Source organism: Pseudophryne corroboree, chromosome 3 (genome assembly GCF_028390025.1).
Source record: "Pseudophryne corroboree isolate aPseCor3 chromosome 3, aPseCor3.hap2, whole genome shotgun sequence".
In the NCBI taxonomy this organism is placed as follows: Eukaryota; Metazoa; Chordata; class Amphibia; order Anura; family Myobatrachidae; genus Pseudophryne; species Pseudophryne corroboree.
This window is the reverse complement of record NC_086446.1, coordinates 490,027,896-490,172,074: the sequence shown is the minus strand read 5'-3', so window position 1 is coordinate 490,172,074 and position 144,179 is coordinate 490,027,896. Positions and strand designations below refer to the sequence as shown.

Below are 144,179 nucleotides of genomic sequence, written 5' to 3'. Positions count from 1 at the left end.
TGATCCACGGAGAGTTGTCTGAATCCCATCCAGCCGAGTAGAGAGATCCTGGAGACAGCGGATGATGTGGCCCTGTGCAGCCTCCTGATGTTCTAGTCGGGCTGCCAGTTCTTGCATCGGCCTGGCCGCTTGATCCTGGTCTCCGGCTGGATTCATTAGGTCAGTGCTTACTGTCACAACTGAGGGCCTGAGCTGACGGGAGGCAGCCTCAGTTGTAGGGGCTGAGATGTACCGGAACCTGGGAGGTTGTATCAGACCCCTGGACATGTAAGTAACATGGATAATAACTGCCCGAAGGCGTGACCACGACAACTTGGATAAAAGTCAATGATGTTTATTATGACAACTCCGCAACACAGCAGCAGTAAAAGAAAACGTAAAAGTCAGCAAATAATAAATACAGTTCCTGGGTACTACAGGATGGCAGGAGCCACAGGGCACTGGTAGTGTGAGATAGTTCTTATGATCTTCTAGATGGAAAGTCCTTACCAGGCCCGACTGTAGCAATGGAGATAACCCAGGATTGTGCCAGCTGGTGTTCCAGGAAAAGCTGGGTTGCTGAAGGTAAAACAGCTGCTGTGGATACTGGCTGGAACCAGACTGTTGTTAGCACGGAGTGGATACTGGCTGGAACCAGTTAAATAATAGATGAACTTGGGAGCGATGAAATATGAACTGAAATGTAGAACTTGAGAGCGGAGAAATAATAATACCGGTGGAGAGTGGTAAAGTGTAGAAAGGACACCGGCCCTTTAAGGGAAGCTGTACTCTGCTGGAAGCTGAGCTGGAAGCAGGTAATGTTGTAGCTGGAAACAGATGAATCCACAATGGATTGGAGAGTCAGGCTACACCGCAGGTGGAATGCTGGTGCGGGTCTCTATGGTGGAAGTCTTGAGACAGGAGCTGGAACCTGGAAGACAATCACAGGAGAGAGACAAACAGGAACTAGGTTTGACAACCAAAGCACTGACGCCTTCCTTGCTCAGGCACAGTGTATTTATACCTGCAGCAAGGAAGGGATTGGCTAGGCAATTATGCAGATTAACAATACTGACAACAGATTGGAGGAAATGATCAGCTGACAGAATCCAAGATGGCTGCGCCCATGCAGACACTTGGAGGGAAGTTTGGTTTGTAATCCATGTGGTAATGAAAACAGTAATGGCGGCGCCGGCCACTGGAGACAGGAGACGCCAGGCTGACAAGTGCACATCCAACCACGCGGACACAGCGGAGGCCGCGGCTGACGTAATCGCCACTCTGACACTCTGCATGCAGAAGCTCAGGGACGGCGGCGGAGGCCGCGGGAGACGCCATGCCAGATGTAATAAGGCGTTACTGTGACAGCGTCTCAGAGTGACAGGAGAGGATACAGGAATGTACACATCAGGATAACAGATGGGATCCGGTCCTGGAGCGCTGAGCCAGCCTTAGGAGGCATCTGATGGGTAAGAAATGGCGTCCAGATACCCGGATCGTGACAATACCTTTGTTTTTAACTAAAATATATAATCTGTTCCGGATGGATTGGGTGGAAGCGATAGTGGACAAAGGTAAACAAGTGGATCGCTTTTTCACGCTATGGGACTCGTATATTTCTACCCTCCCCCTTACCGCTCGGCAGCAAATACATCATAGCCTAAAGAACACCACATGGTATTTAAAAAGGATGGCAGCACAAGACCCACCTGTTTCCCTAGATTGATGCCGGAGGTAGGTTGGCGGCTCCCTCCACGGCTAATATATTAACTTTTAAAGACTAAATGTTAAGGCAATGAAACTAAATTAAGTAGATATTGTCCAACAAACAGAAAATTTATTATATCAACTATAGTAACATGTAATGCACTATGTAATACCAAGACTGTCCAACCCAATTGTGAATGTTACTGACATGTTGTTGCTTTCCTAATTCATGATGTCTCAATAACAAAATGTTTATAAAAAAAATAAAAAAGTGAATTGAGTAGGGGTAGAGTGCAGCTGCTGCAGAGACATGCAGGGCGGGCGGGAGCTGATGCTGTGGAGATACACAAGGGTGGGAGAGGGTGCTGAGGCACCCACTACAATAAAGTGCACCTTCTGGTGATATCACTAAAATAGAGATTCCACTATGGTTATGGCAAGGCGAACACCATTGACTGCTATCTGACTGACTGATATCTTATTGGCAAAGCAGATTTCCTTTTATTGATAGTAGCAGACCTCATTCAGTTGTTGCTAGTGGTAAATATAAAATCCAATTTCTGGTGGCTGCAAGGCAAAGCAGACGTCATTCACTGGTAGCTTGTGGGAATAATAGACCTCATTCATTGGTGGCTATCGGGCACTGAAGAGCCCATTGATTGGTGGCTAGTGAACAAGGAAATTAATATTCACTGCTTATTATTATAAAATACAAATTACATTAACTGGTGACACACAATTTCTGAAATCTCACTGTAATACTGCCGTGAGGGCAGTAGATGCATGGACTCAATGGGGTGGGAATTAATTTTTGGACTCTATGGGGTGGGAATTATTTTTTTTCCCTGTGGCTGCCACCAGATGGTACCCCACAGAGAGATTCAGTTGTTGCTCATCGGGTTTGAATAGCTGATGGAAAGAGCATATTTCAGCTCGCTGCCTCCTGAGGTGGCAAGCTGTCATGTGCAATAAGTTGGCCCTATGGGCACTCAAATGGGAGTTTGTGCGCCCAAAGCAGTGGCTAAACCCTGGGCGTGCACACACAGCACTCGCGCCCTATGAGGGCACCCACAAAACAGTTTGTCAGACGTGGACTAGTTTGTGGGTTTGGTCTGGGAGTTACCACGGGAGTGGAGCACGGAAAAATAGGTTGAAAGCTAGGCAGCTTAATATAACTCTTCTTCATGCAGGATAGGAAAGTGAAGAGAGATGGAATGATATAGTGATTACTTAGGACTGGGATGCAAATCAGGACTAGCTTCACCAGATGATTGGAACATGGAGACTAAGATGATGGAATGCGGAGCAGTACTAGCCACACTGGAGTGCTGGCTCAGATGCTGGGATGTGGAGCAGTACTAGCTACTTAGGATTGCTGGGTTGCAACCAGTTACTTAGGCACAGATGCCGGTATGTGGAGCAGTACTAGCTACTCAGACTTAGATGCTGGGTTGCTGAGCAGTATCGGCTATAGAAGATTGCAGGAGCACGACCAGCTACTTAGACTTAGATGCTGGTTTGCGGAGCTGTACCAACTATACAGGATTTCTGGAGCACGACCAGCTACGTAGACTTAGATGCCGGGTTGCAGAGCAGTGTCGGCTGTACAGGATTGCTGGATGGAGTCAGTGGGTGCTAAGGTGACAACTGCACAGGAGTCAATATGTAGGCTGCTAGACAGAGAGATACTTAGCAGAGGTCTCAGCGGAATGGGTTTGTTGGGTCGACCCTATTTAGTTCGACACTCATTAGGTCGACCACTATTGGTCGACAGGCAGTAGGTTGACACATGGAAAAGGTCGACATGGTCGGCAGGTCAACATGGAAAAGGTCAACATGATTTATTTTTTTACTTTTTGTGGTGTTGTTTTCCTCGTAAAGTGACCGGGAACCCCAATCAGTGCACCATGTGCCCTCGCATGGCTAGCGAACTTCAAGCAAGGTGCCTCGCTCCGCAACCACTGCGCTCGGCACAGGTTGTTATTCCCAATCTTGTCCATGTGGATTGTAAAATATGAAAAAGTAAAAATAAAAATGTGAAAAACTCATGTCGACCTTTTCATGTGTCGACCTTTGCCACGTCGACCTAATTCTCAGCATTTCGACCAATAGTGGTAGACCTAAGTAACCTAAGTAAGTTCGACCTAAGGACCGTATCCCGGTCTCAGCAGGTCTGTAGACAACAAAGCACTGACAACACATAGTGCCACTGAAGATTCTTAATACCCCTGGGTCTCAGATGATTGGCCGCTCACCACTGATGCAACTTCCTTCCTACTCCATTGGTGCTCCTGCAGCCATATGGCATGAATTAAGATGGTGGCACCCAGCGCCGGCTCCACGTTGGACGGCAATCTCCGCAGCTGCTGAGAGAGGAGACAGACAATGGCCGACAGAAACACAGACATTCTGGAGCAATTGAATTCATCCCTATAAGCCAGAGTTTCCCAAAGTGAAGGTTTTAAGGATATCCATGCTTTAATCTTGATGATTAAATCAAATTTACGAACGTCCTAATTAAGTATTCTGCGCACAAGCATGGATATCCTTAAAAGCTGGAATGTAATGTCGGATTTTGGTGAACTCTGCTACAGGCATTTAAAAGTCTCACTGTCTAGTAATTAAACACAATCAGCTAATGTACACCTTTCTAATACTGGTTAGGACTCCGATATCTATGGAATCACTTTTCTAATGTGCCAAAATTACCATTGGGTCTGTAGAAAAATTCTCATTCCTTAAGCGGAAGACAAGTAGAACTTTAATTACACGGGTCTTCAAAAATATACTTTCTTTTCTTTCACAAGAAGTAAATAAACTGAATCTAAATATAATTTTTGTGCTGTATGTGAATATGCATTCAGAGTTATTCCATCAGGCAGGGTTTTTTTGTGACACACGTTTAAAGTTTTATTAAATTAGTACAGTCTAAATTATAAATATACAACTCATTCTGGCTAACCTAAAAAGTTTTAGATGATGATTTTTGGGCATATTTTGCCTTTGGGATGTCTCTCTTCATGGTCCAGCATTAGTCAAGTCAGCATACTGGAACTCCATTTGCATTGGTACCTCTATTTCATCATAGAAATCTGCTGATGGAAACACTTGCCATGCTCATCACTGACAGCTCCAAGATATTCCGGGAAGAAGTCTAGGCAGCTGTCCAAAAGGGGTATGCAATTGTCAAAAATCCCCGCGGTGCAGGGAAATGCTATTCAATTAAATAGCTTTTTTCCTGCACTGAAAGATCAGGATTCACGTGCAGAATCCCACTGATTCATTAAAAACTACGGAATCAATGTTTTTATTCTCCAGCGCATGATCCAATTTGCATTTTTTATGCAGGCTCATGAAGCTTCGAGGTTCATTCCGTCTGCCGGGACTCGTGCTTGGGACCACTAATTTAATACCTCCGACGCAGCGATTAGCCCCCAAGTAGTGAACTTTTAAAGACATGTTGCATCCCATTGCTTTGTATGAATTCACTAGATCATCCCCTATATCCAACAAAACAAGAACAGATATTTCTGAATAACAAGCAGGCTGCTTTTCCAGTGGATTTAACAATTCCTGTAAATTTTCATCATCCATTACTGATCTTTTTTGTGGCCCTATAAAAATTCCTTATTTCAGTTTTACATCACTTACTTTTGGAAATGTAGATGTCAAATGCAGAAATGCAGCAGACTTTTATCAATTGCTTTTATAAATTGTTTCATCGGTCCTAGTTTAATATGCAGTGGAAGTAAAAACAGTTTTTCAGGATCCACTAAGGGGGTATACAACACATTTTTCTGGCCAGGAATTTTAGGCCATTGCTTTTTAATGACTGTGTGTGTATGCAGTGGTGGATTTAGCTGTGGGCCAGCAGGGTGGGTGTCTGGGGCAAGGTGGGGGGTCTTGTGTGTATGACAGTCCGTCAGCAACACTAAAATATGAAAAAAAGAAAAGTAACTGCCACAAACACACTATGCCTGATGGAAAAATTCTACTCACATATTTGAATTCAGAATTTAAAACTGAACTAGAGTCACTATTAAGTTTTTATTGGAAGAAAATCATGTTGACCAGTGTTATACATTGATGCAGTAAAATGTTTAATATATTTGAAATGTATAACAATAGCTAGACTTGAAACTTATATCTTAGCATGGAAATTTGTTTCCTTATACAATTACATATAATATGACTTTATACAATAAGCAGCAAATATGAAATTTGTATTCAATTAACTTACAGGTAGCTCTACTACAGCTTGTGCTAAGAGGCACTGTACGTTTGCAGTCTCGCTCCACCACCAGACAACTCTTAATTCCCTAACTCTTACTGCTGTGTATGTATATGTATTTTCTCAAGACTAGCTGCTGGTTAACCATTATTCTGCTTTCTGCATATACAGAGAGCATGAATACATATCCCCCAATATTCTCTATGGTGAAGTAGGTGGAAAAGGGGGCGTAGCTTCATGGGAATGCCGCGTTCGCATGTCACGCCTTCCGTTTTCATCACCGTGGGCAGCTGGTCATGCCCACAGCCCCTCTGTCTACTGCGAGTAGACTCTGTGCATGCGCCAAGCAGAGCAGTGAGTGACAGGGTCCACCCAACTCCCCCATTACCACCGCGGGACACTGTGGTGAGCTGGTGGGACAGTGCCCAAAAACCGTGACTGTCCCACGAAAATAGGGAGAGTTGGGAGGTATGTGAACAGTATTCCATCTATACATTTTCAAACAGAGAGGAGACTAGTCTAGGCTGATATATAAGAATTGTTCTTGACTAAGCTGATGCAGAGTGAGTGAACACTACACCAGTCTGCATTGCGTATCTTGCATGAAATCGGTCTGTGTATCTTCGGAAAACCCACGCATGTGTATGAGCCTATGCACACTTGCATGATTCTGGCAATCACAACCACCGGCGCATTTACATTAGAGACAGAGTCAAAAGAGATAGAGAGTCTAACATATGCAGAGTACAGTATGTGCGTGTTTGCGCAATTGCGAACACAACACATGCAGACTAGCACACTGATGCATATGTCTAAGAAAGCTGCATCACTTGTAAGGAGCAAGCTTTATTAATATCTAATAGTGAAATACATATTTTGCCAGCAAAATAAATGGCAAGAAACATGGACAGACGTGTATGTAATGTATGCCTGGTGCAAACACTGCGCATATACAAACTGGTTCTGACCTGCATGTGTATTGCACAGCATATGGGTGTAAACACTATGGGGGAATTCAATTGTTATCGCCCCGATCTCCTGTCTAAAGTGATACACGGATCACTTTTCACACATTTCAGCTCGCCAGCCCCAGGAGGTGCGAGCGGAAATGTACACGCCGGCAGCCGATCACGACCGAACAAAGCACCATCTAGTGGCTGCCGGGCAGAAATACATTTGAAATCTTGTCCTATTGTTAGGGTCTCCTGCTCTGTGCTGCCACGTCGTCATGGCAACCGGGAGACAAGTGCTAGCGGAGTAACCTGAGCGTAGCTGATACTCCGGTTCGGGTCTTTTGCTGTGCAGTTGTTACAGGCTCTGTGCACGGCAGGGGATCCGGTGCTGGTTTTTGTGCTCACAGTCTGTGAGGTCTGAGTGGGGCGTGGACAGCACCTGCTATATAAACCCTCTTCTCAGGTTAGGCAGATGCTGCTGAATCTTTGTTGGTTAGTCAGTTCCTGAAAGCTAGCTAGTACTGTGTAAACTTTGTATTTGTTTGTTGCTTACTGCAAATAGGCCTTGGGATTTGGTATTACACTCTGCCAATCCAGACCTAGCAGTAAGACTGGAGTCAGTCGTTTAACCTGCTGGGGTTCTTTTGCTACTCTGTGAACCTAGCAAGTTTGCGGCTGTATTCTCAGACTTGCCTGCCAAAATCCTTTCTCACTGTGCAAGGTGTTCAGGTGTCAGTTTAGTGGCAGTAAGCTGAACCAGTGCACTGCAAGTGAGGATTAGGATTGTGGAGACTCTCCTTGTGTCTATTATTCCATCTCTGACCAAGGAGTTTACTTCCACACCCGTTGGTAACCCTTTAGGGTTTTGCTGTTGCCCTTAGCAACAGCATTTCGGGTTCTCTACGTATTAAATCACAACATCTCGCTTCTTTCCATCTGAGCATTCCTAATACTAGGGAGACACCCAGTTTCTTAGCCTTTGGGCTTCTCTGTTCACTTTATTTTGTTACCCTATCACCTTCTGTGTATGTAATGTCATATTCCCCAGTCTGTCTGTGAGTTCATTTGTTTTGCATCCCTCTCCGTTCAGACACCAGTACATTCCTGCTGGCACTGGTGTGCATAACTTATTCAGCAGCCCAATACTCCTGTTGAAATTTTGTGGGAATATGGAGCATACCCCTCAAAATACTTTGCAACGGGTGGTCGATCAGGTGCAGGTCCTGACTCGACAATTTAATGATTTGTCCATTAAAATGCACACCTCGCAGGCCGCTGGCGGAGCTCCCGCAGCAGCAGTACCTTCAGGGGTTAAGGAGCCGAAAGTAAATCTCCCGGATCGTTTTTCTGGAGATCGCTCGCAGTTCTTTTGTTTCAAGGAGAGCTGCAAGCTATATTTCCAGCTTAGGCCTCAGTCTTCTGGGTAGGAGATTCAGCGGGTGGGCATAGTGATTTCCTTGCTACAAGGAGACCCACAGGTCTGGGCATATGGGTTGCAGCCTGACTGTCCGTCGCTTAAAAGTGTTGATGCTTTTTTTTTTACGGCACTGGGCATGTTGTATGATGACCCTGACAAGACGGCCTCAGCCAAGGCTCAGATTTCGATCCTTAAGCAAGGGCGAAGGCCAGTTGAGGTTTATTGTACGGAGTTTCGGAGGTTGGCCCATGATACCCAGTGGAATGACCCAGCCCTGAGACACCAGTACCGAAGAGGTCTTTCTAACCAGTTAAAAGACCAACTGGTACAATATCCCTTGCCTGATAGCTTGGATCAGCTCATGCAGTTATCCATTCGGGTGGATAGACGGCTGAGAGAGCGCAGGCTTGAAAGGGAGACCGAGGTTTCCTTCTTTCCCAAGGGAACCTCAGACTCTGAGGAATTTTTCCGAGGAGCCTATGCAGATTGGGGCTACCCGCCTCTCCTGGCGTGAGAAGACGCGGAGGAGACAGCAGGGGTTATGTTTGTACTGTGGGAATAAAGGTCATGTGGTAGTATCATGCCCAGAAAAGCCGGAAAACTTCAGGGCCTGAGGGTGATGGGAAATATCCTGTCAGGCCAGAAGTCAGAATTTCCCAAGAAGACTTTTATCATTCCGGTGACCTTGAAGATCCTCGGTCAAACTGTCAAGACTGAGGCCTTTGTGGACAGTGGGGCCGACGGGGTTTTTATGGACCGCCAATTCGCCCTGAAACACTCTGTTCCCTTAGTACCTTTGGCATCGGAAATTGAGATTTGTGGGTTAAACGGGGAACCATTATCCCAGGGTAAGATTACCTCTTGCACTAGCCAGATTTCTTTGTTTATTGGAGCCACACACTCTGAAAAATTGTCCTTTTATGTGACTGTCTGTACTTTTGCCCCATTGGTGTTGGGGTTACCCTGGTTAAGGGTCCACAATCCTCAATTTGACTGGGTCTCTGGGGAGATTCTTAGTTGGGGTACTGATTATTTCAGGAGTTGCTTGAGCCTTCCAGTCAGGCTTTCGCAGCTAAGTTTGCCAGGATGTTATGCAGATTTTGCGGACGTGTTCTCCAAAAGAGTTGCAGAGGTACTACCTCCCCATCGCCCCTATGACTGTGCCATTAATTTGTTGCCGAATGCTAAGCTTCCCAAGAGCAGGTTGTACTCCCTGTCTCGTCCTGAGACTCAGGCTATGGCAGAGTACATTCAGGAGAACTTGGCTAAGGGATTTATCAGACCTTCACAGTCTCCAGTTGGGTCGGGGTTCTTCTTCGTGGGTAAAAAGGACGGTTCGTTGCGACCCTGCATCAACTTCAGGGAATTGAACCGTATCACGATTAAAAACTCATACCCACTGCCTCTCATTTCGGTCTTGTTTGACCAGCTTCGTACTGCCACCATTTTTTCTAAGATTGACCTACGCGGTGCGTACAATGTAATCCGAATAAGAGAGGGGGATGAATGGAAGACTGCCTTTAATACCCACTCAGGGCATTATGAATATTTGGTGATGCCTTTTGGGCTCTGTAATGCCCCGGCAGTCTTCCAGGACTTCATGAACGATGTGCTCAGGGAATATTTGGATAGATTCTTAGCTGTATACTTAGATGACATCCTAATCTTCTCCCATTCCCTGGAGGAACATCGGAAGCATGTACGCTTAGTCCTCCAGAAACTCAGAGACCACCGGCTTGGGGCGAAGCTGGAGAAGTGCGAATTTGAAGTTCAGCAAATCGCATTTCTAGGATATATTATCTCCCCAGAAGGTTTCCAAATGGAGGGTTCCAAGGTACAGGCAGTCCTGGATTGGGTGCAGCCCACTAGTTTGAAGGCGCTTCAGCGTTTTCTGGGCTTTGCAAATTTTTATAGACGATTTATCGCTGGATTTTCATCTATAGTGGCGCCCTTGGTGGCACTCACTAAGAAAGGGGCGGATGTTGCTCACTGGTCTTCTGAGGCCAAAACGGCTTTTGCCCATCTCAAAAGGGCATTTGTCTCGGCCAAGGTGCTGCGACACCCAGATCCAGAGCGTCCTTTTGTGGTGGAGGTGGATGCCTCTGAGATGGGTATTGGGGCAGTGCTCTCTCAGATGGGGGTGTCTGATAATCGCCTTCATCCCTGTGCTTACTTTTCCCGTAAATTTTCGCCTGCCGAGATGAATTATGACGTGGGTAACCGGGAATTGTTGGCTATTAAGGATGCACTCGAGGAGTGGAGACACTGGCTTGAGGGGGCTAAGTTTGTGGTCTCAATTCTCACCGACCATAAGAATTTGGCATATTTAGAGTCAGCGAAGCGCCTCAATGCCAGGCAGGCACGATGAGCTTTGTTTTTTGCTCGCTTTAATTTTTTTATAACATATCGCCCTGGGTCAAAAAACATCAAGGCTGATGCGCTCTCGCGGAGTTTTGCTCCAATCCAGGAGACCACCGAGGAGCCATTGCCCATTGTGTCCCCATCATGTATTAAAGTGGGCATTACCCAGGACCTCTTGTCATTAGTCCTTAGAGCACAGGAGCAGGCTCCTCCAGACCTTCCGGTAGGTCTTTTGTTTGTGCCTCCTAGGTTAAGACAGCAAGTGTTCCTGGAATTCCATGCCAAGAAGTCGGCAGGTCACCCGGGTATTGCCAGAACTCGGGAGTTGCTATCTAGGGCGGTGTGGTGGCCCTCGGTGGCTAGGGATGTGGATCAGTGGGTTCGGGCATGTGACATCTGTTCCCGAAATAAGACTCCTAGAGGGGTTCCTGTTGGCCCATTACATCGACTCTCTATTCCATCTAAGCCATGGACCCACATTTCAATGGATTTTGTGGTGGACTTGCCCAAATCCTCGGGGATGACAGCCATCTGGGTTGTCGTTGACAGGTTTTCGAAGATGGCGCACTTCGTTCCATTGGTTGGGCTGCCATCGGCCAGACGCCTGTCTGAATTATTTATGCTGCATGTTGTGCGCCTCCACGGGTTGCCACTTGATGTGGTCTCTGACCGCGGATCCCAGTTTGTGGGATTCTGGAGGGCATTCTGGAGGGCATTTTGTTCCGATCTCCAGATTTCTGTCAGCTTGTCGTCAGGCTACCATCCGCAGTCTAATGGGCAGACTGAAAGGGTGAACCAGTCCTTGGAGCAGTTCCTCAGGTGTTATGTCTCCAAGTGTCAGACTGACTGGGTTGCTCATCTGTCCATGGCGGAGTTTGCCTATAACAACGCGGCTCACTCTGCTACAGGGATCTCTCCATTCCTTTGTGTGTATGGGCATCATCCTAAGGCCAATTCTTTTGACCCCCTGGACTCCACGCCTGGTGGTTCCTCTGTGGTTTCGGTCCTTAGAGGTATTTGGAGGAAAGTGAAGAAAGCCCTTGTGTCTGTGTCATTAGTGACCAAAAGGGTTTTTGATAAGCGGAAAAGACCCTGCAGCTTCAAATTAGGAGACTTCGTCTGGTTGTCTACCAAGAATTTGAAGTTGAGACAGCCATCTCATAAGTTAGGCCCCCGGTTCATCGGTCCTTATAAGATCACTAGGGTTATCAATCCGGTGGCATTTCAGTTAGATCTACCCCGTTCTTTGGGTATCAATAAAACATTTCATTGTTCCCTTTTAAAACGGGCGATTAGTAATCCTTCTTCCAGTGGAAGACCTTCCCCTCTACTGATACGTGGCCAGAGGGAGTTTGTTGTTGAAAGGATTCTTGACTCCAAGATGGTTCAGGGTCGGCTGTCATTTTTGGTGCACTGGAAGGGGTATGGCCCGGAGGAGCGGTCGTGGGTGCGCAGTTGTGATCTTCATGCCCCCAGACTGTTACGCTCTTTCTTCTCGCAGTTCCCCGATAAACCCAGTGGTAGGGGTTCTTTGACCCCTCGTCAGAGGGGGGGTACTGTTAGGGTCTCCTGCTCTGTGCTGCCACGTCATCATGGCAACCGGGAGACAAGTGCTAGCGGAGTAACCTGAGCGTAGCTGATACTCCGGTTCGGGTCTTTTGCTGTGCAGTGGTTACAGGCTCTGTGCACGGCAGGGGATCCGGTGCTGGTTTTTGTGCTCACAGTCTGTGAGGTCTGAGTGGGGCGTGGACAGCACCTGCTATATAAACCCTCTTCTCAGGTTAGGCAGATGCTGCTGAATCTTTGTTGGTTAGTCAGTTCCTGAAAGCTACCTAGTACTGTGTAAACTTTGTATTTGTTTGTTGCTTACTGCAAATAGGCCTTGGGATTTGGTATTACACTCTGCCAATCCAGACCTAGCAGTAAGACTGGAGTCAGTCGTTTAACCTGCTGGGGTTCTTTTGCTACTCTGTGAACCTAGCAAGTTTGCGGCTGTATTCTCAGACTTGCCTGCCAAAATCCTTTCTCACTGTGCAAGGTGTTCAGGTGTCAGTTTAGTGGCAGTAAGCTGAACCAGTGCACTGCAAGTGAGGACTAGGATTGTGGAGACTCTCCTTGTGTCTATTATTCCATCTCTGACCAAGAAGTTTACTGCCACACCTGTTGGTAACCCTTTAGGGTTTTGCTGTTGCCCTTAGCAACAGCATTTCGGGTTCTCTACGTATTAAATCACAACATCTCGCTGCTTTCCATCTGAGCATTCCTAATACTAGGGAGACACCCAGTTTCTTAGCCTTTGGGCTTCTCTGTTCACTTTGTGTTTATTTTGTTACCCTATCACCTTCTGTGTATGTAATGTCATATTCCCCAGTCTGTCTGTGAGTTCATTTGTTTTGCATCCCTCTCCGTTCAGACACCAGTACATTCCTGCTGGCACTGGTGTGCATAACACCTATGTGTGTTTCTAGTTACAAAACAACCCATTACTTACTATTTGTAACCTGCAATTCTCAGCCAAGGAGGTAGTTACACTGTTAATATTGACAGTGTAATGCCGACAGCAAAAGGCTAACATTGTAGAAATGGACTAAAAGTATGTTAACCATACATTATAACGTTAAACATGATGGTAAAGCATGTTTAGAGTTATAATGCCAATACAGTTAACATGCTTTAAGTCACATTTCTAATGTTTCGACATTCTGCGGCAGACATTACCGTGTCAACATTTTGACCATCAACAGTATAACGGTCTACAATTTATATTAAACCACCCAACCAGGCTTCATATAACCTAAAACCAACATAAAGGGGCTCAGTGAAGGTGGCGGTGAAGGTAAGTGTCTGATTGGGTCACATAGCTCATAAAAGGACAACTGCCCGGACTCATAATCCAGATACATTCTAAGTCTCTGACATGTCTTCTGAGATAGCTGGATATCTATATTGTCATGTATAACAGAATACATATCATTATGCCATCGCAAACACCATAATTTATTATTATCCCCAATATAGGACAGATCACCTTTCTTGTCCATACTGGGATAACACACCCCTACCCTCCAGCCTCCTGATTCCCTGGTATCCACTTCCCAGTAATGTCTCCCTGAGGAAAAACTCCTGGTGGTCAAAACCTGAGGATACTGAAATCTCTCTGGTGTTTCTGGGCGATTCTGATTTATTTTGGACCAGTAGGCAGTTTTAAAGTCATCGGATATAAGTATATTATAGGAAGCTGTGTTAATATCCAGGAATATTTCTGTAGGTTCCTGCACATCGATTTCTCTATTTACAGCTCTTATTATATCTGATAATTAATTATCAACTGTATTCACATCCAGGAATGTTAGGGACCCATGTGATGAAGTCACCCATGGGCCCGCAAATTTGCGCAAATGTATGCTAAGAAGATTTGTAAAACAACAAGAAAGTGGGCGCTAGTATATTGACTGTGAGACACCTATAAAACACTGAATTGGCGGCTGCAGCTTCAATATTTGAGGTGCCGAACCTCAAAATAAAATAGATAAACAAATATAAAAACAATAAGAAGCGCTGTCACCAACAGTGAAAAATGTAAAATATATTTAATACCATTATACTGATAAACACACAATTTAATAAAACTAACAAAAACCTTTCTGCTGAAATGTTATTATAGCTACAATGTTGCTGGGATTTATACAGTAACCTTTTTATTATTGGCACTGGGAGGCTCCCTTAATTATACTGAAAAGATGTTGCAATTCCAGAAAAGTCCTCAGATGTACTTTATCATATGGAGAAGTCTCCAGAGTGTGCACACTCCACAGGTGGACTAATTAATGCAAAAGTTCACTGTTTGTCCTTTATACCATTATATGATCCACAAAGATGATTTCTGAATGGGTACACCGCGGAATACTATTCAGTTCAAATAATGCATCATTGTTCCTCCGTTCAAACACTTAACTGTGGTGGTCCGATAATTAAGAAACTTTGCTGGGGTGAATGATTAAACACAGTTCAATGTCTCAGTTAGAATCAGAGCGTAGCCCGCTCTACAGCAGCAATCTGTTCACACAATGTGCTTACCCCCGTCTTTATTGGTTGCGGACAAGCGGAGATTTCCTTCACCGATGCGGGCGCCGACTGCCCGTAGCTTACACTGCGGTTTGAAGGATCTGTCCGGAGCTTGAAGCTGCCTCGCTCCGGCTGTGGTTCCCGTTTGTGGATCAATTAATGGGACAAAATGCAGCCCCCAGTATGGATCATTCAGCAGAAAGGATAGCAGGATACTTAACGCGTTTCTCAGCCTCGGAACAGGGGCTGTTTCATCAGAAGTACCGCCTTTGAAATTCCTTGACCCTTTGTACTCCTCTCCTCATACATAATTGCTGATACAGCTGGCTTTTAATTATAAACAGCAGTGTAAACCTGCTATCACAGGAATTGCTTAAAATAAACATTTATCATAAAGGGACAAGTGTCAGACATATTAAAACCAATCCCTAAACAAAAAAGGTGTCTCACAGCCAAATGATTACCAAGAGGTTTAAACCAAAACCATATGTTACACATTAAAAGTTATTATTGTTGCTTATACAAGCACAACATTATACAAATAAAGCAGGATGAGGGTAACCCAATAGGTTCAGAATAATTCGTACCCCCATCATAAAGTACATTTCTCATTATGCTCAGGTCTTTTAGTATTGTACATATATAAATCAAAAAAACTCCTACTTTAATTCAGACTCAAAAAACACACATCATTGGTACATAGTCATTTTATTGTACTAACATATAATCCCAAACTCTATATAACTGTAATTGCATCAATTCATGATGCTAATTAGTGAAGTTCCCTGTATAACAAAAACTACTCATAAATAGAGCTTTATTATATTCTAATCTAATATTCCTTCTTAGTATAAAACTAAGTGTAGACCCCCTATATATATATATTGACCTATCCCCCCATAAAGATTTGACACATGAAACCTGATAAATATTGACATATAAAAATCTCCCTCAACTACATAAATCCCATAGGGACTCAATTCATTAACACCTATTGATACCTGGAGCAGCTGTTAGTATCCTAAATATTATTTAGCTCTATGGTATCATTCAAACCTACCGGAGTCATGGTACAAAGCTTAAAGATCCAAAACGCCTCCTTTCTGCACAAATTCTTAAACCTATCTCCCCCTCTCCTTGTAGGGGGAACATGTTCAACAGCCTATACTCTAATATTCTTCAACTTCCCCTTGGAACATTGGCTTATATGTCGTGGTAGGCTGTGCATTTTGTTTTCTTTCAGGATACACCTTCTATGTTCTAAAAATCGAACATTAAGTGTCCTAGTGGTGCGGCCCACATATTGGACTCCGCACCCACAAGTTATAACATAGATGACATAACAAGTTTGGCAGTTCAAAAAGGTACCTATTTCATATGTTGATTTATCCCCAAATGAGGTATTCGTATCCCCCCTATTTACCGCATGAACACATGTATGACACCTAGGTTTACTGCAACGAAAGAAACCTTTTGGTTTGGGTATTTGATTCAACCAATTCTCTTCACTATTTCCTTTAGCTGTAACTGGTCTTAGCATACTGGGGGCTAGTTTAAGCTTGAGACTATCAGCTTTCCTAAATACTACCTTACGTGATCCCTGTAAATCCTTTTTCAAATATCTATCCTGAATCAACAAACCATAATTTTTATTTATAATCCGTTTGATTTCGTTAGCTGATGAATTATATTTCGTTACAAAAGCTAATGGACCTTTTGAATTCTTATCCTTTTGTTGTTCTGAATCTAAGATGACTTTCTTCCCCGGTTTAAGTAAACTTTCCCTTTCCATTGATTTTACTTCTAAAAGTGTGTTTTCTAAAAGACTATTGGGATAGCCTTGTTCAAGAAAAGATGCAAACATTCCCTCTGCCTGTTTCTTGAAATCCTCCTCATTTGAACAGTTCCTGCGAATTTGCATGAACTGTCCCTTATGATGTAAATGGGAACATTTTTAAGAAACCTCCGGAGTTTTATCCACTTCAGTATCAGGGACCATTTATGGAGAGTTTTTATTCTACCACAATGGAGGACTTCAGGAAACTGTGTCAAAAAGTGGAGTCTAGAAATAAAAAGAAAAAAAACCTTTGGCGATGACCTCAGTAGAAAGGAGAGGCAAGCCCTTAAAAAGCTCACTGCAGATACAGATCTCATTTTCAGACAGGCTGACAAGGGGGGTGGTCTTGTGATCCAAAACCGAAAAGACTATCTTATGGAAGCAACAAGACAGCTGGATAATGAATTTTTTTATAAGAAGATCCCCAAGGATCCCACCCCTGTATTTCAGAAAGAGTTAAAAACTCTTTTGGATACAGCTCTCATTGATGGTATTATATCTAAAAAAATCTGGCATTTGTTGTTTTCTGTGTATCCTGTTATTCCAATATATTACCTTTTACCAAAAATTCACAAACACATCACAATACCACCGGGTCGGCCTATAATTTCTGGTGGAGGGTCACTAATCACTAATTTATCTTCTTTTGTTGATGCACATCTTCAGGGTTATGTTACATCACTTCAATCTCATTTAAGAGATACCACAGATTTTTTTAATAAAATTAAGCAAATTGTCTGGAAGGACACATACAAATTGATAACATGTGATGTTGAAGCTTTGTACTCTAACATCCCACATAAAGAGGGGATGTTGGCAGTAGAACATTATTTACTTCTTGATACAACCATATCGGAATCATTACGGAATTTTTTATTGTCCTCCATACAATTTATACTATCACACAATTATTTTTTGTTTGAATCACAGTTTTATTTACAATCACAGGGCACAGCCATGGGGACCAAGTTCGCCCCGAGTTTCACCAACCTCTATATGGGGCGGATTGAGGAACGCTACATTTGGGGTGGCGAAAATGGGGCGAACTTGGTCTTCTATGGGCGGTTTATAGATGATTTATTTTTTATTTGGGATGGGGATGATAGCACAGTCACTGCTTTAGTTTAACACCTTAACAATAATGAGTATAATTTAAAGTTCACGCATAATGTTAACAAAACAACACTAAATTTTTTTGAAATTAGGGTTAAAGTAGAGGGCAAACAGTTACATACTGTCACTTATACGAAAAAGGTTGATTGTAATAAATATTTACATTATGGGAGCTGTCACCATAATAGTTGGAAGAACAACATTCCCAAGGGACAGTTCATGCAAATTCGCAGGAACTGTTCAAATGAGGAGGATTTCAAGAAACAGGCAGAGGGAATGTTTGCATCTTTTCTTGAACAAGGCTATCCCAATAGTCTTTTATAAAACACACTTTTAGAAGTAAAATCAATGAAAGGGAACGTTTACTTAAACCGGGGAAGAAAGTCATCTTAGATTCAGAACAACAAAAGGATAAGAATTCAAAAGGTCCATTAGCTTTTGTAACAAAATATAATTCATCAGCTAACGAAATCAAACGGATTATAAATAAAAATTATGGTTTGTTGATTCAGGATAGATATTTGAAAAAGGATTTACAGGGATCACGTAAGGTAGTATTTAGGAAAGCTGATAGTCTCAAGCTTAAACTAGCCCCCAGTATGCTTAGACCAGTTACAGGTAAAGGAAATAGTGAAGAGAATTGGTTGAATCAAATACCCAAGCCAAAAGGTTTCTTTCGTTGCAGTAAACCTAGGTGTCATACATGTGTTCATGCGGTACATAGGGGGGATACGATTACCTCATTTGGGGATAAATCAACATATGAAATAGGTACCTTTTTGAACTGCCAAACCTGTTATGCCATCTATGTTATAACTTGTGGGTGCGGAGTCCAATATGTGGGCCGCACCACTAGGACACTTAATGTTCGATTTTTAGAACACAGAAGGTGTATCCTGAAAGAAAACAAAATGCACAGCCTACCACGACATATAAGCCAATGTCCCAAGGGGAAGTTGAAGAATATTAGAGTACAGGCTATTGAACATGTTCCCCCTACAAGGAGAGGAGGAGATAGGTTTAAGAATTTGTGCAGAAAGGAGGCGTTTTGGATCTTTAAGCTTTGTACCATGACTCCGGTAGGTTTGAATGATACCATAGAGCTAAATAATATTTAGGATACTAACAGCTGCTCCAGGTATCAATAGGTGTTAATGAATTGAGTCCCTATGGGATTTATGTAGTTGAGGGAGATTTCTATATGTCAATATTTATCAGGTTTCATGTGTCGAATCTTTATGGGGGGATATGTCAATATATATATATATATATATATATATAGGGGGTCTACACTTAGTTTTATACTAAGAAGGAATATTAGATTAGAATATAATAAAGCTCTATTTATGAGTAGTTTTTGCTATACAGGGAACTTCACTAATTAGCATCATGAATTGATGCAATTACAGTTATATAGAGTTTGGGATTATATGTTAGTACAATAAAATGACTATGTACCAATGATGTGTGTTTTTTGAGTCTGAATTAAAGTAGGAGGTTTCTTTATTTCTATATGTACAATACTAAAAGACCTGAGCATAATGAGAAATGTACTTTATGATGGGGTACGAATTATTCTGAAACTATTGGGTTACCCTCATCCTGGTTTGTTTGTATAATGTTGTGCTTGTATAAGCAACAATAATAACTTTTAATGTGTAACATATGGTTTTGGTTTAAACCTCTTGGTAATCATTTGGCTGTGAGACACCTTTTTTGTTTAGGGATTGGTTTTAATATGTCTGACACTTGTCCCTTTATGATAAATGTTTATTTTAAGCAATTCCTGTGATAGCAGGTTTACACTGCTGTTTATAATTAAAAGCCAGCTGTATCAGCAATTAAGTATGAGGAGAGGAGTATAAAGGGTCAAGGAATTTCAAAGGCGGTACTTCTGATGAAACAGCCCCTGTTCTGAGGCTGAGAAACGCGTTAAGTATCCTGCTATCCTTTCTGCTGAATGATCCATACTGGGGGCTGCATTTTGTCCCATTAATTGATCCACAAACGGGAACCACAGCCGGAGCGAGGCAGCTTCAAGCTCCGGACAGATCCTTCAAACCGCAGTGTAAGCTACGGGCAGCCAGCGCCCGCATCGGTGAAGGAAATCTCCGCTTGTCCGCAACCAATAGAGACGGGGGTAAGCACATTGTGTGAACAGATTGCTGCTGTAGAGCGGGCTACGCTCTGATTCTAACTGAGACATTGAACTGTGTTTAATCATTCACCCCAGCAAAGTTTCTTAATTATCGGACCACCACAGTTAAGTGTTTGAACGGAGGAACAATGATGCATTATTTGAACTGAATAGTATTCCGCGGTGTACCCATTCAGAAATCATCTTTGTGGATCATATAATGGTATAAAGGACAAACAGTGAACTTTTGCATTAATTAGTCCACCTGTGGAGTGTGCACACTCTGGAGACTTCTCCATATGATAAAGTACATCTGAGGACTTTTCTGGAATTGCAACATCTTTTCAGTATAATTAAGGGAGCCTCCCAGAGCCAATAATAAAAAGGTTACTGTATAAATCCCAGCAACATTGTAGCTATAAATAAGAATTTACTTACCGATAATTCTATTTCTCGGAGTCCGTAGTGGATGCTGGGGTTCCTGAAAGGACCATGGGGGATAGCGGCTCCGCAGGAGACAGGGCACAAAAAAGTAAAGCTTTTACCAGATCAGGTGGTGTGCACTGGCTCCTCCCCCTATGACCCTCCTCCAGACTCCAGTTAGGTACTGTGCCCGGACGAGCGTACACAATAAGGGAGGCAATTTGAATCCCGGGTAAGACTCATACCAGCCACACCAATCACACCGTACAACTTGTGATCTAAACCCAGTTAACAGTATGATAACAGAAAGAGCCTCTTAAAGATGGCTCCTTAACAATATAACCCGAATTTGTTAACAATAACTATGTACAGTATTGCAGATAATCCGCACTTGGGATGGGCGCCCAGCATCCACTACGGACTCCGAGAAATAGAATTATCGGTAAGTAAATTCTTATTTTCTCTATCGTCCTAAGTGGATGCTGGGGTTCCTGAAAGGACCATGGGGATTATACCAAAGCTCCCAAACGGGCGGGAGAGTGCGGATGACTCTGCAGCACCGAATGAGAGAATTCCAAGTCCTCTTTTGCCAGGGTATCAAATTTGTAGAATTTTACAAACGTGTTTTCCCCCGACCACGTAGCTGCTCGACAGAATTGTAATGCCGAGACCCCTCGGGCAGCCGCCCAAGATGAGCCCACCTTCCTTGTGGAATGGGCCTTAACAGATTTAGGCTGTGGCAGGCCTGCCACAGAATGAGCAAGTTGAATTGTGTTACAAATCCAACGAGCAATCGTCTGCTTAGAAGCAGGGGCACCCAACTTGTTGGGTGCATATAGTATCAACAGCGAGTCAGATTTTCTGACTTCAGCCGTCCTTGAAATGTATATTTTTAAGGCTCTGACAACGTCCAACAACTTGGAGTCCTCCAAGTCGCCAGTGGCCGCAGGCACCACAATAGGTTGGTTCAGGTGAAACGCTGATACCACCTTAGGGAGAAAATGCGGACGAGTCCTCAGTTCTGCCCTATCCGAATGGAAGATTAGATAAGGGCTTTTATAAGATAAAGCCGCCAATTTAGATACTCTCCTGGCGGAAGCCAGGGCCAGTAACATAGTCACTTTCCATGTGAGATATTTAAAATCCACCTTTTTCAATGGTTCAAACCAATGGGATTTGAGGAAATCTAAAACTACATTTAGATCCCACGGTGCCACCGGAGGCACCACAGGAGGCTGTATATGCAGTACTCCTTTAACAAAAGTCTGTACCTCAGGAACTGAGGCCAATTCTTTTTGGAAGAATATTGACAGGGCCGAAATTTGAACCTTAATAGATCTCAATTTGAGACCCATAGACAATCCTGATTGTAGGAAATGTAGGAAACGACCCAGTTGAAATTCCTCCGTCGGAACACTCCGATCCTCGCACCACGCGACATATTTTCGCCAAATGCGGTGATAATGTTTCGCGGTGACTTCCTTCCTTGCCTTAATCAAGGTAGGAATGACTTCTTCTGGAATGCCTTTCCCTTTTAGGATCTGGCGTTCAACCGCCATGCCGTCAAACGCAGCCGCGGTAAGTCTTGAAAGAGACAGGGACCCTGTTGTAGCAGGTCCCTTCTCAGAAGTAGAGGGCACGGGTCGTCCGTGACCAACTCTTGAAGTTCCGGGTACCAAGTCCTTCTTGGCCAATCCGGAGCCACTAGTATTGTTCTTACTCCTCCTCACCGTATAATCTTCAATACCTTTGGTATGAGAGGCAGAGGAGGAAACACATATACTGATTTGTACACCCAAGGTGTTACCAGTGCGTCCACAGCTATTGCCTGTGGATCTCTTGACCTGGCGCAATACTTGTCCAGTTTCTTGTTGAGGCGAGACGCCATCATGTCTACCATTGGTCTTTCCCAACAGTTTATTAGCATGTGGAAGACTTCTGGATGAAGACCCCCCTCTCCCGGGTGAATATCGTGTCTGCTGAGGAAGTCTGCTTCCCAGTTGTCCACGCCCGGGAAGAACACTGCTGACAGTGCTATTACGTGATTCTCCGCCCAGCGAAGAATCTTGGCAGCTTCTGCCATTGCACTCCTGCTTCTTGTGCCGCCCTGTCTGTTTACATGGGCGACCGCCGTGATGTTGTCCGACTGAATCAACACCGGTTTTCCTTGCAGGAGTGGTTCCGCCTGGCTTAGAGCATTTTAGATTGCTCTTAGTACCAGAATGTTTATGTGAAGAGACTTTTCCAGGTTCGTCCATACCCCCTGGAAGTTTCTTCCTTGTGTGACTGCTCCCCAACCTCTCAGGCTGGCGTCCGTGGTCACCAGGATCAAATCCTGTATGCCGAATCTGCGGCCCTCCAATAGATGAGCCTTTTGCAACCACCACAGAAGATATACCCTTGTCCTTGGCGACAGGGTTATTCGCAGGTGCATCTGAGGATGCGACCCTGACCATTTGTCCAACAGATCCCTTTGGAAAATTCTTGCATGGAATCTGCCGAATGGAATTGCTTCGTAAAAAGCCACCATTTTTCCCAGGACTCTTGTGCATTGATGTACAGACACCTTTCCTGGTTTTAGGAGGTTCCTGACAGGTCGGATAACTCCTTGGCTTTTTCCTCGGGAAGAAAAACCTTTTTCTGAACCGTGTCCAGAATCATCCCTAGGAACAGCAGACGTATCGTCGGAAAACAGCTGCGATTCTTGGAATATTTAGAATCCAGTCGTGCCGTCGAAGAACTACTTTAGATAGTGCTCTTCCGACCTCCAACTGTTCTCTGGAACTTGCCCTTTTTAGGTCGTGCAAGTAAGGGATAATTTAGATGCCTTTTTTCTTTGAAGAAACATCTTTTCGGCCATTACCTTGGTAAAAAGGCCCGGGGTGCCGTGGATAATTCAAACGGCATCGTCTGAAACTGATATTGACAGTTCTGTACCACGAACCAGAGGTACCCTTGATGAGAAGGACAAAATTTGGACATGGAGGTAATCCTTGATGTCCAGGGACACCATATAGTCCCCTTTTTTCCGGTTCGCTATCACTGCTCTGAGTGACTTTATCTCGATTTGAACCTTTTATGTAAGTGTTCAAAACATTTTAGATTTAGACTATGTGTCACCAAGCCGTCTGGCTTCAGTACCACAATATAGTGTGGAAAAATAATACCCTTTTCCTTGTCGTAGGAGGGGTACTTTGATTATCACCTGCTGGATATACCGCTTGTGAATTGTTTCCAATGCTGCCTCCCTGTCGGAGGGAGCCGTTGGTAAAGCAGACTTCAGGAACCTGCGAGGAGAAGATGTCTCGACTCTCCAATCTTTACCCCTGGGATAATACTCGTACGATCTAGGGGTCAACTTGCGAGTGATCCCACTGCGCCCTGAGACTCTTGAGACTACCCCCCCCCACCTTGAGTCCGCTTGCACGGCCCCAGCGTCATGCTGAGGACTTGGCAGACGCGGTGGAGGGCTTCTTTTCCTGGGAAAGGGCTGCCTGCTGCAGTCTACTTCCCTTACCTCTATGTCTGGGCAGATATGACTGGCCTTTTGCCTGCATGCCCTCATGGGAAAGGAAAGATTGAGGCTGAAAAGACGGTGTCTTTTTTAGCTGAGATGTAACTTGGGGTAAAAAAGGTTGGATTTCCCAGCTGTTGCTGTGGTCCCCAGGTCCGATGGACCGACCCCCAAATAACTCCTTCCCTTTATACAGCAATACTTCCATCTGCCGTATGGGATCTGTATCACCTGACCACTGTCGTGTCCCTGACATCTTCTGGGAGATATGGACAACGCACTTATCTTGATGCCAGAGAGCAAATATCCCTCTGTGCATCTCACATACATATATATAGAATGCATCCTATTAAATGCTCTACATGAATAAAATATTTTCAGTCAGGGAATCCGACCAAGCCAACCCAGCACTGCATCTCCAGGCTGATGGCGATCGCTGGTCGCAGTATAACCACCGTATGTGTGTATATACTTTTTAGGATATTTTTCCAGCTTCCTATCAGCTGGCTCCTTGAGGGCGGCCGTATCTGGAGACGGTAACGCCACTTGATAAGCGTGTGAGCGCCTTATCACCCTAAGGGGTGTTTCCCAACGTACCCTAATTTCTGGCGGGAAAGGGTATAACGCCAATATTTGCTATCGGGGTAACCCTACGCATCATCACACACTTCATTTTATTTTATCTGATTCAGGAAAAACTACAGGTAGTTTTTTCCACTCCCACATAATACCCTTTCTTGTGGTACTTGTAGTATCAGAAACACGTAACACCTCCTTCATTGCCCTTAACGTGTGGCCCTAATGAGAAATACGTTTGTTTATTCACCGTCGACACTGTATTCAGTGTCCGTGTCTGTGTCGACCGACTGAGGTAAATGGGCGTTTTTAAAACCCCTGACGGTGTTTCTGAGCCGCCTGGACCGGTCCTAATAGATTGTCGGCCGTCTCATGTCGTCAACCGACCTTGCAGCGTGTTGACATTCTCACGTAATTCTCTAAATAAGCCATCCATTCCGGTGTCGACTCCCTAGAGAGTGACATCACCATTACAGGCAATTTCTCCGCCTCCTCACCAACATCGTCCTCATACATGTCGACACACACGTGCCGACACACAGCACACACACCGGGAATGCTCTGACAGAGGACAGGACCCACTAGCCCTTTGGGGAGACAGAGGGAGAGTCTGCCAGCACACACCAAAAACGCTATAATTATATAGGGACAACCTTATATAAGTGTTTCTCCCTTATAGCATCTTTTATATATATACAATATCGCCAAAATCAGTGCCCCCCCTCTCTGTTTTAACCCTGTTTCTGTAGTGCAGTGCAGGGGAGAGCCTGGGAGCCTTCTCTCCAGCTTTTCTGTGAGAGAAAATGGCGCTGTGTGCTGAGGAGATGGGCCCCGCCCCTTTTACGGCGGGCTCGTCTCCCGCTATTTTTGAAGTTAGGCAGGGGTTAAATATCTCCATATAGCCTCTGTGGGCTATATGTGAGGTATTTTTTGCCTCTAATAAGGTTTTTATTTGCCTCTCAGAGCGCCCCCCCCAGCGCTCTGCACCCTCAGTGACTGTTGTGTGAAGTGTGCTGAGAGGAAAATGGCGCACAGCTGCAGTGCTGTGCGCTACCTTTATGAAGACTCAGGAGTCTTCAGCCGCCGATTTTGGACCTCTTCTCTCTTCAGCGTCTGCAAGGGGGCCGGCGGCGCGGCTCCGGTGACCATCCAGGCTGTACCTGTGATCGTCCCTCTGGAGCTAGTGTCCAGTAGCCAAGCAGCAAATCCACTCTGCACGCAGGTGAGTTCACTACTTCTCCCCTAAGTCCCTCGTTGCAGTGATCCTGTTGCCAGCAGGACTCACTGTAAAGTAAAAAACCTAAGCTAAACTTTCTCTAAGCAGCTCTTTAGGAGAGCCACCTAGATTGCACCCTTCTCGTTCGGGCACAAAATCTAACTGGAGTCTGGAGGAGGGTCATAGGGGGAGGAGCCAGTGCACACCACCTGATCTGGTAAAAGCTTTACTTTTTTGTGCCCTGTCTCCTGCGGAGCCGCTATCCCCCATGGTCCTTTCAGGAACCCCAGCATCCACTTAGGACGATAGAGAAATAACATTTCAGCAGAAAGGTTTTTGTTAGTTTTATTAAATTGTGTGTTTATCAGTATAACGGTATTAAATATATTTTAAATTTTTCACTGTTGGTGACAGCGCTTCTTATTGTTTTTATATTTGTTTATCTATTTTATTTTGAGGTTCGGCACCTCAAATATTGAAGCTGCAGCCGCCAATTCAGTGTTTTATGGGTGTCTCACAGTCAATATACTAGCGCCCACTTTCTTGTTGTTTTACAAATCTTCTTAGCATACATTTGCGCAAATTTGCGGCCCATGTACCGCGGCCAGGTGACTTCATCACATGGGTCCCTAACATTCCTGGATGTGAATACAGTTGATAATTAATTATCAGATATAATAAGAGCTGTAAATGGAGAAATCGATGTGCAGGAACCTACAGAAATATGCCTGGATATTAACACAGCTTCCTATAATATACTTATATCCGATGACTTTAAAACTGCCTACTGGTCCAAAATCAATCAGAATCGCCCTGAAACACCAGAGAGATTTCAGTATCCTCAGGTTTTGACCACCAGGAGTTTTTCCTCAGGGAGACATTACTGGGAAGTGGATACCAGGGAATCAGGAGGCTGGAGGGTAGGGGTGTGTTATCCCAGTATGGACAAGAAAGGTGATCTGTCCTATATTGGGGATAATAATAAATTATGGTGTTTGCGATGGCATAATGATATGTATTCTGTTATACATGACAATATAGATATCCAGCTATCTCAGAAGACATGTCAGAGACTTAGAATGTATCTGGATTATGAGGCCGAGCAGTTGTCCTTTTATGAGCTATGTGACCCAATCAGACACTTACCTTCACCGCCACCTTCACTGAGCCCCTTTATGTTGGTTTTAGGTTATATGAAGCCTGGTTGGGTGGTTTAATATAAATTGTAGACCGTTATACTGTTGATGGTCAAAATGTTGACACGGTAATGTCTGCCGCAGAATGTCGAAACATTAGAAATGTGACTTAAAGCATGTTAACTGTATTGGCATTATAACTCTAAACATGCTTTACCATCATGTTTAACGTTATAATGTATGGTTAACATACTTTTAGTCCATTTCTACGTTAGCCTTTTGCTGTCGGCATTACACTGTCAATATTAACAGTGTAACTACCTCCTTGGCTGAGAATTGCAGGTTACAAATAGTAAGTAATGGGTTGTTTTGTAACTAGAAACACACATAGGACAAGATTTCAAATGTATTTCTGCCCGGCAGCCACTAGATGGTGCTTTGTTCGGTCCTGATTGGCTGCCGGCGTGTACATTTCCGCTCGCACCTGCTGGGGCTGGCGAGCTGAAATGTGTGAAAAGCGATCCGTGTATCACTTTAGACAGGAGATCGGGGCGAGAACAATTGAATTCCCCCATAGTGTTTACACCCATATGCTTTGCAATACACATGCAGGTCAGAACCAGTTTGTATATGCGCAGTGTTTGCACCAGGCATACATTACATACACGTCTGTCCATGTTTCTTGCCATTTGTTTTGCTGGCAAAATATGTATTTCACTATTAGATATTAATAAAGCTTGCTCCTTACAAGTGATGCAGCTTTCTTAGACATATGCATCAGTGTGCTAGTCTGCATGTGTTGTGTTCGAAATTGCGCAAACACGCACATACTGTACTCTGCATATGTTAGACTCTCTATCTCTTTTGACTCCGTCTCTAATGTAAATGCACTGGTGGTTGTGATTGCGTGGGTTTTCCGAAGATACACAGACCGATTTCATGCAAGATACACAATGCAGACTGGTGTAGTGTTCACTCACTCTGCATCAGCTTCATGAAGAACAATTCTTATATATCAGCCTAGACTAGTCTCCTCTCTGTGCTTGACAATTTATAGATGGAATACTGTTCACATACCTCCCAACTGTCCCGATTTTCGTGGGACAGTCACGGTTTTTGGGCACTCTTTTGGATACAGCTCTCATTGATGGTATTATATCTAAAGAAATCTGGCATTTTTTATTTTCTATGTATCCTGTTATTCCAATATATTACCATTTACCAAAAATTCACAAACACATCACAATACCACCGGGTCGGCCTATAATTTCTAGTGGAGGGTCACTAACCACTAATTTATCTTCTTTTGTTGATGCACATCTTCCGGGTTATGTTACATCACTTCAATCTCATTTAAGAGATACCACAGATTTTTTGAAAAAAATTAAGCAAATTGTCTAGAAGGACACATACAAATTGATAACATGTGATGTTGAAGCTTTGTACTCTAACATCCCACATAAAGAGGGGATGTTGGCAGTAGAACATTATTTACTTCTTGATACAACCATATCGGAATCATTACGGAATTTTTTTATTGTCCTCCATACAATTTATACTATCACACAATTATTTTTTGTTTGAATCACAGTTTTATTTACAATCACAGGGCACAGCCATGGGGACCAAGTTTGCCCCGAGTTTCGTCAACCTCTATATGGGGCGGTTTGAGGAACGCTACATTTGGGGTGGCGAACATGGGGCGAACTTGGTCTTCTATTGGCGGTTTATAGATGATTTATTTTTGATTTGGGATGGGGACGATAGCACAGTCACTGCTTTAGTTCAACACCTTAACAATAATGAGTATAATTTAAAGTTCACGCATAATGTTAGCAATACAACACTACATTTTTTGGATATTAGGGTTAAAGTAGAGGGCAAACAGTTACATACTGTCACTTATACGAAAAAGGTTGATTGTAATAAATATTTACATTATGGGAGCTGTCACCATAATAGTTGGAAGAACAACATTCCCAAGGGACAGTTCATGCAAATTCGCAGGAACTGTTCAAATGAGGAGGATTTCAAGAAACAGGCAGAGGGAATGTTTGCATCTTTTCTTGAACAAGGCTATCCCAATAGTCTTTTAGAAAACACACTTTTAGAAGTAAAATCAATGGAAAGGGAAAGTTTACTTAAACCGGGGAAGAAAGTCATCTTAGATTCAGAACAACAAAAGGATAAGAATTCAAAAGGTCCATTAGCTTTTGTAACGAAATATAATTCATCAGCTAACGAAATCAAACGGATTATAAATAAAAATTATGGTTTGTTGATTCAGGATAGATATTTGAAAAAGGATTTACAGGGATCACGTAAGGTAGTATTTAGGAAAGCTGATAGTCTCAAGCTTAAACTAGCCCCCAGTATGCTTAGACCAGTTACAGCTAAAGGAAATAGTGAAGAGAATTGGTTGAATCAAATACCCAAACCAAAAGGTTTCTTTCGTTGCAGTAAACCTAGGTGTCATACATGTGTTCATGCGGTACATAGGGGGGATACGATTACCTCATTTGGGGATAAATCAACATATGAAATAGGTACCTTTTTGAACTGCCAAACTTGTTATGTCATCTATGTTATAACTTGTGGGTGCGGAGTCCAATATGTGGGCCGCACACTTAATGTTCGATTTTTAGAACACAGAAGGTGTATCCTGAAAGAAAACAAAATGCACAGCCTACCACGACATATAAGCCAATGTCCCAAGGGGAAGTTGAAGAATATTAGAGTACAGGCTTTTGAACATGTTCCCCCTACAAGGAGAGGAGGAGATAGGTTTAAGAATTTGTGCAGAAAGGAGGCGTTAAGCTTTGTACCATGACTCCGGTAGGTTTGAATGATACCATAGAGCTAAATAATATTTAGGATACTAACAGCTGCTCCAGGTATCAATAGGTGTTAATGAATTGAGTCCCTATGGGATTTATGTAGTTGAGGGAGATTTCTATATGTCAATATTTATCAGGTTTCATGTGTCAAATCTTTATGGGGGGATAGGTCAATATATATATATATATATATATATATATATATATATATAGGGGGTCTACACTTAGTTTTATACTAAGAAGGAATATTAGATTAGAATATAATAAAGCTCTATTTATGAGTAGTTTTTGCTATACAGGGAACTTCACTAATTAGCATCATGAATTGATGCAATTACAGTTATATAGAGTTTGGGATTATATGTTAGTACAATAAAATGACTATGTACCAATGATGTGTGTTTTTTGAGTCTGAATTAAAGTAGGAGGTTTCTTTATTTCTATATGTACAATACTAAAAGACCTGAGCATAATGAGAAATGTACTTTATGATGGGGGTACGAATTATTCTGAACCTATTGGGTTACCCTCATCCTGGTTTGTTTGTATAATGTTGTGCTTGTATAAGCAACAATAATAACTTTTAATGTGTAACATATGGTTTTGGTTTAAACCTCTTGGTAATCATTTGGCTGTGAGACACCTTTTTTGTTTAGGGATTGGTTTTAATATGTCTGACACTTGTCCCTTTATGATAAATGTTTATTTTAAGCAATTCCTGTGATAGCAGGTTTACACTGCTGTTTATAATTAAAAGCCAGCTGTATCAGCAATTAAGTATGAGGAGAGGAGTATAAAGGGTCAAGGAATTTCAAAGGCGGTACTTCTGATGAAACAGCCCCTGTTCTGAGGCTGAGAAACGCGTTAAGTATCCTGCTATCCTTTCTGCTGAATGATCCATACTGGGGGCTGCATTTTGTCCCATTAATTGATCCACAAACGGGAACCACAGCCGGAGCGAGGCAGCTTCAAGCTCCGGACAGATCCTTCAAACCGCAGTGTAAGCTACGGGCAGCCAGCGCCCGCATCGGTGAAGGAAATCTCCGCTTGTCCGCAATCAATAGAGACGGGGGTAGGCACATTGTGTGAACAGATTGCTGCTGTAGAGCGGGCTACGCTCTGATTCTGAGACATTGAACTGTGTTTAATCATTCACCCCAGCAAAGTTTCTTAATTATCGGACCACCACAGTTAAGTGTTTGAACGGAGGAACAATGATGCATTATTTGAACTGAATAGTATTCCGCGGTGTACCCATTCAGAAATCATCTTTGTGGATCATATAATGGTATAAAGGACAAACAGTGAACGTTTGCATTAATTAGTCCACCTATGGAGTGTGCACACTCTGGAGACTTCTCCATATGATAAAGTACATCTGAGGACTTTTCTGGAATTGCAACATCTTTTCAGTATAATTAAGGGAGCCTCCCAGAGCCAATAATAAAAAGGTTACTGTATAAATCCCAGCAACATTGTAGCTATAATAACATTTCAGCAGAAAGGTTTTTGTTAGTTTTATTAAATTGTGTGTTTATCAGTATAACGGTATTAAATATATTTTACATTTTTCACTGTCGGTGACAGCGCTTCTTGTTTTTATATATGTATGCTAAGAACTTCAATTATACTCCATGTTAATTGTGAGGGTTTATTTAAATTATTTTTACTATCAGTGTTCTTAGTGCTAGGAGTGTGCATCTGTATCTCTCTTTCTCCAACATCCAGTAATACACCGGAAGAAGCCTGAATATACTGTATACAGTATATCTTTTTCTTTATACTTGTTATTATACCAGATAAACCCGTATATATATCTCCTTTAAGATCAGGTCCTCTTCCAGATCACCAACAAAATTGGCTTTTTTATCATCTTTATCATAAAAGTCATCTCTGTCTTATTCCTGTTCCTGTGAGACAGTCACTGGATCGGTCATATTACACAGCTCCTCAATGTGACACATCTTCCTGAACAGCTCGTCCTTCTTTACTTCTAGCTGCTGGATCATATCAGAGACTGGGAGTGATACCTGCTCTTCCTGCCTGGAAATCTCACTCTGGACTCTAGTCTCTAGGTCTTCCAGCTGTCTCCTGATGTCTCTAAAAACTGCAGTGACTCTCTGTTACATTGACACAAAGACAAGAAGAGCTCAATCGTGGATGCACTGGGACAACCATAAAAAGTTCAATCTGTTGTATTGCCTGCTTTTGCTTTCATCTCTTTCCTGAAATCCTGCAGACTCTGTACTTGTTTCTCAGTGTCCTCTCTATTTGAGGTCAGTTTCTCCAGAATATATCTCAATTTTTCTTTCTTCTACTCAGATGCCTCATCCAATGACTCCACCTGGTGTCCACTATGCCTAGTAACTATGCTCTTTTTCCCTTGGAAGTTTCAGGTAAAATTAAAGTGTGTTCCACAGACTTGTTATGTTTCATTAAGTGGTTATCACACATAGAGGTTTCACATGTTTTAACAGCAGGGGCAGAAAAATTACAGTACGTACAGTAGATCCCAATCACCTCCTGCTCTGGCCGAGTAAACGGCAAAAGCTCTGTTATGTTAGACAGAGTTGTGTTCTTCCTCAATACAGGACGATGCTGGAACTCTTCTTACAGAGATAACAAGTCTTTGGGGAATTCCTCACAGAGACATGATGGCGTCACGCCTCAACAAGAAGCTTCGGAGGTATTGTGCCAGGTCAAGGGACCCTCAGGCAGTAGCGGTGGACGACCTTGGGTGTTTCAGTCGGTCTATGTGTTCCCCCCTCTTCCTCTCATCTCAAAAATATTGAGAATCATACGACAAAAAAGAGTAAAAACAATACTCATTGTTCCAGATTGGCCTCGAAGGGCCTGGTATTCGGATCTTCAGGAGATGCTCACAGAAGATCCATGGCCTCTTCCTCTCAGGGAGGACCTGTTACAACAGGGGCCCTGCGTGTTCCAAGACTTACCGCGGTTATGTTTGACGGCATGGCGGTTGAACGCTGAATCCTAGCTGGGAAAGGTATTCCGGAGGAAGTCATCCCTACTCTGATAAAGGCTAGGAAGGACGTGACGGCAAAACATTATCACCGTATCTGGAGGAAGTAGGTTTCTTGGTGTGAAGCCAAGAATGCTCCTACGGAAGATTTCCATCTGGGTCGTTTTCTTTACTTTCTACAGACAGGAGTGGATATGGGCCTAAAATTAGGCTCCATTAAGGTACAGATTTCAGCCCTGTCTATTTTCTTTCAGAAGGAGTTGGCTTCTCTCCCAGAATTCCAGACTTTTGTTAAGGGAGTGCTACACACCCAGCCTCCTTTTGTGCCCCCAGTGGCACCTTGGGACCTTAACGTGGTGTTACGGTTCCTGAAGACTCACTGGTTTGAACCTCTTCAAACGGTTGAATTGAAATTTCTCACTTGGAAGGTGGTCATGTTGTTGGCCTTGGCATCTGCAAGGCGGGTGTCCGAATTGGCGGCCTTGTCTCACAAGAGCCCCTATTTGACCTTCCATGTGGATAGAGCAGAGTTGAGGACTCGTCCTCAATTTTTGCCTAAGGTGGTTTCTTCATTTCATATGAACCAACCTATTGTGGTGCCTGTGGCTACGAGTGACTTTGGAGGATTCCAAGTCCCTGGATGTAGTCAGGGCCTTAAAAATCTTTGTAGCCAGGACGGCTCAAGTTAGGAAAACAGAAGCACTGTTTGTCCTGTATGCAGCCAACAAAGTTGGCGCTCCTGCTTCGAAGCAGACTATTGCTCGCTGGATCTGTAACACGATTCAGCAGGCTCATTCTATGGCAGGATTGCTGTTAACAAATTCGGTAAAGGCCCATTCCACTAGGAAGGTGGCCTCTTCTTGGGCGGCTGCCCGAGGCGTCTCAGCTTTACAGCATTGCCGAGCTGCTACCTGGTCAGGTTCAAACACTTTTGCAAAGTTCTATAAGTTTGATACCCTGGCTGAGGAGGACCTTGCGTTTGCTCAGTCGGTGCTGCAGAGTCGTCCGCACTCTCCCGCCCGGTCTGGAGCTTTGATATAAATCCCATGGTCCTTACGGAGTCCCCAGCATCCTCTAGGACGTAAGAGAAAATAAGATTTTAAACCTACCAGTAAATCTTTTTCTCCTAGTCCGTAGAGGATGCTGGACGCCTGTCCCAGTGCGGACAAAATCTGCAAGGCTTGTATATAGTTGTTGCTTACATAAGGGTTATGTTACAGTTGAGATCAGTCTTTAGCTGATACTGTTTTGTTCATACTGTTAACTGGTTGCGTATGCTCCAGGTTGTACGGTGTGGATGGTGTGGGTTGGTACGAATCTTGCCCTTAGATTTACAAAATCCTTTCCTCGTATTGTCCATCTCCTCTGGGCACAGTTTCTAACTGAGGTCTGGAGGAGGGGCATAGAGGGAGGAGCCAGTGCACACCCATTCTAAAGTTCTTTATAGTGCCCATGTCTCCTGCAGAGCCCGTCTATACCCCATGGCCCTTACGGAGTCCCCAGCATACTCTACGGACTAGGAGAAAAAGATTTACCGGTAGGTTTAAAATCTTATTTTAAAGAAGACCATTTACGGTAGATTCTATACCTGCTATAGCATGCATGGCTGTAGAATATATCACTGTGGCCATGTGATGAAGGAGACTTCGGGGGTCATTCCGACTTGATCGCTAGCTGCATTTGTTCGCAGCGCAGCGATCAGACTAAAAAACAGCAGTTCTGCGCATGCGGCGCAATGCGCATGTGCGACACACGGGCACAACAAACAATGTAGTTTTGCACAGGGTCTAGCGATGCATTTCAGTCGCACTGCTTGCCGCAGAGTGATTGACATGAAGTGGGCGTTTCTGGGTGGCAACTGACCGTTTTCAAGGAGTGTGCGGAAAAACGCAGGCATGGCTGGGCGATCGTTTGTGACGTCACATCTGGAACTGAATAGTCTGAAGTGATCGCAAGCGCTGAGTAGGTTTTGAGCTACTCTGAAACTACACAAAAAAAATTTGTAGCCGCTCTGCGATACCTTTCGCACTTCTGCTAAGCTAAAATACACTCCCAGTGGGCGGCGGCATATCGTTTGCACGGCTGATAAAATGGCTAGCGAGCAATCAACTCGGAATGACCCCCTTAATTTAGTTACTTAAATTCTTAAAAATACACACACCTAAAATAACACAAAACATAAGTTTGTAAGTAAGAAGCTCAGTGTAGTACCAGCTGTAGTAATCTTATCATACTTGCCTACTCTCCCGGAATGGTATAGAGGCTCCTGAAAATCAGGTGGCGCTCCTGCCTCCCTGGAAATCTGGGTAAGTATCCCGGAATCTGGCTGCCCCCACTGGATACCCCGACGAGTCATGCTGAATCACTTCAGTGCAGTCATGCCTCCAGCTGTGTAATGCCGGTAATCTCAGCATAGTATAGCAATGACGCGATTGCAGAAACCACTGCCCCAGATTAGCATAATTTGTTTTGCCACACCCACCACCTGCCCCATATGACTCATATGCTCCCCTGCACAGTTCTGTGCTATGCTGACCTGGCTATCTTCTCCCGGAATGGGCAGCCAGAATATCGGCAACACTGATTGTTACCATAATTATTTTATTTTAATCTACTTATTTATGACAGCAGTAGAATAGACTTGCAGGCCCAAATTTAATAGAGTGCCAAATTTGCAAAGTGTCATGATTTGAGAAATTTAGCATCAGATGCGACCACACCAGGCTGTGCTTTTCCCGCCATGGTCACATCTGATGCGACCTGTGAGAAAGCTCACTGTGCGGCTGCAGGAAGAGAAGCTTCCTGCAGTTGCCACTCTCAGACAATCACGTGTCGAGACACTGAAGGTTGTGATGTTACGACCATCGATGTTTGTACCAAAACATTTTTATAAAACTGAATTGGATATACTTTAAATAAATGTTCTTAACCTAATTCAATCATAAAAAAAAAACTGACCATTTCTGAGCATTTATTTTTAATTTTTTAGTCCGTTACATGGTTAAAGTGCGAATCTTTTACAATGCAAAACCAACCCAGTTTTGCATTGCAAAAATGCTTTAGATATTAATTCTAAATCGCCAAAATATCTGCACTTTGCAAATCTCGCAGTCTATTACATTTGGACCACAGACTTTTAATAACCTCGTCATATAGAAACTGTATAACCATCAGTATGGAGTGAGACATGTCAACATGCAACATTTGAGACCCGCTACGCAATGACTAAACTCAGACAATGGTTCTGATGTGGGCCACACCAGAGACTAAACTAAAACGATGGTTCTGTGGTGGGCTACACCAGAAATAATCAGGAGAGTCTGACTGAGATTTTTTTTTTTTAAATAGAAGGAAAATTGTGTGGACATGGGAAGGGGTTTAAAATAAAGTGAGAGGTAAATGAGGAGGATGAAGGTATATAGGGTATATTCTTGTTAATCTTGGTGCATTAACAGTTTGTGTTTTATGAATACAGATGTCCTTAAAGATTTTTAGTTGTAAAATCTTAGACAATAAGTAAGATTTTAAACCTACCGGTAAATCTATTTCTCCTAGTCTGTAGAGTATGCTGGGGACTCCGTAAGGACCATGGGGTATAGACGGGCTCCGCAGGAGATAGGGCACCTAAAAAAAACTTTGACTATGGGTGTGCACTGGCTCCTCCCTCTATGCCCCTCCTCCAGACCTCAGTTAGAGAACTGTGCCCAGAGGAGATGGACACTACAAGGCAGGATTTAGAAATCCAAGGGCAAGATTCATACCAGCCCACACCAAGCATACCACGTAACCTGGATCATACAAAACCAGTTAACCGTATGAACAATAACAGCAACGGTCCAAGACCGATGTCAACTGTAACATAACCCTTATTTAAGCAACAACTATATACAAGTCTTGCAGAGTTTCCGCACTGGGACGGACTCCCAGCATCCTCTACGGACTAGGAGAAATAGATTTACCGGTAGGTTTAAAATCTTATTTTCTCTTACGTCCTAGAGGATGCTGGGGACTCCGTAAGAACCATGGGGTTTATACCAAAGCATCCAATCGGGCGGGAGAGTGCGTATGACTCTGCAGCACCGACTGAGCAAACGCTAGGTCCTCCTCAGCCAGGGTATCAAACTTGTAGAATTTAGCAAAAGTGTTTGATCCCGACCAAGTCGCCGCTCGGCAAAGTTGTAATGCCGAGACGCCTTGGGCAGCCGCCCAAGAAGAGCCCACCTTCCTAGTGGAATGGGCCTTAACCGAATTTGGTACCGGCAATCCAGCCGTAGAATGAGCCTGCTGAATCGTATTACAGATCCAGCGAGCAATAGTCTGCTTCGAAGCAGGTGCGCCAATCTTATTGGCAGCATACAGGACAAACAGAGCCTCTGTTTTCCTAATTCTAGCCGTCCTGGCTACATAAATCTTTAAGGCCCTGACTACGTCCAGGGATCTGGAATCCTCCAGGTCCTTGTAGCCACAGGCACCACAATAGGTTGATTCACATGGAATGAAGAAACCACCTTAGGCAAAAATTGCGGACGTGTCCTCAATTCAGTTCGATCCACATGAAAAATCAAGTAGGGGCTTTTGTGTGACAAAGCCGCCAATTCTGACACTCGCCTTGCTGATGCCAAGGCCAACAACATGACCACCTTCCAAGTAAGAAATTTCAACTCAACCTTGTTAAGCGGTTCAAACCAGTGTGATTTTAGGAACTGCAACACCACGTTGAGGTCCCACGGTGCCACTGGAGGCACAAAAGGAGGCTGGATGTGCAGCACTCCCTTTACAAACGTCTGGACTTCTGGAAGAGAAGCCAACTCCTTCTGAAAGAAAATCGAGAGGGCCAAAATCTGTACCTTAACAGAGCCTAATTTCAGGCCCATATCCACTTCTGTCTGTAGGAAGTGGAGAAAACGACCCAGATGAAAATCTTCCGTAGGTGAATTCTTGGTTTCACACCAAGACACATACTTTCGCCAGATACGGTGATAATGCTTAACCGTCACCTCCTTCCTAGCCTTTATTAAAGTAGGGATGACCTCTTCCGGAATCCCCTTTTTCGCTAGGATTCGGCGTTCAACCGCCATGCCGTCAAACGTAACCTCGGTAAGTCTTGAAATACACAGGGCCCCTGTTGCAACAGGTCTTCCCTCAGAGGAAGAGGCCAGGGATCTCCTGTGAGCATCTCTTGTAGATCTGAGTACCAGGCCCTTCGAGGCCAGTCTGGGACAACGAGTATCGTCTGTACTCTTCTTTGCCTTATGATCCTCAACACTTTTGTGATGAGAGGAAGAGGAGGAAACACGTAGACCGATTTGAACACCCACGGTGTTATTAGAGCGTCTACAGCCACTGCCTGAGGGTCCCGAGACCTGGCACAATACCTCCGAAGTTTTTTGTTGAGGCGTGACGCCATCATGTCTATTTGAGGACTTCAAAAACAGAAAGTGACCACACCTGGCGCCACCATACACCAATTAAAAATTAAACGGCTTACTTTAATAACAACCAATTAAAGTAGGTAACCTCTTTTTCAGAGGATGTTGACAGAGATGTAATAGTCCACTCCTTTCAGAGAGGTATCATATCTGTAAAATTAAAATAAACAGACATAGTGCAACCAATTTTTTAGGTTAAAATGAAAGAGAGATTTTATTGGTTCAACTCACATAAATATGAGTCAATCATGCATATCATCCACCAGATGGCGTGGATCCTCAATTCCCACAGATAGCATGCTTCTGAGGAAGGTCTGAGGACCGAAAGCGCGCTTAAGCACAAGGCTCTAACCAACTGGATCCCGCACAGGTGACCGAACGCAGCTGGCTCTGTAGTGAAGTGGTGTTCCAGTATCCCATATGGGTGATATGCTTTTAAATTGCATGTTTGATGTAAGTGTGTTTTTGTCAGAATAAACCGTCTGTATGGTGAAGCAGTATTGCACTATATTTTTATCCTTCTGAGTTTTCAGCATATCAGGATATCTGTGGGAATTGAGGATCCACGCCATCTGGTGGATGATATGCATGATTGACTCATATTTATGCGAGTTGAACCAATAAAACCTCTCTTTCATTTTAACCTAAAAAATTGGTTGCACTATGTCTGTTTATTTTAATTTTAAAGATATGTTACCTCTCTGAAAGGAGTGGACTATTACATCTCTGTCAACATCCTCTGAAAAAGAGGTTACCTACTTTAATTGGTTGTTATTAAAGTTAGCCGTTTAATTTTTAATTGGTGTATGGTGGCGCCAGGTGTGGTCACTTTCTGTTTTTATTGTCCTATATTGGGGTCTTGGTGAAGGCTCTTTTGTACCACACAGGCTGCCTCTATACTTATAAGCGCAGATCTAATCACCAATTTTGCCTCTATTTGAGGACTACCCCAAAGACGTGTTATGTCTGCAAAGACTTCTTGATGAAGTCCCCACTCTCCTGGATGGAGATCGTGTCTGCTGAGGAAGTCTGCTTTCCAGTTGTCCACTCCCGGAATGAAGACAGCCGACAGAGCGCTTACTTGATTTTCCGTCCAGCAAAGAATCCTGGTGGCTTCCGCCATCGCGACTCTGCTTCTTGTCCCGCCTTGGCGGTTCACATGAGCCACTGCTGTGACATTGTCTGATTGAATCAGAACCGGTAGGTTTCGAAGAAGACTCTCCGCTTGTCGAAGGCCGTTGTAAATGGCCCTGAGTTCCAACACATTGATGTGTAGACAGGACTCCTGGTCTGACCAAAGTCCCTGAAAATGTTTTCCTTGTGTGACCGCTCCCCATCCTCAGAGGCTCGCGTCCGTGGTAACCAGGATCCAATCCTGAATTCCGAGCCTGCGACCCTCCAGCAGGTGAGCACTTTGCAACCACCACAGGAGAGACACTCTGGCTCCTAGGGACAGAGTTATTTTCCGATGTAAGTGCAGATGGGACCCGGACCACTTGTCCAGAAGGTCCCATTGAAAAGTCCTTGCATGGAACCTTCCGAAGGGAATGGCCTCGTAGGCCGCCACCATTTTTCCCAGAACTCGAGTGCATTGGTGAACTGACACCCTTTTCGGTTTTAGCAGGTCTCTGACCATGTTCTGGATGTCCTGGGCTCTCTATTGGGAGGAAGACCTTCATTTGTTCCGTATCCAGTATCATACCTAGGAACGGTAGTCGAGTTGTCGGAATCAACTGTGACTTCGGTAGATTTAGAATCCAACCATGTTGCTGGAGCACTCTCAGAGAGAGCGCGCCACACTGCTCAGCAATTTCTCTCTTGATCTCGCTTTTATCAGGAGATCGTCCAAGTATGGGATAATTGTGACTCCATGCTTGCGCAGGACCACCATCATTTCCGCCATTATCTTGGTGAAAATCCTCGGGGCCGTGGAAAGTCCAAACGGCAACGTCTGAAATTGGTAATGACAATCCTGTACAGCGAATCTCAGGTATTCCTAATGGGGGGCATATATGGGGACATGAAGGTACGCATCCTTTATGTCCAGAGACACCATAAACTCCCCCTCCTCCATGTTGGCTATAATCGCTCTGAGAGATTCCATTTTGAATTTTAATCTTTTTATGTACAGGTTTAGGGATTTCAGATTCAAAATAGGTCTGACCGAACCGTCCGGTTTCGGGACCACAAATAGGGTTGAGTAGTAACCTCTTCCCTGATGGTGCAGGGGAACCTTGATTATCACTTGCTGTATACACAGCGTTTGAATTGCAGCTAACACTACATCCCTTTCCGATGTGGAAGCTGGTAGGGCCGATTTGAAAAATCGGCGCGGGGGCACCTCCTCGAATTCCAGTTTGTAACCCTGGGAAACTATTTCCAACACCCAGGGATTCAGGTCTGATCTGACCCAGGCCTGACTGAAAAGTCGAAGACGTGCCCCCACCAGTGCGGACTCCCTCAGGGGAGCCCCAGCGTCATGCTGTGGGTTTTGGAGCAGCCGGGGAGGACTTTTGTTCCTGGGCACCTGCCGATGCAGGTGCTCTTTTGCCTCTGCCCTTACCTCTGGCAAGGAAAGAGGATCCCCGACCTCTTCTGGACTTGTGCGACCGAAAGGACTGCATCTGATAGGGTAGTACTTTCTTTTGCTGTTGGGGAATATATGGTAAAAAACTTGATTTACCTGCTGTAGCTGTGGAAACCAGGTCCGTCAGCCCATCCCCAAACAATACATCTCCCTTATAGGGTAGTACTTCCATATGTTTTTTGGAATCCGCATCACCCGTCTATTGGCGGGTCCATAAGGATCGTCTCGCCGAGATAGACATGGCATTGGCCCTAGAAGCTAGCAATCCAATGTCCCTTTGAGCATCCCTCATAAATAAGACTGCGACTTTTATATGGGCTAGAGTTAAGAATATAGTATCCTTATCCATATTATCAAAGTGATCTGTCAGCTCATCTGTCCAAGCTGCAATTGCGCTACACACCCATGCCGACGCAATTGTCGGTCTTAGCACAGCACCCGTATGAGAATAAATACACTTTAAGGTAGTTTCTTGCCTGCGATCTACAGGGTCCTTAAGGGCCGCTGTGTCAGGAGACGGTAGCGCCACTTTCTTGGACAAGCGCGTCAGGGCCTTGTCCACAGTGGGGGGGTGATTCCCAAATCTCCCTGTCCTGTTTAGGGAAGGGGTATGCCATATAAATTCTTTTGGGGATCTGCGGTCTCTTTTCCGGAGTCTCCCAAGCTTTTCCAAAGAAATCATTTAATTCATGAGATGTGGGAAAATTAATAATCTGTTTCTTTCCCTTAAACATGTGTACCCTTGTGTCGGGAACCGAGGGTTCATCCTCAATATGCAACACCTCCCTTATTGCCACAATCATACACTGAATGGTTTTAGTCACCCTAGGGTGCAATTTTACTTCGTCATAGTCGACACTGGAATCAGAATCCGTGTCGGTAGTAGTGTCTTGTGTTAAGGGACGCTTTTGAGACCCCGACGGGCCCTGTGAGTCGGTCCAATCCGAGGATTGACCCCCTGATGTCTCCCCTAAATCAGCCTTATCAAGCCCTTTTATGCAAAGATGCCACACTTGCATTCAACATATGCCACAAGTCCATCCAATCCTGAGTCGGCACAACCGACGGGGACACCCCACTCATTTGCTCCACCTCCTCCTTGGAGAAGCCTTCCGCCTCAGACATGTCGACACACACGTACCGACACCCCCCACAAACAGGGATTAACCTATAAGAAGACAAAACCCCAACCAGGCCCTTAGGAGAGAGAGAGAGTATGCCAGCACACACCCAGCGCTTATAAACACTGGAATGTATATGACCAGATAGCGCTTTTTTTATATATATATATATATATATATATATATATAAAACCTTAATTCCCTCTCACTGCGTCGCCAAAGTGCCCCCCTCCTCTTTTTTCCAGCCTGTGAAGTTCAGCAGGGGAGAGATCAGGGAGCCAGCGTATCCTCGTGCAGTTTCTGTGGAGAAAATGGCGCTGGTTAGTGCTGAGGATCAAGCCCCGCCCACCCGACGGCGGGCTTCGGTCCCAGTAATTCTATATAAAAAACGGCGGGGGATTTTAGGATTTACTGTCCCACAGCCTAATCCTGCTTTATATTGCCAAAAAATGAGGAAACTTGCTGCCCAGGGCGCCCGCCCGCCCCCCACCCCCTGCACCCTTCAGTGCCTGCTTGTGTGTGTGTACTGGGAGCAATGGCGCGCAGCGTACCGCTGTGTGCTTACCTCATGAAGATCTGATGTCTTCTGCCGCCTGATGTCTTCTTTGCCTTCTCAAACTCACCCGGCTTCTATCTTCGGCATTTGTGAGGACGGCGGCGCGGCTCCGGGACGAACCCCAGGTGAGACCTGTGTTCCGACTCCCTCTGGAGCTAATGGTGTCCAGTAGCCTTAGAAACAGTGCCCAACTTGACAAGCCAGCTCTGCTTCTCTCTCCTCAGTCCCACGATGCAGGGAGCCTGTTGCCAACAGGACTCCCTGAAAATAAAAAACCTAACAAATTCTTCAAAACAGAAAACTCTGGAGAGCTCTCTGCATTGTACCCTTTCTCCTCCGGGCACAGAATCTGAGGTATGGAGGAGGGGCATAGAGGGAGGAGCCAGTGCACACCCATAGTCAAAGTTCTTTTTAGGTGCCCTATCTCCTGCGGAGCCCGTCTATACCCCATGGTCCTTACGGAGTCCCCAGCATCCTCTAGGACGTAAAAGAAATTGGAAAAATCAGTGTATGTGTGAGCCCATACTCTGTTCAACAAATCATTGAGGGGTGTTTCTGTAGTGTAAAATCTGGAAATTATCCTTATGCAGGACCACAAAGAGAACGCACAATTTCAGACTATTACACCTCCGTAATCATGGAGAGGTGGAAATGGGCATGCAAACACATCTGGAGCAAAGAAAGGTTTCATTCACGCAAATACATTCAGATGCAGACCTGCAGAAAGGCATGGCAGGAGGCATATCGATTGCAGGTTCCTTAGGTCAGGAACAAAGGTCATGTGATATGACACACATTTATGATGATAATGATTGTTATAGACCTCCTCTATTCCCTACAGTGATGCCAGCACTGGCCTGCAGGTCGTATGCTGTATGCAGGTCCGACGCGCGATGTTACTTACGGGTGCATGGCGATGCTCCTCCCCCACCCACCGCAGCAGAGATTGGCAAGTGTGTATGTCTGAGTCCCGTCGCAGGCGATGTCACATCATGCGGACATCGCACTGATGTGTACATAGCCTAACAAGGAATTTCGGAACATGGGGTCCTCCTGTCCACGCCCCAGAGCAAGCACAGGATTGAATTCCCTAAGGGACCAGACTCCTAAAATGAGAAATCTCCCTTGTTGCAATTTGAGAACACAATGAATGAATCGTACAAAGCCGCTACTCCTATATTGCCTAATGAGTAAAATAAGACCGTACTTAAAAATGACTGAGGAATAGTAAAATTAACCTAGTCTTCCAACAGCTACGCCCTGCCCAGATTTGATATGGTAACAATTGAAATACGCCGTGTACAATACACTGCGGCAGATGTATTAATCTGGAGAAGGCATAGAGAAGTGATAAAGCGGTGATAAGTGCGAGATGATAACGCACCAGCCAATCAGCTCCAATATGTAAATTGACAGTTATGATCAGATTGGCTGGTGTGTTATCACTTTGCACTTATCACTTCTTTATGCCTTCTCCAGGCTTAATACATCTGCCCAGGTGTTCCTTACAGAACACAGAGGCTAGCTCTCAATATCACTGCAAACCAGTGACGTGCAGCGACTTGAATGGCTGGGGAGTACCTAGCATCACAGACCGCAATAAACATACTGTACATATATAAACCCTTATACAGAGGTGCAGCTGTATATACTGATGGAAATTTGGTTAGTTTTGATCAGAGAGGTGTGGACAAGATAGGCAGGTGAAGCTCATAAACCAGTATACTCCAGAGGTTTGACTCTAAAAATGATTAGAATAATACAAAGAAGATATTTACAATATCTTCTTTGTATTTTTATATACTTTTTATAGTCAAAACTCTGGAGTATACTAGAGCATGACAGGCGAGGCCCTGCTTCACCTGACTGCACATCACTGCTGTACGCATTACTGCACATACATTGTACAATTATCTGGACGGCCTGCCTGATATTGGTGGATCGCTTAGATAATTGTACAGTATATGCACGCAACAGATCCAAAATATTGATTGTTCGGACATGCCGCTTCTTCCAGCATGCCTGTCTGGTGTGATATTTCAGAGTTACAAGTCGCCCGCATCAGGCAGTGTATGCCCTGTAGCAACCAGCTGATGAACATTTCCTTTACAGTGGAGGGACAGGAAAATGTCTCCTCCCCAGGGGCGGAGCCCAGATAGTGTGGCCATACACAGGGCAGGGAGGCATCAACGTGAAAAATGCGTCCAAACCTCTGAAAATGAAATGCCGTTTTTCAGAGGTTTGGCCACTTACCGTGTACGCACCAAGCTCTAGAATGCTTGGACCCAATTGGTAGGACCATCTTTAGGTGGCGTTACTCAATAGAAGACTATGGGTTTCATTTTGCATTCTGCTTCCAGCACCCCTACGGTTCGTGCGTCGTACGACGTATGTGCAGAAGTCCAATCATCATAAAGGACAGCTTTTACCGGGAGAGCTGTCCCTTGATAAAATTACGAACACAACGTAGGAATTGCAGCGATCGCAACAGTCAGGGGCAATGTTTTCCCTCGCAGCGACTGCGTGGGATGTCACGCATCCGCAACTAAAACGGTCTGGACAGCTGCCTAGACCAGACCACTCCCCAGTAACAGCGTATCACCACCCACTCCTGTCAATCACAGTGCAATTGCAAACTTCCAGGATGCGTTCGCAATGTGAAAATCTGTACACGCACAATGGAGGTCATTCCGAGTTGTTCGCTCGCAAGGCGATTTTAGCAGAGTTGCTCACGCTAAGCCGCCGCCTACTGGGAGTGAATCTTAGCATCTTAAAATTGCGAACGAAGTATTCGCAATATTGCGATTACACACCTCGTAGCAGTTTCTGAGTAGCTTCAGACTTACTCGGCATCTGCGATCAGTTCAGTGCTTGTCGTTCCTGGTTTGACGTCACAAACACTCCCAGCGTTCGCCCAGACACTCCTCCGTTTCTCCGGCCACTCCTGCGTTTTTTCCGGAAACGGTAGCGTTTTTTCCCACACGCCCATAAAACGGCCTGTTTCCGCCCAGTAACACCCATTTCCTGTCAATCACATTACGATCGCCAGAACGATGAAAAAGCCGTGAGTAAAATTACTAAGTGCATAGCAAATTTACTTGGCGCAGTCGAAGTGCGGACATTGCGTATGCGCATTAAGCGGAAAATCGCTGCGATGCGAAGATTTTTACCGAGCGTACAACTCGGAATGAGGGCCAATAGTCCTAAAATTGCCTGTTTGTAATTTTTGGACTATTGTGACTGAACCTGAATAAGATTGCGATCGCATCACAGGGCAATAGTTCTCAAACTGGGCAGCCACCAGCATGATTAAAAAATGAAACCGTTTGCTGCGCTTGTGAATATAATTTGAGCAGCTCTGTATATATTGTTTATGATAAAGATTTAGAAAAACAAAGCGCTAGATGAACAATGCTGGAGAGGGAAGATGCAGAGGGGAAAGATACAGCAAGAAATAAAAGATAAATACATTTAATATTAATAATGAAAATAACAATAAAAATAAATAAAGTAAAAAAATAAAAATGATAAAATGTTTAAGCTCTTTTGTGATAAAATGCTGTTTGGTGAGGGCAAAAAAGAAGGAGTTCTTTATTATAGATCTTACACCGCCTTAATTGAATCCCAAACTGTCCCTGGTTCTAACCTTTATGCTCTGTCGTTCTCTGACCGGAGCTTATTAGCCGGGCGCTCCTTTCAGCGGCTCAGTGCAGCGGGTCTTCTTACGGCTTTGCGTGCCGGGCGCTTCTATTAGCGGCTTCTCGGATGCTCAGTGCGGCGGGTCTCCTTATGGCTTGGCGTGCCAATGTCTTTTATTTCCTCCCGAAAACAGCTGTATAACGTCCCAACGCGTTTCGTGCATGCGCACTTAGTCATGACTAAGTGCGCATGCACGAAACGCGTTGGTACATTATACAGCTGTTTTTGGGAGGAAATAAAAGACATTGGCACGCCAAGCCATAAGGAGACCCGCCGCACTGAGCATCCGAGAAGCCGTTAATAGAAGCGCCCAGCTCCAGCACGCAAAGCCGTAAGAAGACCCGCTGCACTGATCCGCTGAAAGGAGCGCCCGGCTAATAACAAGCTCCGGTCAGAGAACGACAGAGCATAAAGGTTAGAACCAGGGACAGTTTAGCATTCAATTAAGGCGGTGTAAGATCTATAATAAAGGACTCCTTTTTTGCCCTCACCAAACAGCATTTTATCACAAAAGAGCTTAAACATTTTATCATTTTTATTTTTTACTTTATTTATTTTTATTGTTATTTTCATTATTAATATTAAATGTATTTATCTTTTATTTCTTGCTGTATCTTTCCCCTCTGCATCTTCCCTCTCCAGCATTGTTCATCTAGCGCTTTGTTTTTCTAAATCTTTAGGGGTGTGGTATTGAAAGTCGACAGTAACTAAGTCGACCACTATTGGTCGACAGTAACTAGGTCGACAAGGTGTCTAGGTCGACATGTTCGAGGTCGACAGGTCAAAAGGTCGACATGAGTTTTTAATGTTATTTTGGTGTCGTTTTCTTCGTAGAGTGACCGGGAACCCCAATTAGTGCACCGCTTCGCTCGCCATGCTTCGGGCATGGTGCCTTCGCTCGGCACAGATTACCGTTCCAATCGTAGTCCACGTGGATCGTTAAGTATGAAAAGGTTCAAAAAAAGAAAAAAAATTGTGAAAAACTCATGTCGACCTTTTGACCTGTCAACCTAGAACATGTCGACCTAGAGACCCTGTCGACCAATAGTGGTCGACCTAGAGACCGGATCCCCATTTTACATCCACAACAATGTTCAATTGCACCAAATGTTTTCTGCTTTAAAAATCTCTCATCCTTGGCAGATTTGAAGTGTAAATTCTTATACAGACAGATCAAGGGATGTACCTAAAAGGAAATTTAATTTTGTCTTACAAATTTCATATTCTTATTAAATATATTTTAACATCTTAAAGATGGATTTAAAATAAACAAACAAACAGTTTAGGCACCTGTAACTTATCAACTGTTATACCTGGCTCGGAATGTATAATTTTATTTTCCAAGTTCTCATATAGTGTTAACTTTGCAACATCCTGAAAATCACTGTGTCTGACAATGTTCTTATTTTGGTATTGAAACAGACAAGTAGGACTTCTAAAACACAAGGTGGGACTTCACAGTATATGACTGTTTGCCAACACAGAAAGGTCTATTTTCTAAATTATCTGAATTAGTTATGTTTTACTTTAACCGTAAGGGACCTTCAGATGAAAACATTAATCCATTGTTAACCCGTCTAATAAGAACCCTCCCTACAGTGCCATGCTAAAGTATTCACCCCTCTTGGCTTTTTACCTATTTTGTTACATTACAACCTGTAATTTATTTATTTTTTTAATCTGAATTCTATGTGATGGATCTGCACAAAATAGTCTAAGTTGGTGAAGTGAAATGAGAAAAATGTATCTAAAAAATAATTTTTAAACATAAAAATTTTAAAATTGGCATGTGTATATGTATTCACCCTCTTTGCTATGAAGCCCCTCAAAACTTCTGGTGCAACCAATTACCTTCAGAAGTCACATAATTAGTGAAATGAAGTCCACCTGTGTGCAATCTAAGTGTCACATGATCGGTCAGTATAAACACACCTTTTCTAAAAGGCCCCAGAGGCTGCAACACCACTAAGCAAGAGGCATCACACCATGAAGACCAAGGAGCTTTTCAAACAAGTCAGGGATAAAGTTTATGAGAAGAGCAAGTCAAGGTTGGGTTATAAAAAAAATATCCAAATCTTTGATCCCGCAGAGCACCAATCAAATCCATCATCTTCAAATGGAAAGAACATGGTACCCCAACAATCCTGCCAAGAGAGGGCCGGCCATCAAAACTCACAGACCGGGCAAGGAGGGCATTAGAGAAGCAGCACAGAAACCAAAAGTAACCCTGAAGGAGCTGCAGAGTTCCACAGCAGAGACTGGTGTATCTGTGCATGTGACCACAATAAGCCATACACTCCATAGAGCTGGGCTTTATGGAAGAGTGTCCAGAAAAAAGCCGTTACTTAGTGTTAAAAATAAGCAGGCACGTTTTGAGTTTGCCAAAAGGCATGTGGACGACTCCCCAAATGTATGGAGGAAGGTGCTCTGGTCAGAGGAGACTAAAATTGAACTTTTTGGCCACCAAGGAAAACGCTGTGTCCGGCACAAACCCAACACATCCCATCACCCCAAGAACACCATCCCCACATTGAAACATGGTGGTGGCAGCATCATGCTGTGGGGATGTTTTTCAGCAGCAGGGACTGGTAAACTGTTTTGAGTCGAGGGAAAGATGGATGGTGCTAAATACAGGGATATTCTTGAGAAAACCTGTTTCAGTCTGCCTGTGATTTGAGACTGGGACGGAGGTTCACCTTCCAGCAGGACAATAACCAGAAGCATACTGCTAAAGCAACACTTGAGTGGTTTAAAAGGAAAACATTTAAATGTGTTGGACTGGCCTAGTCAAAGCCCAGATCTCAATCCAATTGAGAACCAGTGGTCAGACTTGAAGATTGCTGTTCACAAGCGGAAACCATTTAACATGAGCTGGAGCAGTTTTGCCTTGAGGAATGGGCAAAAATCCCAGTGGCAAGCTCATAGAGACTAATCCAAAGCAACTTGCAGCTGTAATTGCCACAAAAGGAGCTCTACAAAGTACTGACTTTAGGGGGGTGAATAGTTTTGCACGCTGAAGTTTTCTGTTATTTTGTCCTATTTGTTGTTTGCTTCACAATAAAAAATAAAATAAAAGAAATCTTCAAAGTTGAAACCATGTTCTGTGAATGAAATGATGCAAATCTTCAAACAATCCATTTTAAATTTCAGGTTGTGAGGCCACAAAATATGAAAAATACAAAGGGGGTGAATACTTTAGCAAGGCACTGTACATGACTCTTTGGGGTAAATTTACTAAATCTTCTACAACAAAGAATTGTTAATGTTGCTCATAGCAACCAATTAGAAGTTATCTATTATTTTCTAAAAGGCAATAGAGAAATGACAGACAGCATCTGATTGGTTGCTATGGGCAACATCCCTAATTCTGTTTTAGAAGTTTTAGTAAATTTACCCCTTTGTTTTCGGTCACCAATTCAGCTGCTTACATGAACTGCAGCATGTGTAGTAGAAGAGAAGCATGCTATCAGACTGTGGGACTTCACCCATCCTTATTGTTCTGTATGTCATATATAAAAGGAACATCAAACTTTCAGTGACATCACTGTTGTGTTACTGTGATGGGCACCAATCCCTTTCATAGCTATGTGATGGGCAATACTCCTCGAACTTCCTAATCCGCATTTTATTTTTTAACATGTCCGCTTCTAACAAAGTAATTGGACAGACAGATTTATCCGATATAGTAAGAATATAAAAATATTTTAAATATATTACTATTTATCTGAATAATACATAGGCATTGATATAAATATCTAGAGACTGCTAAAGAACGAGTGCAACATATGTAAAAGAAGGAATGCCCATTGCAACAAAAGTTATACTCCATCTCTTAATATTTAATGTTAGATTTCTTCAATGCAACATAATTTGATTTTTTTTTTGTTTTTTGGTAGAGACATTTACTATATTTATGATTCTTTAAAAAAAAAAAAAAAAAAATTAAAAAGGGAAAAATAAATTCAACCGACACTCAAGAACATAAAATAACTATAGCAGAACAGGATTTAAATTTCATTAACCCCATTCTCTGCCAGAGGGGCCAAAAAATAAAGAATATCCAGAACCTGATCAGTCACAGGACCACCTGGCGGAGAATCGGTTAACCTATTGCACTTTGTGAAGAAAATTTTTTTGTTTTTTTTATTTAAAAATAATAAAAAATATATATATATTTATATAATTCATATTCTTTGCCTTGTCCCGCCTCTGGGAGAGTAGCAGGAAATGTTGTACGATGACACCGGATTTCTCAATCTCTCCTCCTTATTAAAAGGCTGAACCTCTAGGGTGATCGGTTCAGCGTCTAGTTTTAGTTTGTTTCAGTGGGCAGATGCAAGAGGTTGCAGCGGAGATACGTTTTCCAGTCTTATCGAGTTCCATTGAGCAGGTCACAGCAGAACCAGATGCTCTTCTGTCCACCAGATGAGCGTTGTGTGACCAGCCACTTACAGGGATGCATTTTACATGTTACTTTAGCATACAGACACAATGGAAAGATAGGAAACAAACACTGATCTTATTGCACGTGGCGCCGGAGCAAGAGAGGAAAATGTCACGAGCGATCGTGTGATGGCATCTCTCCACATTTAGTTCACTCCCAGCTCTTTCGTTTTTTGATGTTGTTTGCTAGAGTCTTGGATGGCAGCAGGGTCAATCAACATACATTGGGGAGCTGGGGGAGGCTGGCATTTGATCCAAGATTTTGATGACATATGCAGCAACATCAACAGGTCGCTCTTCATACATCATGATGAAAGAATGTTTCTGTGTGGAAAGAGCACAGTATTACACATCATAGGCGTCACAAAACACACACACTATCTTTTAGTCATTACTACAAAATCACCCTGATAGCCAATATAAAAGAGAGATTTGGATACTACTGGAATTTAAACATATGTATTACAACTTATAGAAAAGAAGGCAAATCAGAAGTAAGCATGCTGATACCAGTAACTACTTTTTCAATTTACCCAGCAAGGATTATAGTAAACACACTAGATTATATAAGAGTCTTTTGTATGGATGGATTGTGTCGCGCTGTCATTTTATTTATTTTTTCAAAGTTATATTGTGCCACAAAAGCACCATTCAGGGAAATGTACAAAAATACACACAATCAAATAAAAAGGTTCAAATATAGATTACAAGAGGAAACACAAACTGTGATCAACTAAGTGGGCGGTATTCAATTCTTTTCACCCTTTTCTACACCTGTTCTGTTTCTGCTGACTAGCGTGGTATAATCATTTCAGCTCGCTACCCCTGCGGTAGCGAGGGTACCCAACCAGTTACGCAGCTAAACCTGACTACGATGGGCGCGATAACGGGAATCGCGTTAGAAAGGAAATTGGGCGTGATATATCATTTGAATTCCCCCCAGTGAGTGACTTATCACTAGGAGTGGGGGCGCACTAGAGAAATGTATAGTGAAGGGTTACAACTAAGAGGGTGGAGGATCCTGCTTCCGAGAGTCCACCTCCATACAGTGTCAGATGATGAGGATGTTATGTTCATATGGTAGAATAAATCAAGTGGTTGTTTTTAATAAAATTATTAAAGCCAGCAACCACACTTCTAGCTGTGTCCGATATCATGAAACAGGTGACGCTTCACAACTATCCTTACCATAGACAGAGCAAGGTGGATCAAAAGTACGCTTGTCTACTACATGTTATAACAGGCATTACTAAAACACTATACTAATGCAAGAGAACACACCTATAAGATTAGGGATGGTGCCCTAACCACATAGGTATTGGCAGTACAAATAACCCTAGATTAGGGTAAAATTATTAACCAGAGACGGAGGTTTTTAACATCAAGTAATTAAACACAGTTTATGGCACTCAGAGAAATAATTATTAAGCCGTACTCTGATTCCAGCTGCCAACAGGTATTCTAATTCACAGCTTTAAAAAACAAAAACAAATAAGAAACCTATCCTTTAATTACAATATAATACACAACGTTGTCAAAACTATTTGTAACAAGAGCTACGGCCAAAAATGAAAGGGTAAAAAAAAAAAAAATATATATATATATATATATATATATATATATTTTGGGGAGAGCTTTGTAATGTTTGTAAAAGCAAAATTAGACCTGGGTGCAGCTTTCTCCACCGATCTAACTTGCCCTTCATGCCTGTAACAGTACTGTCTATGCTGCTAAATGCACCCCTGGTGTGGGCAGGTAGCGATGTGCAGTTTCCTACCACTGGAATTTCACAGGTAGGGGTCACTGACAATACTGTCTGCCTGGAACAGGTAAAAACTGGCAGCAGAGCGCAGAGCAGTGCTGGAACACTGGAGAATCTCAGAAATATACCAACCCAAGTATGTAAAATGTTCACAAATATGTAGAGGAAGAGACAGAGGCAATCCTGTGTGCTGTACAGCAGTGGTTCTCAACCTCAGTTCTCAAGTACCCCTAACAGTTCATGTTTTCCAGGTCACCTAGCAGTTGAACAGGTGTATTCATTACTCACTGACACATTATAAAAGACCCACAGGTGGAGCAAATTATTTCACTTGCAATCCTGTGAGGAGACCTAGAAAACATGAACTGTTGGGGGTACTTGAGGACCGAGGTTGAGAACCACTTCTGTACAGGATAGTGTCCAGAGATGATATTTCTCTTTGGAAATTCGATAACAATTATGAACTAAACCCAAAACTTTTTGGCTTAAGCTAAAACACCAGTCACTCATTTCTTCATACTAACCAGAAGCTCTCTGTACTTTGGCCTCTTAGACTCGTCCTTTGTAAGGCTGCAGAAAAGAAAGGGGGAAAAAATTCAATAAAATCAGCATTAAAGAGGATCAATGCAATATAAACAGTAAACACTAACAGCAACTTTCAGCATCATTAAAGAATTACAAATGAGTTCTGCAACAAATGCAATATATAGGGAATGCAAAAAACCCCCGAAACAAATGAAGAGTGATGTGTCTATAATATGAGATCTGTGCACTCTATTGATTCACCTTACAATATGGTTGCCTCCAAATGTCTGCAAGCCATGGGTACACTAATCTTGATGCCTGAGAATTGTCACGAGTGTGAGCTCAAGATTATTGTAGATTCCATCACATCTTACTTTGACAATGACCATGGCAAAGGTGTGCCGTCCACCAGACAGGAAACAGATTGGAGTTGTTCAGCCTGGCCACCAAACAGTGGTGTGATAGTCTGTTCTACTGCTGGACACAAACATTGGGGTCAATTAAATTCTGCACGGATTGAATAGCGCTGGGAGGGAGCTCCCGGAGCTATTTAATTCAGCGCAATGCTAAGTCGTGGAATGCCCGTACTCCCAGACTAAACAGGGCGTTTAGTCACGAGAACGGGCATTATCCGACTGAATTGCCTCGCCGCGATGCTATTGGCACAGCGCTAGGTCACAACAAACTGCATAGCGGATCTAGTTTTGTTGAATTTCTGCTCGCACTGACGGAGGGGTGTGAGAAGAATTCCTCTAGTCGGGGACAGCATCACCAGGGACTCCCAGGTGCTTTTCAGTCAGTGTTAAATTGACCCCATTGGTTGTAACATGTAGCAGGCAACAGGCTCTACAATGTGCTGCCAGGACATAACCCCAATACACAATAATTAAATCTATTGAAAGTGAAGTGATCATTATTGGGTAAGTAGGTCAGGCTTTTACTGACCCATGAGTGGTCATCACAGGACTAACAGGTCCCACATTTTTCGGTGACCAAACTAAACATTAAATCCATGATGAGGCACTTGCATAGTGCGTCAAGGTCAGCTTCTGTGCAGCCAGCTTACCATGTATATACCCACATTGGCCACTAACACAGACATTAGTGACTTACATTGGCTCAAGGCACATCACCATATTTGTAACAGACATCTATAATAGTCCATAAAGTAGTAGTAAAAAGTACACATCATTTAACTAATTACCTATAATGTGAAAAGAATTTTAAGAACCACTAAACTAGAACATTAAAAAATAAATGTTATAATACGTAGTTCAACAAAAAGTTATAATACAAAAAAAATAAACATTTTAAATAAGCACTCTTAATTATCTGCAAACAGTCTTTTGCAAATCATGGCTTCAGTAACAGCAATTCACTGCAGGTGGCAGCAAAAGGCTTTCAGGGGTTTCCTATTTTACTTAGGCTGCAGAACAATGCAACACCAGTAGGTGGCAGTGAGAACATACAATAAAGCACCAATACAGCATGGTTCCATTAGCATTAGGTTCCTCAGACAAATTTTACACACGGTCACATCATTTTAAGATTTCATCGGGGGTAAGAGTCAAATAACTTTTATTGATGACAACAAAAATGTAAAAATTAGACATGCGACAATAGTTTCAGAATTTAACAGCAATTTTTTTTATATAGATAATAAAAACAATAAAACATTTAAATGCAAATGTATCGCATAATAGTTCCATAATGATATATAATAAAGATGGATGCTCCATGTTATTGTTACCAGTGCGCTATAAATTGGACTACTGTATCCAAACACACCACTTGCATGATCCACAGTGACATGTAAAATATAGCTCCTTACAATACAATATAATGGGTGGTACTCCATAATGCAGCAGAAAATAACGCTTAATTAATATGCAAGCAATCAGTAACCAGTCACTCATTCAGTCTGTTTGTGTCAAAAAATATGAAAGTAAAAGATCTGAGGGCGAGCCCCGAAGGTATAGTAAATTGACACTATTCTTTTCTCTGGGAATTTGGTCACAATTGGCTGTGGAAAATCACCAAACAGCTTAACTGTAGGATAAAACATATGCTTATGGAGAGGTGACCATGACTAAAAAGTCAACATTTTTGTATATTATTTATTATAATTACCCTCTAGTTTACTCTCCCTAACCTAGTGTTAAGGGACGACTGGGATGTTGCATCTCTTCCGGCTGCAGAGGCTGTTGGTACCCGCCGGGTGTTTAGCAACCAGGACACAGAGGCTGCACTGCCTACCGGTAACCGCTGGCTGCTTGTCAATCAGGACGCCAGACACAGATGGCATTCCCGGTTGCTAGACAACCAGCATCAGGCTAATTCTGGCTGACATCCAAGACATGCTGGACATGCAGCTGCACGACCTTAGTGGTTTATAGCTCTCTCTGCACTGTTGCTGATTGCTTAGCTACCCTTTGTATTGTTTGCCACTCCCTCAGTGCATTTATAGTTTGTACTGCTATGTAAATTGCTGGTCCTTTTCACTGGTGTTCGCATACTCTGCTCCACCTGCGGCTACTCTGCCAGATTCTCTGTCAGCTGGAAGTCCTGCCTAGCCCCTGTCTGCACCACAGTCTTGTTCCTGTGCATGCCTGTCTCCTGTTACCCTCATTGTTCCCTGCATCCAGCTTGTGATTTTCCAACTACACTGTGCCTTACTCCTCCTCACCGTGTCATCGCTGCTCCAAGCTGGGAGCCAGTACCAACACGGACCTAACCTCTCGGCCTCCATTTAGTCTGTGTATTTATCATTCAAGGTCTCCAGTCAATTGTGTAAGCCCCTACTGCAGAGGCATAAGACCTTGCGGCAGTGTACACATGAAGTACTAAGGGAACAGCGGGGGCTGTTATAGGCTTCAAGACTCTATTACAGCTCTAGGGGTCTTACACATATTGTGCTGGGAGTTCCTCTAACACCTAATCAGAGGATCATCTAGGATACAGAACACAGAAAGGAGTAAAAATGTTCCTTATTGAATTGTATCATGTAGGGAACTACAAATATACAATTCAGGTTTCAGTCATGAAAAATGACTACACATTAATGTATTGCAGCAAAGACAGCTCCACTGGAAAAGTACATGAAATCAAACATGAAGCCCTTCCTCAGATCTGGCGTGAGATACCAGGATTCTTTTCCATCTTCATTTATAGAACAGTTATTATGTTGTTGATCAGTATAGAGCTATTCGCACTACTCTAGAATTTGTCTTTACACAAATAATGGGTCAATAAGATTTATATGCCCCCTACTACTAAAACATGAGTGAGTTACCACTGAAAAGAATTACGGTGTAGCGTTAAATCACACTGTAGGTTCGGATTCATTATTATTATTATTATTACCAGTTATTTATATAGCACACACGCATTCCGCAGCGCTTTACAGAGATTATTTGTCCATTCACATCAGTCCCTGCCCCAGTGGAGCTTACAATCTAGATTCCCTATCACATGTACACACAGATACATTCACGCTAAGGTTAGTTTTTGTTGGGAGCCAGTTAACTTACCAGTATATTTTTGGATTGTGGGAGGAAACCAGAGTACCCGGAGGAAACCCACGCAAGTACGGGGAGAATATACAAACTCCGCACAGTTAGGGCCATGGTGGGAATCGAACCTATGACCTCAGTGCTGTGAGGCAGTAATGCTAACCATTGCCCCACCAGTACTGCCCATAATTATGCATTTACACCGACAGCTTGTTCACTTTCAAATATACCAAGAGTTTTAACAAAGTTCAGGAGGGAAACATTCTTCAAAGGAAGAGGAGTATTAGAACTCAAGGACATACACTGAAACTGGAGGGAGGCAGGTTCAGGGGAAATTTAAGGAAAAATTACTTCACAGAAAGGGTAGTGGACAAGTGGAATAGCCTCCCATCAGATGTGGTAGAGGCTAAGACTGTAGAGCTATTTAAACATGCTTGGGATAGGCATATGAATATCCTTACAAAGAATTAAGGTTCAAAAAGGGTTGAGACTACCTAAAGGATAAAAAAAAAAAGGGGCAGACTAGATGGGCCAAGGGGTTCTTATCTGCCGTCAAATTCTGTTTCTATGTAAATCACCTCTAGACAGACTGGAAACTTAAACCATCTGTTTAACCCTCTTTTCTAGTAGCAGAAATTCATCTTTATTTCCAGCTTGTTCCACTGAAGAATCACCTAGGTCACACACTAGCTAAGTGGGAGTTGCTACACTTTATTACAGAATAAAGACCGGTCACCAAATAAAAAAATAAAAAAAAATAAAAAGAAGTATTTGCACTTGCATGGCTTCTGTATCTATTTGGACTAGATATAGTCAATGGCTATTCATGGGACTGATCTCAGTTACTTACCACAGGTTAACAAAGTTGATGAAACTTGGGGAGAACTCTCGTTCTTCAGAGTTGCTCAGTTGGGGAGGGTCTCCTTTCACTACCTGCGTCAACTGGTCGAACACGCTGTTCCACTTTGGATATGGAAACCTCCCAGTAGCCAGCTCATACTGCAAAGCAGAAAAGGAAGGTGAATACACAGTGGCTGTTTGAGAGAGGAGAGGGTCCGTGTGCAGGCTCTGTGTGGGACCCCTACTTTTTGACAGGGCAGTAGACTCTGGCATGCGCAGGTTTCCCGGAACATGGTGTTTGCGCCTTGTTCCCAGGGACTTTTCTAGAGCACATGTGTAAATCACCGGGGAAATGGGCACTGCTAAATTATCCCACATTTACTTCTAACAGACACGGGACTCTGGAGAGGTATAAATATATGGGTGCAGTGTATGGGCCCCACCCAAGTCCCAGGGGTCCATGTGCACCACACACTCTGCACCCAGTAAACATACAGTACATTAGCACAATTGGTTAAAAAAATAAGCTGACCATGCAGAGATTTCAAATTGAAAGAAAAATTATACATTAGTTCCCAGGTACCGTTTACTTTGGGGTGGTCTTCAGTTTGCTGGCTGTTGGGATCCCGGCGCACAGTATACAGGGGCCAGAAACCCGACACCTTTTCTCCCTCTTGGGGGTCCACGACCCCCTTGGAGGGAGAATAGATAGCGTGTACCGTACCCACAGCGTAGCGAGCCCGCAAGGGGCTCATTTGCGCTCACCCCGCTGTCGGTATGCCGGCGGTCGGGATTCCGGCCGCTGGGAGCCCGGCCACCGGCATGCCATACTACACCCTTTACTTGTACACCAGTGTATATTTTGTAGCTATTCAAATGAAAGAATTTGGAAATGTCAAATCTTTAAAATATTCAGTAACACATTTCTACTTAAAAAAAAAAAAAAAAAAAAAATTATATATATATATATATATATATATATATATATATATATATATATATATATATATATATATATATATATATATATATATATATATATATATATATATATATATATATATATATATATATATATAGAAAAAAGACAAACATTTACACTATAACAATATTCTACAAATTAGTTCTTACCAATGTGATTCCAAGGCTCCACACGTCTGACCGCACATCATATCCTTGTCTGGATGCACTGGGGTCTATTCTTTCCGGCTAAAGAAGAAGGGAAGGAACAAACATATTAGTGAAATAAAAGTAAACCGCACAGCAGAACTTACAAAATAACTATGCACACACACAGATAGTAGAATAGGTAATATAGCAGTATGGATGATAAGTACCAATGGGATAGGTTTACGTGACTGGCAGTCAGGAGACTGCCGGTCACAATACCGTCATTGGGATCCCGGCATCTGAAAATCCCACTGGTCGACATGCTACCAGGGACTATTACACGACACCCATAGAGTGGGAATACAACCTGTAGCGAGCGTCGGTCACATATACCAATGGCAAAAAAATAGAATACAGAAAGCGCTAGCAGACTATAATTAAAAGAAATTTGTTTATAGCATAAAACCGGTATCTCTTTTATAAACCTTTATAGCTGATTTCTACGTGAATATAAAACAATATATTACTTCCTCAGAAACACAATCTTGTACATAGAACAATTGTTACATATACATTGTTACAAGCACAAACTTTTCTCTCAGTGATCTTACTATATAATACACTGTGACCATGCTCCACTGAATACTTTGTATACATAGAAACGTAAATGCTAGTTGTTAGTAGTTTAGTTTAGCAGGCTGTTAGCGCAAAGTTCATTATATTGGATATTCAATATAGTGTTGGTATTTATGAATCTGTATCCAACTAGAAAGATGTTAGAATATTAGATAGCTGTGCTGCTTTTGCAAACACTATGGAACAATTTCTCTGCCAGGTGTTAGTACTCATGCAGAAAAAAAAAAACAGTTTTTTGAGCAAAGCTGTTTATGTAAAGCAGTTTCTGTTCAGGCGGGGAAACGCATCTTTTAAAAAGGTATCTGAAAAATCTCCAGCTGGTGGAATACGTGGAACCAACTCACCTCATATTGGGGACACTTTTACGTCTCCATATACAGCTTACTGACAAGGTTTGAAGCACCAGAGCCGGAAGCTAAATGTACTGTGGCCCTCATTCCGAGTCGTTCGCTCGGTATATTTCATCGCATCGCAGTGAAATTCTGCTTAGTACGCATGCGCAATATTCGCACTGCGACAAGTAATTTAACAATGAAGATAGTATTTTTACTCACGGCTTTTTCTTCGCTCCGGCGATCGTAATGTGATTGACAGGAAATGGGTGTTACTGGGCGGAAACACGGCGTTTCAGGGGCGTGTGGTTAAAAACGCTACCGTTTCCGGAAAAAACGCAGGAGTGGCCGGAGAAACGGAGGAGTGTCTGGGCGAACGCTGGGTGTGTTTATGACGTCAAACCAGGAACGACAAGCACTGAACTGATCGCAGATGCCGAGTAAGTCTGAAGCTACTCTGAAACTGCTAAGTAGTTTGTAATCGCATTATTGCGAATACATCGGTCGCAATTTTAAGAAGCTAAGATTCACTCCCAGTAGGCGGCGGCTTAGCGTGTGTAACTCTGCTAAAATCGCCTTGCGAGCGATCAACTCGGAATGAGGGCCTGTATACAGCCCTGGAGGAGGATGTGGTAAAACCTGTACCAGTGACGTGCAGGGAGTTAAACGGCAGGGGAGGCCCTGGTCTTATTAACTCCCCCCCCCCTTCCCCCCAATGAAGAAGGGAAGAGGAAAACGGAAACAAAAACGTGGCACTCCCCCTATGGCACGAAAACCAGCACCAGGCACAACCAGCAAGGGGGCATAATGCCATAGCAGGAGGGACACTCAGTGTGGGGTCCCCCTGCCATCACATTACCCACCCCTAAACTGGTCAGCCCAGGGCTGGAATTCCTCAGAAAGTGGAGACACCCAAAATATAAAATGGGGTCCCCCCTCTTGAACAATAGATACTCTACCCCATAGCCCAGCACTATGCCCCGCACCCCTGGTGGCGGTGGGTATGGGGTTCATGGCAGGATAATATTGTTTACAGGTGGCCTACAGGTCCCAGCAAGCCTGTCCTAGCATGCCGGCACTTGGAGAACCACAAGTGCCAGCATGCCCGGACATTAAGAGCCCGCTGGCACCCGTAGTCTGCCTGTAAAGAAAATATTAAAATAAAAACCACCACATCATATGTTTTAAATATTTTATTATGCTGCACCTTCACCTGGTGGCGGCGGCCTTTCAGCTCTTTGCATGGCCGCTGCCACTCCAGGGCTTCCGGTGCCTTCACCTGGTGGTCGGCAGCCTTTAAGCTCTCTTTTGCATTGCTGACGCTCATCCAGGACTTCCTCGGAGTCTTCCGCTTTCAGGAGCTTTTCTCTGCTTCTCCTCCGCTGCCTCGCGCGGACTTATATAAGCCAGCCAGAGGGGGCGGATCGATGACACGGCGAGCTGTGATTGGCTCGCGGTGGCCATCTTGAATTTCAAAAATTACGCTGAGGCGCCATTTTTGAAATGGGTACCCACTGCCGAACTCTGCAAAGTGGCTAGCAGGCACAGGATACAACCGGATCCAGGCCTGCCGCCAGCCGCGCTATGTCCGCCGGGTCCCGCAGTCATGAACCCAGGGGTGAGGATTAGAATAAAACAAAGAAGATATCTATAACACAACCTCTGTTATAAATATCTAATTTGTATTATTTTAATCATTATGACAGGGAAGCCCCTGACTGCACGTCCCTGACCTGTACATATATAGCAAATTGACTAACATGGCCATGTTTAATAGCAACTACTTTGCAAGAACAGCTTTGCTCAAAAAAACTGTTTCTATAACGTCCTAGTGGATGCTGGGGACTCCGTAAGGACCATGGGGATAGACGGGCTCCGCAGGAGACATGGGCACTTTAAGAAAGAATTTAGGTTCTGGTGTGCACTGGCTCCTCCCTCTATGCCCCTCCTCCAGACCTCAGTTTGATACTGTGCCCAGACGAGCTGGGTGCTTTTCAGTGAGCTCTCCTGAGTTCGCTGAGAGAAAGTATTTTGTTAGGTTTTTTATTTTCAAGGAGCTCTGCTGGCAACAGACTCCCTGCATCGTGGGACAGAGGGGAGAGAAGCAGCCCTACTCTCTGAAGCTAGGTCCTGCGTCTTAGGCTACTGGACACCATTAGCTCCAGAGGGATCGTACGCAGGATCTCACCCTCGCCGTCCGATCCCAGAGCCGCGCTGCCGTCCCCCTCGCAGAGCCTGAAGACAGAAGCCGGGTGAGTATGAGAAGCAAGAAGACTACAAATCGGCGGCAGAAGACTCCGTTCTTCACTGAGGTAACGCACAGCACTGCAGCTGTGCGCCATTGCTCCCACACACCTCACATACTCCGGTCACTGTAAGGGTGCAGGGCGCAGGAGGAGGCGCCCTGGGCAGCATTTGGAACCTCTTTTTGGCAAAAGTAAACATATATACAGTTGGGCACTGTATATATGTATGAGACCCCGCCAAGAAAATGCATATTTAAGCGGGACAGAAGCCCGACGTCGAGGGGGCGGGGCATCTTCCGCAGCACTCACCAGCGCCATTTTTTCTCCACAGCTCAAAGAGACATTAGTCTACTGGGTTCTAGAATAAATGCTATGTCGATTTCTGCCAGAAGGGTCATGTGGACTCGACAATGGACAGGTGATGCCGACTCAAAAAGGGTGAGGAATTGTTTGGGGCGGGTCTCTCGGACCTGGTCTCCACAGCTACTGCTGGAAAGTCAATTTTTTTGCCATATGTTTCCTCACAGCCTAAGAGAGCACCGTATTATCAAATGCAGTGCAGAGATGAACGTAGATCCGGATGCGTATGCAGCGATCTGCGTTCATCTCTGAATTACCCCCTATGCCAGGTACAGCCCTCATTTCATCCACAGTGCGGCCCCGGTACCTGCTCGGGCGCTGCTCCTCCTCTTCCTTCTTCTCCGCTTTCTCACAGGATCCGTTACTCCAGTGGCTCTGTAGGATGTTGTCAGTGACCCCGAGAGGGGGAGGGAGTGGGTACTAATTACTTGGGCCTGGGACTGATGGAGGGGCCCAGAGGGGCCCTGGTCCCCTGCACTCCTAACCCCCTCACACCTTACTGGGCAGCAGCAGCAGCTCTCATGTTGGCAGCACAGCACATGCTGCAGTGTGCTGTGCTGCAGTGGGGCAGAGAGGCTGCTGCTATTGTTATTGTTCCTGTATGGGTGAGTGGATTGTGATCACACTCCCCCCTCAAATTGACCCCGGCTGAGGGGCTCAGGGACTACACCTACCCTGCTCTGTACAGCAAATACTGTTTTTTTAAACGATTTTTCCTATAAAGGGGCGTGGCCAACTGTGTCAGAGGGGCGTGGCCAACTGTGTCAGAGTTGGCGGCTTTGTCACATAAAAGCCCCTATCTAGTTTTCCATGCGGATAGAGCAGAATTGCGGACCCGTCCACAATTTCTGCCGAAAGTGGTTTCATCCTTTCATATAAACCAACCTATTGTGGTGCCTGTGGCTAATGAGTTGGAGGATTCCGAGTTACTTCATGTGGTCAGGGCTTTGAAGGTTTATGTAGCCAGAACGGCTAGGGTCAGGAAAACATCCTGTATGCTTCCAACAAGCTTGGTGCTCCTGCTTCAAAGCAAACTATTGCTCGCTGGATCTGTAACACGATTCAGCAGGCTCATTCTGCGGCTGGATTGCCGCTGCCAAAATCAGTTAAGGCCCATTCCACTAGGAAGGTGGGCTCTTCTTGGGCGGCTGCCCGAGGGGTCTCTGCATTACAGCTTTGCCGAGCGGCTACTTGGTCAGGTTTAAACACTTTTGCAAAGTTCTACAAGTTTGATACCCTGGCTGAGGAGGACCTTGTGTTTGCTCAATCGGTGCTGCAGAGTCATCCGCACTCTCCCGCCCGTTTGGGAGCTTTGGTATAATCCCCATGGTCCTTACGGAGTCCCCAGCACCCACTAGGACGTAAGAGAAAATAAGATTTTACTTACCGGTAAATCTATTTCTCGTAGTCCGTAGTGGATGCTGGGCGCCCGTCCCAAGTGCGGAATTCTTCTGCAATACTTGTATATAGTTATTGCTTCAATAAGGGTTATGTTATGGTTGCATCAGTGTTGACCTGATGCTCTGTTGTTTATCATACTGTTAACTGGTTGTTTCACTTGTTATACGGTGTGATTGGTGTGGCTGGTATGAATCTTGCCCTGGATTACCAAAATCCTTTCCTTGTACTGTCAGCTCTTCTGGGCACAGTTCCTCTAACTGAGGTCTGGAGGAGGGGCATAGAGGGAGGAGCCAGTGCACACCAGAACCTAAATTCTTTCTTAAAGTGCCCATGTCTCCTGCGGAGCCCGTCTATCCCCATGGTCCTTACGGAGTCCCCAGCATCCACTACGGACTACGAGAAATAGATTTACCGGTAAGTAAAATCTTATTTTTTTTCTGCATGAGTACTAACACCTGAATGCCTGGCAGAGAAATTGTTCCATAGTGTTTGCAAAAGCGGCAAAGCTATCTAATATTCTAACAACTTTCTACTTGGATACAGATTCATAAACACCAACACTACATTGAATATCCAATATAATGAACTTTGAGCTAACAGCCTGCTAAACTAAACTACTAACAACTAGCATTTACGTTTCTATGTATACAAAGTATTCAGTGGAGCATGGTCACAGTGTATTACATAGTAAGATCAATGAGATAAAGGTTTGTGCATGTATCAATGTATATGTAACAATTGTTCTTTGTACAAGATTGTGTTTCTGAGGAAGTAATATATTGTTGTATATTCACGTAGAAATCAGCTATAAAGGTTTATAAAAGAGATACCGGTTTTATGCTATAAACAAATACATTTCTTTTAATTATAGTCTGCTAGTGCTTTCTGTATTCTATTTTTTTGTATCTTTGATTTTAGAAATAAAGGGCAGAGTAGTCCCTTTTGATATTAGAGAGCTGCAGGCAGACTATTATTTAACTACTGAGCCTTTTTAAATTGGCGCCAGGAGGTACTTAGTACCTTGTCGTTTTTGTGTTAACGTACCAATGGCATTTTATCTATAGCAGTATATAAAAGAGGACACTAGAATTAGTGTTGTCAGACAATGCTAGATGTATTTAAATATAAAATGAGGGATACGCTTAAATAAAGAGGAATTGCTAAAAATATCAAATATGATATTAATGAGTAAAAGTGGGCGTGGCTTAGCAAGCAGAATACAGTGATAAATCTCTAGTGGAAAATACTAGAACACTGAATCACTGTACATGACTAAGCCTATTTTGATTTATATCTGTATGCCATCACTGTTCAATATAGCCAGATATCATGAGATCAGAGAACAAGCCAGATTGGTAACAACTGCAAAACCTCAAGATGCTAAAAAGACAAACAATAAAAAAAAAAAAATGGAAAATAAATAAATAAAAAAAGAAAGGACTAAGTGACTGCACAGCACTCACTCTGCATCATTACAATCCAATCATAGGCTAACCTGCTATACAGACTGTGTGACGGCATTGCTCTCACTCTGGACCTGATTTAGTGTTGAACTCACTCCCGATGTCCGATACAGTGGAGTGATTTTTTTCTCTGCGCATGCGCTAAGATTGCAATTGAGGCGCACAGTCTGAAATGTCTTGTAAATGTATTGGGTGGTGACATGGAAAGGGCTTAGCGGATGCAGAGATGGGCCGTCTTATGGGCATGTCGCTGGTAGCCGTTGCATAAAGATGCTGACCCGCTCACACATGACGCCATACATGGACACAGAAACTGCTCCTGCCATAGGGCCTGGCGAGACCAATGCGCCAAAAGGCACACTAAGCGGTATTTCAGAGTATGCAGACGCCAACAATGGGTGTCTCAGTCCTTGCATATTCAGACGCACCGATGTACACTAGCATTTGCATAATGCTGTGGATGAGCGACCGCTAAAAGACTCAGCCCTTCTGTATCATATATAGGGTCATGATAGAGTCTATAACGAGAGCAAGGTAATGTGCTTGATAAAGGGATCCCCAGGAAAGGGCACCCTTTGCTTAACCAAGTTCAAGCACGCATTCAGTCAGTCAGCATCAGGTTCATACACGGCTGCAGCCAGTGACCAGTCATCAAATTATTATTTGAAATAACTAATCACGAGTGTTTAGTGAAGAATAATAGTGCAGAGCGAGAGAGCTTTATTTTCTACCAGCAGTACATTATAAAGTGATACCAATTAACATATCGTGTCGTCGATTCCTGACAAGAAGATTAATCCTATTGGCTAATAAAACTTCTATCTTATACGTAATATGTTTGCCAACATCTATATTTTTTATATGTGCTCTTAAGTGGAATAACTAGGGGTTTTTTGCTAACTTCGAAACCTACATATGTCTGGTTATATTTTTACACTTGCTGTACCGCAAACTGACAAATACCCTTTGAAGCTCACATGTCTAGCTGCTGACAGTATATTTCTGCTAGGAAATTACCGTAAAATATATCTTAGATAAAGGTTATAACTTCACAATGTGGGTTCAAACAAAATGCAGTGTCTGTACTTTTTCCTGTTTCAATTCTAAGCTGGAAAACAATTTGAAACAATTTGTCAGATAAAATGGAGTCTTATGAACAAATATGGCTTCCATCTTTATCATGCTAGAACCATCATTAGGAGTTCCAGTGACATATTACCAAGTAGAGGTTGGCTGGTGCCCAGCATGAAGCCATAGGATTCCTCCATACAGACTAGAGAGAGGAAAGTGCCTCATGTATTCATTTTGGAGAGGAAGGAAAACACTACAAGCATGTATTGACAAGGCTGTTCTGCTAATGCAAGCGTGGGCTTCACATGCAAACCACAAGCTGGATCATACTGAACTTACTTAGTAGCTGCAGCAGCACATATACACGCCAAATTTGGAAGCGTTCGGATGCGTATGTATGAATGGGAAAAGTTAGTGTGTTGTGTTTGGTAATTGAATACAAATTTTGGAGCAAGCCCCTGGGGGTAATTACAGTAGTTTGAGCATGCAAATGAACTGGGGTAAAGCGGAAATGGACGAGGAAAATAAGATTTTAAACCTACCGGTAAATCATTTTCTCCTAGTCCGTAGTGGATGCTGGGGACTCCGTAAGGACCATGGGGTATAGACGGACTCCGCAGGAGACATGGGCACTATAAAGAACTTTAGAATGGGTGTGCACTGGCTCCTCCCTCTATGCCCCTCCTCCAGACCTCAGTTAGAGAAACTGTGCCCAGAGGAGATAGACAATACGAGGAAGGATTTTGTTAATCTAAGGGCAAGATTCATACACGCCCACACCATCCACACCGTATAACCTGGACTATAAGCAACCAGTTAACAGTATGAACAAAACAGTATCAGCTAAAGACTGATCTCAACTGTAACATAACCCTTATGTAAGCAACAACTATATACAAGCCTTGCAGATTTTGTCCGCACTGGGACGGGCGCCCAGCATCCTCTACGGACTAGGAGAAAAAGATTTACCGGTAGGTTTAAAATCTTATTTTCTCTTACGTCCTAGAGGATGCTGGGGACTCCGTAAGGACCATGGGGTTTATACCAAAGCTCCAGACCGGGCGGGAGAGTGCGGACGACTCTGCAGCACCGACTGAGCAAACGCAAGGTCCTCATCAGCCAGGGTATCAAACTTATAGAACTTTGCAAAAGTGTTCGAACCTGACCAGGTAGCTGCTCGGCAAAGCAGTAAAGCAGAGACGCCTCGGGCAGCCGCCCAAGAAGAGGCCACCTTCCTAGTGGAATGGGCCTTTACCGAATTAGGTAACGGCAATCCTGCCGTAGAATGAGCCTGCTGAATCGTGTTACAGATCCAGCGAGCAATAGTCTGCTTCGAAGCAGGAGCGCCAACTTTGTTGGCTGCATACAGGACAAACAGAGCCTCTGTTTTCCTAACCCGAGCCGTCCTGGCTACATAGATTTTTAAGGCCCTGACTACATCCAGGGACTTGGAATCCTCCAAGTCACTCGTAGCCACAGGCACCACAATAGGTTGGTTCATATGAAATGAAGAAACCACCTTAGGCAAAAATTGAGGACGAGTCCTCAACTCTGCTCTATCCACATGGAAAGTCAAATAGGGGCTCTTGTGAGACAAGGCCGCCAATTCGGACACCCGCCGTGCAGATGTCAAGGCCAACAACATGACCACCTTCCAAGTGAGAAATTTCAATTCAACCGTTTGAAGAGGTTCAAACCAGTGAGACTGCAGGAACCGTAACACCACGTTAAGGTCCCAAGGTGCCACTGGGGGCACAAAAGGAGGCTGGATGCGCAGCACTCCCTTTACAAAAGTCTGTACTTCTGGGAGAGAAGCCAACTCCTTCTGAAAGAAAATAGACAGGGCCGAAATCTGTACCTTAATGGAGCCTAATTTTAGGCCCATATCCACTCCTGTCTGTAGAAAGTTTAGAAAACGGCCCAGATGGAAATCCTCCGTAGGAGCATTCTTGGCTTCATACCAAGAAACATACTTCCTCCAGATACGGTAATAATGTTTTGCAGTCACCTCCTTCCTAGCCTTTATCAGAGTAGGGATGACTTCCTCCGGAATACCTTTCCCAGCTAGGATTCGGTGTTCAACCGCCATGCCGTCAAACATAACCGCGGTGAGTCTTGGAACACGCAGGGCCCCTGTTGTAACCGGTCCTCCCTGAGAGGAAGAGGCCATGGATCTTCTGTGAGCATCTCCTGAAGATCTGAATACCAGGCGCTTCGAGGCCAATCTGGAACAATGAGTATTGTTTTCACTCTTTTTTGTCTTATGATTCTCAATATTTTTGAGATGAGAGGAAGAGGGGGGAACACATAGACCGACTGAAACACCCAAGGTGTCACCAGGGCGTCCACCGCTACTGCCTGAGGGTCTCTTGACCTGGCACAATACCTCCGAAGCTTCTTGTTGAGGCGTGACGACTTGTTATCTCTGTAAAAACTTCTTGATGAAGTCCCCACTCTCCTGGATGGAGATTGTGTCTGCTGAGGAAGTCTGCTTCCCAGTTGTCCACTCCCGGAATGAAGACCGCTGACAGAGCGCTTACGTGATTTTCCGCCCAGCGAAGAATCCTGGTGGTTTCCGCCATTGCCACTCTGCTCCTTGTCCCGCCTTGGCGGTTTACATGAGCCACGGCTGTAACGTTGTCCGATTGAATCAGAACCAGTAGGTCGCGAAGAAGATTCTCCGCTTGTCGTAGGCCGTTGTATATGGCCCTCAATTCCAGTACGTTGATGTGTAGACAAGCCTCCTGGCTTGACCATAGTCCTTGAAAATTTCTTCCTTGTGTGACTGATCCCCATCCTCGGAGGCTCGCGTCTGTGGTCACCAGAACCCAGTCTTGAATGCCGAACCTGCGAACCTCTAGAAGGTGAGCACTTTGCAGCCACCACGGGAGAGACACCCTGGCCCTGGGGGACAGGCTTATCTTCTGATGTATTAGTAGATGGGACCCGGACCACTTGTCCAGGAGGTCCCACTGAAAATCGTGCATTACACTCACTGCGCCTTACAAGTGCCCCCCCCCCCCCTCTTTTCAGCCCTGTGTCACAGTGTTCAGCAGGGGAGAGTCCGGGGAGCCAGCTTCTATGCAGTGCTCTGTAGAGAAAATGACGCTGGTTAGTGCTGAGGGACCAAGCTCCGCCCCCTCCAGCGGCGGGCTTCGGTCCCGCTCAATTTTATAAAACTGGCGGGGGATTTATACACTTACTGCCTCCGCAGCCTATATCCATATTGCCAGACTTAAAGGTTTATATTGCTGCCCAGGGCGCCCCCCCTGCGCCCTGCACCCATCAGTGCCTGGTAGTGTGTGTAATGTGTGGGCGCAATGGCTTACCTCAGTGAAGATCTGAAGTCTTCTGCCGCCTTAGAAGTCTTATTTTCTTCTTATACTCACCCGGCTTCAATCTTCCGGCTCTGTGAGGAGGACGGCGGCGCGGCTCTGGGACGAACGGCGGGGGGAGACCAGCGTCCCGACTCCCTCTGGAGCGAATGGTGTCCAGTAGCCTAAGAAGCAGAGCCTATCACTTAAGTAGGTCTGCTTCTCTCTCCTCAGTCCAACGATGCAGGGAGCCTGTTGCCAGCAGTGCTCCCTGAAAATAAAAAACCTAACAAAATTCTTTCCAGAGAAACTCAGGAGAGCTCCCCTGTAGTGCACCCAATCTCCTCTGGGCACAGGATCTAACTGAGGTCTGAAGGAGGGGCATAGAGGGAGGAGCCAGTGCACACCCATTCTAAAGTTCTTTATAATGCCCATGTCTCCTGCGGAGCCCGTCTATACCCCATGGTCCTTACGGAGTCCCCAGCACCCTCTAGGATGTAAGAGAAAATAGTTTTGACTTCATGAGAAGAGGGCATGGATGATTACTGCAACAAATGTGATTGTGGTTTGCTTGGGTGTTACAGTAAGTGTACACCTGTTGGGTAGTTTGGATGGTAAAGGTAAGTGGGAGAGTTGTCTATACAGATGATTAAGCAGCTTGGGCATTACAGTAAGCATGTACAGATGTAGGCAAGTAGTTTGCTGTGATAAGTATACATAAATGAGGTAAGTAGTTTGTGTGTTGTTGGGTATATATAAGATAGAGGTATGTATTTGGGTGTTAATGCAAATAAATGGGGATAATTAGTTGGGTTCTGTCATAACTGTATAAATGTGGGTAAGTACATTACTTTGTGAGCTATTGACTTGTGGCCTAATTAAGAGATGTATGAAACCTGATGGTTTGTGCTCATGTCCGATGGTTGTAGCTCTGCACATGCAGGATCTGTTTCTGCGATAGTTGCACTGCCCTCAAGCTGCTGCCATTTGTGGCAGGCACGGACAGTGTTTCAGAAAACGGGGGTGTCGGTCCTGTTTTCTGTGTGTGCAGAGGCCAGTGGCTGAATCCTTAGCTTCATATCAAAACACAAGCCATTCCGAGTAACTTGAGGGTTAGTCCGATGAACGATGTTCGCAGCAGTGGATCAGGGTAGGCAGCAGGAGGCGTCTATTTACACAAGACTCCTCCTGCAATAATAATCGTATTATCGAAAAAATAAGAATTTACTTACCGATAATTCTATTTCTCGTAGTCCGTAGTGGATGCTGGGGACTCCGTCAGGACCATGGGGAATAGCGGCTCCGCAGGAGACAGGGCACAAAAATAAAGCTTTAGGATTAGGTGGTGTGTACTGGCTCCTCCCCCTATGACCCTCCTCCAAGCCTCAGTTAGGATACTGTGCCCGGACGAGCGTACACAATAAGGAAGGATATTGAATCCCGGGTAAGACTCATACCAGCCACACCAATCACACCGTATAACTTGTGATCTGAACCCAGTTAACAGTATGACAAACGTAGGAGCCTCTGAACAGACGGCTCACAACAATAACAACCCGAATTTGTTTGTAACAATAACTATGTACAAGTATTGCAGACAATCCGCACTTGGGATGGGCGCCCAGCATCCACTACGGACTACGAGAAATAGAATTATCGGTAAGTAAATTCTTATTTTCTCTAACGTCCTAAGTGGATGCTGGGAACTCCGTAAGGACCATGGGGATTATACCAAAGCTCCCAAACGGGCGGGAGAGTGCGGATGACTCTGCAGCACCGAATGAGAGAACTCAAGGTCCTCCTCAGCCAGGGTATCAAATTTGTAGAATTTTGCAAACGTGTTTGCCCCTGACCAAGTAGCAGCTCGGCAGAGTTGTAATGCCGAGACCCCCCGGGCAGCCGCCCAGGATGAGCCCACTTTCCTTGTGGAATGGGCCTTGACAGATTTAGGTTGTGGCAAGCCTGCCACAGAATGTGCAAGTTGAATTGTGCTACAAATCCAACGAGCAATCGTCTGCTTAGAAGCAGGAGCACCCATCTTGTTGGGCGCATACAATATAAACAGTGAGTCAGACTTTCTGACTCCCGCCGTTCTTGAAATATATATTTTCAATGCCCGGACCACGTCCAACAACTTGGAATCCTCCAAATCGTTAGTAGCCGCAGGCACCACAATAGGCTGGTTCAGGTGAAACGCTGACACCACCTTAGGCAGAAAATGAGGACGCGTCCGCAGTTCTGCCCTGTCCGTATGGAAAATCAGATATGGGCTCTTATATGATAAAGCCGCCAATTCTGATACTCTCCTGGCTGAAGCCAGGGCCAGTAGCATGGTTACTTTCCATGTAAGATACTTCAACTCCACCGATTTGAGCGGCTCAAACCAATGGGATTTGAGAAAATCCAAGACTACATTAAGATCCCACGGTGCCACTGGGGGCACAACCGGGGGCTGTATATGTAGTACTCCTTTTACAAAAGTCTGGACTTCAGGAACTGAAGCCAATTCTTTCTGGAAGAAAATCGACAGGGCCGAAATTTGAACCCTAATGGACCCCAATTTGAGGCCCATAGACAATCCTGTTTGCAGGAAATGTAGGAATCGACCCAGTTGAAATTCCTCCGTGGGGGCCTTCCTGGCCTCACACCACGCAACATATTTTCTCCAAATGCGGTGATAATGTTGTGCAGTCACCTCCTTCCTGGCTTTTACCAGTGTAGGAATGACCTCTTCCGGAATGCCTTTTTCCCTTAGAATTCGGCGTTCAACCGCCATGCCGTCAAACGCAGCCGCGGTAAGTCTTGGAATAGACACGGTCCCTGTTGAAGCAGGTCCCGTCTTAGAGGTAGAGGCCACGGATCCTCCGTGAGCATCTCTTGAAGTTCCGGGTACCAAGTTCTTCTTGGCCAATCCGGAGCCACTAGTATCGTTCTTACTCCCTTTTGCCATATAATTCTCAGTACTTTTGGTATGAGAGGCAGAGGAGGGAACACATACACTGACTGGAACACCCACGGTGTTACCAGAGCGTCCACAGCTATTGCCTGAGGGTCTCTTGACCTGGCGCAATACCTGTCCAGTTTTTTGTTGAGGCGGGACGCCATCATATCCACCATTGGTTTTTCCCAACGGTTCACAATCATGTGGAAGACTTCTGGATGAAGTCCCCACTCTCCCGGGTGTAGATCGTGTCTGCTGAGGAAGTCTGCTTCCCAGTTGTCCACTCCCGGAATGAATACTGCTGACAGTGCTATCACATGATCTTCCGCCCAGCGAAGAATCCTTGCAGCTTCTGCCATTGCTGTCCTGCTTCTTGTGCCGCCCTGTCTGTTTACGTGGGCGACTGCCGTGATGTTGTCCGACTGGATCAACACCGGCTGACCCTGAAGCAGGGGTTTTGCCAGACTTAGAGCATTGTAAATCGCTCTTAGCTCCAGTATATTTATGTGAAGAGACATCTCCAGGCTTGACCATACTCCCTGGAAGTTTCTTCCCTGTGTGACCGCTCCCCAGCCTCTCAGACTGGCATCCGTGGTCACCAGGACCCAGTCCTGTATGCCGAATCTGCGGCCCTCTAACAGATGAGCACTCTGCAACCACCACAGAAGAGACACCCTTGTCCGTGGCGATAAGGTTATCCGCTGATGCATCTGCAGATGTGATCCGGACCATTTGTCCAGCAGATCCCACTGAAAAGTTCGTGCGTGGAATCTGCCGAATGGAATCGCTTCGTAAGAAGCCACCATCTTTCCCAGGACTCTTGTGCATTGATGCACAGACACTTTCCCTGGTTTTAGGAGGTTCCTGACAAGTTCGGATAACTCCCTGGCTTTCTCCTCCGGAAGAAACACCTTTTTCTGAACAGTGTCCAGAATCATTCCCAGGAACAGCAGACGTGTCGTCGGGGTCAACTGAGATTTTGGAAAATTCAGAATCCACCCGTGTTGTTGCAGCACTAGTCGGGTTAGTGCTACTCCGTCCTCCAGCTGTTCTCTGGACCTTGCCCTTATCAGGAGATCGTCCAAGTAAGGGATAATTAATACGCCTCTTCTTCGCAGAAGAATCATCATTTCGGCCATTACCTTGGTAAAGACCCGAGGTGCCGTGGACAATCCAAACGGCAGCGTCTGAAACTGATAATGACAGTTTTGCACCACGACCCTGAGGTACCCTTGATGTGAAGGGCAAATTGGGACATGCAGGTAAGCATCCTTTATGTCCAGGGACACCATAAAGTCCCCTTCTTCCAGATTCGCTATCACTGCTCTGAGTGACTCCATCTTGAACTTGAATTTTTGTATGTACAGGTTCAAAGATTTCAGATTTAGAATAGGTCTTACCGAGCCGTCCGGCTTCGGTACCACAAATAGCGTGGAGTAATACCCCTTTCCCTGTTGTAGGAGGGGTACCTTGACTATCACCTGCTGAGAAAACAGCTTGTGAATGGCTTCCAATACCGTCGCCCTGTCTGAGGGAGACGTTGGCAAAGCAGACTTTAGGAACCTGCGAGGGGAGACTTCTCGAATTCCAACCTGTAACCCTGAGATACTACCTGCAGGATCCAGGGGTCCACCTGTGAGCAAGCCCACTGTGCGCTGAAATTCTTGAGTCGACCCCCCACCGCTCCCGAGTCCGCTTGTAAGGCCCCAGCGTCATGCTGAGGGCTTTGCAGAACCCCGAGAGGGCTTCTGTTCCTGGGCAGGGGCTGCTTGCTGCCCTCTCTTACCCCTTCCTCTGCCCCGAGGCAGATATGACTGTCTTGTTCTTATAGGACCGAAAGGACTGCGGCTGAAAAGACGGTGTCTTTTTCTGTTGGGAGGGGGTCTGAGGTAAAAAGGTGGATTTTCCGGCAGTTGCCGTGGCCACCAGATCCGATAGACCGACGCCAAATAATTCCTCCCCTTTATACGGCAATACTTCCATATGTCGTTTGGAATCCGCATCACCTGACCACTGTCGCGTCCATAAACTCCTTCTGGCAGATATGGACATCGCATTTACTCTCGATGCCAGAGTGCAAATATCTCTCTGAGCATCTCGCATATAAAGGAAAGCATCCTTTAATTGCTCTATAGTCAATAAAATACTGTCCCTATCCAGGGTATCAATATTTTCAGTCAGGGAATCCAACCAGACGACCCCAGCACTGCACATCCAGGCTGAGGCGATGGCTGGTCGCAGTATAACACCAGTATGTGTGTATATACTTTTTAGGGTAGTTTCCAGTCTCCTATCAGCTGGATCCCTGAGGGCGGCCGTATCAGGAGACGGTAACGCCACTTGTTTTGATAAGCGTGTGAGCGCCTTATCCACCCTAGGGGGTGTTTCCCAGCGCGCCCTAACCTCTGGCGGGAAAGGGTATAATGCTAATAACTTTTTTGAAATTAGCACTTTTCTATCTGGGTTAACCCACGCTTCATCACATACATCATTTAATTCCTCTGATTCAGGAAAAACTACAGGTAGTTTTTACACCCCCCACATAATACCCCTTTTTGTGGTACTTGCAGTATCAGAGATATGCAAAGCCTCCTTCATTGCCGTGATCATATAACGTGTGGCCCTACTTGAAAATACGTTTGTTTCATCACCGTCGACACTAGATTCAGTGTCTGTGTCTGGGTCTGTGTCGACCGACTGAGGTAAAGGGCGCTTTACAGCCCCTGACGGTGTCTGAGACGCCTGGGCAGGTACTAACTGGTTTGCCGGCCGTCTCATGTCGTCAACTGATTTTTGTAATGTGCTGACATTATCACGTAATTCCATAAACAAAGCCATCCATTCCGGTGTCGACTCCCTGGGGGGTGACATCACCATTATCGGCAATTGCTCTGCCTCCACACCAACATCGTCCTCATACATGTCGACACACACGTACCGACACACAGCAGACACACAGGGAATGCTCTTATCGAAGACAGGACCCCACTAGCCCTTTGGGGAGACAGAGGGAGAGTTTGCCAGCACACACCCAAGCGCTATAATATATATGGGAACAACCTTATATAAGTGTTGTTCCTTATAGCAGCTTAAATATATCAAAATATCGCCAAAAAATGCCCCCCCTCTCTGTTTTACCCTGTTTCTGTAGTGCAGTGCAGGGGAGAGTCCTGGGAGCCTTCCTCACAGCGGAGCTGAGCAGGAAAATGGCGCTGTGTGCTGAGGAGAATAAGCCCCGCCCCCTATTTCGGCGGGCTTTTCTCCCGGAGTTTCAGATATCTGGCATGGGTTAAATACATACATATAGCCTCAATGGCTATATGTGATGTATTCTTTTGCCATAAAGGTATTAAATATTGCTGCCCAGGGCGCCCCCAGCAGCGCCCTGCACCCTCCGTGACCGCTTGGTGTGAAGTGTGTGACAACAATGGCGCACAGCTGCAGTGCTGTGCGCTACCTTCATGAAGACTGAAGAGCCTTCTGCCGCCTGTTTCCGGACCTTCAATCTTCAGCATCTGTAAGGGGGGTCGGCGGCGCGGCTCCGGGACGAACCCCAGGGTGAGACCTGTGTTCCGACTCCCTCTGGAGCTAATGGTGTCCAGTAGCCTAAGAATCCAATCCATCCTGCACGCAAGTGAGTTGAAATTCTCTCCCCTAAGTCCCTCGATGCAGTGAGCCTGTTGCCAGCAGGACTCCCTGAAAATAAAAAACCTAAAAACTTTTTCTAAGCAGCTCTTTAGGAGAGCCACCTAGATTGCACCCTGCTCGGACGGGCACAAAAACCTAACTGAGGCTTGGAGGAGGGTCATAGGGGGAGGAGCCAGTACACACCACCTAATCCTAAAGCTTTATTTTTGTGCCCTGTCTCCTGCGGAGCCGCTATTCCCCATGGTCCTGACGGAGTCCCCAGCATCCACTTAGGACGTTAGAGAAAACTGCCAAAAACTAAACATGCAGTAGCTGGATGAACTGCATCCACTGCTGAATAAAACCCTTCATTCATATATACTTGATGTAATAACCAGAGTCTGCTACTCCTGTCACCTGCCACCTTGTCAAACTAATGTATGCAGGATCACCTATGTAAACAGTTTATGGTAATATAGAATAGTTACTATACTAAATGTTGATATTGGATAAAACATTGATGCACATTGTTTGCTCACAAAAACCCAAGTGATCTGTTGTTCTTCTTATACTAATCAGTCACACATACTTAGTGTTCATAATTCTGTAAATCGGGACTGACATTTAAAATAGAGCATAGAGGTTTTTTCTATCCCAGTAAAATAATCTGACTCAGAGGTCAATGTACTGGCATTTGTGAGTTACGATCGGCTTATATGGCTGCTATGCACATTTAACTGGAGAAAGCTGCAAAGGCCATTATGCAGCCTTGGTGCACTAGATCAATACTTGTAAGGCAGTACTGATGTGTAGGAATACCACAGCCCTGGAACGCGTCTGCGCTCCATGCCTGTGACATCAGCCTCTTGCAGATTAATGCGAGAAATGCTGAGGCTCTGACTAAGCTCCCTATATCAAAGGGATGCCGATGTCATCATCCAAATTCTTCAGCGGTTTCGGCTGAGAAAATACCTCAGCTTACTCATTCGGAAGCAGTAGGAAGGGGGGGGGCTGGAAAACTCAATGTGGAACTACGAGAGTCTAAAAATAGGACATTACATCACTTGGTTCTTTGCCCATGCTAAACAGCTTTCGTTACCAAGCTTAGCTCATGTCTACACTTAAGTAACCCCATGAGTGTCTACAAGCTCTGGTAAACAGAGTTCTCACGATAAGCATGATGGCTGCAGCTTAACTATATATACTACAACCTGCATATACATACTCCTGTATACCCTGTTCTATTGGTGCTACCTGAAATGGTTCTGCAGAAAGATCATAAACACGTAGGACAGTGGTTCCCAAACATTTTTGAATCACGGCACCCTAGAGAGTGTCAGAATTGTTTTCACGGCACCCCTAGGCCAAAAGTTTCTGAGAAATTTAGAAAGAAATATTAAATTAAGTAAATTGTGTTTATACAGTATGTCATCCGGGTCAGTTGTGGGATGAAGGACAAGATTGGCTTCTGTTTATAAACATATCTTATGATTTGCAGACACCAGCACTGGTTTTGCTTATTACATTGAACATAAATAATTTGAAGTGGTCCTGGACCCTCAACCCAGGGCACCCAAGCAAGTGTCCCGAGGCACCCCAGGGTGCCACGGCACACAGTTTGAGAACCACTGACGTAGGAGAAAAAAAGAAAAAAAAAACCATGTTCGTTTTACATAAAATCGCAGAGTCTTAGGTATTTGCCCCAGGCCACTTAATGTACCTTTCTGCTACCATTATTTATTTACACCACAAAACTGTGTATCATTTGACAAATCAGAAGATAGACAGACAAAGAAACAGAACAGGCACAATAGAAAGGGGTGTAGTATGGCTGACCGGCGGTCTCCTGACCGCCGGTCAGCTTACCGACGCCGGGATCCCGGCAGCATACCGACGCGGGGAGGGGCGAGTGCAGCAAGCCCCTTGCGGGCTCGCTGCGCTCGTCACGCTGCGGGCTCGGTGGCGACCTGCGGTCGCCACGGGTTCTATTCCCACTCTATGGGTGTCGTGGACACCCACGAGTGGAAATAGTCCCTGTTGGTTGGCATGCCGACCATCGGGAAAGTGAGCCGTCGGGCTCGTGGAGGAGGTCATGTGACTGTCGGTCAGCTGACCGGCGGTCGCATGAATACCACCCATAGAAAGTACAGGTATGAGACCTTCTACTGTAGAGAGGGAGTAATAGTAATTGGTTTCCTCAATCATTCCCTGTGTTTAACAAAATCATGCCTTGTAAGTGATTGCCCCTTTAAAAAAAGGTCCAAGTTTGGCCGGTATCCCGCAAGGCTGCCAAATTAGAGGCAGCATTACAACAGGCCCATAGTGTTACCCCAATGAGTAGAAAGAAAATTGTAAAATGAGTTCATGCTGGTTATAAATTCTGATTAGGAACAAGAAATGAGGAAATACTGTGCTATGAAAATGTATTGCTATGAAAGGCTGCAAAACATTACACTGAGACACTAATTAAGTCACCTGTGGCCAAGTATGGATATACTTAAAACCTGGACTGTTAAGGTGCCTTGAGGACCGTGTATGAGAACCTCTGTGTTAGTTCATAAGCACACAATTTATTGTTTGGCCCCGGAGTACAGGTTGCCATCAGTGTGGACTTTGTATGTTCCTCAAATGTTATGTACATTTACTAGAGGTGGAACAGTTTACTCCCAAAACATTCAGGTACATATAAGAAGGGACAGTAAACCTAAATAAAAGTTGTCTTCTCGAACATAAGATACTAGTAACATACACAGCACAGTGCAAACGTTTAAGGCAGGTGTGGAAAAAATGCTGCAAAGTTCGAATAGTTTCAAAAAATAAAAGTGTTAATAGTTTATTTTTATCAATTAAGAAAACGCAAAGTGAATGAACAGAAGAGAAATCTAAATCAAATCAATATTTGTTGTGACCACCCTTTGCCTTCAAAACAGCATCAATTCTTCTACGTACACGGGCACAGTTTTTGAAGGAACTCAGCAGGGAGGTTGTTCCAAACATCTTGGAGAACTAGCCACAGATCTTCTGTGGATGTAGGCTTGCTCAAATCCTTCTGTTTCTTCATGTAATCTCTGACAGACTCGATGTTGTTGCATTCAGGGCTCTGTGGGGGTCATATCATCCCTTCCAGGACTCTTCTACTTTACATTGAAGATAGTTCTTAATGACATTGACTGCATGTCTGGGGTCGTCGTCCTCCTGCAGAATAAATTTGGAGCCAATCGGAAGCCTCCCTGATGGTATTGGTAAGTACCTGCCTGTATTTCTCAGCATTGAAGCACAAAGAAACGGACACTGAGGACCATAGACTTAGTGGTCAGCCAAGGAAACTTAGTGCATCAGATGAAAGACACATCATGCTTCAAAATCAGAAGATGTCCAGCAGTGCCATTAGCTCAGAACTGTCAGAAACCAGTAGGACCCAGTTACACCCATCTACTGTTCGCAGAAGTCTAGCCAGAAGTGGTTTTCATGGAAGAATTACAGCGAAAAAGCCATACCTTCCATGTGGAAACAAGGCCAAACGACTAAACTATGCACGAAAACATAGGACCTAGGATGCAGAAATATGGCAGCAGGAGCTCTAGAGTGACTAGTCAAAATTTTAAAAATTTGGCTGTAGCAGAAGGCAGTTAGCATGGTGGAGGTTCCTTGCAAGTTTGGGGACGCATTTCAGCAAATGAAGTTGGGGGTTTGGTCAGGATAAATGGTGTCCTCAATGCTGAGAAATACAGGCAGGTACTTATCCATCATGCAATACCATCAGGGAGACATCTGATTGGCTGCAAATAAATTCTGCAGCAGGAAAATGACCCTAAACATACAGCCAATGTCATTAAGAACTATCTTCAGCATAAAGAAGAACAAGGAGCCCTAGAAGTGATGATATGGCCCCCACAGAGCCCTGATCTCTACATAGAGTCTGTCTTGGATTACATGAAGAGACAGAAGGATTTGAGCAAGCCTACATCCTCAGAAGATCTTGTTTGGAACAACCTCCCTGCAGAGTTCCTTCAAAAACTGTGTGCAAGTGTACCTAGAAGAATTGATGCTGTTTTGAAGGCAAAGGGTGGTCACACCAAATATTGATTTGATTTAGATTTCTCTTCTGGTCATTCACTTTGCATTTTATTCATTGATAAAAAAACAAAAACTAATAGCACGTCTATTTTTGAAAGCATTCTTACTTTGCAGCATTTTTTTTCCTTTTTTTAACACCTGCCTAAAACTTTTGGAGTACATTCTCATACCTTCACAAAATGTGAATCATCAGACAATGCATCTATATTTGCTGTGCTGCTGAATGAAAGCTATTGTTTTCTGATACATTCCTTTCAAGGGGTGGTATTCATGTGACCGACGGTCGGGAGACCGACGGTCACATGACCTCCTGCAGCTTCCCGACACCCACTATCCCGATGGTCGGCATGCCGACCAACAGGGACTATTTCCACTCGTGTGTGTCCACGACACCCACAGAGTGGGAATAGAACCCGTGGCGAGGGGCTTGCTGCACTCGCCTCTCCCCGCCGGGATCCCGGCGTCGGTATGCTGCCGGGATCCCGGCGTCGGTAAGCACCCCTTTCAAGATGTTTTAATACAGAGATGCTGATATGTTTTGCGGGAAACTTATACATTCATTTCTGTATATTTGGGGCTTTGTGCTCCAAACTGAAAATAAAGACAAAAAGTCACCTACAAAACAAAAATTGTTCTGGGTAATAGATCTCATGCCTGTATTTCCTCATGATACTGAACTGTGATTTAATGAAAAAGGAGACCTACCCAGAAAACGCTTGTAAGCCGCCATGATGGCAGTCATTTTGGGTGGGATGTATTAAGATACATCACTGCCCACCACAGCGATTCTAATCGCATATTTACTAACATATGTGATTAACATCGCAATGCGGTGACAGAGGTACCCCTCGATACCTGTCAGAGGGTATGCCATCACCTCCCATCACCGGTTCTCCATCACCTCCCTGGGGCCTCTGTCACCTCCCAAACCGGCAAGCAGACAGCAGTCAGTCCCGGGTTATGGAAAACGGGGCGGTTTACAGCATTTTCTCTTTAGTACATCCCACCTTTTGGAGAGAAGGCTTCAGGGAATAAAAGTAATAGGGTCCAAGTTGCCAGAGGAGCGTGACTTTGGGTGAGAATACCCGTATTTTTTAAATGATATCAACAACCAATTTCCACCACAGTTCAAGTCAAACAAAAATACTCCAGTCATCATTTAAAGAATAGGCTAATATTTGACAGATAAGGTTATTTATATTGTTTAACATTAGACTTCACAACCTGTTCAAATGGTATAGGGTCTCATTACATAATTTCTGGTAGCAGAAGTGTTTTATGAAAACAATACAAAGAATGTACTTATTACATAAGTTAAGGGTTAACGCCTCCAAGCTGAACTCAGCCAGCAAGTCCCAGACGTCAGCTCCTATTTTTACTTGGATAGGAAGTCCTGGCTTCCCAGCCACACATTCCACCAGACTGAGCTCACTCTGGGAATGACCCAACAAGTTCTGAGTGACGTGGATACGTGCCGGGCCCCCGACGCCTGCACTCAACTGCCAAACTTGGCTCGGAAACTGAGAGATACCACATGCTCCTGCACACTGGTGGAAGAGGCAACATGACCTCACATGGAACGCAAAAATAAATATCCTGCACAGGACCTTAAAGGGTCATTACAGGTTACATTTTCATTTTACTATTACATTTGTCTAGAGACCATGAAACATTTCTAGTAAATGATCACTTTGCTGGCTGCTCCCATCTCTGCTAATGGTAGGAGACAGACAGGACAATAAGTCACCCATATCCTTGACACATATGTATGAACGTACGTACATTATATATGCCGCTTTATTTTTACACTGCAATTTAGATTTCAGTTCAAACACAGCCCACCCAAATCTAAATCTCTCTGCATGTTGAATCTGCCCCACCTGCAGTGAAACATGGTTTTGCCCAGTTCCTTGATAATTTGCATTGCTTAAGCTGGGCATACAGTATACAATCATCTGCCAGATCTGACTGGTTGGACTGAAAATCTGGTAATGGATGAGTGTAAATTTAAATCTGACCATTTGCTACCAAACACTGGAAAACGGACACAATCTGTTGTTCATACAATCTGGTTAAACCCATGATTTGACCAATTTGTCTGGACAACAGATTTTGTCAGTTTTCCAGTGTTTGGGAGCAAATTGTTAATCATCATTTGCTCTTGTCCATTACCAGATTTTCATTCCAACCAGTCAGATCTGGCAGATGATCTGCCAGATAACTGTATAGTGTATGCCCAGCTTGATTACAAACACGAATCAGGCCCTTGAAAAGAAACAGATTTATGCTTGCAGATAACAAATAAGCAAAACAGAGAACAACATTAATGACTAAAGCCAATTTTTTATACATTTTTATTTTAAAAGTAATCCATCAGTCCTAGAAGTGGACAACCCTTCCACAAGACCTACCACCTTAGTGTTGCTGGGGAAGTGACACCCACAGACATTCTGAGCCTGATTCAAAGTTGCAAGAAATACTGCTGCATCGGTGACCACACTGCATGCTTAGAAATAAATATGGATGTCCCCGCACCTACATTCAGAGTTGGCTGTATCCATGCAGCCACAGCTCAATTCTTGGTACAGAAGATCTGCATGAAGGCACAACTCTGCACAGCCCATGACACGCCTGTCTTACGTGTGAATGCTCAGTTACACACTCAGCCATAAGTGGAGATGCGCAAGGCTCCGATTTGCCCAAGTTTTTTTCAAAGTGTACGAAAGCTCCTACATCTGTGCAGTTGATAAAAACCCAGAGATCCATCTACCACTAGGGCTTGCATGCAACTCTGAATTAGGACCTCTAGCAACTCTGAATTAGGACCTCTATGGCCAAGAATCAATATTTATTGCTACTGTACCAGCAGCCTAAAGCAGCAAATGAGCCAGCAAGAGATGGTGACACAGCGTTCCCTGGTGGCCTAACCAGTGGCTCTCTAATGGAGGCTAACTTCAAAGAAAAATCCCAGCAGTGTAGAAGAAGGCATTAACATGACAGGAATAGGCAACAATTAAGAGGTAAGAGGACTGAGAGTGGTGGGGTATTACCCTGATATTTATACTTCGATTACATCATGTATAAAATATCCTTGCTATAGGGCTTTACCTAGTTTTTATGATCGTACCAGTGAGTATACTGGCAGAGCTCACCATTTAGCAGAGATGACATTGGTGGTCATTCAGAGTTGTTCGCTCGTTGCCGATTTTCGCTATACTGAGATTTGTTGCTAATTGCGCATAGTACGCAGTGCGCATGCGCTTAGTTATTTATCACAAAAAACTTAGTAGATTTACACAAGCTCGAGCGACGTTTTTTCATCGCTCGAGTGATCGTAGTGTGATTGACAGGAAGTTGGTGTTTCTGGGCGGAAACTGGCAGTTTTCAGGGAGTGTGCTGAAAAACGCAGGCATTCCACGTAAAAATGCAGGAGTAGCTGGAGAAACGGGGGAGTGGCTGGCCGAACGCAGGGCGGGTTTGTGATGTCAAACCAGGAACTAATCGGACTGAGGTGATCGCAATCTAGGAGTAGGTCTGGAGCTACTCAGAAACAGCAAGGAATTATTTAGTAGCAGATTTGCTAATCTTTAGTTTGCTATTCTGCTAAGCCAAGATACACTCCCAGAGGGCGGCGGCCTAGCGTGTGCAATGCTGCTAAAAGCAGCTAGCGAGCGAACAACTCGGAATGAGGGCCATTGTGCATATCCCCCATAATGTCTTTAATTCCCCCCCAGAGTTCTTGTGATAATTCTGTCATGCTACAATATGTTAGGGGTTTGGACTAGCAGTATAAGATATGATAGACATCACTGGGGAAGACAGAAGGATAAAATGACTGGACTTACCGCCATGTAGGGCCGGCACCCCGCATCTCTGGTCTTGGCAATGGAGTCCACAAGCTGTCCGCTAATTCCAAAGTCACATAGTTTAATATTTCCATTTCTGTCCAGAAGGATATTTGAAGGTTTGATGTCTGTAATACAGTAAGTAAAAGGAGGACAATTCTTATGATATGTATTGGGGTCACTTATAACAACAGATGAACAGGTTCGGATTTATTCGGTTCTTTCCACCAAACTAGCGCAAGTTCAGATTTATCCGGATTTATCTTATTGGCTGTCCAAAACATGCGAGAGCCAGTAACCAATAAGATGCAGTTTTTGAGATCCGAGTAAAACAGAGTAAATCTGAACCTGCTCATCTCTACATACAACTGGCCTGTAAAGAGGCAAATGTCATTTTCCGTGTTGTGACATGGCAGGGTGATGACGTACTATACCCTCTGCACATGACTTTGCGCCATTTGCACAGTGGAAATGTTTGTGATGGACAATCTAGCAGTGCAGGCAGACCAAGGTGTCCTGAATAAAAATTTAAGGATGCAGCAAGGTATGAAGATGGACAAACTTGAGGTGTTCCCGAATATACATGACCGATTACACTTCCATATGCTAAACATGGAGACAGAGTCCAATGTGCAGACTTCCTAGTCACTCAGCTTCACCCATATAATGACAGGAGCAGGATTAGTGGAGGATTTTTTTTTACCTGCAACAATGCAATGTCATCTACATGCTCAAAATGCCAATGTGAGTAGGGTTGCCATGTGCTTTTTCACATAGAAACTCCTGTATAAGACATATACAATGTAACATATTTCACAACAGTGGACAATTGAAAAAGGTAATTATTGTTCCCTACAAGTACCTTTTGTAGTCCGTTATATGGCATGTCTACTTTACAGGTGCTTTTTTAAGTAATGAAATCATTACACTTTGCTATATTAGTTGGAAGTTCATAACACAAGCTTACTGGCCAAATTGCAGCTTCTTGGTTCTCTTATATTCAAGATAAATCTGGCATACAAAGCATGTAAACTAATGCAAGTACGGTTATAAAGGTCAAATAGACTATGAAAGAAGGGCAGTAACAAGGTATTTATTTCATTAGCCATATAACATCTTAACAAGGGTTAAACTGGTAGTTCACCATAAGAAAATATGCTTAGCCTGAAAAGCATAAACCAATGGTCTCACCTCTGTGAATTATTTTCAAGTTTTCTTTTAAGTGGTTCAATGCTTTCACAGTCTGTCAGAGAAAGAGAGGCGTTACACCAGAAACACAAATTCAACACAAAACAATACTACAGATTTAGGGGGATATCCAACCAACCACAAAACTTTTTCATCCTTTTTCGCTATTTTTTTACATAAGCGACAATTTTTTCCCCTGCCCTATCCAATTGTTCCCCTTTTTTCTGGACAAACATTTTTCTGTTTCCTAACAAGGTAAAAAAATTAAATAAAAATGAAAGGCAGACTGTATTCCATGATGTTGGGCGAGTCATCAGATTAAGTGGATCACCAGAACACACGTAATAGTTTTCATTTATGTTAAAAGCATGAAATTCCACCCAGCTTTGAGTGGAGTTACCTTAACCGCTTCAGTGGTATGCACGGAAATCTTCCGGGCTAGCCAGCACTGACAGCGTTGGCTACCCAGGAAGATTTCCGTGTATACTACCTCCTGATTCCTTGGGGACAGCCTGGGAATCAGCATACTCCATTATGAAGTTAAGCCCGCCCCGGACTCCTATTGGCCGGGGGGGCAGGCTTAGTTGTAAAATGGCTTATGCTGAATCAGCGCTGTGGCTGGCGATCCCCGCGGGCGATCGCCAGCCGATAACCTCGCCCCCCCCTCCTACGCCAATTTAAGAACATTAAAACCTCACCACTGAATGGGTTAATACTAATGGATTACAGTAGCTACTTTAAAAATGTGTAAAGTAGGCAGTCATAGCATCCCCACCCTAAATCAGTGGAGTCATTTTGTTTGAGATACATAGGTGTAAAAAAGTATACAAGACAATTTTTTTACTCACAGCTAAAGTTATTTTGCCTAAAATCTCCTCTGGAATAACATCGTCTAATGAACTATATACATATTTGTAAAATTTGTCAAATGAGGTAGCCATGAGCTCCATGCAGATCCAGCAGTCACCCTGGAATGGAGAAAGAGCACATTGATAAGTTAGCCTGTGCATCATAGCTACAGAACAAGCAATACATAAAGTAATATACATGCGGAGACAATAAAAATCAGCTGACGAAAAATGAAAGGTCACCCATAGAAAACAAAACAATACACTGAAAAAATGCTATATTTATCAATAGATCACTTCTACTTAAATCAACTCTTACAAAATGGATAGGAAGATTGTGTAAACACTATTGCACTGCAGAAATCATGGAGTTAATGGCAGAGCTCTAGAAGGTTAGTTAGGGTGTAGCGAAAATGGTTGATTTTAGAAATCAACACTGCTTGACTATGGAAAATGTTCTAACCCATGGCAGCAAAGGTTCGTCGTCCAAGGTCAGTATCTTCAGCTCCCATAATTGCGTCAAATTTCGAAATTTGGCCTGGATATGCAATCCTGCAATACATGTATTGCGTGTCCCGCTATGCCGTACATCTGGTCTCAAATAGCGCTAAAAGCATTTCCAGACACTAAACATTATGCATTTGATGTTGCTACGCAAGTGAAGACTCAAAAAAATCACATCAATTTGACTAGAATTTTGCGTAATTCTGTTAATATTGGCCTGCAGCTCTGAAGATATTTTCAGGAGATGGCTGCAGTTCCAGTACCACCCCCCATCCAACCCAACTAACCATAGAGCAAGAAATAATGTTTGTGCATGTAGTACATGTACATGTGTTGTGTAACCTATACGTGAAGAAAGAGATGGTAAGTTATTTTGTAGCATCTTTGTAATAAGATTTTTTTGCAAATTTTGCCATTTCCTCCCTTGACTTTGAGTATTTTTGATCATGCTGCTCTTGCTCTAAATCCACATAAAGATGCTGCGGCCATGGTAACAAGCTTCACAGTCCTCTCAATGGCATGTGTGTGGCACAGAAACTGCCATTTACCCCATGATGCAAATGTGACTGGGTCCGTGACAGACATCAGTTCTTCCTCAGACATGTCTCTGAGGAGCGGAGGTGGAGTCACTTAGCTGTTTTCCACAGAATTACCTCAGTATGGTCTTTGGCTCTGAAATTTAGTGTAGGGATTTTGAAGTGTCTCACACTTTGATGAGCGGTCCGATATCAAACGTTTGGCTGTGGCCAGGAAGATGCACAAACAGCATACTGACCAGTACATTTTCTAGATGCAAAAAGTAAGCATTTGTCTGGATGACCTCATCAACTTTTTGTCATGCAGGATCAGGTAAGTATTGCGAGTATTGTATAGCATTCCAGGTATGTATGCTTGTGTGTATGCTTGTGTGTCTTATTTGCCAGTCTCATTTAATAGAGTAGCAAAGCCTGGCATATACAGTCATAATGTAATTTGTTACCAGGTTTCGTGAAGGGCGAGACATAGCAATGTACAAGTGAAGAGTGCGATTCCCAGCTGTCAGACCTCTGGAATGATGTAGCAGCCACAGGTCTCAGTTAGCCTGATTGACAGGCAGAGGCGGGAGGGGGCATTCCAACGGCGTTAGAACGCTGTTGGTGGGACGCAGTCTGGACACGCAGATGTGTCCGGACCTTTGCGGGGGCGGGCCGCAGCGGCTGCGCAACGTCACACACAGCTGCTGCGACCCAGAACACGGCGAGTAGCTGCCAGCCTGCGCAGCGCATCGCACCCGTGCAGGGGAGTAGGGCCTGACATGAAAGAGTGGGGACTAGCCCTGTGCTTGGCACCCTCCTGCATGTCCGAGAATCTGATCGTAGATGTGCTAAATTTAGTTTGTGCCACTGCTCCCAATGACACGCACATTGTAAAGAATTCTTCCTATCCAGTCATCTTTAAAGGTGAATGAGGATTCCTGTGGCTATGCTGTGCTTTGCCTGACTCAGGAGTAATGTGCCCAATGTATGTTCCTCCAGGTTCCTGAAGCAGTGAAATATGATCCTCTACGGGAAGTCGCCTGTGATACTTTGAGCCAATACTTTCATACAGGCCAATATTAACAAAATTCTGCAAAATTATAGTCAAATTGATGTGATTTTTCGAGTCTTAACTTGTGCAGCAACATGAAATGCGTAATGATTTAGTGTTTGGAAATGCTTTCTGTGCTATGCGAGGCAAGATGTGTGGCGCAGCGGGAGCTGCAACGTATGTATTGTGAGATTGCCTATCAGGGCCAAATTTCAAAACCTTGAGGCAATTATGGAAGCTGAAGATATTGACCTACTATAGAACGACCAACCTCCAGCAATGAATTACTACCATGGGTTAACCAAGCATTTGCAATTTAAAATTGGCCATTTTCACTACAACATAAAGTTGGGTCATCATGTAGTAGACAGTAGAGCATCTTGTGAAGTCCTATGGAAATGTGACATAATTAACATCACAGGACAATTATATCTTACATTCAATGTTTAAGTGCACATCCATAGAATCAGAAATGAATCTGTCATTTTCTGCCGAATATGGCAGGGGGAAAAAAAGGAAAAAAAAAAAAAAAAACACACTTCAGAGTGGGGTTATACATTGCATTTATATGTGCAACAAATGACATCAGGTGTGAATAGTTTTGCAAACTAAATCTGCTTAGGTTTGCTAATCCCGAACACTAATGCAATGGCATGAACCTGGATGCTTGGAAGTACTGGACAGGTCATCATTGCTACATAAGGTGAAAGATGTCCCTAACGCAAGGGAAAATACTTATCTTAGTTGTATGTATGTAAACGCTAGAAGCATTACTGGTAAAAAGGGCGAACTAGAAATACTTGCAGCAAGGAAACAGTATGATATTATAGGCATTACTGAAACTTGGTGGGATGAATCTCATGATTGGACAGTCAATCTATAGGGCTATACACTGTTTAGGAGAGACAGACTAAATAAAAAGGGTGGAGGGTGTGTCTTTACGTAAAGCCGGTTTTAAAACCGGACATATGGGAAGATATTCAGAAGGGGACTGTAGACACTGTCGAGACATTATGGGTAGAAATTGCATGCGGGGAAAAAGGAATAAACAAGTTAGTATTGGGTGTATGCTATAGGCCGCCTGGTATCAACGCATCTGATGATGAATTGTTACTAAAGCAAATTGAAAGAGCAGCAGGAGTAGGAGACATAGTAGTGATGGGAGATTTTAACTATCCAGAGATAAACTGGAAAAACGATTCATGTGATACTGCTAGGGGAAATATGTTTTTAAACACACTTAATGATAACTACTTAGTTCAACTAATTGAGGAACCAACTAGGTACAATGCAATCTTAGACCTGGTATTAACAAACAATGGGGATTTGGTATCAGGTATTATAGTAGGGGAACCCATAGGAAACAGCGACCACAATATGGTCACATTCAATATCAGTTTTCATAAACAGCCCTATACTGGCTCAACTAGGACTCTAAACTTTAGCAAAGCGAATTTTGAAAAGATGAGGGTATTTTTCAGGGCTATTGAATGGGAAGGTTTGTTTTTAGGAAAAAATACTACGGAGAAATGGGAGGTACTAAAATTCCTGCTAGCTAAAAATACACTCAAATTTATTCCTACGAGCAGCAAAAAAAAAGGAATAAAAATCATAAACCGATGTGGCTTAACAAAAAGATAAAGGAACTTATGGGCAAGAAAAGGCGAGCATTTAAAAAATACAAATCTGACGGGGAAGCAGAGTCATTTCAGCACTATAAGGAATGTAACAAATATGCAAAAAGGAAATAAGAGCGGCTAAAGTAGAAACTGAAAAACTAGTAGCAAAGGAAAGCAAAGCAAATCCAAAAAAAATCTTTAAATACATTAATAGCAAGAGATTAAAGAAGGAGAGTATAGGCCCTTTAAAAGACAAGTTGGGAGTCTTAAGCAAAAATGATAATGACATAGTGGACACACTAAATGAGTTTTTTTTCAACAGTATTTACTAGAGAGGACCCAATTCAGGGACTAACACATGATCTCAATAATGAGAATATCCCACTGATAGGTACTTATTTAAGCGAGGAAGTAGTCTGTGACCGATTAAAACATTTAAAGATTAATAAGTCACCAGGTCCTGATGGTATTCACCCAAGGGTTCTAATGGAGCTTCACTCTGAACTTGCAAAACCGCTATTTTTGATCTTTAAGGATTCAGTAATATCAGGTATGGTTCCCAAAGACTGGCGTATAGCGGAAGTAGTGCCTATATGCAAAAAGGGAAGTAAAGCTGAACCAGGTAATTATAAACCAGTTAGTCTTGCATCTATAGTGGGAAAAGTTTTGGAAGGTATTCTAAGAGATAGTATTCAGAAGTTCCTTGAAGTCAATAAGGTCATTAAAAGGAATCAACATGGGTTTATGAAGGACAGATCCTGTCAAACCAACTTACTTGGCTTTTATGAAACAGTAAGCGCAAACCTAGATCAGGGTAAAGAGGTGGATGTAATCTTTTTAGACTTTGCCAAAGCATTTGACACTGTACCACACATGAGACTTATCTACAAGCTACAAGAATCAGGGCTAGGAAGCACAATATGCACTTGAGTCAAAAACTGGTTAGATAATAGGGAGCAGCGCGTTGTGGTTAATGGATCTTTTTCAACTTGGACTGAAGTGCTAAGTGGTGTGCCGCAAGGCTCAGTATTAGGACCGCTATTGTTCAATATTTTCATTAACGACCTAACAGAAGGTCTAGAGAGCATGGTGTCTATTTTTGCAGATGATACCAAATTGTGTAAAGTTATAAATGCGGAGGGGGATGCCGAGTCGCTTCAGAACGACTTAGTTAAATTAGAAGCTTGGGCAGCCAAATGGAGAATGCGCTTCAATACAGACAAGTGTAAGGTAATGCACTGTGGTAACAAGAACAAAAATAACACCTACCTACTAAATGGGGTAAAATTAGGGGATTCTGTACTGGAAAAGGACTTAGGTGTCCTCATAGATAGCAAACTAAGCAGTAGTACCCAAAGTAGGACTGCAGCAAAGAAGGCTAATAAGATATTAGCATGCATAAAACGGGGAATTGATGCTAGGGACGAGAGTATTATACTCCCGTTATATAAATCACTTGTGAGGCCACACCTTGAATACTGTGTACAATTCTGGGCACCTTACTACAAAAAGGATATCCTGGAGCTAGAAAAGGTTCAAAGGCGGTCGACCAAAATAATTAAGGGTATGGAGACGCTGGAATACGAGGAAAGGCTTGCAAGACTAGGCATGTTTACACTTGAAAAGGAGATTAAGAGGGGACATGATCAACATTTACAAATACATAAGGGGACAATATACAGATCTTGTGCAGGACCTGTTTTTGGTTAGATCAACACAGAGAACTCGTGGACACTTCTCAGGTTAGAGGAGAGGAGATTCCGCACAATACGGCGTAAAGGCTTTTTTACAGTAAGGACGATACGCGTTTGTAATTCCCTGCCTGAGGGAGTTGTAATGGCCGACTCAGTCAACACCTTTAAGAATGGGTTAGACAAATTCCTAATGGATAAGGATATCCAGGGTTACGAGGCATAGTCACGCACTATGGTTATTATAAAAAAGAGGGGTAAAACGTAACGGCAGTCATCAACTCCAGTCAAAATTTTATACAAAATAATCGTGCATAGGAGACCACAAATAGGTTGAACCCGATGGACAATTGTCTTTTTTCAACCTTAGATACTATTCAAGTACTAGGAAAATGTGCAAACACACCAACACGAATGAACAATATAATGTGCAGGTTTTAAAAAATGCAGATTAAAAAACAAACATAAACAAACGTGGACTGGGAGGCAGTGACTTGTTTAAAGTGCCAGTGCGGTAAGTAAATGATCAATCTCTCACCATCTGGTGGCCCTGCGGTGGGCTAGCTTAGAGTAAGCAGTTATGGTCCAGAGCTGAAATAGCCCGGCACCACCGCATGGAGCATAGATCAGCACGTAGGGCCTTCCAATGGTATCACCGCTCCTTTGTCCAGTCCTCTATCCAGATGCAGCACTTTAAACAAGTCACTGCCTCCCAGTCCACGTTTGTTTATGTTTGTTTTTTAATCTGCATTTTTTTAAACCTGTACATTATATTGTTCATTCGTGTTGGTGTGTTTGTTTACATTAATAAATGCACTTTATCTTGTAACCACATTTGGTTTCATTCCGTTCATCCCTCCATAATTCAAGGGATTCATCTTCCGGTTTGAGCGCCAATGCATGCTGCACATTTTCCTAGTACTTGAATTCTTAGGGATTTATGTGTTTGTCCCTCCTGGTGTAGTAGCAAGGCTGCTCAGTCTGCTTTTATTGCGCATTCACTGTCAGTGTACACCCTCTTTTGAACCTTAGATACTATGTTACTATGACTCCTGAACGTACCTCTCTGAATAGTGCCCCATAAAACTGAACAATATATGGGCAGTCGCTGCTCCTCATCACTACATCAAGATCCATTAGGAGCTGTTTCTGTTCCTTCTCATCCACTGTGGAGCGAATCCTCTGTTGAAATAAAAAGAAAAAAAAAAAAAAAAAAAAAAGAGAGAAAAATTAGTATTAGAAAATGAATTCCCAATTTTGTAAGAAGGTACACTTACTTATATATGCTGAACTAATGCTTCAAATAAAAAAATAAAAAAGACGCTGAAAAAAAAAAAAAAAAGGGGGTATACTAAATAAACTGTTGAAGACCAGTTGGAATATAAAACTTTAATGGTAATTCAGACAAAGACAAGCATGTTCTTTTACAGGTACCTTGCTGAAAATATCAAATACAAAATACCTTCCACTAAAATACTGAACAAAAGAAAATAGGACAGGTTTCATATACATTCTTCTGCGAGTCCACAGCAGAGGGCATTGCTTAGTTAAGATTTGTGAGCTGGTCGTTTGTAAGGCATGAGGCAGTGGCAAGATTAGTGTATATCTGCTTATGAGTCACAAGCACAGAGTATTTAAGAAATGAATGTGCTGATCTTGCAGGAGGTGTTGGTCAACCATGCAAATTTTATTTTTACTTATTAATAGCAGCATCACATAGGGGGTAATTCCAAGTTGATTGCAGCAGGAAATTTTTTAGCAGTTGGGCAAAACCATGTGCACTGCAGGGGGGGCAGATATAACATTTGCAGAGAGAGTTAGATTTGGGTGGGTTATTTTGTTTCTGTGCAGGGTAAATACTGGCTGCTTTATTTTTACACTGCAATTTAGATTGCAGATTGAACTCACCACACCCAAACCTAACTCTCTCTGCAAATGTTATATCTGCCCCCCCTGCACTGCACATGGTTTTGCCCAACTGCTAAAAAATTTCCTGCTGCGATCAACTTGGAATAACCCCCATAATGCAATGATGTACAGATAATACATAATCATTCACATCAGTCCCTGCCCCATTGTAGCTTACAGTGTACATGCTCTAGCAAAAACACATAGGTTTAGTGGCTGCTCACAACAATGGACCTACTAGTGTGGTTTTGGAATGAACAGGACTCAGTGTTGTCGCGGAACTCCGATTTACTACCTTACGCTAATGAGAGGACTAGTGGTAGAAAACTGCTCTACACACTCCTATTCCGTCCACAGCAGCAATGGTCATCATTAGTAGAGTAACTTGCGCCAGCCCCATGTTGGGTGCAAGAGATCTGTCAGAAAGAGGCTTTCTTTCTCCGGACACACGACTCAAAATGTGAGATGGGACTCAAGCTACACTCCTACAAGACAGAAAAGATCTATGCAACCGCATTGTCACAGCCCAGTTCCTGCCCAGAAACGTCCTTTTCACGGATAGACAGATCTGGCAAAGATTTGTGTGACTCAGAAAATAAGGAACGCAAAATGCGTAATTTCGCATCTGTGCATGATAAAACTTACCATTTGCGTCCGTGCCAAGATCCGCCTGATTCAGAGAGCAGGCTGTACTAACGTTTTCAGTGTTTTACCGCATTTCTCTTACGTACTGAGACCAAGACGCTGGGTTTCCAATGCGGAGGTTAACGCCAGCTGAAGCCTATGGGCTTCTTTCTGCAACGGTGCCGCCAGAAGTATACGATCGGATCCCTCCCAGGTTCCCCTGTGTCACTCTGCACATGCGCAGAAGGACTCTTGGGTCATAAACCTGGAAGTCCAGGGACCAACACCAATCACAAAAGGCAGCTCTTATCGGGAGAGCTGCCTTTTGCGATTCTAATCGCATATGCTAGTACAGATGTGACTAGTATCGGCAAGATGTACCGCAAGAGGTTGGTAAATCCCGCCCAGAATCAGCAGCACCATGGTTGGAATCATACATCAATCAAGGCCCCAGTGTTATGAAGCAGCATTGGTGACCATGGTATCACCTTGTGGCATGAGGTATATTTGCGTGGATGTGACGGGGCAGAAGTTTATAAATCTAAAATGTTATTACAATTGTGTATCAACACAAACGGATGCAAACGCCAGAATCACAAGAATTCGTGCAAATTCGCTCTAAATCTTCAAATTTAAGAAGCCAGATGGCTTAAAAAAATAAAATGATAAAAAAGGTACCCACCTTGACAGCCATGATTTGCCCACTTGGATTATGAATCATTTTATTGACAGAGCCATACGCGCCTCTCCCAATTTCGCCAAGATCCTTTAGGTCCTCGGCTGTGAAGTCCCAGTGCTGTTCTGGAGAAAGCTTTAATTTCCCTGATGATTCAATGCTGTGTGTTCGTAATCGCTCTCTGCCAAACAAAAAGAACAGGTTAGAATTTTAAGTTCAGTTTTTCTCTCTTCATTTACACATATGGAGGCAACCTGTTCTATACATGAACAGCTAGATAAACACAATTGATTTTTAGACATTCAGTCTAACCTAAAAACTGTCCTCCTCCACAGTCTCCTCCTTCTTACCTATTACACCTTCAACTTTTCCTTGTATGCCTAGATATTTTCTTATTCAGTTTTACCATTTTTCCTTGACTTTTTATATTGCCACAAAAATAAATATTTATACAGGTTGAGTATCCCATATCCAAATATTCCGAAATACTGAATTTTTTGAGTGAGTGAAACCTTTTTTCCCGATGGCTGAATGTACACAAACTTTGTTTAATACACAAAGTTATTAAAAATATTGTATTAAATGACCTTCAGGCTGCGCATACGGTGTATATGAAACATAAATGCATTCTGTGCTTAGACTTCGGTCCCATCACCATGATATCTCATTATGGTAAGCAATTATTCCAAAATACGGAAAAATCCGATATCCAAAATACTTCTGGTCCCAAGCATTTTGGATAAGGGATACTCAACCTGTATTGCGATAATGTAGTTTTATATGTCTGCATCCTGGTCAAGCCATGTTTTATTCCTTTGTTCTTTGAAAAATAAAGCTGTTGGTTTTTTTTAAAGAAAAAAAAAAGAATGTAAATTAAAACATAACGATAAAAAAGACTCAACTCTCAGACTAGGACTTAAGGGTCGCTGTTATAACAAATGATAACATAACAGATATAACTGTCCATATATCAACCAATCAGTACACAGCATTTGTTACCTAAGAGATTGTAAGCCCATCACTCAATTTTAGGATCATCCTTCAATCACTGAACATCCTAAAGGTGGGTACACACTGGACGATAGACCGAGCTGGTCAGTTGGTGTATACACCGGATATGTCTGTGAACGTCATCATTCATAGACATGCCTCGATGGATGTGCAGCACAGCCGACGGGCAAAATATCTCTAGATACATTGGCGCATCTGGCTGTGTGTACAGGCTGTATGCCAACCGCCTGTATATTTGCTGCAGGGACTGACGTCAAAGCTGGGAGGGCAAACTGAAATGTCTGCTCAGCTGTGACATGAGGACGACATGTTGAGCAGACAATCGCTACGTATATATGCTTACCTAAATTGGACGCTTGGCCGCCGTCAAGGCGACGTGTGTACCCAGCATAAGCTTATTCTCAGGGCACAGCATATTGGACAGATTTAGGATAAACATATAAACACTTGAATTATTTCAGATACCATATTTACTTAGCAATACCTAGGCTTCGAAATATTATGCCATAGGAAGTAAATTTATTCCTTGATATGAATTGTAGTTGCAGTTCTCAACCAACATTTTACTAAGGACAGTGCACCTTTTTGCTTCAAATCTTCATCCGCTGCTCATCCCTGTACCTCCCAGAGAACACTTATATCACCATAATAATCACGGTAGAAAAGAGCATTTCAGATGAGGAACCCGCTTATCTTGTGTGAGGCAGTGTTTAGGTTAGCAAGGATGTGGGTGACAGCTGCAGAATGTTAGATACTGACTGAGTAGTCCCACTGATGCAGGAATACTGTATGCAGAAAACTACATGTACAAATAGTTCATTAGGGTGCCAATGGACAAGCTTCTGCTTTGCTGTCCACAGCTGGAATCTTCCAACCCGTTATTTATGAGAAACTACAAATTAAAATATATTATTTTGTGGCTGATATGCAGGGGAAAAAAAGCATGTTTAGCAGCTGATGAGTTAACAATTCTTACTGTAGCGACCAATTTACTTACAAATGTAAGGGTGCTGAAATAGTTAAACTGTTAATTGGGTAAAGTACTTTAACCAATGTGCACTCATTAGTGTATGTAATATTCCCCGGAGTCTCTTTGCTGTTAGCAATAAAACATCTAAAAGCCAAGGATTAATATTCCCTTAATGTAATTCTGGGACTCTGCGTGCTCCATGTTCTGAATCTCAGCTGATCAAATTTATTGCTGGTTTCCAGTTAAACAAAGACAATTCTCACACCACACATGACTAGTCAATAACAGACAGGCAGAGGGTATTTCCGGAACCATGAAAGACATCCTTCATAGAGATTTCATTCTTTCCGCACAACACTATGACCTGAACTATTATTATTACCAGTTATTTATATAGCGCATACATATTCCGCAGCGCTTTACAGAGAATATTTGGTCATTCACATCGGTCCCTGCCCCAGTGAAGCTTACAATCTATATTCCCTACTACATGTACACAATCATACTTCTATACTAGGGTTAATTTGCGTTGGGATCCAATTGACCTACTAGTATATTTTTGGATTGTGGGAGGAAACCGGAGTACCCGGAGGAAACCCATGCAAGTACAGGGAGAATATACAAACTCCGCACAGGTAGAGCCATGGTGGGAATTGAACCCATGACCTCAGTGCTGTGAGGCAATAATGCTAACCATTACACCATCCGTATTGCCCGTACTAGTACTCTGGTTCATTCGCAAAAGGTCTGCATCACCTGTTGGGAAATAACATTAAGCCTTAAATAAGTCTAACAGCAAAATAAAAAAATAAAACTTACAGTCTGTTTTTTGTAGCTTGCTCATTGGAGCTGTACGTCTTTGCACAAGGCAACCGCACTTCCTGTTTTTGGTACGATGTCTCGAGGTTCCTAATTGGGTCCGTTTTCTGCATCCTTAGTAGGTAAAAGGAGACCCCAAGAAAGGGGTAATGAAAGGGCGTAAATATTAAAATTCAAATCTTACAATCATTAGTATAATACTAACCAGAATCCTAGGTTATGTTAGAACATTTTAAAGACCATCAAGTAGTTTAAACGCTCACAAATAGCCCCTTTCTATATATACAAAGTGTAAGCTGCCAAATGGTGTCTTGCCCAGCGTGGGATCCCCAGTCACTACCTGCAAGGCTGTCTGCTCCGGGTAAACAAGCAAGAGATCAACCGAGAGACTAATGTAGTGGAGATGTGAATAGTGCAAAAGCAAAGAAACAAACAAAAAGAAAAAAGAAGGCCCTGCAGTACTGTGGTACAAGAGAGGGAGGAGAAAAAGCAAGTGTCCAGGAAGAGCCTAAACTGTCCCCCAGATCAGAGACAAATCATTTTTCTTACCCACATTCAATAGGAATGGGTAAAGCAAAAAACAATTGCAGTGCTTAGAAATCAGCAATTAGTTGGCAAGAAAGATTTAAAAAAATAAAAATCAATTTACTGCTCTCATGACATACAGCTCTAAGAATAATCTGTAAAATCTCTGTGCCAAGCAAACAAATGCTATACTGTAGTACTGTATGCGATGGGCACCAGAAATGCCTGTCAGAGCTTATACATTGGTAAATGTATGAAGCAGTGATAAGAGTGGAGAAGTGAACCAGTAGAGAAGTTTCTCGTGGCGACTAATCAGCATTGAAGTAACATTTATAATTTGCATACTATACAATTGTACAGAGCAGCTGATTGGTTGCCATGGGCAACTTCTCCACTCTTATCACTGCTTCAAACATTTACCCCATGACCTTGGAGACCGCTGCCATCCTAAACTAAGTGAAACTAGGGCTTCAATTTTGTCTAGGAACAATTTTATCAGAACACATTAAATATCTTGACTTTATTTATTTATTTATTTATTTGGCTTAAAGCCAAATGTGAAAACCTGGCATCCATGCATAAAGCAACAAATACTACATTATGGTCCATTCCCGCTCTGTGGGGAATGTACTGGAGACAAATGGGCCACAGGAGACCAAGGCTGGTACACATCAAGCTAAACAGCAATCTTGCCAGCGGTGGGAAGGAACTCCCTTCGTCCTGTACCATGCAAGAGTACTGGTACACACTGCCTGATGTAATGAACAGCATCTCGGTACATCCTTTATTACAATGACCCACGTCACACACAATATCTCCTTGTTTGTTGTGCAGAACAGCCGACCGGAAGATGTTGCATGCGACCTGCAGGAGTGGGTAATTGGGCATACACACTACGCAATATGAGGGATTTGTCTTTCAGATATGGCAAATCATGCAGATATCACTCTAGTGTGTACCCGGCCTAAGTATGATTACCAGGCATCAGAAGGATGGTGCTCTGTCTCCTCCTCCTCCTGTTAGTACATGGAAATGTGCCAAGGTGATGGTTGGGAACTCAGGACAAGCTGTCATTTAAGTGCCCTCAAAGCTGAACACTCAATTAGCATGCTTATGGGCATGAAATGAGACGGTCAGGGTCCCTTTCTATACTATGATTTTATCCTGGCCAATTGGATAAAAAGCACAGGAAGGAAGTACTTACAGGTGTGCAGGTTGAATAGTGGGGTTCAGTGTGAATTTTGCTGTGGATTTGAAGGCCGGATTGGCAAAATTCAACTTCAGTGCTTTACGTTTACCTAGGGAGACACATAAAATAATGTTAACTACAGACCCATGGCAGAAAGCCATATGAAAGAAATGTGTGTATAAATATTTGCTGTTAATCCCTGGAGGAAAAATGCACTGATTAACCTACAGAACATTAAAAGATGAGTGACGTGTCAAAAAAAAGAGACAGAGACTACTATAGTAAGCATAGGACAGGCAAGATCTTGCTGGATTCAGTATGATTTACCGGCGGCCGGGATGCTGCCTGTGAATATACAGACAGCGGCATCCCGTCTGCCAGTATGCCCGCAGCATGGCGAGCGCAAAGAGTACCCTTGTGGACTTGCTGCGCTCCCCACAATGCGGGCTCGGTGGCGAGCTACAAGATCTATTCCCACTCTATGGGTGTCGTAGACACCCACGAGTGGTAATAGTCCTGTAGCGCCTGTATTCCGGCTGGCGGAATTCCTGCGACAGTATCCTGCCTGCCAGGATCCCGACAGCCGCCAAATTAAACGGATCCCATCTTGCCTATTCATTAATTTTGCTGACAGGTTATCTGCTGCCTGATACTTGTGATAAAAGGTTTAGGGGGACATTTACTAAGCAGTGATAAGAGCGGAGAAGTGAGCCAGTGGAGAAGTGGCCATGGCAACCAATCAGCACTGAAGTAACATCTATAATTTGCATACTATAAAATGATATAGAGCTGCTGATTGGTTGATGGGGCAATTTCTCCACTGGCTCACTTCTCCTCTCTTATCACTGCTTAGTAAATGACCCCCTTAGTCTTACAACTAAAACACTGGCCTAACCCAATACTGTATTTGATATTATAGTATGTTTTAAAAGACAAGTCTGGGTCAATAAAAAACAAAAAATAATAATATTATTATAGATATAGATAGGACAGACAGAAATTTGTAATCACATAATGCACCTAAAAGAAACAATGTACATGTAGGGGGTACATTTTCTAACCTCTACATAATATATGGTATTCTGCTGTTTACACTGAATTCTAGAGTAAATAACACAAACAAAAATGGAAAAAAAAAAAAAAATCTAAATAATGAAATAATTAACGAATTGCAGTAACCATACATTTGTAACACTGAAGAAAACTGAGGTATACAGAAATCTCTATAAACAAACTTTAATTTCTTCATTAAAGGAAACAGCAAAATAACTATTGTATTATTTTGCAAATTTAAAAAAAATATATAAAAAGGCTGCAATGATCTTGATGGGTGTGATCTGAAGAAAACATAACATTATTCGTCAGGATAACAGATTTAATGCCAGGAATCAGCTAATAGCTTGCCAGATTTGCACTAGCGTTACAGCTCAGTGACCAGATGCTATACAGGCAGCCTAATAGCGCATGTCTTAATTAAGTGTAGAAGCCCCATTACGGTCAGGCAGGCAGCTTAATACAGCTCAGATAATCAGCTTCCTGGAAATGGGGGCAGGCTCCAGCCTGCTCCCCAGTCCTGGTAGACACAGGGAATGTGAAATGGTTTTGGAAATGACAAATGTAGTAAGTGAGTCACCTCAGGAGCCGAGCTGATAAATATTCAATGATATTCCCATAAAGGACTGCTTCCCTACAATGCAGTCACATGTGCCATATATTATTGATTGACTGCAAGCACGCCAAGGAGGGGGCATGTACACAGCTGGTGCAAATGAGCATGTACAGCCTCAATGGAACCATTGGGCAACATCCAAATAGCCAGGGATGGCTGTTTGTGTAGATTAAATGGATGAGCAGAAATAGCTGGTGCACTTTAACTAATGAACCAGGTAATGAACATGCCTCTAATGTATTTACATTAAGTTTATGCTCCTGAATATATACAGGTACATTAAAACCAATAAATCTACCATTTTAAAATAACTGAAACTTGAGAGTTTTGCCAACATCTGACAATCCTATCTAGATTTTTAAAAAAAAAAAAAACAAACAAACACCACAAACACTTTTTTCTCCTTACCACTAAGGTTTGTTTCAATGCAGTTTTTTTGTATATTTCTTGTCTTTTTTTCTTGTTCATTAACTTCTAAAAAACAATTAAATGTGAAATTAAAGCACTTTAACATATATAATAATTTGCTTATGTAAGGTAATCTTCAGGTGTTTTGCCTTCAACGTGCGTTAGTTACGAAGGTTAAAGAAGGTGGGAGGTGGTTCCTTGAATATAAGACATGCAAATCAAAAGGAGAACAAAAAAAGGTGTTCTCTTGTCTTTGGTAAGGTTCACAACAAAATGTTTTTACCTTTTCTCCCCATCTCCTCATTTTAGAGAATTGTATAGAAAGTATAAGAGTATTCAAGTAACATAGAAACGTAGAATTTGTCGGCAGATAAGAACCACTTGGCCCATCTAGTCTGCCCCTTTTTTTTTTTTTTTTTATATTATTTTTATCTCTAACCTTATTTGATCCTTATTTCTTTGTAAGGATATCCTTATGTCTATCCCATGCATGTTTAAATTGCTCTACTGTCTTAGCCTCTACCACCTCTGATGGGAGGCTATTCCACTTGTCCACTACCCTTTCTGTGAAATAATTTTTCCGCAAATTTCCCCTGAACCTCCCCCCCTCCAGTCTCAGTGCATGTCCTCGTGTCCTATTGCTTCTCTTCATTTGGAGAATGTTTCCCTCCTGGACTTTGTTAAAACCCGTTAGGCCCGTTTGGCTGGTAAGTAGGTACGTCTAACCATGTCCCATATATGTTGCCTTAGACAGCATTCACTTACTACAATTCATAATAGGTTTACTGAACTCTTGTCAGGTCATTATTTTGCATGCCAAATACTAGTCTATTAAAAATATAAAAGGTATTACCTGTGATATAGTAGTATGAGTGGTGACGATTATTCTGAAGGTTTTATTTCAGGCCACTGGCCAAAAATCACAGAATTTTGCCCAACAATGAAACTTACAAAATAAAAATTACTGGGCATGTTAGTAACATTCTGAATATGGCTGCTATCGGTCTGTGGGTCTATGTCTGTGGTCAAGTCAGACAGAGATCCGAACGCTGGGCTATTAGAAGGAAGAGTGAGAGGTGCACCCACTGGGTTGGGATCGGGTGACCGGCGGTAGGGATCCCGGGGGTCAGCATATAGACGGCAGGATCCTGGACGCCAGAATGCCGGCAGCATGGTGAGCGCAACGAAGCCACTTGCGAGTGGGAATAGTCCTGGGGCCTTGGCGGCTGGGATCCCGGCGTCAGTATGCTGACCGTCGGGATCATAAATACATCACCACCCACTATATAGAAGAAGAAATGTTATTGACTAAAAACATGGACATTGCCTATGGACAAGTAATTACAACACAAAAATCAATGGAAATTACAGGAAGTTATATACAGAGTGGCTAAATTATTATGATTGCTAGGTAAGTACGTTGTTGGGAAGCTTGAATTCTTCTAGGCATGAATTCTACTAACTGTATGTTTTGTGTGGGAATATAAGCCCAAACGTGATAACGGGTTCAGAATGGGCTTTGGGCGGTCACATGATTGACACCGGCATCGCAACATTGAGAATACAGACAGGGGACGAGGGAATTATTTTACCTCTCCCCTGTCCCATACTCTAACGCACCCTGGGTGGCAGCTACGGCTAACCCCCCATCTAGTGTCCATCCCTAACACCCCCCCCTATGGACCGTAACAGTGACCTCGATATTTACCTTCGGAATGGCGGCGGTCAGTGTTCCAGCGCCGGTATTCAGAGTTGTGTCGGGAATCCGGCGTCAGTCACATGACCACCAGCATCCTGACTGCTGGGATGCTAAACGCATTCTGATAAACTGTACCTTCCAGTTCATGGAGGTTTGATGGTAGTGGATCCAGAAGGATCCATGACCACATGGCCCATTTCCAATTATTAATTATCGTATTCCTGAGAAAACTCACTCTTTTTGCAGCAGAAAGCAGTGGCATAAAGACAAGTCTGTTGCTTTTGTAGCCCATACCATGTGATATGCAGCATAATGTTCGTTGAGAGTCCATCTGAAATGGTCCAAGCCACAGATTATCTGTAATTTGATGAACTGTTGCCCATCTGTGGGTCTGAACATGTCTGCCCACTCTCCATTATGCTTGAGCATCCAGTAGCCATTTATGACCAAAGGCTTTGCGCTCAGAACCAGCATTTTGTCAGCTGACACACTCTGTGTACACTTTACCAACTGCTGCACTAAAAAAAATTCACCCAGTTTGCTAATGCTTGCACTGCTGCTGCAAAAGCCAACAATCATTCCGATCCAATGTCCATTAGAGTTTACCCAGTATTTCATGAGGGATTAAATTCATTAGTCTCTGAATACATTCACCTTTCCGATCGTGTACAGATTCAGCCATTGTACGTCAGCATTATCTGGTCGTTATTATAATTTGGCCACTAAGAGTACTTGTCCATTACATATACTTAACGCACTAGTCATAGATTGTAAACTTGCGACAGGGCCCTCCTACCTCTATGACTGACTGTTTTTACCCAGTTTTGTCTTCTAATGGTGTCTAGTTGTAAAGCACAACGGAATTTGCTGCGCTATATAAGAAAATGTTAATAAATAATAGTTATCTGAAAGCTCCTTATTAAATGAAGTCATACATACAGACGTGTGGTGAAATTATTTATACACTTAGTACATGTATTATCAAGCCAGGTCATATTCCTGCCAGGCTAACTGCATTTCCCTTCTGAGGAACAGCAGAACAATCAGTTATGTTGTCCAGTGGTTAGGTCTGCAATGGGAAGAAATACTGCTGGCTATCCCTACAACAAGTTAGATATATGCCTTGGTATTTTGGAAGAGACTATTGTCTGCTCAACATCAGAGTTATTTATGTAAGGAATTGTGATCTTACAGCAATTGGGACACACAGTCTGTGGTAAATGTACTGGGGTATAATGCCCATCCTAATAGGTGGCAATCTCATCAATAATATCTATCACAACCCACTCTGGTCTGGTGTGCACTGAGCAGATAAACTGAATTCTTAGAAATATTGGATTTGGCCAAAAAAAACATGGCTGCCCCCCACTGTGGGACAGATACGCTGCACTATAACGTTTCAGAATAATGACCTCTGAAAAACAAGAGTTAAGCAATATGAGTGATTCTCCCTGCATTGCATATACTCATACTGTATCTTGGAGATGCCTTGTGTGTGGGAGGCTGGCTTCCCACATAGCTGTTATGCTCAGTGTGTGACATCCTGCACATTATTTTCATACACATCACCCATGCTCATTACTGTACATCACACCAACTGTAGGCACTGCTCTAGGAAAGGAGAGCGCCAACAAAGGACGAAAGCAATTATTTTGCAGCTGTTTAAATAATTAAAGAAATAAAAAATAAATTCACCTTAACTATCAATGAACATGAAAAAAAACAATTTAACTGTATATACAAATATACACACATTTTCTTATTTACTAGCCACTTTGTTTTGAGGTTTTTTGCGCCAAAATTTATCGTGAACAATTGAATTATCCCCACATTGTACAGCGCTAAGGAACATTAAATCATTCACATCAATCGCCGCCCCAGTGGAGCTTACAATCTATATTCCATACCACATGGACACACAAAAACACACCAAGATTAAAAAATTTTAGCAGAAGCTAATTAACCTACCAATGTGTCTTTGGATTGTGGAAGGAAACAGGATAAAAACGAACACAAACAAGTCTTTTTATTGGTTATACCTGCATATAAATGCAAACATGAATCATGTGGCAGCAACTCAATGCATAAAAAGCATGCAGACTTGGTCAAGAGGTTTAGTTTTTGTGATGATGAGAGCTACAGGAGCACAGACTCGCCAAAAGTAGACAGCTGATGATCGGAAATTTGGCACCTTGCACAAGGAATCCTGATTTCTGCTGCAACATGCAGATGTCTGGGGCAGAATTTGGCGACACATGAATCCATGGATCCCCATCCTGCCTTGGGTCAACGATTCAGGCTGTTAGTGTTGTAATAGTTTGGGGAATGTATTTTCTGCCACAAGCCAGAGTATTGTTGCTAACCATATGATTTCCATTAAGGCTATCTTCTAAAGCATACTCCAAGCAGGGTAAACTGCAATGCCACAAAGCATCTCAAGCTGATACCATCAACATAACAATGAGCTCAAGTACTGGGTAATGTCCAACGGTCAATGGGAGATGGACAGCATGAACGCGTAGCACAACGTGCCATCATGCCAGCAAGGAACAGACTATCTAAAGGAGACTCCATTAATTTCCCGAAGGACGGGATCTTGGCGGTTGAAATACCGGCACCAGAATCCCGACAGCTGCGCTCAAGGTCGGGATCCCGACAGTTGGGATTTCATACCGAATCCCTCTAAAGGTGGTTTCCAGCACCTCATGAAATCCATACCACAAATAATTTAGTATCTTCTGGGGGCAAAGGGGGTTCCTACCCTGCACTATAATTATTTACCTCACAATGTAACCAGTGTCATACAGAATAATAAGATATTCTGCACAAAGAGCACAATGTTTTGGAATACTACGAGTTAGTTATACAAGATTTAGCTTCCAATTTGCATTCATAGCGGATGTGATTATTTCTACTAGACCAGCAGTGGCCAACCTGTGGCTCTTTCTTTATTCAAATGTGGCTCCCAACACTCTATATCATGTGACCACAACAGATACAGAAACCGCTGCACTCCAGCCAGACACGCAGCAGCACTACACGGACTGAAAACTGAGGGAGCCAGATACTAGAGGTGAGACACCCACAAGCAAACAGAGGACACATTAGGGACTGCTGAAATGGCATGAGTTGATGGGAGGTGGGGGGCTGTAGTGATACATGAGGGTTGGCTAGAGGGACACATGACAGAGCTGGCTGGAGAGACACAGGAGGGTGCTGGCAGGAGTGACGCGGTAGGGTGTTGGCAGGAGTGACACATGGGAGAGCTGGCTGGAGTGACATAGGAGGGTGGTAGCAGGCTTTTTCAATGTATTTTATACCAGGGGTGTGGTCTAGCAGGCACAAGGCCACATTCCATTTTTGCATGCGCACCGTTGGCTCGATGTCGGCTCTTTGACGTACCTAACAAGGTTTTTTGGCTCTTTGTCACTGACTGGTTGGCCACCCCTGTACTAGACTATGAAGGTCATTATACATTGCAGGGTATTTTACATGTTGATTCTCCCTTATCCAAAACACTGAAGTTTTTGAGCACAACAGACAGGGACACCTTTGCTTTCTGACGGTTCAATGTGGCATATGTATTAAGCCTGGAGAAGTGATAAAGCAGTGATAAATGCAAGGTGATAACGCACCAGCCAATCAGCTCCAATATGTAAACTGTCAGTTAGGAGCCGATTGGCTGGTGCATTATCACCTTACATTTATCACTGCTTTATCACTTCTCCAGGCTTAAGACATCTGCCCCAATGTACACAAACTTTGTTTAATGCAAAAAAATAAAAATATTAACATATTGTATAAAATCATCTATCGGCTGTGTCTATATAAAACATAAATGCATTCTGTGTTTAGACCTGGGTCCCATCACCAAGATCTCTCATTATGCAAATATTCCAACACAGAGACAAATCTGATATCAAAACATGTCTGATCCCAAGCATTTTGGATATGGGAGATTCAACCTGTATTGTGTTGGCTGCAGGGTATTTTGTAGCATTATTAAATGAACATACACATAAGTACAAATCTACATAAAAGCAATATCAATCACACATATGCTTCCATTGTCTAACCTTCCCCTGACAGATGCAAACTAATTGCTTGTTTGCTTCTATGGTGTTGGTAAATACCTAAAGATCTAGTACTGCAGGTCATTGGTTATGGATACCATGGCGCAGAGTGTACTGAAGGATGACAAGAAAACCCAGTGAATTTACCAAGGACAGCTGATATCAATAATTCACTTGAACAGACCATGGCTGTAAATGTCAGGTGTTTCTAAAGGACACTAGTACAGTGTACTTGAAAAAAAGGTTTGTGTGGATGTAACAATAAATACCAGACATGCACTAGGTAATAATGACAACCCCTTGTACTTTACCCTTGCTTTATGTTTATTAATGTACCTCAGTGCTTCCTGGCAGCATTTCATGATTGTTCCCATTGAACAACATTGTAATTTAATGCTTCTGAATGCTGCAGGCAAGATCCATATTGCCTTGAGGCAGACACGTCAGAAAGTGTGCATACACGCCCATATTTTGTATCATTACATAAAAAATTATAAGTGCAGTATATAATGCATGCCTGTACCTTATAGATACAATTGTATTTCTTAGGTTCTCAACATTGTAACAATAAAAATTAAAATGCTAATCCTTCTCACACTGTTGCAATAAAATTAAAATTAGTGCTAGCAGCCTGCCAAGCTCATTTGTGCGTAAGGAAGTCTATATATGCGCCCTAATTATTTTCTACACAGGGCTGACTTCAAACTAAGGAGAAAAGAATAAATGAAAAGGACAAAAAAAAAAAAAAAAAAAAGTACTAAAAATACACAAGGAAGCAGTTTGTTCATGGATCAAATAAAGTTTTGCATGCAGGGAAAATGCTGGCTGCTTTTACATGTAGCAAATAACAGGCAGCTTTGTTTTAATACTGTAATTTAGAATTAAGATACGACACACCCCTTCCCAACTATGAATCCCTCTACAAATTGTACATCTGCCCCACCAGCAGAGCAGCATGGTTTTGCAAAGGTTCAAATTTTTCTTTTAAATTCATCTCTGAATCAGGCCAGTGTTCAGCAATATGCATAATGCAGAAACACAAATCCATTTTATATTGCCTGTATTAGTAGTGACACATGGGTTAAACTATAGTAAGCTTACCATACCATCCCTTTTAACAGGGGGGGGCTTCTAGTACAGGCGATAGTGATGCGCAGGGCCGGGCATTGCTATCGCTGTGGGGCATACACACTGATCTCTCCGTGTGTACCCCCCTTTACACTAATGAGCTCCAATTTGAAATACCTTTGTCACTTGCCACCCTACCATAAAAAAAAATCACCACATTAACACGTCACTACACTAAACATGAATATTATACAGGTTCCTATGGCAACCAAAATGTACACTAAAGAAAAGATTCAGGTCTTGGACATATGAGGAGAACATTTTGCGGAGGTTCGTTAGGTTACTTTTCAACTCCAAATGTTGAGTGGGCAACTCAGAACGAGCATCTTCTGTGAAATAAGTGTCAGAAAGACTGCCAAGATGACAATTCAATTCTGTTTCCTCACAGTTGGCGACTTCCACTTTAATTGTTAGATCAAACAATTTTAGTAATTTCTTACAACGCTTGGATTAAATTATTGCATGTTAACATGACCGATGGAGGGGCGAGTGGTCCTGTGTCTGTCCCCCCCCACACTCCGCACAGGTCATGGCCAGACCCCTCCGACCATCTGCTGGTGGCTACTTGTGTCCTCTACCCACAGACTGGGCAAGGGCTGTGCGGGGACTGGTGAGCTTCCACGAGAGAGAGAGAGAGAGAGAGAGAGAGAGAGAGAGAGAGAGAGAGAGAGAGAGAGAGAGAGAGAGAGAGAGAGAGAGAGAGAGAGAGAGAGAGAGAGAGAGAGAGAGAGAGAGAGAGAGGGGATTTATGGTAGACTTACCATTGTTAAATCTTTCTGCGACGTACACTGGATTCCACAGGGAATAACATCGGGGTGTAGAGTTGGATCTTGATCCGAGGCACCAACAGGCTAATGCTTTGACTGTTTCCAGGATGCACTGCACCGCCTGCTCTGTAGCCCCGCATCCAGGCACTAGAGCTCAGTTTTGTTAACCAGTCCAATGCAGTTTTAGGTAGGAGACGGTAGATGTTAGTCACATAGAACCACATTCTCACGACAAGAGAAAGGACTAGCGGCTAATGCCATACAAACCCAAAGAAGCCAAGTGCGTCAGGGTGGGCGCCCTGTGGAATCCAGTGAACCTCGCAGAAAGAGATTTAACAATGGTAAGTCTACCATAAATCTCCTTTTCTGCAGCATCGGGGATGTCCTAAAGCAGTTCCTCAGGGGAAGGGACGCACTGTAGCGGGCACAAGCATCTGGTGTCCAAAGGAAGTATCCTGGGCGGCGGATGTATCAAAGGCATAGAACCCGATGAACATGTTCACTGAGGACCACATAGCCGCCTTGCACAATTGTACTGTGAACGCGACGAGGTGGGCCGCCCAAGAATGGGCCTCGATAGCAGCAGGAGCTGGGAGCCCAGCCTGCGCATAAGCTTGTGCAATCACCATTCTAATCCATCTGGCCAAGGTTTGCTTATTCGCAGGCCAGCCACGTCTGTGAAAACCAAAAAGTACAAAAAGGAATCTGACCTCCTGATAGAGGCAGTCCTTTCCACATAAATACGGAGAGCCCGTACCACATCCAAAGACCTTTCTTTGAAGGACAAACCAGAAGAGATGAAGGACGGAACCACAATCTCCTGGTTAAGGTGAAATGATGATACCACCTTAGGCAAATAACCTGGGCGAATTCGAAGAACTGCCTGGTCACGGTGAAAAATCAGAAAGGGTGGGCAACAGGACAAAACGCCTAAGTCCGACACCCTCCTAGCAGAGGCAATAGCCAACAGAAACACGACCTTAAGCGTAAGGCATTTAAGGTCCACAGACTCAAGAGGTTCGAATGGAGGAGACTCTTGCAGGGCATTTAAGACGACAGACAGATCCCATGGAGCCACAGGAGGGACATAGGGAGGATGAATCCGGAGAACACCCTGAGTGAAAGTGTGAACGTCAGGAAGAGACACAATTTTTCTCTGAAACCACACCGACAAGGCAGAGATATGAACCTTGAGGGAGGCCAGACGAAGGCCCAGGTCTAGGCCTTGTTGCAGAAAAGCCAAAAGTCTGGAAGTTTTGAACGTATAAGCATCATAATTCTTAGCAGCACACCATGTGAAGTAAGAATTCCAGACCCTGTAATAAATCCAAGCCGAAGCTGGTTTACGGGCTTTCAACATAGTTTGAATAACCGCCTCAAAGAATCCTTTTGCTCTCAGGAGTGATGCTTCAAGAGCCACGCCGTAAAAGCCAGTCTGGCCAGGTCCGGGTAGACACAAGGGCCCTGAACGAGGAGGGCTGGGCGTTGAGGAAATAGAAGAGGACGCTCTATCTATTGATAGACCCTGCAGGTCTGAGAACCAATGCTGTCTGGGCCATGCTGGAGCGACTAGAAGTAGTATTCGTCCTTCTTGCTTGAACTTCCGTATTACCCTAGGCAGGAGTGACACTGGAGGGAACACGTATGGCAGCCGAAAGTTCCATGGAATTGCTACTGCGCTGCTTGAGGATCCCGTCTTTGCTCCGAAGACCGGAACCTTGGGATTGCGTCGAGATGCCATCAGGTCTACATCTGGTAGGCTCCACTTGTCCACTAGGAATCGAAAGACTTCGGGAAGAAGACTCCATTCTCTGGCGTGCACGTCCCGACGACTGAGGAAGTCCGCTTCCCAGTTGAGGACTCCCGGAATGAGCACTGCTGATTTGGCTGGCAGATGGTGTTCTGCCCACTGGAGGATTTTTGATACTTCCATCATTGCCATGCGACTTTACATGCGACTTCACATGCCACCTTGATGATTTATGTACGCCGCCGTGGTGGCGTTGTCCGATTGTACTGGAACAGGCCTGTTCTGTACAAGAGGTAGGGCTAGTGTCAACGCATTGAACACTGCCCGCAATGCCAGAATGTTTATCGGGAGGAGAGATTCCTTCCTGGTCCACCGACCCTGGAGAGAGTGTTGCTCCAACACCGCGCCCCAACCTCGCAGACTAGCATCCATTGTCAGGAGGACCCAGTTGGAGATCCAGAAGGGACGGCCCCTGCTCAACTGTTGGTTCTGTAGCCACCAGCTCAGTGACAGACGAATCTCCAGAGTCAAGGAGATCATGTGAGATCTGATCCGATGAGGCAGGCTGTCCCATTTGGAAAGGATTAACCTCTGCTGAGGGAAGAAATGAAATTGAGCGTACTCTACCATGTCGAAAGCAGACACCATGAGGCCTAGTACTTGCATCGCCGAGTGCATCGACACTCTCTTGCGAGAGAGAAAGCATCGGGTCTTGTCCTGAAGTTTCAGGACCTTCTCCGGAGACAGAAATAGTCTTTGGCTGCGTGTGTCCAGCAGCGCCCCCAGGTGTACCATGCACCGAGCAGGAACCAGCGAGGACTTCTTCCAATGGATGAGCCACCCGTGGACTTGAAGGAAGTTGACCGACATCTCCAGCTGACTGAGGAGGACATCTTAAGAGTTCGCCAGAATCAGCAAGTCATCCAGATATGGCAGGATTCTGATTCCCTGAAGACGGAGAAAATCCATCATCACGGTAATTACCTTGGTGAAAATCCGAGGTGTCATGGCCAGTCCAAATGGCAGAGCCTGGAACTGAAAATGAAGGTTGCCAATAGCAAACCGCAGATACTGCCGATGCGAAATGGCAATAGGTATGTGCAGGTAAGCATCCTGTATGTCCAGGGATACCATATAGTCCTCGGGCTCCATGGCCAGCACAATAGAGCGCAGAGTTTCCATACGGAATTTGGACACTCTTACAAACTTGTTCAATGATTTGAGGTTGAGGATAGGCCGGAAAGACCCATTTGGTTTCGTAACTAGAAACAGGGTCGAATAGTATCCCCGGCATCTCTGGGGCAGAGGTACCGGCACTACCACTCCTGTTTCCAGCAGGGATTGGACAACCAGGTGTAGAGTTTGCGCTTTCAATTGATCCGAGGGGATAACCGTTGAACAGAACTGGCAAGGGGGACGCCTCTTGAAGAGATTGCGTACTGTACCCGTGAGAGACAACTTCCCGTACCCATGAGTCTGAAGTGGTCTTTAACCAGGCCTGGGCGAAGTGCAGATGTCGTCCTCCCACCCTGGGGTCCCCCAGGAGGAGTCCCACCCCATCACGCAGCAGGCTTGTCTTGTGTGGAAGCAGGCTGACGGGCGGCCAGGATTGTTTAGATTTGGGTTTAGTGGTTTTGGAAGTACGAGCCTGTCTCAGGTATGCCTGACCCTTTGCTTTACTTGGAGGTCGAAAGGAACGGAAAGTGGTAATCAGCTTTCTGAGCAGAAGGATTAGTACTTGGGAAAAACGCAGTCTTGGCCATAGCCATGTCAGTCACAATCTTATTCAGATCTTCCCCAAACAGGATGTTTCCCTTGAAAGGGAGTACCTCCAAGGTCTTTTTATAGTCCAGGTCCACTTTCCAGGACCTCAACCATAGAATCTGGCGGGCCAGGATAGACGTAGTAGAAGCCTTGGCCGCCATGACCCCTGCATCAGAGGCCGCCTCCTGAATATAGTGAGAGGCTGTGGTAATATACGACAGATATGGTCGGGCAGTGTCAGAAAAATCCTGGAGGTAGCTCCTCCTCAATTGCCTGAACCCATGCTTCAAATCCTTTTGCCGCCCAAGACGCAGCCATAGTGGGTCTATGTACAGCACTGGTAAGAGTGTAAATAGGCTTCAGGCATCCCTCCACAAGCTTATCTGTCGGTTCCTTCAGTGAGGTGACCATGGTGACAGGCAGAGTAGAGAACACCACAAGACAGGCGACATGAGAGCCAACCGGCGATGGACTTTCCCATTTGTTGCTCAACTCCGCAGGGATAGGATAACGAGCTAGCATCTTTTTAGACAGGGAAAACTTCTTTCCTGGAGATGACCAAGATTCCGGACATATGTCAATTAAGAGGTCAGAATATGGTAAAACTACTTTAGCAACCTCCTGACGTTTAAACTTATCAGGTTTCTTAGGTGCAACAGGAGGCTCAACGTCATCATCAATTTGGAGAATCAGCTTGATAGCCTCCACAAGGTCAGGAACATCAACCTGGGTTGCAGATTCCTCATCAGAAGCAACTGTATCAGTGTCTGACGCATCAGTATATTCCCCATCTTCATCGGAAGAATTATCCAAAATATTAGTGGATTGAGGAAGAAATGGCCTGCTTAGATGACCCCTTGGCCCCAGAGAGACGTGAGGTGGACTTTTGTCTAACCAAAGTCTGATTTAATTGCTGTAACTGGGCAGACAAAGTATCCGCCCATGGCGGATTAACTACAGGGACAATATGTGGCTGCAATGGTACAGGAGGCCCCACAGGGGGCGTGACACGCGTTACAAGCGTAGTCAAAATATTTGAAAAAGCTGCACATGGTGGGTCCTGATTGACCACAGGTGCCACAGACGGACTGGGAGATGTATGACCCCCAGTGCCGGAACCAGCAGCTAACACTTCCCTCACTGGTGAATCTGTGACGACAGCACTGCATGCTGCAGGAGCGTCCGCGAATGTCCCACCCTGTGTAGCAGACATCATGTGGGATGTAGCCTTAGGATGTACAGTAATAGTACAATATAGCCAGACATACACAAACAAAACAGCAAATAATCACCTGTGTTTTGGGACAGTAAATACATAGCTCAAACAGAGGAAACAAGTGGTGTGGGGCGACTGAAAAACACAGTGAGAAATACAAACAGTATACCATGTGTAGCACTATATATTATATGAGACCCTGACGCACCTAGTTCCCCAGGTTACAGAATATAGTGATAGCAAACGTGTGATACACAAGAGTGGAATACACACAGCAGCTATAGGCAATCAGTCACAGGTACAATGCAGGAATTATCACATATAACAATAAAACTGCACTGGACTAATAATTACATATAGGTATGTATGTATGTATGTATATATATGTATACAGATATAACAACGCACAGTAAACACTGGATGTATATCACAGAATACTTGTACTAAATATTCAGATAGCAGTACACTTGTTCTTAACTAACTGTCTAAAATGACATGTTGTATACTTAAGTGTCTGTAAATGCACAGCGCTGAAGATACAGGCGGATCTACAGAGGAGACAGAGACAGAGACAGAGACAGAGAGAGAGAGAGAGAGAGAGCGCGATCAGATCACGATTTACCTTACCTCCCCTCTTCAAGTGCAGCCACGCGATCATGGAGAATAACAGCGGTGGTGTGCTTGAAGAAAACCGGTGTGTCTCTGCTGCAAGTACCCAGGAACAAGGCCGCGGGAGTATGCAGTGCCGCTGAGGGAGGTGATGGAACCGCAGCCCAGCATGTCATAAAGACATAGAATGCCGCCCTGGAAGTCTTCTAAAAAAGCTCTTTTCAGGTCTGCCTAGCGCAGCCCCACCTGTTAGAAACCGGCACTGCATGCACCAACTTACAAACTGAGCTCCAGTGCCTGGAGGCGGGGCTATAGAGGAGGCGGTGCAGTGCATCCTGGGAAGAGTCAAAGCTTTAGCCTGTTGGTGCCTCTGATCAAGGACCAACTCTACACCCCAATGTCATTCCCTGTGGAATACCAGTGTACCCCGCTGCAGAAATATATATATATATATGGCTAACGCTACACCCTCCGCTTGACAGAGCCCAAGCTCCCAGCAGCAGGACTTCTAGAAACCCGCCAGCCCCTGTGTGAGATGCGACCCCCCCCCACCCTATAATCCGGCCCTGATGTCCGTCATTTTGACGGGCTTTCAACTAGTACAGAATGATTGGTTATTACACAGCAAACAGCATGGGGAATGGGGATACAGATCACGACTATTCTTATGCAGTGGTCTCTAGTGTGTTACAGCTTCTTCTTACCTTTAGGCTTGGCGTGCAATCCAAGAAGATGATTTATCAGACCTACTAAATACGCCAAATGGAGGCAAACATTTAATTTATACAACATGAAAGCTAGAATCTGATTGGCTGCTTTGGGTAGCACCACTTGTTCATTTTAGAAGGTTTGATAAACACTCCCAGACTAGATTTTTATTTCTAGAGTTATACTCCTCCCATAAGCACATTAATTACATCTTCTGCAATTGAACATACTTGGCTCAGTTATATAGATACATGCACGTACAGCATATATGCAAGGTTTCTGGTCTTTAGGTCGACAACACTTAGATCGACACTCACTAGGTCGAACAATATTGGTTGACATGCATCAGGTCGACACATGAAAAGGTCAACATGAGTTTTTCACATTTGTTTTTTTTCATACTTTACGATCCACGTGGACTACGATTGGGCACTAATTGGGGTTCCTAGTCACTTTACAAAAAAATAATTAAAAAAAAAGACACAAAAAAAAAAAAAAAAACACCTCATATTGACTTTTCTCCATGTCAACATATTCCAGGTGTCGACCAATAGTGGTTGACCTAATGACTGTCGACCCAAGGATCCATACCCTATATGCACACTATTTCAATCCTGGCAAGCAGCTACATCGCATTGCTGCTTGAAAATTCCATACATACAGGTAGTCCTTTGGGCCATGGGCCTCGATGCAGGTTTTTAGATACACAGTTGCTATTATCCTGTACTTAATACTGCTCTAATACATGAAAACAAGCATTTGACAATTGTAATGATAATGTGATAAATAAAAATAAGTTTAGAGTAAGAAAAAAAAAAAAAAGCAGCAATCCAAATTCTGGTTTTTATCATTATTTTCCTTTCTGCATTACAATCAGTCACAGTTCAATAATTATTCCAGCATAAAAAGTCTGCAATGCATACAGATTACTAGGAAGAAAGTGGCCACCCTGGACAGTCCACTCCAAACAGGATTGCTGCTTTACTGCAAATGAAGGGTCACTCGACATTAAACAAAATTAAAAATAAGAGTAAATATGTAAATCTAGTCCCTTAAACCAGCAAGCCATTGCGGATTTCAATGTTGGCAAATGTTATCATTTATCCAGTGCAGGTTATCTGGGAGCCTCTTTAAAGACTTTCCTGCAGCCTCAGCAAATACATGGTCATTAAAATACTCATTACTTGATCTAGTCATCCCAATACTCTCCAGCTGTCGAGTTACAGCATGCTAAGAATTGTAGTTCGACGGCTGAAGATCTTTGGCATGTCTGTGTGATAAATAATATAAAACACCTTTTTTCTCCCCCCCCTTTTTTTTTTTTTTTTTAATAGGGCCTAAGGGAACATGTGACATACTTTGCCAACGCCAGGATGTGTATAAATTAATTCACGGATGGGCGGAGTCATCACAAGAAACCTCAGCTGAACATGTTTGACAGGTTGACCAGTCATGTTTAAATATAAAAGCATACACAACTCCCTAAAGTGTGCAAAATATCAGCTTGCTAGTTAGAAGGGAAAAGTTTAACATATTTATACAGTACGTACATATTTTTTATGGCAAATCTCTTTAAAGTGAACCTGTCACAAACATTTTCTAGTTCAAAAGTACCTCAAAATGACCTTTATTGCATGTGAATCAGAGAGGATTGGCATTTTAAGCCATGGAACTACCGCCTCACCATTTTCAGTGGCAATATTCAACACACAGGGAAGAGAAAGATTCGGAAGCATCACAAATAGCTAGAAAAGAAAGAGGGTCACTATTAAAGGAAACGAGGCTTGATAATTAGGCCCCTTTGTCTTTGACAGGGAACTATGGCTTAGGCGATGTGAACTTTGTAGAGTGTTATTTTTGTTTCCAGTTTCATTTTTTTGTTTTTGTTGAAAGGTTAATTACTTCCAAATTTCCAGTGTCTGTTTGTTTAGGAACTCCGCATAGAAGTTATACATTAATGTAAAATAGAACTTTTGTGGGATTTGTCATGTCACCCAATCTGGCAGCTCTATCGGCTAACAGGATCCCGCGATGTTACCCCATTCCTGCTAGCAGGAAGCTGATGTTTATAGCAAAGGCTGTGATAAAAGCCACCAATAGAGCGAATGGTATTATCCCCCGACAGCAGAAGACATGAGGGGTGGGCTCTTACCCGACAATACAGCATCCAACGACAACATGCTGCTCACAGAAGCGAAGAAGACCTCACTTCAGGACAAGATGAATTAACAGACTCTAGGCAAGTAATATTATACATAAAGTTTTTGTTGAATTTTCAGTTTTGGGTGGAGTTAGGTGTTTAAATTAAAACTCATTCATATTAGGAATAAACTGGGCAAATTATTCTTATTTTTTATTCCATTACCAAATCCTAAAATGAAAATATTTTTTTTTATTTTTGCAAATTCCTTTTAATAGGTCATTTAGACAAAAAACACCAGAGAAATGTATAAGGGATTGACAGGTCCACTTTAAACAGCAGTTAGTTGGAGCGACAGTGGATACATTCCCAATACCAAGATGGAGGTGACAGGTACCACAATGCTAAAAGAAAATCTGATCTTACTTTGTGCACTTTCACAGAAGTTTATCTGTAGGCCTAAAGTAGAAAACACAAATTCTTGTTCATTCACAGCATTAACTAAACAATACAGAATATCTAGAGTATGGGTTGGGGGAAATACACAATATACCACATTACAATACTCAATAAAGGTTTTTCACCAACAACAGCAGAATTAACACAATGCTTTATTTTGCAACTGTAAATAAGTTAAAAAATAATACATTTACAAAAACAAGACACTTACATTTGTATTTATTTCCCAATACAGTGAAACATAACGTAACATACACAATGTAGCAATTGTGGGTCCTACACACTCGGCTGCCCGACGGCGGATACGGCCGACCCGGCAGCAGGGGGAAGGTGACGGGGGGAGTGAAGTTTCTTCGCTCCCCCCGTCACCTGGCTCCATAGCAGTGCATGCTAATATGGACGAGATTGTCCATATTGGCCTGCATGCATTAGCGACACGGTGCCAACGATGAACGAGCGCGGGGCCGCGCATCATCAATCGTTGATGCCTACACACTGAACGATATGAACGAGTTCTCGTTCATTAATAAACGAGAACATTCATATCGTGCAGTGAGATCTGTAAGTGTGTAGGGCCCATAACATTATTTTGGAACCAACATGAAGTAACCTCAAATGAGAAGCAGAGAGAAGAGACTGCATGCCTGGGGTACTGTCTAAAGGACTGAGACATCCATGGACAGGAATGTGGAGTAGAAACCACATCGCCATAACACATTGAGAGTAGTCTCTCTCCTCTCCTGCCATGACAATAGCACAGTCCAGCTCCAGTTATTAGGCAATAGTGCCACATAGAATGGGGTATACAACTCCTTTAATGGACCAGAAACATTTATCAAACCTTTGGGCCATTTCAGAGACTGTGCTAGATAAATGACGGTTAAAAGTTGATTAGTCGCCGTTTAAAAATCTGTTGTGTAAAAAAAAATAACTAGAACAAAAAGAACAAAACTGAGAGGGGAAAACCCCCAAAAAACAGAAAATAAAAATACCAAATTGGTAATGAGGAGAGCACTGTGGCGTCTGATGTACTATTTGTGCTCCTGCCAACACAGGGGCAGATGTACTAAACCTTGGAGTGTGATAAAGTGTAGAGAGATAAACTACCAACCAATCAGCTCCTAACCTTCACTTTTCAAACAGCGTCTGTAACATGGTAGTTACGAGCTGATTGACTGGTACTTTATCTCCATCTAAGGCTTAGTAAATAGACCACTTAATCTTTCTCCAAGGCTCAGTAAATCTCTCCCACATCTTTAATCCATTGACAACACGCTACCAGCAGGAAGGAGTGGAACAGCTGCAGGTGTGCAGAAGTCATTGGGTGACTCGTCAGATACATGGGGGTGTGCATTAATAACTTTTTGGGATAAGGATAATCTTGCCAAAAGTTATCAGTGGTTTCTCCTCTTTTCGCCTGCTAACCAGACCATATCTCAAACAGGCAGCGTATGGACCACTGACAACGGATACAATCAGGACCTAACATAGCATGTGCCGGGACTGAGTAATGCACTGAATAGCTCTCCCAAAAAATGCAAGATTTTCAGTTTTCTGTAGAATATTTAAGACTCCCTATCAATTAGAACAGTGAACAAGCAACAATATAATCATAGGGACGAGGATATAGGAGCTTGAATAGTATAGCTGTTCCCTAGGCAGTGCAGGCATCCTCTTTGTGTAATATTTGTGCGATGACAACAAAAAAAAATCAATTTACAAGTCATTAGTGGTTCATGGTGTCGCAGTGACGCCACTAGCTATAAGTGAATAGATGGCCTGCAATGCCACAAATATTGGCTCAGGGCAGAAATGGCTGCCTGAACTCCGTGCAAGAAAAGTCTACCGTAACGTAACCCAGTAGCAACCTCCGAATACAATATCTTCAGTTCAGGACACAAGGAATTATTTTTGTTTACATTTAACTGGACATTCACTATTAACTAAGCACTGTGTTTAAATTAATTTTGTGGACCAGTCAGTATAGAACAGCAACATAAACGGGCTCTCGCTTTACTAATTTTCACATCATGTAAACCCCTAATGTACATAATTTACTGGGACAGGATGGAATAGATTCCTAGAATGTTTTAACTGCTCTAAGACTAAAAAGGGGGCGATTCAATTTTTTATGCACGCCCGATCGCCCATCTAAAGTGACGGGAGATCGGGAGGTGCTACTCAATTTGTTGTTTTTTTTTGTTTGTTTGTTTTTTTTTTTAACTGTGCAGATTGCACCCTGCAGGGCTGTGTTTAGCTACGCAAAATGGCATTACAGTGCTGGGCACGGTGTGAAAAGTGCCATTTAGGTCCGAATGGGACAGCAATTGAACTTCTCCGTCAGGCCAAAAACAATTGAAATACAAATTGTTAGTATGGGGAGGAATTTTGTAGCCTCTGAAAACTGCAGGTCACATGGTGGTCCTTCTTTTTAAATAAAAAAAACAAAGTTAAGAAAAAAAAAAAAAAAAAACCATCACGGGTCATGTTTGGCGTTAAGAATAAACATGCAAGTTTGCTCCTGGAGCAAACCATGATGCAAATGCAGTTAGTTTTTTCCCTGAATGCTAAAAAAAAAAAAAAAAATAGTCATAATAATTACTTTAACATACATTTATCAAATACTGGGCAGCTTTGGTTTTAACAATGGATTATAGGGGTAGATTCAATTAGCTGCAGACCTATTCAATCTCATTGCTCTGGGCATGAAGCCCAGGGAGCTTTACTCATGTGGTAAACACAGTGAGTAATACCCCTTTTACATTCGCAGGCTCTGGTCATTCCCGGGAATGTGTCCCGCTTACTCTACCGGAGGCGGTGCTTGGAGATAATCTTCTCCAAGCACCGCCTCCTCCTATGCAGAGAACGGGTGCCGGGTCGCCTTGACCCGGTATACCCATTTACACTGCACAGCTTCCCGGGATGGTCCCGGATTCAACCTAGGTCGATGATGATGCGCGTTCACGTGCAAAATCCCGGGATAAAATTGTCAGTGTAAAAGGGGTATAATTGATTCTGGCCCTTAGAATTAAGCTAGATCACTCCGCTTCCCAAAATCTCTATGCACAGTTTGAATCTGCACCCCCACCCCACCACCCCTGCAGTATAACAGCTTTGCCAGAGGGCAAAATTACTCCACTTGTTTTTGTTTTGTTCTTTTATTTACTCCTAATTCTGAATCAGACCCTGTAAGTACCCTAATATTAGCAACGAGTCACAGCCTACAAGGGCAGGATAGTTTTGCAGCACCTTATAGTTGGTCTAGTCACCAAACCTGAACATGGTTTTGTTTTTGTTGCAGAGTACAAATGTCTACCCTGTTCTCAGTGTAACAATTTGTGTAGCAAGCATAAACTTTATTTTAAACAGAATTAAATTTCAAATACTTCCCAAACACGGTCCTCAAGGCACCCCAACAGTCCAGGTTTTGGAAATATCCCTCCTTGTGCACAGATGATAAAATCCTACTGTCCAAGGTACTATTTAAGTTATCTGTGCCTAAGCATGGATAGCCTTAAAACCTAAACTGTTGGGGTGCCCTGAAAACATTGTTTGGGAAACACTGTACTACTGTGATTACTATGGTACTTTATTGTAACACAGCGCATTATACAATAAGCTATAGATGTTAGTGTAGTGCAGTTTCAATGAACGCTTGGTAAAACAATCTTTTTTTTTTTTTTGACCAACTGGTGGCACTTTGTTATTCATTAAATGTTCAGAAGGCACAAACAAAGCCGTTTCTCTGAAAACATGTCAATGGGGTCTATTCATGAAGCAGTGAAATGTGAGAAGTGAGCCATTGGAGAAGTTGCCTATGGCAACCAATCAGCATTGAAGTAACATTTATAATTAGCATACTATTCAATTGTACAGAGCAGCTGATTGATTGCCATAGGCAACTTCTCCACTCTTTTCACTGCTTCATGAATAGACCCCAATGTATTTTATATAAAATTCTGAGAAATACTAAAAATATAGCATAACACCAGGGGTGTCCCTCCTGCCGTGCCGATATACAAACCCCAGTAGTGTTATTCTTCCGTAATAGCAGGCGTCCAATCAGGAGGCTTAAACACCAGGACATAAACCTGCTCCCTGTCAAAGCTCTCCACACTCTGAGGGCTGGCAAGAATACACAGACCACCAGAAAACTTACTTACACAAAGCCAATATATTATATAATGATGGCAGTTTGTGGACAGGCAAGCACAATATTCTGTTCATTTGGAGCTTGTATGAATGTACAAATTTTTTTTTGTATTTTTTTTTTATTTTTATTTTTTGGAGAGGAGGTCTTGAAAAAGGTCTTGAGGGTCCAAAACTTTCACTGAACTGCTAATGGATACTATTTGATTATCAAATAATTTGTATGAAGTGTGTGCCCCAGTTTTTAATACATATTATATAATTTTAAAAAGCATTGTTATGCTCTACAATTGTAATGCAGCCTTCAAAGTTTTGAGACATCTACTTCTCATGCCTTGACCCAAGGTAGATGCTAGAATCAAGTGGGCTAAGGGACCTTTTCCGTAAGGGGGAGGAGTTACGACGCAAGGGGGAGGAGCTAGGCCAGCGGGATAGTTCCTCTACTATCCACGCCACCAACTATTACCTTTAGTAATTAGGTGGTGAGCGGAGCGGAGCGAGCCACCGTGCCCGAAGCGTGGCGAGCGAAGCGAGCCCGCGAGGGTACTTTTCGGGTACCCTGTTCGCCCGTAGCTCCTCCCCCTGGTGACGTAGCTCCTCCCCTCAATACGTCACAAGGTCCCTTCAGCCCCTCCGATATAGAACCAACCCTTGACCCAAGTACAAAATACTTTAGATTGCATTGGTAAAAACATATGACCAGCACTCTAAGGCAGTGGTTCTCAAACGCGGTCCACAATGGGTGCCCTCAGGACCACGTTTGAGAACCTCTACTCTAAGGTATATATTTACTAAGCAGTGTTCTTTAAAGCTGCTGCGTCTTCAGCAGTTTCAGCCACTAGATTTAAACGGGGAATAATATTGAACTCAAAACATGTCTAATTTTCTGTTAAATATTATTGCCCCTTTAACTAGAGATGCCAAAACTGCCTCTTACTAAACTTGCCCGTTTACCTAATTTCCTCAACATGTATTTGTGAACAAGCCCTTAAAATTTCAAGGAAACTTCAGCGTTAGCCAAGTATCTGGAGTGGATCATAATATAATAGCAGTTTGCTGCTGTGTTACAGAAAATTAGTATTATTCTCAAGGATGTGGCAATATACCATATAAGACTATAGTAACAAAAATGCGTAATGTTCACGGAATGAGACTGCAATTTTATATTCCACATGGTAATAGTGTGACGTTTTGTATAAGGACTACCATGTATATTTCATATAAGGCACCACATTATTCACAGTGGTGGCATGGTGGCATAAGTTTCAGGTTGGTTTTTATGAGGTGAAACAGTGACCTGCTATTCGGATGGCATGGTGACACAAGGAACATCTCCAACACCATTGTGAACACAAACATGGCTGCAACAGCAAAATTCTGAAGGAAAAAACATGGCGTTACAGTGGTACTCTAGTCAAAACAAGGTAACAGTGTCAACAGCTGATCACCATACAGTATAATTATATTTTCACGGATATCTGCACTATCCTGGGGAAAGCACGGTATAAGAGGATCGGGCTGGTCACTGCATGATTATGTGAGAAGAAAGGATGGCAGAGGAGACGCTGCTGGTCACTGTAGTATGCAGTATTCCTAGGGGACATATGGTGATAGATAGGGGGTGACAAGTCATTGCGGAGTATTTTCAAAGCATGTGTCACAATTATGTGTATAACACTTAGCTGTGGTTTTAATCCATCAATCAATAATCCATACACTACTCTGAATTGAAGTTCAGAATGAAAAAAAGGTATGCAAATGGACATGTAGGCCAATATTGCTTACTGTGTTAAGCATATGTCTGGTAACACTAGCAGCACGGATCACAAGGTGCTCTTAATAAGGAGTTGAAGGTATTTACTCCACTATTAGGGGACTATGATCTGCAGGTGACCGTGGAAGGATCCTATGTTCTTTGGGAATTGAGGGCATTGCACACAGTACTGCTGTGGGAACTGTGACTTCGAGTCCATAGCACTGGATGAAGGGAAGAGGGTGACAGCAACCGCTCAATGCCCTCACTCATTCATCTGCAGGTGGTAAAACACGTAATTGTGGTGATAAAAGGCACTGCAGAGATGACAAGGTTGTGTGAAACCCTTATTAGGGGATGTGGGAGGAAACACAGTGATACGGACATTAAGGGAAGAGGGCTGCAGCATTCTGGTCTGATCAGAATGTCAGTGACTGGGGGGGTGACACCTGGGTAGGTAAGGGTAACCAGACAGGATAAAAGTTAAGAGAGTCTATACTAAAAGGTAAAAACAGGGTACACTTGGAGGGCATCAGAAGGTGTTTCAGGCTGTGTACAGCTCCTAGATTGGGCAGAAGAGAGGGTTCTCAACAAACTCAAGATGGTCTCAGGAAAGCAATTTTGCACCCAGAATACAAAGTATCACTCTATGGCACAGGTCCGAATAATATAAAAAATATGGGGTTCATAGGTACTGAGGTCATCAGGCTGGACATATGTGAGCATGCTCTAGAAAATACAAGCTCAGGTTTAGGGGGAGGGGAACTCCTAGACCCTGGCATGAGGATGGCACACAAGATCAGGGAGTCACTGGACTGTGTCTGGACATGGGTGCTCAGGCAGTGCACAAGTTTAGGGGGGCATTGCTAGAAACTGGGGAGCAAGATAGCTCATGAGATTAAAATGCACATACAGAATGTTGGGTACAGGGGGGCCCAGACTGGTCCTGTGTGGCTGCATCAGGGTGGCACACAGCCTGGGCACAGATTTAGGGGGACACTGCTGGACAAAGATTAGGGGGTGACAGAAGATGAGGCTCGGCAGAGAACTTACCCTGCATGCTGCTCACTGTGCTGTGCTGCTGGGGCTGTCCTGGGATCCCGGGGCCCGCACTGCTGCCGCTGCTACCACTGTTACTGGGATTGGAAGTCGCCATTGTTAATATATTAGATTCCAAATGAAGGCTGCAATGCAGCAGCAACCCCCACTGTGCCTGCCCCCTCCCAGAATCCCTCAGTCTGACGTCGCAACACCGCCTCCCAGCGTGACGTCACGACCCTCCTCCACCCCCGGCCTGCAGAATACCAGGAAGGGCTAGATCCCATTGCAAAGCAGCAGCAGCAGCACAGTCATACACACAGTGACACACAGCCAGGGGTGCTAGTACTGGTGGTTGCTACATTCCTCTGCTGCAGGTGGGGAGTATGTAGCAATATCTGCGCCGGATATTTCCTATTAATGTACTTGCAGTGACTGAGGGAGACCAGCTGCTGTTGTAGACTTGTAGTACGTCCTGTCCTCAGAGAGCTGCCAGTCACTGGGTGCTGCAGAGCCATGTCCATTAGACCTGTCACTTATAGTTCGCTATTTATTTTATTATTTATTACCTGTTACATAGTGCTCACATATTCGTTTTACAGAGATTATTTGGTCATTCACACCAGTCCCTGTCCTAGTGGAGCTTACAGGCTGTGGCCCAGATTTATCAAGCCTTGGAGAGAGAGAAATTGCACAGAGAAAGTACCAACCAATCAGCTCATAACTGTCATGTCAGAGGCTGTGTTTGGGAAAAAATGACAGGAGCTGATTGGTACTTTATCACCATGCAATTTATCACTCTCCAAGGCTTGATAAAGCGGGGATATTAGTCCCTACAACATATACACTAGGGCAGTGTTCCCAAACGTTTCTGAATCATGGCGCCCTAGAGTATCAGAATTTTTTTCACGGCACCCCTAGGCCAAAAGTTTATTACTGAGAAATATTAAATTAAGTAAATTGAGTTTATGTCCTCCTTATGTTCAGTTATGTGGTGAGGGACAAGATTTGCTTGTCTTTGTCCACATATGTTATGATTGGCAGCCACCAGCACTGGTTTTGCCTATTACATTGACCATATATAATTTGAATTGGTCCTGGACCACCAACCCAGGGCACCTCAGCAAGTGTCCCGAGGAACCCCAGGGTGCCACGGCACACAGTGTGAAAACCACTGCGCTGGGGTTAATTTTTTGTCAGAAACTAAATTTATTTATTTATTTATTTATTTATTAACAGTTTCTTATATAGTGCAGCATATTCCGTTGCGCTTTACAATTAGAACAACAGTAATAGAACAAAACTGGGTAAAAACAGACAGACAGAGGTAGGAAGGCCCTGCTCGCAAGCTTACAATCTATAGGGAAATAGGCATAGATACACAAGGATTGATGCTAACTATTGCATAATGGTCCACCAGATTGCTAGGTTCTTAATGGGTTGTATGATGATACCCCACAAAGTTATCCAAGTGTCAGGAGGGTGTGAGACTAAAGTAAGACAAGATATGTGATGTTATGAATACTCTACAGAGGATGTAATTAGATAGGGAAGCACTGAAGGTTATGTGGGTGGGTCTGGAATTTGATAGGCTTGTCTGAAGAGGTGAATTTTCAGGGAACATTTAAAGGTTTGGAGACTAGAGGCGAGTCTTACTGTGCGTGGGAGGGCATTCCACAGAGTGGGTGAAGCCCGGATAAAGTCCTGTAATTTTGAGTGTGAACAAGTAATGCGTGTGGATGAGAGACGTAGATCTTGTGCAGAGCGGAGAGGTCGGGTAGGGAGATATTTTGAGATGAGTGAAGAGATGTATGTTGGTGCAGTTTGGTTAATAGCCTTGTATGTGAGTAAAAGTATTTTATATTTAATACGGTAGAATACCGGTAACCAATGGGGGGACTGACAGAGCGGATCTGCAGACGATGAACGTCTGGCAAGGAAGATTAGCCTCGCAGCTGCATTCAAAATGGATTGTAGTGGTGAGAGCCTATGTTTGGGAAGACCGGTCAGGAGACTATTACAATAATCAATGCGGGAGATAATGAGAGCATGGATTAGAGTTTTTGCTGTGTCTTGTGTAAGATAAGGGCGTATTTTGGATATGTTTCTTAGATGTATGTAACATGATCTTGAGACAGATTGAATGTGGGTAACAAAGGACAGTTCAGAGTCAAGAATGACACCTAGGCAGCGAGCTTGTGGGGTAGGGGTGATTGCAGAGTTCTCAACAGTGATAGAGATATCAGGTTGGAAACTACTATTGGCCGGTGGAATTATAATTAATTCTGTTTTGGAAATATTAAGTTTGAGGTGGCGAGATGTCATCCAAGATGAAATGGCAGAAAGGCATTCAGTGACACGGCCCAATACAGATGGTGACAAATCAGGGGAGGATAGGTAGATTTGAGTATCATCCGCATACAGATGGTACTGAAATCCGAAAGAGTTGATTAGTTTGCCAAGAGATGTGGTGTAGATAGAGAAAAGCAGAGGACCTAGGACTGAGCCTTGCGGTACTCCAACTGAGAGAGGTAGCGAAGGAGAGGTGGAATCAGAGAAACGAACACTGAAGGAGCGATTAGATAGGTAGGATGAGAACCAAGAAAGGGCTGTGTCCTGAATACCTAGGGATTGTAGCGTTTGTATGAGAAGAGAGTGGTCAACAGTGTCAAAAGCAGCAGAGAGATCAAGGAGAATAAGTAGAGAGTAATGTCCTTTAGATTTAGCAGTGACCAAATCATTCACTACCTTAGTCAGTGCTGTCTCTGTGGAGTGTTGGGCACGAAATCCTGACTGAAGTGGGTCCAGTAGGCTGTGTGAGTTAAGAAAGTGTGTGAGGCGAGTGTAGGCAAGTCTCTCCAGTAGCTTGGAGGGGCATGGGAGCTGAGAGATGGGACGGTAGTTAGAGAGAGAGTTCAGGTCAGAGTTTTGTTTTTTCAGAATGGGAGTAATCACTGCATGCTTGTATAGAGAAGGAAAGATACCAGTAGACAGGGAGAGATTACAGATTTTCGTTAAGGTTGGGATGAGCACAGTAGACAGAGCTTTACTAATTTGTGAGGGTATAGAGTCAAGGGGAGAGGTATTAGAGTAGGCAGATTAAAAGAGTGCAGATACTTCATCTTCATTTGTAGGATCAAAGGAAGAGAAGGTGTTAGAGGGTTCAGGCAGGGAATTGAGCAGGTCACTTGCTGTGGAAGAGCATACCATTTCATTTCGGATCTTGTCAATCTTGTCCTTGAAATAGGAAGCAAGATCTTGCGCACTGACAGTGGCTGGTGGGTTAGGTGAGGGAGGGACAAGAAGTGATTTAAATGTATTAAAAAGTCGCTTGGGGTTAGAGGCTTGAGCAGAGATGAGAGATTGAAAATATGTTTGTTTGGCAGTGTCCAGAGCAGTACGATAAGAGTGGTAGGTGGTCTTATATGTGAGAAAGTCACTTGAACTACGAGATTTACGCCACTGGCGTTCAACTTTTCGTGAGAGTTTTTGTAAGTGTCTAGTGTATTTAGAGTGCCACGGTTGACATCTAAGTCTACGTGGAGTGTGATGGGTAGCTGGAGCCACTTCATCAAGTGCTGTTACTAGAGTTTGGTTAAGGTGTGACACAGCAGTCTCTGGAGAGGTGAATGTAGAAATTGGTGAAAGCAGTGGTTGCAGAGAGGTAGATAGTTGTTGAAAATTAATAGCGTTAATATTTCTGCGGGTAAGAGGTGTCCTTGTAGACTTTAGGGACATGGAGTTTGAAGTAATGGAGGAGAGCATGCATGTGATAAGGTTGTGATCTGAGAGAGGGAAAGGAGTGTTAGTGAGTTCAGAAACAGAGCATAGTCTGGTGAATACAAGATCAAGGCAGTGGCCCTCCTGATGAGTAGGGGAGTCAGTCCATTGGGAGAGGCCAAGAGAGGAGGTTAGAGAGAGTAGTTTAGAGGCATGGGGAGATTGTGGACTGTCAATAGAAAGATTGAAATCACCCATAATGATGGTGGAGATGTCAGAGGATAGAAAGTGAGGGAGCCATGCAGAAAAATCTTCCAGAAACTGAATCTACCAGTATGTTTTTTAGTACCAGGAGGACTCAGAGGCAACCTGCACAAACATGAGAGAACATACAAACTCCACACAATAGTGCTTTTATGGGAATTGCACCCAAGACTTCAGTGCTGTAGTATGACTAAATACCATATATTTGATCTGAGCTGCTGCAGTGATTGTTGCAGAATTTGCCAATTAACAGAACTGTAGTTTATCTCTCGGAACCTGAGCTAGCAATTCTAAGGGGCCTATTTATTAACATCCGCATCCAGGATGTGGATGACAGGTGAAAAAAATCGCCCAAACTCGCACTGCGATTATTGATTACATCGCAGGGATGTATCAATTATCGCATGCAGGGACAGAGCTTGCGGTCAAGCTCTGTCCCTGCGATGCCTCTTCGCAGCATCATCGGGGTATTTTTCGGAAAAAAATACCCCTATGTCCTGCTGCACATGCGCCGCCCCTGCCGACATCGCCGCTACCGCCAACGCCCGGTCGAGTCCCCCGTGCGCCGCGGACCCCCCCCCCAAGCAGGATAATATACTCACCTGTCCAAGGAGCCGGTCCGCGCTGCTTCGGGAGGGTGCCGGGTCCTTCTCCTGCGCTGTGACCCCCGGTGCTGTAAAGTGCGCTGCCGCTTTGCAGCGTCACTTTACTGCACCAGGGTTACAGCGCAGCATATGGGGGACCCGGCGCCTGGCAGCGCTCACCGGAGCAGCGGACACCGGCTCCCTGGACAGGTAAGTATGTTTTTGTTTTGTTTTTTATTTTTACACTGTGATCAGCTTGTGTGTCCATCAGACACACATAGCTGATCACTCTGCCGGGTCCCCACTCAGCTTTCTCTGCCAGGGGCAGAGAAAGCTGGGCAAAAGGGTGCTTATCTCAGTGCTGCCCTGTGAACTCGCCAGCCTGAGCTGGCGAGATTATCACAGGGCACACTGCAGTATTTTTTCCCCTTTTTATTTTTAGTAAATTTGTCCACATCACATTTCCCATTGTAAGCATGGGGAATGTGATGTGGGTTACTAAAAAAAAGGCCCTTTAATACATTCAGGTGATACTAAAATAATGTGAAAAGGGTGTGAAAACACCCTTTTTCACATTATTTTAGTAAAAATAAGGTTAATAAATACCCCCTAAGGGGTCTATTTACTAATCCTTGGATGGAGATAAAGTTGCTGGAGATAAAGTACCAGCCAATCGGCTCCTGTCATTTTTCAAACCCAGCGTGTGACATGGTAGTTAGGAGCTGATTGGTCGGTCATTTATCTCCATCCACTTTATCTCCATCCAAGGCTTAGTAAATAGACCCTAACAGTGGCGGAACTAGCGAGCGGTGGGCCCAGGTGCGACAAAATGCTTTGCCCCCCCCCCCCCCCCCATCCCATCCAAGTCCACCCCTTCACCCCTGGAGAGGATCTGGTGAGGAGGACCCGCTCAGGGCCAGACAAATGGATACCTAGCAACAGTGCCGTAACTAGACATTTTAGCACTGTGTGCAAGAAATAGCATCGTAGCCCCACCCCTGCATGCAAAACAGGAGCAGTGCGCGCCGTAGGCGCGCGCAAAAATACACAGTGGCGTGGCTTTGTGGGGAAGGGGTGTGGCCACAAAATAATACCAATTCATAAAACGGTGCACAGTAGTCTCCATTATTCAAATTACGCCACACAGTAGCACCACTACACCAGGTAGAGAACCTTGTACACCTTACGACAGACAGATTCCTCTTTTCTCTGACGTCCTAGTGGATGCTGGGAACTCCGAAAGGACCATGGGGAATAGCGGCTCCGCAGGAGACTGGGCACAACTAAAGAAAGCTTTTAGGTCACCTGGTGTGCACTGGCTCCTCCCACTATGACCCTCCTCCAAGCCTCAGTTAAATTTTGTGCCCGGCCGAGGTTGGATGCACACTAGGGGCTCTCCTGAGCTTCTAAAAAGAAAGTATATAATTAGTTTTTTTATTTTACAGTGAGACCTGCTGGCAACAGGCTCACTGCAGCGAGGGACTAAGGGGAGAAGAAGCGAACCTACCTGCTTGCAGCTAGCTTGGGCTTCTTAGGCTACTGGACACCATTAGCTCCACAGGGATCGACTGCATGGAACTGGCCTTGCTGTTCGGTCCCGGAGCTGCGCCGCCGTCCCCCTTACAGAGCCAGAAGCAAGAAGAGGTCCGGAAAATCGGCGGCAGAAGACATCAGTCTTCACCAAGGTAGCGCACAGCACTGCAGCTGTGCGCCATTGCTCCTCATACACACTTTACACTCCGGTCACTGAGGGTGCAGGGCGCTAGGGGGGGGCGCCCTGAGCAGCAATAAAAACACCTTGGCTGGCAAGAATACCACAATATATAGCCCCAGAGGCTATATATGTGATAATTACCCCTGCCAGAATCCATAAAAAAGCGGGAGAATAGTCCGCAAAAAAGGGGCAGGGCTATCTCCTTCAGCACACTGGCGCCATTTCTCCCTCACAGCTCCGCTGGAAGGAAGCTCCCTGGCTCTCCCCTGCAGTCTACACTACAGAAAAGGGTAAAAAAGAGAGGGGGGGCACTAAATTTAGGCGCAGTATATATAACAGCAGCTATAGGGGACATAATTCAGTTAGTCCCTGCATTATATAGCGCTCTGGTGTGTGCTGGCATACTCTCACTCTGTCTCCCCAAAGGGCTTTTGTGGGTCCTGTCCTCTGTTAGAGCATTCCCTGTGTGTGTGCGGTGTGTCGGTACGGCTGTGTCGACATGTTTGATGAGGATAATGATGTGGAGGCGGAGCAGATGCCTATAGAAGGGATGTCACCCCCTGCGGGGCAGACACCTGAGTGGATGGACTTATGGAAGGAATTGCGTGCACGTGTCGACTCCTTACACAAAAAATTTGACGACATGCCAAATGCGGGACAGCCGGCTTCTCAGCTCGTGCCTGTCCAGGCGTCTCAAAGGCCATCGGGGGCTCTAAAACGCCCGCTACCTCAGATGGCAGACGCGGATGTCGACACGGATACTGACACCAGTGTCGACGACGATGAGTCTAGTCTAATGTCCACTAAGGCCATTCGTTGCATGATTGAAGCAATGAAAGAGGTGTTACAAATTTCTGATATAAACCCAGGTACCACTAAAAAGGGTATTATGTTTGGGGAGAAAAAACTACCCGTAGTTTTTCCCCCATCAGAAGAATTAAATGAAGTGTGTGAAGAAGCGTGGGCTTTCCCTGATAAAAGATTGGTAATCTCTAAGAAGTTACTAATGGCGTTCCCTTTCCCGCCAGAGGATAGGTCACGTTGGGAGACACCCCCTAGGGTGGATAAAGCGCTCACACGTTTGTCTAAAAAGGTGGCACTACCGTCTCCGGATACGGCCGCCCTCAAGGAACCTGCTGATAGAAAGCAGGAGGCGATCCTGAAGTCTGTATATACACACTCAGGCATTATACTTAGACCACACTATTCTGCTAACCATAGAGCATATAAAAGACTCAGTCTTATACATGAGAGATGCACAGAGGGAGATCTGCCGGCTGGCATCTAAAATAAGTGCATTGTCCATTTCTGCTAGGAGAGGCTTATGGACTCGCCAGTGGACAGGGGATGCAGATTCAAAAAGGCACATGGAAGTTTTGCCTTATAAGGGTGAGGAGTTATTTGGGGATGGTCTCTCGGACCTAGTTTCCACAGCAACTGCTGGGAAGTCAGCATTTTTACCCCATGTTCCCTCACAGCCTAAAAAGGCGCCGTTTTATCAGGTACAGTCCTTTCGGACTCAGAAAAACAGGCGTGGAAAAGGCGGGTCCTTTCTGTCCAGAGGCAGAGGTAGGGGAAAAAGGCTGCAACAAACAGCAGGTTCCCAGGAGCAAAAGTCCTCCCCCGCTTCTTCCAAGTCCGCCGCATGACGGTGGGGCTCCACAGGCGGAGCCAGGTACGGTGGGGGGCCGCCTCAAAAATTTCAGCGATCAGTGGGCTCGCTCACAGGTGGATCCCTGGATCCTGCAAATAGTATCTCAAGGGTACAAACTGGAATTCGAGGCCTCTCCACCCCACCGGTTCCTAAAATCTGCCTTGCCGATTACTCCTTCAGACAGGGAGGCTGTGCTAGCGGCAGTTCACAAGCTGTATTCCCAGCAGATGATAATCAAGGTGCCCCTACTTCAACAAGGACGGGGTTACTATTCCACACTGTTTGTGGTACCGAAACCGGACGGTTCGGTGAGACCCATTTTAAATTTGAAATCCTTGAACACATACATAAAAAAATTCAAGTTCAAGATGGAATCGCTCAGGGCGGAATTTGCAAGCCTGGACGAGGGGGATTACATGGTATCCCTGGACATCAAGGATGCTTACCTGCATGTCCCCATTTACTATCCTCACCAGGAGTACCTCAGATTTGTGGTACAGGATTGCCATTACCAATTCCAGACGCTGCCGTTTGGACTCTCCACGGCACCGAGGGTGTTTACCAAGGTAATGGCGGAAATGATGATACTCCTTCGAAGAAAGGGAGTTTTAATTATCCCGTACTTGGACGATCTCCTAATAAAGGCGAGGTCCAAGGAGCAGTTGTTGGTGGGAGTAGCACTATCTCAGGAGGTGCTACACCAGCACGGTTGGATTCTGAATATCCAAAATCACAGCTGGTTCCGACGACACGTCTACTGTTCCTGGGTATGATTCTGGTTACAGTCCAGAAAAAAGTGTTTCTCCCGGAGGAGAAAGCCAAGGAGCTGTCATCTCTAGTCAGAGACCTCCTGAAACCAAAACAGGTATCGGTGCATCACTGCACGCGGGTCCTGGGAAAGATGGTGGCTTCTTACGAAGCAATTCCTTTCGGCAGGTTCCATGCCAGAATCTTTCAGTGGGACCTGTTGGACCAATGGTCCGGATCGCATCTTCAGATGCATCGCCTAATAACCCTGTCTCTAAGAACCAGGGTGTCTCTGCTGTGGTGGCTGCAGAGTGCTCATCTTCTAGAGGGCCGCAGATTCGGCATACAGGACTGGGTCCTGGTGACCACGGATGCCAGCCTTCGAGGCTGGGGGGCAGTCACACAGGGAAGAAACTTCCAAGGACTATGGTCGAGTCAGGAGACTTCCCTACACATAAATATTCTGGAACTAAGGGCCATTTACAATGCCCTAAGTCAGGCAAAATCCCTGCTTCTACACCAGCCGGTACTGATCCAGTCAGACAACATCACGGCAGTCGCCCATGTAAATCGACAGGGCGGCACAAGAAGCAGGATGGCAATGGCAGAAGCCACAAGGATTCTCCGATGGGCGGAAAATCACGTACTAGCACTGTCAGCAGTGTTCATTCCGGGAGTGGACAACTGGGAAGCAGACTTTCTCAGCAGGCACGACCTCCACCCGGGAGAGTGGGGACTTCATCCAGAAGTCTTCACGCTGATTGTAAATCGATGGGAACGGCCACAGGTGGACATGATGGCGTCCCGCCTAAACAAAAAACTAGAGAGATATTGCGCCAGGTCAAGGGACCCTCAGGCGATAGCTGTGGACGCTCTAGTGACACCGTGGGTGTACCAGTCAGTTTGTGTTCCCTCCTCTGCCTCTCATACCAAGGGTACTGAGAATAATAAGAAAACAAGGAGTAAGAACAATACTCGTGGTTCCGGATTGGCCAAGACGAGCGTGGTACCCGGAACTTCAAGAGATGATCTCAGAGGACCCATGGCCTCTGCCGCTCAGACAAGACCTGCTGCAGCAGGGGCCCTGTCTGTTCCAAGACTTACCGTGGCTGCGTTTGACGGCATGGCGGTTGAACGCCGGATCCTGAAGGAAAAGGGCATTCCGGAGGAAGTCATTCCTACGCTGATTAAAGCCAGGAAAGATGTAACTGCAAAGCATTATCACCGCATATGGCGGAAATATGTTGCTTGGTGTGAGGCCAAAAAGGCCCCAACAGAGGAATTTCAACTAGGTCGATTTCTGCATTTCCTACAAGCAGGAGTGACTATGGGCCTGAAATTGGGCTCCATTAAGGTACAGATCTCGGCTCTGTCGATTTTCTTCCAGAAAGAACTAGCTTCACTACCTGAAGTTCAGACGTTTGTGAAAGGAGTGCTGCATATTCAGCCCCCGTTTGTGCCTCCAGTGGCACCTTGGGATCTCAACGTGGTGTTGAGTTTCTTAAAATCACATTGGTTTGAGCCACTTAAAACCGTGGATCTAAAATATCTCACGTGGAAAGTGGTCATGTTATTGGCCTTGGCTTCAGCCAGGCGTGTGTCAGAATTGGCAGCTTTGTCATGTAAAAGCCCTTATCTGATTTTCCATATGGATAGGGTGGAATTGAGGACTCGTCCTCAGTTTCTCCCTAAGGTGGTATCAGCTTTTCACTTGAACCAACCTATTGTGGTGCCTGCGGCTACTAGGGACTTGGAGGATTCCAAGTTACTGGACGTAGTCAGGGCCTTGAAAATTTATGTTTCCAGGACGGCTAGAGTCAGGAAAACTGACTCGCTATTTATCCTGTATGCACCCAACAAACTGGGTGCTCCTGCTTCTAAGCAGACTATTGCTCGCTGGATTTGTAGCACAATTCAGCTGGCGCATTCTGCGGCTGGACTGCCGCATCCTAAATCAGTAAAAGCCCATTCCACAAGGAAGGTGGGCTCATCTTGGGCGGCTGCCCGAGGGGTCTCGGCTTTACAACTTTGCCGAGCTGCTACTTGGTCAGGGGCAAACACGTTTGCAAAATTCTACAAATTTGATACCCTGGCTGAGGAGGACCTTGAGTTCTCTCATTCGGTGCTGCAGAGTCATCCGCACTCTCCCGCCCGTTTGGGAGCTTTGGTATAATCCCCATGGTCCTTTCGGAGTTCCCAGCATCCACTAGGACGTCAGAGAAAATAAGATTTTACTCACCGGTAAATCTATTTCTCGTAGTCCGTAGTGGATGCTGGGCGCCCATCCCAAGTGCGGATTGTCTGCAATACTTGTACATAGTTATTGTTAACTAAAGGGTTATTGTTGAGCCATCTGTTGAGAGGCTCAGTTTTTTTCATACTGTTAAACTGGGTATAGTATCACGAGTTATACGGTGTGATTGGTGTGGCTGGTAGGAGTCTTACCCGGGATTCAAAATCCTTCCTTATTATGTCAGCTCGTCCGGGCACAGTGTCCTAACTGAGGCTTGGAGGAGGGTCATAGTGGGAGGAGCCAGTGCACACCAGGTGACCTAAAAGCTTTCTTTAGTTGTGCCCAGTCTCCTGCGGAGCCGCTATTCCCCATGGTCCTTTCGGAGTTCCCAGCATCCACTACGGACTACGAGAAATAGATTTACCGGTGAGTAAAATCTTATTTTTACACATTACGGCCGACAGCGTCCCCTTTTTACACATTACGGCAGACAGCGTCCCCCTTTTTACACATAATGTCAGAAAGCGTCCCCTTTTTACACATAACGGCAGACAGTGTGCCCTTGTTACACATAGCGGCAGACAGCGTACACTTTATACACATAATGGCAGACAGCGTGCCCTTGTTAAACATAGCGGCAGACAGCATCCCCTTTTTACACATAACGGAAGACAGCGTCCCCTTTTTACACATTACGGCAGACAGCGTGCCCTTGTTACACATTACGGCAGACAGCGTCCCCCTTTTTACACATTACGGCAGGCAGATTCCCCCTTTTTACACATTGCGGCAGGCAGATTCCCCCTTTTTACACATCACGTCAGGCAGATTCCCCCTTTTTACACATTGCGGCAAAGATTCCCCCTTTTTACACATTACGGCAAAGATTCCCCCTTTTTACACATTACATCAGGCAGATTCCCCCTTTTCTCTATCGTCCTAGTGGATGCTGGGGTTCCTGAAAGGACCATGGGGAATAGCGGCTCCGCAGGAGACAGGGCACAAAAAGTAAAGCTTTAGGATCAGGTGGTGTGCACTGGCTCCTCCCCCTATGACCCTCCTCCAAGCCTCAGTTAGATTTTTGTGCCCGGCCGAGAAGGGTGCAATCTAGGTGGCTCTCCTAAAGAGCTGCTTAGAAAAGTTTAGCTTAGGTTTTTTATTTTACAGTGAGTCCTGCTGGCAACAGGATCACTGCAACGAGGGACTTAGGGGAGAAGAAGTGAACTCACCTGCGTGCAGGATGGATTGGCTTCTTTGGCTACTGGACATTAGCTCCAGAGGGACGATCACAGGTACAGCCTGGATGGTCACCGGAGCCTCGCCGCCGGCCCCCTTGCAGATGCTGAAACAAGAAGAGGTCCAGAATCGGCGGCATGAAGACTGCTCAGTCTTCTTAAGGTAGCGCACAGCACTGCAGCTGTGCGCCATTTCCTCTCAGCACACTTCACACGGCAGTCACTGAGGGTGCAGGGCGCTGGAAGGGGGGCGCCCTGGGAGGCAATGAAAACCTATTTTTGGCTAAAAATACCTCACATATAGCCTCCGGGGGCTATATGGAGATATTTAACCCCTGCCAGAATCCGTTAAGAGCGGGAGACGAGGCCGCCGAAAAAGGGGCGGGGCCTATCTCCTCAGCACACAGCGCCATTTTCCCTCACAGAAAGGCTGGAGGGAAGGCTCCCAGGCTCTCCCCTGCACTGCACTACAGAAACAGGGTTAAAACAGAGAGGGGGGGCACTAATTTGGCGTTAGAAATATATAAAAAAGATGCTATAAGGGAAAACACTTATATAAGGTTGTCCCTATATAATTATAGCGTTTTTGGTGTGTGCTGACAAACTCTCCCTCTGTCTCTCCAAAGGGCTAGTAGGTCCTGTCCTCTATCAGAGCATTCCCTGTGTGTGTGCTGTGTGTCGGTACGTGTGTGTCGACATGTATGAGGACGATGTTGGTGAGGAGGCGGAGCAATTGCCTGTAATGGTGATGTCACTCTCTAGGGAGTCGACACCGGAATGGATGGCTTATTTAGGGAATTACGTGATAATGTCAACACGCGGCAAGGTCGGTTGACGACATGAGACGGCCGACAAACAATTAGTACCGGTCCAGACGTCTCAAAAACACCGTCAGGGGTTTTAAAACGCCCGTTTACTTTAGTCGGTCGACACAGACACAGACAGGGACACTGAATCCAGTGTCGACGGTGAATAAACAAACGTATTCCTTATTAGGGCCACACGTTAAGGGCAATGAAGGAGGTGTTACATATTTCTGATACTACAAGTACCACAAAAGAGGGTATTATGTGGGATGTGAAAAAACTACCGTAGTTTTTCCTGAATCAGATAAATTAAATGAAGTGTGTGATGATGCGTGGGTTCCCCCCGATAGAAAATATGGGCGGTATACCCTTTCCCGCCAGAAGTTAGGGCGCGTTGGGAAACACCCCTTAGGGTGGATAAGGCGCTCACACGCTTATCAGAACAAGTGGCGGTACCGTCTATAGATAGGGCCGTCCTCAAGGAGCCAGCTGACAGGAGGCTGGAAAATATCATAAAAAGTATATACACACATACTGGTGTTATACTGCGACCAGCGATCGCCTCAGCCTGGATGTGCAGAGCTGGGGTGGCTTGGTCGGATTCCCTGACTAAAAATATTGATACCCTTGACAGGGACAGTATTTTATTGACTATAGAGCATTTAAAGGATGCATTTCTATATATGCGAGATGCACAGAGGGATATTTGCACTCTGGCATCAAGAGTAAGTGCGATGTCCATATCTGCCAGAAGATGTTTATGGACACGACAGTGGTCAGGTGATGCAGATTCCAAACGGCACAAGGGTGTATTGCCGTATAAAGGAAGAGGAGTTATTTGGGGTCGGTCCATCGGACCTGGTGGCCACGGCAACTGCTGGAAAATCCACCGTTTTTTACCCTAAGTCACATCTCTGCAGAAAAAGACACCGTCTTTTCAGCTTCAGTCCTTTCGTCCCTATAAGAGTCATATCTGCCCAGGGATAGAGGAAAGGGAAGAAGACTGCAGCAGGCAGCCCATTCCCAGGAACAGAAGCGTTCCACCGCTTCTGACAAGCTCTCAGCATGACGCTGAGACCGTACAGGACCCCTGGATCCTACAAGTAGTATCCCAGGGGTACAGATTGGAATGTCGAGACGTTTCCCCTGCGCAGGCTCCTGAAGTCTGCTTTACCAAGGTCTCCCTCCGACAAGGAGGCAGTATGGGAAAAAATTCACGAGCTGTATTCCCAGCAGGTGATAATTAAATTACCCCTCCTACAACAAGAAAAGGGGTATTATTCCACACTATATTGTGGTACTGAAGCCAGAAGGCTAGGTGAGACCTATTCTAAATCTTAAAAAATTTGAACACTTACAAAGGTTCAAATCAAGATGGAGTCACTCAGAGCAGTGATAACGAACCGGGAAGAAGGGGACTATATGGTGTCCCGAGACATCAGGGATGCTTACCTCCATGTCCCAAATTTGCCCTTATCACTAAGGGTACCTCAGGTTCGTGGTACAGAACTGTCACTATCAGTTTCAGACGCTGCCGTTTGGATTGTCCACGGCACCCCGGGTCTTTACCAAGGTAATGGCCGAAATGATGGTTCTTCTTCGAAGAAAAGGCGTCTTAATTATCCCTTACTTGGACGATCTCCTGATAAGGGCAAAGTCCAGGGAACAGTTGGAGGTCGGAGTAGCACTATCTCGGATACTGTTACAACAGCAGGGGTGGATTCTAAATATTCCAAAATCGCAGCTGATCCCGACAACAAGTCTCCTGTGCTTAGGGATGATTCTGGACACAGTCCAGAAAAAGGTGTTTCTCCCGGAAGAGAAAGCCAGGGAGTTATCCGAGCTAGTCAGGAACCTCCTAAAATCAGTGCATCATTACACAAGGGCCATGGTAAAAAAATGGTGACTTCCTTCGAAGCAATTCCAGTCGGCAGATTTCATGCAAGAACTTTTCAGTGGGATCTGCTGGACAAATGGTCCGGATCGCATCTTCAGATGCATCAGCGGATAACCCTATATCCAAGGACAAGGGTGTCTCTCCTGTGGTGGTTACAGAGTGCTCATCTTCTAGAGGGCCGCAGATTCGGCATTCAGTTTTGGATGTTGGTGACCACGGAGGCCAGCCCGAGAGGCTGGGGAGCAGTCACACAAGGAAAAAATTTCCAGGGAGTGTGATCAAGTCTGGAGACTTTTCTCCACATAAATATAGCTAAGGGTAAATTTATAATGCTCTAAGCTTAGCAAGACCTCTGCTTCAAGGTCAGCCGGTATTGATCCAGTGGGATAAAACATCACGGCAGTCGCCCACGTAAATAGACAGGGCGGCACAAGAAGCAGGAGGGCAGTGGCAAAAACTGCAAGGACTTTTCGCTGGGCGGAAAATCATGTGATAGCACTGTCAGCAGTGTTTCATTCCGGGAATGGAAACTGGGAAGCAGACTTCCTCAGTAGGCACGACCTCCACCCGGCAGAGTGGGAACTTCATGGGGAAGTTTTCCACATGATTGTAAACCGTTGGGAATTACCAAAGGTGGACATGATGGCGTCCCGTCTGAACAAAAAACGGGACAGGTATTGCGCCAGGTTAAGAGACCCTCAGGCAATAGCTGTGGACGTTCTGGTAACACCGTGGGTGTACCAGTCGGTGTATGTGTTTCATCCTCTGCTTTTCATACCTAAGGTACTGAGAATTATAAGACGTAGAGGAGTAAGAACTATACTCATGGCTCCGGATTGGCCAAGAAGGACTTGGTACCCGGAACTTCAAGAGATGCTCACAGAGGACTTATGGCCTCTGCCGCTAAGAAGGGACTTGTTTCAGCAAGTACCATGTCTGTTCCAAGACTTACCGCAGCTGCGTTTGACGGCATGGCGGTGGAACGCCGGATCCTAAGGGAAAAGGCATTCAGGAAGAGGTCATTCCTACCCTGGTCAAAGCCAGAAAGGAGGTGACCGCACAACATTATCACCACATGTGGCGAAAATATGTTGCGTGGTGTGAGGCCAGGAAGGCCCCACGAAGAAATTTCAACTCGGTCGATTCCTGCATTTCCTGCAAACAGGAGTGTCTATGGGCCTCAAATTGGGGTCCATTAAGGTTCAAATTTCGGCCCTGTCGATTTTTCTTCCAGAAAGAATTGGCTTCAGTTCCTGAAGTCCAGAAGTTTGTCAAGGGAGTATTGCATATACAACCCCCTTTTGTGCCTCCAGTGGCACTGTGGGATCTCAACGTAGTTCTGGGATTCCTCAAAACACATTGGTTTAAAACCAGTCAAATCTGTGGATTTGAAGCATCTCACATGAAAAGTGAACATGCTCTTGGACCTGGCCTGGACCAGGCGAGTGTCAAATTGGTGGGTTTTTTTTTCTCAAAAAAGCCCATATCTGTTTGTCCATTCGGACAGGGCAGAGCTGCGGACTCGTCCCCAGTTCTTTCCCTAAGGTGGTGTCAGTGTTTCACCTGAACCAGCTTATTGTGGTGTCTTGCGCCTACTAGGGACTTGGAGGACTCCAAGTTGCTAGATGTGGTCAGGGCCCTGAAAATATAGGTTCCAGGACGGCTGGAGTCAGGAAAACTGACTTGCTGTTATCCTGTATGCACCCAACAAACTGGGTGCTCTTGCTTCTAAGCAGACTTTTGCTAGTTGGATGTGTAATACAATTCAGCTTGCACATTCTGTGGCAGGCCTGCCACAGCCAAAATATGTAAATGCCCATTCCACAAGGAAGGTGGGCTCATCTTGGGCGGCTGCCCGAGGGGTCTCGGCTTTACAACTTTGCCGAGCGGCTATTTAGTCAGGGGCAAACACGTTTGTAAAATCCTACAAATTTGATAACCTGGCTAAGGAGGACCTGGAGTTCTCTCATTCGGTGCTGCAGAGTCATCCGCACTCTCCCGCCCGTTTGGGAGCTTTGGTATAATCCCCATGGTCCTTTCAGGAACCCCAGCATCCACTAGGACGATAGAGAAAATAAGAATTTACTTACCGATAATTCTATTTCTCGGAGTCCGTAGTGGATGCTGGGCGCCCATCCCAAGTGCGGATTATCTGCAATACTTGTACATAGTTACAAAAATCGGGTTATTATTGTTGTGAGCCATCTTTCAGAGGCTCCGCTGTTATCATACTGTTAACTGGGTTCAGATCACAGGTTGTACAGTGTGATTGGTGTGGCTGGTATGAGTCTTACCCGGGATTCATAAATCCTTCCTTATTGTGTACGCTCGTCCGGGCACAGTATCCTAACTGAGGCTTGGAGGAGGGTCATAGGGGGAGGAGCCAGTGCACACCACCTGATCCTAAAGCTTTACTTTTTGTGCCCTGTCTCCTGCGGAGCCGCTATTCCCCATGGTCCTTTCAGGAACCCCAGCATCCACTACGGACTCCGAGAAATAGAATTATCGGTAAGTAAATTCTTATTTTTACACATTACGGCAGGCAGATTCCCCCTTTTTACACATTGCGGCAGGCAGATTCCCCTTTTTACACATTGCGGCAGGCAGATTCCCCTTTTTACACATTGCGGCAAGCAGATTCCACCTTTTTACACATTGCGGCAGGCAGATTCCCCATTTTTACACATTGCGGCAGGCAGATACCCCATTTTTACACATTGCGGCAGGCAGATTCCCCCTTTTTACACATTGCGGCAGGCAGATTCCCCTTTTTACACATTGCGGCAAGCAGATTCCCCCTTTTTACACATTGCGGCAGGCAGATTCTCCATTTTTACACATTGCGGCAGGCAGATTCCCCCTTTTTACACATTGCGGCAGGCAGATTCCCCATTTTTACACATTGCGGCAGGCAGATTCCCCCTTTTTACACATTGCGGCAGGCAGTCCCAAGAAAGAAAGAAAGAAAGAAAGAACGAGAAGAATTATACTTACCCGCTCCGCTGGCTCAGGCTCCTCGGTGCAGCTTCTGACGATTCCCGGGCAGGAGAGAAGGAAGAGGAGTGAGGTGGAGGAGGGAGCCGCAGCAGCGCTGTGTTATTGGTGGAGGCGCTGCTGCTGCTGCCTCTCTGCTTCACTATAGGCTGTTCTCGGAAGACAGCCTATAGTGAAGCAGAGGGACAGCAGCAGCAGCGCCTCCACCAGTAACAAAGCGCTGCTGCGGCTCCCTCCTCCACCTCCCTCCTTCTCCTTTTCCCCCGTGGCCGCTACAGTGCGCTCCTCTCCTCTCCGGGCGGCTGTGTGCTGCGGGCAGCGGTTGTCCGTTTTGACTCATTACATGCTTTGGGCCCCTGGACAGAGGCGGGCCCCAGTGCAACGCACTGGTTGCACTGGCGGTAGTTCCGCCTCTGGACCCTAAGTCACTGACAGAAGTACAGAAATCAGCCGTGCCACTGAGAAATAGAACTTAAGCTTCTAGTTCAACACTGATGTAAAAAAGCTACTTTTCAGCATAACAGAACTTCTAAACCCAATCTGTCAGTCAGTGTTCATTATAACTTTATAAGATATTAGCTCCTGAGCATAATTTTCCAGATCTGTCAATTCTAGCCCTGTATGATTGAGAGTGTAATCACTGCTTTCCTCATCAGTTCCTTTTAAGAGCATCAAGCTGTCAATCACAATTCAACATTGGCTTGGAGCACATCTCTAACTATGAAATTACATTTTTATTTAAATTGTATTTATAGCTACTAGTTTTGTTTTATGCTTGTTATTGGTAGAAGGAGTGCTTCTATCTTGTTATTTGGTTGTTTAACATCTAGATTTTTCCTTTTCTACTTCAATTTTATGTCCAATGCAAGTGATACTAGTACGGGTGGCATAGGTGTTTCTATAATGGGTGCAGTGTGTGCGGTGCACAGAGGCTCCTAGGTCCAGGGGGCCCACACAGCACTCACTGCACCCAAAGAGTATACTTACTCCTCCAGAGTCCCACAGCCATTTCCGAGTGATTTGCGCATGTGCACTGGAGATGTCCCCGGGGACAAGGCGTGGACACCATGTTCCTGGAGACCTGCACATGCTCAGTTGACTCTGGCTTTATGCCAGAGTCTACTAGCTCCTGGAGAGGAGGGAACCTGCAACGAAGGCTGCATATGGGTCCCCTCCTCTCTTAGAAATGCCGTTGACGGGAGGGTCTGTTCCTGGAGCTTTGAAGACAAAAATTAGATGATGGCCTTCACCCATTGCACCTCTCCAAGCATAATGGCCACAAGTGTGAGGTATGCATACATCTATGTATAGAAGTATTTGTGCAGTATGGAAATGCATATTTTTATTACAGATGAGCGGATTCGACTTTATTAGTTTATTTTGGCAAAAATAGCACAAGTTCAGATTTATCCGGATTTATGTTATTGGCTATCCAAAAACATGTGACGGTCGATAGCCAATAAGATTCCGTTTTTGAGATCTGGGTAAATCCGAGTAAATCTGAACCCACACAGCTTTATGCCACAAAAAATGGTTGCATGTCCAACTTAAACTGAGGACCTGTGTGATACTGCCTGCCAAGGCTTGCTCAATTGTGATTTGCTATAAAATTAGAAAAACGTGTTAAGGTGGGTTTCAATGGGGAAATTGTGGCTGTATGCGCCTCCAGAATTGGTGATAAAATTTTTACAACCCTTATTTTAAAATAAAAATGTCAGAATAAGTTCAGCACCTCTGGTGTACCCCTCCTGATGAATGGTAATGTGTTTAGAGATGTTTATGCTGACAAAGACAATTTACTTTTTCCTGACATTTTCTCTTGCTGTACAAGCGTTTCATAGACGATATCTTCATCCTGTGGACAGGAACCACGGAAATGTTTAACCAGATGGTAAACATGTTAAATGATCTTGACAGCCCAGTGAAGTTTACACACCAGATTGATGACCATCAGATCAATTTTTTGGATATCACAGTCACTATAGAAGATCAAGCGATCAGTACTTCACTATACCGGAAACCCACCGACAGGAATACCCTTCTCCTGTCAACCAGCCAACATCCACCTGCACTGAAAGAACATCTGCCCATATCACAATTCTTGAGGGTCATGAGGAACAACACGAATGTCACAGTGATGGAACAACAACTACAAGAAATGTCGCTGAGATTCCGGGAGCGTGGATACACCGAAGGTTGTGTGCAACGTTGTCTACTGAAGGCGCAAGGTAAATTCCAACCAACAAGTGCGACAGCAGCAAACACCGTCCCCCCGACTGACCGCATGGTATTTACCACTACCTTTGACGCACATTCTAGGAAAATCAGCGGCTCACTGCGCAGGAGATGGCCTATCATTACATCCGACACCCAACTCAAGCTAAAAAATACTCGACCCCCAATGATGGCATACCGTAAAGCACCCAATCTCAAACAACTGTTACTGAGACCCACAATGAGCCCCACCGTACCCGCTAGAAC

General features: G+C 44.2%; 1 protein-coding gene across 4 annotated transcripts; it reads right to left on the bottom strand.

The window, feature by feature from the left end:
* Positions 1-49,695: 49,695 nt before the first annotated feature.
* On the bottom strand, positions 49,696-124,061 carry MAP2K4 (mitogen-activated protein kinase kinase 4). Of its 4 annotated transcripts, XM_063960945.1 has the most exons (14): positions 123,866-124,061; positions 116,878-116,910; positions 100,598-100,663; positions 98,536-98,629; positions 96,807-96,920; positions 94,013-94,187; positions 91,861-91,980; positions 85,419-85,538; positions 84,574-84,625; positions 83,383-83,510; positions 58,091-58,168; positions 56,970-57,118; positions 52,607-52,652; positions 49,696-50,644 (listed from the first exon to the last, which is right to left on the bottom strand). In XM_063960945.1, exons 1-14 carry the CDS (start codon positions 123,966-123,968, stop codon positions 50,531-50,533), a joined length of 1,392 nt encoding a protein of 463 aa, XP_063817015.1. In that variant the 5' UTR covers positions 123,969-124,061; the 3' UTR covers positions 49,696-50,530. The 4 variants fall into 4 exon arrangements, with proteins under 4 accessions (XP_063817015.1, XP_063817016.1, XP_063817017.1 ...); XM_063960946.1 differs by lacking the exon at positions 116,878-116,910; XM_063960947.1 differs by lacking the exon at positions 100,598-100,663 and having other exon boundaries at positions 123,866-124,060.
* Between the last annotated feature and the right edge of the window lie 20,118 nt (positions 124,062-144,179).

What these genes read in the sequence shown, in the direction of transcription:
- MAP2K4 (XM_063960945.1), bottom strand. Translation starts at nt 123,968, where the DNA reads ATGGCGACTTCCAATCCCAGTAACAGTGGTAGCAGCGGCAGCAGTGCG. An exon ending in CATTGAAACAAACCTTAGTG is followed by an intron (nt 98,630 to 100,597) that starts GTAAGGAGAAAA and finishes GTGTCTCCCTAG; the next exon opens with GTAAACGTAAAGCACTGAAG. An exon ending in ACTATTCAACCTGCACACCT is followed by an intron (nt 96,921 to 98,535) that starts GTAAGTACTTCC and finishes TTACCTACTAAG; the next exon opens with GATGCAGAAAACGGACCCAA.